Source organism: Sprattus sprattus (genome assembly GCF_963457725.1).
Source record: "Sprattus sprattus genome assembly, chromosome: 1".
In the NCBI taxonomy this organism is placed as follows: domain Eukaryota; kingdom Metazoa; phylum Chordata; class Actinopteri; order Clupeiformes; family Clupeidae; genus Sprattus; species Sprattus sprattus.
Genome location: NC_137920.1, coordinates 49314304 through 49458482, shown reverse-complemented (window position 1 = coordinate 49458482; position 144179 = coordinate 49314304). Strand labels below are relative to the sequence as shown.

The 144179-nt window shown below is 40.3% G+C and overlaps 2 protein-coding genes across 2 annotated transcripts; both read right to left on the bottom strand.

Moving 5' to 3' along the window:
• Window positions 1–19451: 19451 nt before the first annotated feature.
• vma21 (vacuolar ATPase assembly factor VMA21) lies at window positions 19452–24289 on the bottom strand. The gene is made up of 3 exons (XM_080853507.1): window positions 24154–24289; window positions 23473–23582; window positions 19452–20687 (listed from the first exon to the last, which is right to left on the bottom strand). The coding sequence occupies exons 1-3, from the start codon at window positions 24177–24179 to the stop codon at window positions 20545–20547; spliced, it is 279 nt and encodes a 92-aa protein (XP_080709633.1). The 5' UTR covers window positions 24180–24289; the 3' UTR covers window positions 19452–20544.
• A 1833-nt stretch (window positions 24290–26122) lies between these two features.
• Window positions 26123–104142, bottom strand: mtnr1c (melatonin receptor 1C; the record flags this gene model as incomplete). Its single annotated transcript, XM_080834707.1, has 2 exons — window positions 26123–26985; window positions 103947–104142. The coding sequence occupies 2 exons, from the start codon at window positions 104140–104142 to the stop codon at window positions 26123–26125; spliced, it is 1059 nt and encodes a 352-aa protein (XP_080690833.1).
• Window positions 104143–144179: the final 40037 nt, after the last annotated feature.

Here is a 144179-nt window from a genome sequence, read left to right as displayed (position 1 = left end):
TTTCCACAGTGAATGATGGTTTGGGGTGCCATGTAATTTGCTGGTGTTAGTCCATTGTGTTTTCTCAGGTCCAAGGTCAGCACAGCCATTTAGAGCACTTCATGCTTCCCTCTGCTGACCATCCTATGGAGATGCGGATTTCATTTTCCATCAGGACTTGGCGCCTGCACCCACTTCCAAAGGTCCCAGCACCTGGTTTAAGGACCATGGTATCCCTGTGCTTGATTGGCCAGCAAACTCGCCTGACCTAAAACCCATAGATTCTATAGGGTATTGTGAAAAGGAAGATGCGAGACAATAGACCCAACAACGCAGAAGAGCTGAAGGCCACTATCAGAGCAACCTGGTCTTCCATAACACCTCAGTAGTGCCACAGACTGATTGCCTTCATGCGACGCCGCATTGCTGCAGTAATTCATGCAAAGGGAGCCCAGACCAAGTATTGAGTGCTGTACATGTTCATACTTTTCACTAGTCCAACATTTCTGTGTTAAAAATCCTTTTATCTATTGGTCTTCAGTAATATTCTAATTTTCTGAGATACTGAATTTGGGGTTTTCCTTAGCTGTCGGTTATAATCATCAAATTTAAAAGAAATAATCACTTAAAATATATCAGTCTGTGTGTTATGAACCTATATAAAAAAATGAGTTTCACTTTTTGAATAGAATTACTGAAATAAATCAACTTTTTGATGATATTCTAATTTATTGAGATGCACCCTGTATATGTGAGAAAACAAAGTGTTTGCTGCTATTCCAATTGGCATGTGATGTCACCTTTTCACACATACAGCTCCAAATAAACCTCATAGTCTAGTAGCCAGCCCATAGAGCCCCATTGTGAACCCGGAAATGTTGAGTAAGCCAAAGTTTTATTGCAGAAATGTGAAGTATGGGTCCCCAGCATACAGGAACTGCCGGATGCTAACTTTCATATGATGAGCAACTTGCATAATTAGCATAATCGTCCAGATTAGCAACAGATTTTTTTTACTGTGTGACCAATTTTTACAATATAAGAGTGTTTTTAGAGGTTTTAGAGGATGCTGAATTCAATTCTAGCACTTTCAGACATCACAAATGTAATTGTATAACAATTTTGGAAACTTTTAGACACGTTTTTGATTAAATCTGGATGTAATTTAAGGTTATTTTCATGGTAAACTAAATAAACTCACATTTCAGAACTACAAGAGCTCCTACTCTTTGTTGTTAATGTTGATAACCTAAATTTGTATACATTTTTGAGGTACGGTCATGTTTTTTTTGCAAATAAGCGGTTGCAGCTAGCTGTTGTAATTAGCATGTTGTAAAGCAAGTGAGCATAGTCTAGTTTTAAAGTACTTGAAACATTTAAAAATGTATGGAAAATAAATCATAAAGGCAGTATTTTCACAAACCTCCCTTAAAGCGGAAAAACCCAGTTGAAAACTTCTAAATCTCACAAAGATACAACACTGAACACAGCACAAAGAGAGAGAGAGACAGAGAGAGAGAGAGAGAGAGCACTGTGAATTTTAATAACCTAAATTTGTTAACATTTTTGAGGTACGGTCATGTTTTCATGCAAACACGCTGTTGCAGCTAGCTGTTGTAATTAGCATGTTGTAAAGCAAGGGCGCATAGTCTAGTTTTAAAGTACTTGAAACATTTAAAAATGTATGGAAAATAAATCAAAAAGGCAGTAGTTTCACAAGCCTCCCTTAAAGCAGAAAGCTAGCGTTATTGGACCCTTAGCCGTATCAAAGAAGCTAATAAGGAAGCTAAACTTAGCCTATTTTAGATTAGAATTTTTGGTACAGCATAACTTAACTTGTGCGCCCGGCTACGGAAGCCGAGGAAGGCCATGGTCATATCTTTTTCTCAAGACCCCATAATGATATTAGCTAGACAGACAGAGACAGACAGACAGAAAGACAGTTTTTACCAGAGTGAAATTTAAGGCAAAAATTGTTTTGACATTGTTATGTTGAGATTAAAATGTGAGTTTCTACTCAGATTAATATTGTGGGAGAATCTGCTGTTCTCAAATTATTTGCAATCATTTAAAATGTTCAGATTCTTCTTCAGACTACTTTGAAAAGGAAAGGATTAAACACATTTGATATCCAATCTGTTATTGCTGCTTTCTCAAGTTGTTGTGGAGGATTATTTAACCATTCGACTCTAGGATTCAGTAGTCATTGTTCAAAACAAAGCGAGGTGGTCAGATCAGGTCAAAATATCAGGAAAGAAGTGTCTGTTTGCACCATGCAGTGGCAAAGATGGTGACTTTAAAATATCTGGGTCCAAAGGAATCGCTTCTCTGCTACTTAAGAGCGAGGAGACACAGTCATACATGAGACTATTTCAAACCTAATTGCTACTGATGGTGCTTCATCGGCTTCTGTGCTATGTCACAAATCTTGCTACAGCTCATACACTTCTCGCTCTAGAAATATGACCAAACGCAAGTCAGACTCGTGTCAGACTCAGCCCGGAAAGCGAATAATTCGCTCTTAACTCTCTGCCTTTGAGTATTTAAAACAGTGCCTGTTCTGTGGTCTTTTTTGTGAAAAAAAGGACCCTAAAAATCCTAAAAGGTGGAATCCAGTAAAAAAATGTCAGACTTTAGATAGGCCAGGCCATCCATCCTTTAAAGATGTAATTTTGTCTAAATGTGATGAACGGCAGCATGATTGGGCAGAAGTTGTGAAGCTACGGGTGAATGGCATCATGGACCTACCTGCAGCTGATGCTCTGTATCACTTCAAGTGTTACAATGCTTTCAGGATGGTACCTATTGACTCAAGTGCAACTGCTAGTAAACCAGTTGACAGCTGCTTAGCTTCGGTCATAGATCACTTGAGTGCAAACAAGTCTGTAACTTGGACTGTCTCCGAATTACATGATGTTTTTGTAGCTAATTCTGTGAGTTTATGCCAAAGGCAAATGCTAGCCAACCTGTGTGATTATTATGGTGATGAAATTATCGTACTGAGAGTTGAAGGATGCCAGATGATCATTGGCTTTAGGCAGTACGTTGGTAAATTACTTAAATTAGTAGGACAAGCTGGCCTCTCCAATGACGATGATGATGTCAGCAAGGTAGTCAGAAAAGTGCGGGCAGAGGTCCAGAATATCCCCTTGCCTCGTGAATACGACCTTGGCAGCTTTAGACATGAAAGGGTCATTCAAGGTACAAGTCCAACTCTCCTGAGACTTGTCTCCGGTCTGGTGTCCAGGGAAGAAACAGTGACCAAACCAGCACTCACACTTGCTCAATGCATCCAGCAGCACATCAGTAAAAGCTGGAATCAGACAACATTGGGGCTAGCTGTAAAACTTCATCATAAGCATGGTAATTCAGAACTTGTTCGGAACCTAAATGAGCATGGTCTTGTTGCAACATATGATGAGGTCCTCCGGTTCCGGAAGTCAGCTGCTAAATATGCCTCAGATGATGCAGAAAATTACCTGCGGGTGTTAGGACTGGAGAGGTCTATTGGCCCTATTCACAGTTGGGGTGATAATTTTGATCTTGTAGTTTTCACACCCAACGGTTGCCACTCAACACATGCCATGGCCACTCAGTTTGTGCAGAATCCTGCAGGGATCCTGTTCCCTGGAGTGGCTACTCCAGGCGGTGGGATTACATCGCTAAAAGTACCCCGTCTAACAAAGCTCCAAGCTGAGAAATTCTGTCCGGTGGCTAACAGTAGTCTTGCCATTGAACACTATATAGGCCCTAAGAAGCTGTCTCCACCTGCTCTGAAAGAAGTGCCGAAAACAGCTACTGTCCAAGAGAGCATCCAAGAGAGGCTTTCTAGGGCACAGAGGGAAGATGCTGCTTGGCTCTGTCAGCTCCATTCTTCTCCTCTTCCCCTGGACTGGTCAGCTTACAATGTTGTGCAAGATCGTCAAAATGATGAGGGTGTGTATAAGATGAGAACTATAAGTGTCTTTGGGCCATTGCTTGACTCACCTCCTGCTCATCCTCATACAGTGCTCAGTACCATTAAATACCTGGACACATCACTCAAGCAGCTTGGCATGAGCTACAGTCATATAACTTTTGACATGCAGCTGTACATGATAGCTTGCCAGATCAAAGAGTGACCCACAGCAATGGGCATCAGTGGTGCTCAAACCTGGAATGATGCACAACCTGATGTCATTCATTGGCTCAATTGGGGAGTTGATGAATTCAACAGGCCTTGAGGAGCTGGTAGGTGCATCATTTGGCGGCCTGACATCTATCTTCAATGGAAAGGCCTGGCCTAAGGCAATGCGGGCCTTCCGTATGGTTATGTATGCCCTTCTTCATGAATTCTTATTGGAGGGAGAAAAGAGTCATCAGCAGATATTGGACTTCCTGGAAAAGGCTAGGCTGCGACCAACAGGCCGATTATGGGTGGATTGCTTTAGAACTCCAACCTTAATTGCCCATAGATTCTGGCGAGCAGAGAGGGAGGGTGACTGGTTGCTGCAACAACACTGCCTTGAAGAGATGCTACCCTATTTTTTTGCGGCTGGTTATCACCACTATGCTAGATGGATATCTTGGCATATACGGGAAATGCAGCACCTTCCTTCCATTGCAAAAGATGACCTTCTTTCCGGAAGTCATGTGTGCCGCCATTCAGATGGTGCACCTGCAGTGAGTGCAGATATGTTTGGGGAGCAGACATGCATCAGGCAAGGGAAGGGAGCAGGGGGCATGAAGGGTATTTCAACCAACCCCGAACAGGTTGCAGTTTGGATCCAATCATTTGGCATATGTTCACATCTTTCTCAGTCATTGGATGACATGTTCATAAATGATGAAGTAGCATCAGAGAAGACTCTGTTCAACAGACACAAAGAGGAAGGTGAAGCACGGCGAAAGTTGGATGCTGAGGACCGCTCTAAAATTGTGAGGATGCTGTGGGAAAACACAAATCCACTGATGACAGAGAGCCCTTTGCTCTACCACATCATAAATGGACAGGTGGCTGATGAAAAGGTGAATGTGCAGGATGCACTGATGATTGGCCAGGCTATGTTTAAAAAGTTTTCTTCATCACTTCCAGAGGCCTTTAATGCCCCCACCTCTCGCAAGGTAGTGACTATGAAGTTCCAGAAAAAGGGAATGAAGGTCGGTGGGAAGGTTGTTTGTGACCTTGAGTCATTATTTGCTCGATTGTTGGTGGTGGGAGGCCAGAGAAAAATGGAGCTTTCTTCTCTGTTCAAATATGAGCTTAGCCCAGTCCCCTTGTCAATCATTGATGACAATGGATGCCTCCGAAAGGGCAATAAGTCAGTGCTTGTCCAGCAGCTGGGAATTCCAGTTTGCAATCCCCGGCCACCAGATGTTGTCATTGTGGATGCATCTCAGCTAATTTATCACGTGGTTTGGCCATCGTCTGGGACAGTGGCAGATCTTGCAGCCAGCATGGGACATCGGCTTAGTTGTGACAACACCCAAACATTTGTCATCTTTGACAAATATTTGCAGGTTTCTGCCAAGGACCATGAGCGACAAAGAAGAGCAGGGGAGAGCTCCACAGAGTACAAGCTCTCATTGACCACACCTCTACCTAGTCGAGACAAAGTTTTGAAAAGCAAGCATAACAAGCGAAGGCTGAGCGAACTTCTATGTACTTTTAGTCTAGGAAGTAAGATCATGATGGTCAGTAAAGCTGACAGCATTGACACGCATGATGAGGCAGATATATCAGTTATATCTTACATGTTAGATGCTGTCAGACATGGGGCTTCAACTGTTCGGATTCTTAGTGATGACACAGATGTCTTTGTGCTTATGGTTTATTGGTGTTGGAAAGCTGGTATCACAACCTACAGATGGAAAAATGGAATGGCACTGTTCTCAGCATAAATGTAACTGCAAAGAACCTGGGTGACCATTGTTGTTCCATTTTGGCCATCCATGCTCTTTCAGGATGTGATACCACCTCATATCCTGTTGGGAAGGGGAAGGTATCTGCACTCAAGGCCATGAGAGTTCTACCTGGCAAGCTTCTCCACTGTATTGGAGAGGCAGAAGCCACAGATTTACATTTCATCGAAGCAACAAGGACTTTCTTTCTGGCTCTGTACAATCAGAGGAACTCTGTGACCTTGGATGCAGCTCGGTATGACATTTACCGAAAGCGCAAAAGACCCCCAACACTGAAATCACTACCTCCAACAGAGCCTAATATGCACCTTCATGGAAGACGTGCCCACCTACAGGTGCTCTTATGGAAAGCAGCAGACCAGGCTGATCCACCGGCTGTGGATATCACTTTGTTTGGATGGGACAAGAAGATGGGCCTAAAGGAAGGAGAGGAACTGATTATGCCAACCCAGGATTCAAGTCCAGTTGCTCCTCTGGCTTTGTTAGATGTCATCAGCTGTGGTTGCAAAGCCGGGTTGAAACCTTGTACCTCAGGAAAGTGTAGCTGTGCAGCTGCAGGTCTGTCCTGTACTAGTTATTGTTCCTGCAAAGGCAATGATGGGATATGCTGCAACCTACTCACTCAACAGCAAGAACAAAAAGAGAGTGATGAAGGATCTGGAGAATATGATGACAGAACAGACGAGGATAGTGAAGATGAGGAGGCTGCCTTTTGTTAATTGATTATGAGGCATAGCCGATTGCCTGAAGGTGTTAGTGTGTGCTTTTTGTGGTGCAGAGGTGAGAGCATCTTGGTTAGTCTTGCGTCTGGTGGCCTGACCCGGTTTGCCCAGACTCAGTTTTAACTTTTGCGTCTGGCAGTGTTTTAACTGGGTCCTATTTGGATCTTGCGACTTGCGGACCAATCTGGGCAGCCTTTCTGCCTTTCGGGCATGGCCCTAGCGACTTGCAGGGCCTGTCTTGTATGGCATGTATATAGTGTATATTTGTACATAGTTCGTTGATCGCACATGCGGGACATTAAACAGCGTTACGTTAAGTTACATCACGTATCGTCATGTGGTTGGTGGTTACGATGCACACCGGTGCCCAACAGCTTTTGAGGTAGTTTAACCGCGTTTAGTGGGTGAGCCAGAGGTGAGACCCAATCACTATCAAAGTGTTTACATTTTGACTCTGGTGACATCTGTTCACCCTAGCCATCTCACAAGCAGGCTGGCCTTCTTAGCTTCAGCGCTCACATGAGGCAACGGGGTGTTTACCACCAAGGAGTTTATTGCAATCGCAATGCTTTTTCCTCCAGAAATGCAATTTTGAATCAGGAGCCATGTATCAGGAGGGGATACAGCTTCACTACACCCTGAAAAAAGTGCTTTAACATTCACAAGAGCACTCATGATTCATGACTCAAGATTATTGTGTTTACCATGAAAAAAAACTTAGATTTCGTCCAAAATGATTAACAAATGTGTCTAAATATATGCAAATATGTTATTCAATTACCATTCTGAAGTATGAAAGTGTCTTAATTGAATTCAGCATCCTCTAAAACCTCTAAAAAGACTCCAATATTGTAGGAATTGGCCATACAGTGCCAAATATGTGGTCAAATTGGCCAATTAAGCTAAGTATGCTAATTGTGCTAATTATGCAAATTACTCAACATATGCAAATTAGCATCCGGCAGTTTCTGTATACTGGGGGCCCATACTTCACATTTCTGCAAAAAAACTTTGGTGTACTCAACATTTCCGGGTTCACCTAGTTGGCTACTAGACTATCACTCTAGACCTGTTCGAAATCCACTAAGTTCCTGTAGAAATCTGTCTGTGTTCCTCTTTGAGCAGTGGGAAAGATAAAATCTTTAGCAGACCTCCCGCTTTTCAGGGTTTTAACACAGCTGTAATCTGTCTTTTGCCCCAGGTTTATCCAGGTTAACAGGTCATTTAGATGTAGGATCTGTGTACATGCCTTGCATTGAAGTATTGGAAGTTCTGTCTTTCTCACCTCAAGCCCAAGTTTATCGTTTTTTGGATATGGTTTGACATTACAAGTTAATGAGAACATGAGAGAGAGAGAGAGAAATAGACTAGGTAGAGGGAGGGAGGGGGGAGGCAGAGGGAGAGAGATCTCCATGGCAATCACCCCTGGTTACTATTGCACAATCAAAATACAGGATATGAGTTCAACCTGTGTCCATGGAGACTGTGCGGATGTGTCCTATTTCGGAAGAAGACAGCGACAGAGAATGATTTTGGATAACAGTACAGCCCAACAAAACCGTGACCTGCCAGCTTTGCAGGATTTTCACCATTGTTGTGAGTGACACTGTCTGGCCCATATTACTCGTTTGGTGTTTCCATGTGACGAACTTGCTGCATATGTGACACCAACATAGTCAGTCATGTTTTATGCTTTAACTTGTAGCTCATGTTCTCATTACATTCACCACAGACAGTCCCATGTAGTCATTACAGTCACGGTGGGGGATTTAGGAACATGTTAATGTCAGGCAGAATATTTGCACCATAAAGAAGAAAAATGTCTTGACATTGGAACTAGAAAGAGTACAATGAGACCTCAACTCAGACTGGAGGACAAGGCTACAAAACAGAAGACATTTTCAAATCAGCAACCGCTCCAGACACATGGAATGAGGGCTGTGAGATTTTACACTTCATTGCAAAATATTTATAGCTTCTATGGGGCCAAGGTGGTTGGCCCTCTCTCCCTCTGAAATTCTCATTCCCCTCATCCTTAGTTTGAACTAGACATTGTCATTGTGCATGGACGTGCTTACGTGAGCAAAGAATTTCCGTGTTTGTTCGACACACCTGATAGTGATGAATAAAGTGGGGAAGGGTCAAAGCGTTTTGCCATATAGTAACACATTCTAACGGCAAGTTGGCCTCTAGGAGGCACATAACCCTGGCTCGTTAAGATTAATTCATGGAGTGGCGCCATCTAGTGAATAATGCTCAAAGCAAACATCTAGCACTTCACTACAATCTTGTTGTAATGTAAAGGTTCAAACTTCACAAAATTTGACAGCCTGCATCTCCACATTCCCTGGACACATTGCACATTTTCGGACGCTACAACATATTACCTCTAACAGGGTTAGGTCTATCTTCAAACTTTATTTAGTCTTAAAATCCTTATGTAACATTTACAATATTGAAATGGTTCTCTCACCTGTTTGACGTAGTCAAATCATTCAACCTGAGGCTTCTGAGGCAGTTCACAAATCTGCTTGGACCCCGATGATCGCTGTTTGCAGTTTCAACTTCAAAATAGCGTGAACCTCTGTCCTGTTATAAATCTCAATATTTGTACGCCTCTATGTAACATTTACTATGCATTTAGTATTGTATTCAAACATGTTCTTGCCTTCCACTAATAATTTTACATTCATGCATTTTTTTCCAAACTTTGTGAATAAATGGCAAGTACAATTATATAATGAAGCTCCTATTGTTGTTTATGTAAATTTAGCACAAAAATATATATTCGTTATGGAATCACACTCACATTCACTAAATCAGTGTCAAAACCATAGAACGGTACTGCTTCACACCCTATCAGTGTATAACCACATGACCATTTTTAATCTCTTATTTGCATTTTACAGTGTATTTTGCCTCCTCTGTAATTTCTCACTGTTGCAAGCACACAGAAAGCTAAAACATGACATACTGGGCACATAAGAAGAAAGTGGTATCAGTCAGGCATCAAGTAGGGCTACTTGTCAGATCAGATACCGGATCGCTCTTGACGATAGTAAATCAGTGCCAGGGTGTCTAGGTTGTTATCAGTTTGTGATTTGATCAATATCTGAAAAAGAGGTCAATTTGAAACCGGAGCCTTCTCGATCCCCACTGGCAGATGGTATCTGTGTTGTGGTATGTGTCCTTACCCTTCATTATTCAGTATGTTCTGATATGCTCCGATTTTTGTTGCATCACTTGAAAGTAAAAGCACATAAGGCATGGTGATGTACAAATATGAGAATCTACATACAATCTCGTAACAATACTACTACATCTACAATTACTACTTCTATTACACCTGTAGAGGTACTGTATGTGTGCTAGAAAAAAAATGTTTCTTACTATTTCATTAGGTTTCCTCCGCTGCAACAATTTGACACTTTTTAAGGTATGGTTTTATAGGCAACTGGTTTTGCTACCATCCTCAAATTCACTTTGATAGCATATGGTTATGTGATGGACAGATTAACACCTCTGTCTTCCCCATGTAAGTGAATGAGACACCATAGACTCCATTACCCACAATTCCCTTATCACATTTCAATCCTTATCAACAGTCAGTGACCTCGCAATTGGTCACATCAAAGTCATAAAAAGGGTGACGCATTTTGCCGTTTAAAACAGTGATTACCCCCCAAATCTTTCTCTCTGGCGGTGGTTTCACACACGTGAACATCATTCAATTAAGAGATACCCTCTCTCTGCAGAACAAAGGACAACGCACGACAGTCGTATTGAACTTTTGGCCGAAGTTAAGAAAATACTTTGACGTGTCTAGTTGCAACCAAGTTATACCGGTAGTATATTACTGCAGCCCAGCAGTGTTCTTCTGAGTAGGATAAGGCGACCGGCTTCCCTTATTCGTTTCTCCAAGTCGACAGAACTTTACATCCTTCTAAATCATCGGACCTCCAGCAAGGCCTCCGCGAATTCGCCTGACGAGGCGCAGAAAGGACAGACGGACATCCAGTGAACCTACGTGACGCGTTGAAGGATTCCGCGAGAACCCCCGTTGAATGCTTAGCAAGAGCGTTCTTCACGTAAGGCTGACATCTGGGCAGAGATTAGTCTTATATGTGTGTTAATATATGTGTGAAAGTATTGTTGTTTTATTTAATTTATGATTTAAATGCTTACTTTGTAATTCACAGTGCATGGTTTGTAACCGTGCTATATCTTGCGTTTGTTTTTACTTTTGCTAAATAGCTAGAAACGTGCATGCACCTTTTCTATCTCTCCCTAACTCCCTCAATCACCATCTGAACATATACACCTCCACATCGCGAGTTCAGTGCTGCTGAAATATATTGTATTGAGTTGAAGGCCGATTCTGTCCTTGAGATAAGAATCCTTTGTCTGTTGTAACCTACTCATTTAAAGTTGTGCCCATCCTCCAATTTATATTGGCATACCTGCGCACGCACGCATGCACGCGCACACACACCAGGGTGTCTACAGGTATAAACAAATTCAATTTAAGACTTTTTAAGACTTTTTAATACCACTTCTAAATGAAATTTAAGACCAAAACTTACGATGGAAAAACAAATCAAAAGTGGAAATATACAGTAATCTTTCCAAGTAAACACACTGATGTCTGATAATAACCGGTTGAGTTTAAAAAACACCAGCTAAATGTGTGTAATGCGAAAAGATAACAAAAATGTCATCAGTCCTCAATTTTCAGAGCATTTAGGTCCCATAAACAAATGCTTATAAAATCAAGTAAATAAATTAAAAAACGCCCAAATCTGGCTGGAGCCCTGGCTACGATGATAAACCAATAAACAGGAGCCCTGGCTACGGCGCAATCCGAGGGGTGGGGTTATCCCCTCAAGTCTAGGCTACGAGATTCAGCCCTAACAAGTTCCGATCATTTGAACGACAGCAAGAAAATAACATTTGCGAATAAAGTGTACAATGGAAACATAGGCCATTGTTCGTGTTTTACTACTCAAAGCATTCCAGGGATTGAGTTACAGTGGCAAGTTAGCGATCAAAGCAACAGGTAGACCACCTCCCAAAATCAGAGCAACTGCAGATTATAGCACAGCTGGCTAATAAGTGGTAACGTTAGCTACCAATGGAGTTGAATGAATGGTGTGCTAACGGTCACATATTAGATTTTTTTTTTTTTTGCTGTCTCACACTGTGATAAATATGTTTAAGTGACCTCCGTTTAATTTCCATAAACTGTTCGTTGTAAGGTAAAATGAATACATTGCTAGCGGGCGTGGTGTAGCGTGTGGAAATAGCACTGACAGGACTAGAACTCCGAGGCCCAACTTTTCGTATTTGTAAGAGGTCAGGGCCCAACAGACACCCCGCTTATTTTAGCGAATCTATATTCCATTAGGCTAATTGAATCTATAATCCATTCATTGTAATTAATAAGCGATTGTTATGTGTGAGAAAAAGCAACATCAGCACCTGCCACAGGTGGAAGCCTATAAATAAATAAAAGAAAAATCTAACTCTAGATATAGCATCAAAATTGTATTGTGCACCAGAAAACAACATAAATACACACAGATAACTTAATTGCAGTAGGCCTATCCTATTTGTGCACAGCAAACAGAACCAGAAAAGACCCAAAAGATAGCATGTACTCAAAACAAGTGATGGAACATGCAAACAAGACCACTCAGCTAGGCCTAATTAAAATAGGTGATGCTTCAGACATGCAAACAAATAGGTTCAAATAGGTCAATATAATGATTAAAATAATTTAAATAATGAATTAAATCTGTGGCTGCAATCTATAATCAACATAAATAGCACCAATCATTCCTGGGCAGTCGTTTGAGTTGGTAGCTGTCCACAGAAAAGCATAACCACTCCAATGATAACGCACAAAAACAGCACTAATGCGTCGGTCGAATCCTATACATTTACGAGTAATCACCTCAGACAGCGTGTATTTTAGACACTGTTGTTTAATGGTATTTTTTTCGTGCTCTCTCGCCGTCAAGCAAGTAATATGCGAAACACAATGCTGCCACTCGACGGTAAATCGTAACAATTATCCACTGAAGCAATTAGGAACACCTCAGTCAGCCCACCGTCTTCACCTATGTTGAAGAACAGACAGTCACCACCAACCCAAACTGATACAGCGTTGATAACTTAAACTTGGTCTAGTTATTTTCCTAGAAACGTCGTGGAGTGTGGGTTGGCAATCATCTAACCTGGGGTTGCTTTCCGTCAGGTGCTTTGCATTAAGGTGATAACTTAAAGACGAGTTGCTTCTGTGACAGCTAACTTCAGCTTGACAAATGCTACATACAACTTTAGATTTGTCGATTGTCCCGTCATTTAGCCTCTTTAACAGAAACCAAACAATCCCTCAGCTCTCTCCACCTTTCACTACTGCTTCGGTCGCTCTTGCCTACCTGACTGCAGGCACGCGCCGCTAGTGTCACACCGGAAGTAAACAAAGTTGCGTCAACTGCATTAAAATATTTGTATCACATACATAGACAACGCAGCGCACCGGCTACCGGAAAAAAATATTTGACCTGGCAGAGCAGATTGCCTGCATTTTCGCACTGACATGGCACACAAATATTTAAGACCAATGCAATCTGATTTTAAGACAATTTAATACTTTTTAAGGCCTTATTTTGATGAAAATTGATTTACGACTTTTTAAGACTTTTTAATGACCCGCGGCCACCCTGCACACACACACGGACGAGCAGGCTCTCATGCCCCCCCTCCTCTGAAATCCCAACTGCACTTTGTGCCTTGTTTCAGTGTTATACTCAGTTGTTTATGTGAATAGTATTAGCCATTAATTACTGTCTGTTACCTTTAATAAATTGTTTATTTGGACTTAAACAATTGTCTTGGGTCCGTGTATCTTCTGGCCAACCGATTTTCGTTTTAAAACCAGGAAATGGAAAACGGACAACGAGCCGTCTCCCGTCTACCGTCTCGGAGTCGGAAAATGGGAAACGAGGAACGAACCTATTTCCCATTTCCCATTTATTTTCCAAACGGGGAACGGGTCGTTTTCTGTGGTTCGTGTGCGTGGTTATGAATGGAAATTCGGGTAAATAAAAACAGGGGCAATTTTCCATCACTGATTTTGCATTAATATGACCCGGAACTTGATGTCTTTTGTCAGTGTCTGTTAATCATGGCTACCGTTGATGAAGTTGTAAGCAACAAGTGTCCGAGAATAGTAGGCTACACCATCAGCGGACTGGCCCCGAGCTGCAAGACCCCTGTCTCCATCCTCCACAGGCACCAGGATGTGAAGATAATGTGTCCGAGGACAGTGCACCATCAGCTGACTGGCCCCGAGCTTCTAGGCCCTTGTTTTCATCCTCCACAGGCACCGGGATGTCAAAAATATGTGTCCGAGGACAGAGCACCATCCACGGACTCTCTACGAGCTTCCAGGCCCTTGTTTTCAACCTCCACAGGCACCGGGATGTTAGAAATATGTGTCCGCCAAAGATGCACCATCAACTGACTCTCTACGAGCGTCTAGGCCCTTGTCACAGAACCAGTCCCGGGTCATATTAATGCAAAATCAGTGATGGAAAATTGCCCCTGTTTTTATTTACCCGAATTTCCATTCATAACCACGCACACGAACCACAGAAAACGTTCTAAACGTTTTGAAATCGGAAATCGGAAATGGGAAATAGGTTCGTTCCTCGTTTCCCATTTTTCGACTCCGAGACGGGGGACGGAAGACGGCTCATTATCCGTTTTCCATTTCCTGGTTTTAAAACGAAAATCGGTTGGCCAGAAGATACACGGACCGTCTTGTCTGTTGTTGTTCCAATATTCCACTGAAAGCCATTTTCCGCAAATCAAGAATTGCAATTGCCTTCACTTCTATGGTTGTTCCATGAAGTGTTATAGACTTTGTAGTGATATTGTAGTACGATAGTATTGTGGTACCATACTTAGACTGTAGCATAGTGGTACAACTAGAGCTTTCCATTATTTTAGTAATTTAATTATAAAATATTAAATACTAAATTTAATGATTATTACATTTTATGAGACTGATTTAATTAAACTAATGTAACAATCACGGTTTCACCTACACCCACTATCCACCCAAGATATGCCTTATGTAGTTCTGTGTAACGGGCTGGAACCCCCTGCAAAAATGGAAGAAAAGCTTTCACACGCATGAAATTCGCAGCTATACAGCCAAAAGACGCCAGTTAGTGTGTTGGCAAGCTTCTATCAGTGTCAACTGGGCTGTTGGTGGTGTTTGCAAGGTTTTTGCATGTCTTTTAGGTAGTTAGCCTACTAGTTTTGGATCAGAACTCTGTATTGCTGCTTTACATTTCAAATGCAATAATGTGCTAGAAGGCTGTGCAATTGACCGATCGCCAGGGCTCCGCCCCCTAGTTATTGTTGCTACGTCCGACACATTTCACGGAACTGTCCACCTAAAAGCCATGGCGAGCGCGGGTACAAGGGCTATAAATGTCAGTTTGAGTGATGATTTTTGGAGTAATACCTCCGCGGTATCCTCCAGATCAAGCCAAAAGGGACTGCAATATGCAGTGGAAGGATATATCCAAAATATTAAGATCAACAACGAAGTGGACACAACAATAATTGAAGCAATGGCATAGGCTACAGGTCTCAATAAAAAAAATTAAAAATAGAAACCCTACGACCTCTTCATTGAAATGCAACCAGCACAACCTTGTAGACTAGTCATGTTATTTCACCACTGGGTAAGATCTGTATATAATATTTCAAGCTAGCTAATAACCTCCATAAGATTATTTATTCTTATTATTTATTCCGTATCTGGCGAGAGGCTGGAGTTATGTAGCCTGCTAGGATGGTGACTATCTTAGCTGGTGATGTTGATGTTACCGTCAGTAAAACCTTTTGTAAAATTCCACGCTGAGCTATAAAGCTGGCGATTGGGAATGCCAGCAGCATACATACAAAGTGTTCGTTAAAAATTCTGTTCAATGTTGTATCAAGCATAAATACAAAGTGTTCGTTAAAATTCCTCTTCAATGCTGGCGTTTGCTAGCTACGACTGCTCTGCGTACGTGCAATTATACAGACAGTAACAATGACATATAGACGGTCACATACATGAACATTTAAATTTTTAACATGAACACTTTAGTTGGAGAGACTAGTTAAGTTCTTTTAGTGGTAATAATACAACTATTCATGAACCATTACTGTTTGGGGATTTGCTCTCAACTAGATAGTTAGCCATCATACCTAGCGATAGCTAGCTGGCAGCAAGCAGCTTATCCCTCTATACCCCAATAGAATTCTAGAACACTGCAGCAAAATTACAAGTTTGTTTTGTTTGAAAGGGCATAAATTGTTTGTTAATATGATATCAAATATGTATTAGCGGCTTCTACAAATATTAAAATACAAAGTTTTACATACACCCTAAAGTTCAAATTCATAAGTTTTGAACCGTACAGCAGACGTAGTTATTATATTTAATATATTCTTAATGTATTTAATTAGTAGTTGTTATATATTTTGTAAATAAATGAATAAATATAAAAATAAATATTAAAATATTAACACTACTACCATACAGATTACCAAAATGTTTGCTAATTTGGTGGAAAACACCAAACTCTATGCCTTGGTTCAATACCATGTACTCTTTCTCAAAACACTTAACACATCCAGCAGTAGACTTACTAAATGGGATACTTTTCCATTGCTTAGATACAAAATGCAGTCAATGACCACTTCCAAAAACCTGTCTCAGTCAATGTTCACCACCAGCAAAATGCTGTGAAACTACAGCATTTTTTTCCAGATATTTAGATGCTCTGCTCAAAACAGTTAACTTTCAGTTCAAAACCTAATTTACAGTAATTTAAATGACTGTAGATGTAAAGATGCTGTATTTGGACAGACAAATTAAGTTATATGCTTGAATTAGACAAAGTATTCAGAAAGTTTATTTAGATTATTTAGTTTTTTTTGGCTTGCAGACTTCTTACTATCTCGGCAAGCATAGATGTAGCTGTCCCTGAAGAGTTGTTTCCACTATTACAGTACTGTTCTAATTGTTAATCATGGGCAACCAGTGAAAGACAGTGATTGAAGAATGCAATTACATATTTTGTGAGAAGCAAACTAACATATGAACTCTGTCTTCATATACTTGGCTTGGATTGATGTATTTCCAAGATGCAATGCAACATGTTATACTGTATGCAATTGGCAATGCTTCAAGTTATTTATGTTTTTTAGGTCATTGTTATCTGAGAGAGAACATTTGCTAAAGATACGGCAGCATGTCTCACTTTTGGGTGGTGTATGAAGTGTTTTGGCATTTTGCACCAAAAGTTAACTGATATGCTGAGGTGTGCGTCTGTTAAGACCACTGTGTGAAGAGTTTGGAAAAAGTGAACATGGTATTGACACAAGTTTAAAAGTTATCGAAAAAAACTGCAATGTGTGTCCTCCAGGAGAACGTCCTTAAACTTCTTTGACCATGTAAAAATCTTTCAGTGGGTGAGGCCATGATTAAATTTGAAGGCATGTTACTTTGGAAACAGTACATGCCTAAGAAACCTGTCAGATGGGGTATTAAGATTTGGTGTCTCTGTGACTCCCTGAAAGGATACTGTTTACATTCAATGTATAAACAGGCATAGAGAGGTGTGTGGCAGATGATCTTGGTTTGGGATAGAGGGTAGTAATGGATCTAATGTCAGACTACTATAGACTACAGGCTCTAATGTCAGACTACCTACACAAACACCACCACTTGTAAGCTGACAACCTTTCATCTTCAATTCCGTCAGTGAGAAACCTACTCTGTCCTACTGAAGCTTCCTTACGCTCATCAGGCCTCTCGCTGTTCCTCTCCCCCCATATCCTCACTTCTCTTTGCTGCCACAGCACCCTCACTCACTTCTCTACCCTCAGATGAGCTGGAACAACCGACATCCTGACACATAAAAGAAAAAAACGATCCTATTATTGTAAGCCATCACAGTGGAAGTCATTAGTGTTTCATCCATTTTTATGTCATTGTTAAAATTTAACATCACAACATATTACTAGCTGGCTGTCGAATAACCTGCTGAATACCATTTCAATATGAGGTTTTCAATATTCAATGACGACCTTGCTATTGATTGTATTTAGCTACTGTTGTTACCATAAGCTTCCAGCTCAAAACAAAGGAGGGATTTGAAATACTAGTAGAGACGAACGAAGAATAAGAAGTGAGAATAAACAAAGTGACACATTTTCAGATTTTTACTATACATGTTATTTATCTAAATCTGATCAGTTTAGTAAGTGTTGAGGCTGAGTCAATAGCTGCTATCAACCAACTCCAGACGAACTCCTCAGAGTACTAACGTTACCTCAGTCAATGTAGATAGTTAGCAAGTTAGCTGGCAAACTGGTCATGGAAATTGAGATGACGATACATATAGTGTGTTTAATTCGTCTTGATCCAGGGAATCCAATGGTGCCTCATTTTTGAAAATCGGTCATACGGTTCAAAAGTTGCGTGTGTTAACACAAGTCCAACTTTGACCCGTTGGTGGCGCTAGAGTGGTCTAATGAGAGACATGAAACTTGGTGTGAATAAAGAAGGGACTGTCCTTAATGAGTGTGCCAAATTTCACAGCCTTCTAGCACAGTATTGTATTTGAAATGTAATATCCCATTGGTAAGTCTGCAGCATGAATCTAATGAGAGACATGAAACTTGGTGTGAATAAAGAAGGGACTGTCCTTAATGAGTGTGCCAAATTTCACAGCCTTCTAGCACAGAATTGCATTTGAAATGTTATATCCCATTGGTAAGTCTGCAGCATGAATTTTTCTATACAGTGACAAATTGTCACAAAAATAAATTTTTCCCTGGTTCGCAATGTTTGGAGGAGGAAACCGCCATCACTGCTTGCAGCTATATTTTACATTGTTTTCTCACTGTTTGCCGTTAATATTCAATTATACTGCCTCTAAAACAGGTAAATTGCTTAATTCAGCTGGGAGAACATTTAAAAAAGAGAAAATCAATAACGACAGAGGGAGAACAAGCTTTAGGGGCTGATTTGGAGTAACAATGATGCTCTCCGTGCACTCTAAATCTATCATAATGTTTTTATCTCAGGGCAACTCCAGGTTTCCTCATTTAGAGCCCTGTGTCTCAGTTCCTTAAGCAGGCAGAGATTACGTAGGGCTGAAGGACCAGCCGACAGATGAGGGAGGCCCATGACAACTGAAGTAGAATCATGTTGTCCTGGGAACATTGAAATTCCAGAACCCCCACCCCCAGAGTTCTTCCTCTTGCAGACTCAGACATGTTCTCAGTCTTTCCATCCCTTGCTCTTTAAACTTTTCCTCTCACTTTGGACAACATTTTCTTTTTTTTATCCCCCAATTTTCGCATATTCTGACTCATATCCTGAGTATTGAAAGCAATGCACATTACCTCACAATGAAAGATTGTTCAAAAACGTAATCAGGCATCAGCATCCATGTTTAAAGGGATATAACCAACCATTGAACGCCAGCCTTTATTCCGAACAGTCCCAGGCTTCACTCTCCACTTAAACTCCAGGAAGCCTCTGCCTACCATCATGTGGGGCACTCTTTTAGTTACTTTGGATAAAAGCATCTGCTAGATGAATAAATGGAGGCCTACAGAATGGTTAACTCCACAAAGCTCTGCATCCCAACAGGAATTTCTTCTAAGAAACAAGAACTCAGGCAACCTAGGCGTCATAACATAGAGTTCAGACGACGGAGGGTAGGTCAGGGAGAAAGTGGTATTAGAATAAGGGGCAGAGAGGCACGCTGTGAAATCACTCATTTTATTTGGGCCAAATTACAAAACAGTCTCACATGAATCGTCAACAGCTGGGTCTCCATCGCACTGATTTCATTACATTTACGAACATTTGGCTAAAGGAGATCTATGTGTGTTTATATCTGCTATTTTAGGACACTTTCCTCATCATTTGGCTTAAGGAGATGTGTGTCTATGTGTGTTTATATCTGCGGTTTCCTCATCGTGCAGCAGAAATCATGGCTGACACAAAGTTCTTATAACTTCTTTATGTGAAGTACAACTTGAATTAGCCACAAAGTCAAATTAAACAAATGATTTATTTCTAAGGATCTTTCCAGATAGTTGAGTCTATGATCAAAATCCTAATATCAAAAGTAATAAGCAATTCCAAATAGACACTTCGATATGTACAAGATTACATACCATATCACACCACAACAACAACAGAAATATCACAGACACATCACAATGCATCTCATTCTTACAGTGTTGTTTCTTTTATTCAGAGTTAGTATATGAAGAATATATGTTGCCAACTTGAAGTGTTTGGGCCTTTTTAACTGACTTTAACTGTATAGCTTTGATCATTTTGGTGGTGGATTGCTTTGGTTAAAGAACCAAAGAGCTATAGGCCTACAAGAGAAAATGCGCTTTAGGCACCAGCTTTCCAAAAATATTATTTTCAGGAACCCTTAATATCCACCTAGAATTCCAAATATTTTTTATTTATTTATTTATTTTATTTTTTATTTTTTTTAAAAGAAAGCTCTGATTAAAAGCTCTTTGCCTTAAGAAACCTTTAAGGGTGCTATGAGGACATACTGCTAATATTTTCTTTTAAAAGTGTAGCCTTGGCTGTTAACGGACTGAACTACTGAGCATTTGTGCACCCAGCTAACTACTTTTGTCCCATTTTTTTTTTTGTCACCAGTGGGCAGACACAGCCCACCTTTAAACCGTCCTCACAAGCAAACAGGCCAGCTGAATCATCTCCCAAAACACTGGGTGTAAGTTAGAGACCAAATGTGTGTGTGTGTGTGTGTGTGTGTGTGTGTGTGCGTCAGGAGAGGGGGTGTCCTTCATGAGTGTCTTCTCCTCCTCAGTCTTGCTTCCCCACCCTAGTCTGCTGCGCTCCCTCGTTCCAAGCGGCGTAGACAAAGAGCGCAAGGATCATGTGCACCGCCACAACAGCGACGATGGCAGCATAGAAGCAACTGTCATTACTAGAGTAGCCCAAAGAACCTTTTGAAAGAGTAGTACAGTTTAAGCTTGCTAGTTTTCAGTAAACTAGATTTTGTACATAAAAAAAATACTCTGATCTTTTGACATAGCTGTTGGGCAATTATTTGTAGGGACAGCTCCCTTGCAAAACCAACAATGACATTACTTAACTGTGAATCAACCTGAAACAGTCTATCAATTTGGTTACATGTGACTATGAAATCTGGTGTTCTTCATTATTGCAAACTTGTGACTTTGCTCTCTTAGCTTATCAATGAATTCCTCTACTTGCAGTCGCTTACAGGTGGAGTCCACGATTCTAATCCAATACACTTTCTATCAATTTCAGCAAATTGCTCCTCACGTTCCTCTAGCTCAGGGTTTCTCAAAGTGGCTGCTGTGATGCCAGTCCAGGAGTGCCGCAGAATACTTTGCCATTATTCAAAATGTACCAATGGCATTATTAAATTATTTTATAACAGTCAAGTACAAGATTATTTGCAATCAGTTCTAACCAAATTGATATTCTCTCAAGATTCCCTTGCAACATATGACGGACAAACATCTACTAGGCAGATTAGGCACTAACACATTTCATTTAAGGGGTAAGGAAGGTTAAAATTAGCGGAAACCGCATTCTTCCTAACGTTACCCGGTCAGCAGATGTTAAAGGCTTGCAGGATGAGAGAGAAATATAAGGTGTGGCTGTAGACTACGGAGGTCCACCATAAGTGTGTAGTTTTCATTTTGTTTACCCCTAAAGCCCTGAATTTCTTATGGAAGTTAATGTAACAGCTCTAGCACCTTAAACATCTGATATCTTTTATACACCAGATTGTGGCCATCAAATCCTTAGGTAGTCGATGTGTTTACTTAAACTAACTTCATGGTTGTGAGAACACTTGTAATCCCTGATTCGTAAAGCTTCAAGCTAATTGCATTGTAGTCTGTTATTTTTCACTTGTAGCATAAGGATAGCAACAGACATATTTTAGAGGTATATTGAGTCTACGGTCTATACAGAGACAACATGCACGTGCAAGCACATTCAGGTTTCACAGACACATTACATTGTATATAGTCGCATCTTAAGTCAGCTAATGTTAGCTAAATGCAATCTAATGTCTACATAGTGGCTAAAGTCTACATAAAGAGGAGGTATCCAAATATCAGATCACCAATGTCAGCAAGGTTTGCTTTCCTCCTTATTTCTGTGGTAACGTTAAAGAGCTTTGGAAAAGGACAGATAGAGTGGTTGCTTGCATATTTTTAAGATGACATGATTTATTGCTAGCTAGAAGAGAAAAAGACTAATGCTCTTTTGTTTATATTATCTCTGTCCAAGTCTACCTGTTGCCCCAAAGTAACTTTTGGTGTTATTTATCAGGACATCTAGCATCCCTACAGGAAAGGTTACCTTATGGCCGGTTCACACTACACGATTTCAGCCCGATTTTGCCCCGGTTTCTTCGTCGCCGACAAATTTGCAGGATCGGGCCCGATTTTGAAAAGTCTGCAACGAGGCGAGGTCTTGTAGTGTGACATTCTTGCGACCTGCGATGTTTTCGTCTGCGACGTTCGAAAACCCCACAACGAAAAGTCTGGCATCTCAGAATTTTTTGGGGAATCGCAATGACGTATCCACTGTTGACATAGCGTAAACCTAGCATAAACCTCACTTTGGCCCGTATAACGAATGTCCAGCCTGTCAAACTGTTATTATTGTAAATGTAGGTTACAACGTGTTGGTTTTAAAGTAGTCTATTTCCAATCTTACCCGGAAATTAACGTTTGATAGCCTACCTCAAAAGTGTACGTAGCCTTTCAAAAGTAGTTAGCTGCTACCTAGGCAACTGGATACAAAGATTCATGATCTTGTAGTGTGGCCAGTCTTCCGACCAAGACGAAGCCCGAAGTCGTGGCTCTGTGATCGCATAGTGTGACAGTTAAATCGTGAAGGAATGTTCTACAATCGTGTAGTGTGAACCGGCCATTAGTCAAACTTGTCATCTTGGCCTAGTGTAAATGTAAGTTTTATATTCAAGCATGTTGTGAATGAAGGACTGACATCTAAGTTCCCAAATCCACGGGATGCGTATGCAAATAATGTGCGTCTTGGAATAACTTGGTCTCATTTTTTCCTTGCTGATAAAACGTAACGTTGTGAATATATTACTCCATGGCATACTGTAGTCCTTCCTGTCGTCTTCTTGAAGCTATTTTTTGCCTTACGCCCAGAAACTATCCATTAAACACTGGGGCACCAGACTAAACGGAACAGTTGCCATATTTCTGAAAAGGTTGTGGACAAAGCTTGACCGACCTGGCAAAAGATGAGTGGAAGGTGAGTCAAGACTGACATTTCTTTTTGAAAACGGAACTTGCACAAATGCAAATGCACCGCATACAAAAAGACAACGGTCACACCCACACTCTATTAAATAATGAGACTTATAATGTAGAATAGCTTAGTAATGAAGAATTGTAATGAAGAAAACTTGTTTACGTGTATGACTCGTAAGGATAATAACAGTGGCTTTTTAAAGGGATGGTGTACACTTAAATGTGTGTTATTTTAAAGCTTTAAACTAAATGTTATGACTGTACTGTGAGTGATGTGTATCGAGCTGAAGGGATTTAATTTTTCGGTAAAGACCAACGACCTATCTTTTATCCTGTGCTATCCTCGAATGATCGAACATAACGACGCCACTGGTGACTGCACAGTTTTACGGCTGTTTTTTTATGTAATATTTTTCTGCATAAGGTTATCCAGCCCCAAATAAAGGAAGATTATCACACGTACCTTGGAAAACATAGGCTTTGGTGGCAAAGTATAATCCTATTGGTAAAGTAATCATCATGATTGTGAAGAATAACAGGGTCTTCAAAACCGATAGTAGTGACCCATCATTTCTAACAGGGAAAAATAAATAAAGCTCAGTCACGTTCACATTCAAAGTAAATCACACACCATGACCCACCGGCATCTCCTAACATCCAAGGATGTAGCATCAGACACATTGAACCGCAGCACATGTATTCACCCTGCTAGCAACACGGTCATCCCTCTGTGCAATTAAATGGCCCTTCGTTGCAAAATCAGTTCCATTTTAGAACTGTTTACAAACAAAAAGTATAACATTGAAGTTGTACAAAGCAAGAGTAGTACGATGTGTTACTAACGATAGTTGTTCTAACTCTAGCCAACAACGCGCGATACTTAATTTAAGCTTGCGGAAATTATAACCCTTTACATGTCATGCAGTGAACTACAGTCTATAATGAATGTTATATGAATGAATATGCGGGTCTCTAGAAAGAAAGGCCTTCTATTCTCAACACCACAAGGTAAGGGAAAATATGGCAAAGCATACACATTGTAGCGTTCTAGCTACTTATGCTAGCTTGCTAACATAACGTCAACTTTGCAACCCCCTAAATAGCTTGATAGTATGAAAGTACAGTTTCGATTCCACAGTCTTACCCTCTTAAATCTGTCGTAGTCTGCATTGTACTGAGCAAATTCTTGATGTTCTTTTCGGTACAGGACGTGTTGATAATTGCAATAGTTTACACTTTAACAAACCAGACACCGCTTTCATGTCGTTGTCGGTTCTTCCATGTCTATGGTTTTTCCGGGGTTCTGTCACGTGACAATGTCATTGGTTTTTTTTTTTTTTTTTTAAGCAGTATTGTGTTTTTTGAAGAAGGATAACGCTACGTGAAAAATCTAACGTTTTGAAGAAGGGTAGCGTTATGTGGAAAATCTAACGTTTGAAAATTGTACCAAAGCACTTAGATATTTACGCCAACAAAATCTAGACAACAACGTAACAGGTAGCCTAAACATTCACAGTAAATTCACTAGAGGGAGACAACACTGCATGTATGGTTTTGAATAGACTGAAAGTATGATTTTTTTTTACTGCATCTGATCTACTGATTCCGACCAATCTTCATCAGAAGGAGTCTCGACAGTCTGAGTCCAGTTTACGTTTGATCATATTGATCATGGTGCTTAACTGTCCAATTATATTACATTATATCTTGAAAACCTGTGATATGTATATTGTGTGCAATAAGACACATGGAGTAGGCTACTAAAAGAAAGAGATGTTCTTTTAGTGGGCAAGTCTTGAATAGTTAATTTTACCCTCACTTCTCACACTGATTTCATGCAGCTCTTGATAGGTCTTGGCAACTAGATATTGAGAAAATGTGACCCTACATAATGGCCCTAACAGAGTAACACTGTCCTTCCACCAAATTCAAATTGCTCATCTGTAAGAGATAGTGACCAAAGTAAGTCTGCATGTAATTCCAGTTATGCAGATTTACTGAACATGTCTACAGTAATTAGTGGGCTCTTGTGAAATGTCAACTGAACCAGTGACCTCAGCCTTGGTAAAACAACACTCAGCATTGTGGCATAGGCTATGCTCGCTTGGCTCTGAAGTAAGCCTATGCCAGTTGTTCTGTGGGACACACAAACACACCCACAAACACACACACCACAATCTGGGGTTAACAAACATATTGTACCCCACTGTTTTTCGCTGAGGTTGCAGAAAGAGGGAATTAAACAGCCAGCGTCTAAGAGGGATCACTTACCTGAGAGATGAAATCAATCTGCCTGTGAAACACAAAGACAGAAACCCTTAGAGGGCAACCGGTATGTCATCACATCTGTCCTTCCTGGGACGGCTCTGGCCAACACAGCTGTGTCTCCGTGAATGAGTGATGATCGCCCTCATCACAGGTTCAGGAAGATTACACTCAGTAAATGAAACCAGCGTGTGAATGAATGCCCTGTTTGAAGTTACCTTGCAGTTTGCGAGAGGTATTAGGTGCATAAAATATTATTACCTTATTGATTATAATGATGAAAAGCAGGAATAAGAATAGAAACAAATTGAATATTTGATCTTGATGATGATTACAACCTTATTATTGTTTGTACACTTGCTTGAAAGTGTATGGGAACAGTTGACAAAAGTAACATGCATTAGGCATAGTGCAAACAGTGATATTTTATCTCAGAATCATGCACTGAAACACACAAGTCAAGCAGTATAAGCATCAGAATAGGCCTCCAAAATATCTATTTTAAACAGAATTAAGGCAATGTTCACATGAAATGAAGATACATTTACTGTATATCAAAATAGTTAGTATATTTTGGAAACCAATATAAAGAAGGTTAAAGGTGGCATGAAATACAAATTCTATATAGCAGATAGACACCTATGCTACATTATTTAACAAAGTGTGAGTGTGTATGTGTGATAATTTGGTTGATTTGTCAGTTCAAGGACACACACACACACACACACACACACACACACACTCACACACACAAGCATACTATTCAACAATGGTACACGAAAAACCAGTGACAACACTATAAAAACAGGATAAAAGTCCTTCAGTGGTGACCCCTGACCCCTAACCAATCACAGCTGGGCCTCCTCCATATGGTTGTTGGTTACCGCAGGTGATTGCCTGCTCTTGAAGTCAGTGGGGCACTTTGAGCTGTCCATGAACAACGTGCGCGGGGCGCACAGCGCCAGCAGCATCTGCTTATACTCCCGTCGGAAGTTCTGGTTCAGCAGCCCGTACACCACTGCGTTCAGGCAGCTGTTGAAGTATGCCATGAAATAGCTGGTGACGAACAGCCACTCTGGAACTTTGGGGGCAACCCGGACGGGGTCGATGGCCACAGCCAGGCCGATGAGGTTCAGGGGCGCCCAGCAGACGGCGAACAGCACGAAGACCACAAACATGGTGAGGAAGTTGCGCAGGTCGCTGGGGCGGCTCCGCCGTGAGTCTTGCGGCTGCACGCGGCTCTTCACCCTGATGACCAGCATCCAGATTCGCAGGTAGCAGTAGGACACCACGGCCAGTGGCACCAGGAAGTGCACCACCACCACGCAGACGGTGTAGGACGAGCTTGCCGTCTGCGTAAAGGTGCAGGAGTAGATGCGCGGGTCGTACCTCAGCGAGCCCACCAGGAAGTTGGGCACGGTAGCCAGGCAGGTGAGCACCCAGGTGAGCAGCAGGTACAGGCAGGTTTTGCGGCTGGTGTAGAGGCGGTCGTAGTGCAGGCCATGGCAGATGTAGCAGTAGCGGTTTAGCGCGATGGCCATGATGTTGAAGACCGAGCCTATGACGCTCAGGCCCATGACAAAGCCGCTCAGCTGGCAGTGCAGCGAGCCCATGGTCCAGCCTTTGTGGAAGATAGCCAGCAGTGCCAGAGGGTAGGGATACAGCGCCACCACCAGGTCTGCCACTGACAGGCTCACCACAAAGATGTTTCCTACAAGTGGACACACATCCACCAGAATCAAATGAATCTGTACTACAGACATCTCAGACATATCACTACTTCGAATTATCAACACAGTTTGAGATTATAAATTCTAATTTGAAGACTACCAGCCAATAAATCAGAATGTCAATAAATGATTCTACCTCAGCTATAGATCTGAATGGAAATCTACAAAAATGACTAATGATTAAAGCTATGTAATACAAAAGTGAAACTCCGGAATCTTGGAAGTGTGTTCCAGGTTATTTTATCTGATGAAATCCTTTTATGGTTCCTGTCTTTGCAGAGAGTTTTAAGGCAGCTTAAGGCTTTCTCTTAAAAAACTGAAATCTCCCTTCAAAGACCTTTGGCATTTGAAGCACAACAGGACGTGAATAATAAAATAAATCATAGTTTTTTTCCTGCAATGTTTTGTGTTTCATTGGGCAGGTTATTTCTGCTATTTCCCTTTTAGTGTTATGGTGACATGGTATCATTAAGTGAAGCAGCATTCGAAATGATCTGACTGCTGTAAGTCCAGTGTCGCTGTAGTTTAGAAGCACAGTCACATCCTGTGCCAAGTTGAAACCCCCATAATAGATAATAAAAGGTTTTGCTAATAACCATGGCTTTGAAGGGGAAATCTGTGTTTTTTATTACTACAACAACATTCCCAATCACAATCAAAGGGATACATCCTGTGCCATCTTTGCTGTATGATTTGATTGTTGGCATAATGTAGAATATCTGGTTCTGAAATTCATTTTAGAACTGTTTCTCAACTGAACCGTTACCATCTCCAAAGAGGGGATTGGATAGCAAATATAATAATAATTATAATTCTCCGTAGTCATATACAATCTAATAATATACTGTCTTGCATATACTATCTTGCTTGTCCTAGAGGTTATTTCTCGCTAAAACAGAGAAACATTGATTGAATGTGACTACATTGAAGCTCTCATTCAAAATACATATACATTTACTTATATAAACATAATCAACACAACAAATAGTTAGTATAAAAAAAAACTTGGTTAGGAAAGTTAGTTATAGAGCAATATGCTCTGTGCCTGTATTCATGTTAGACTAAACCCCTTTGCCGTCTCCCTTCCAATCCATGTGAGAGGATACCTTGTCCTTCAAGGCTGTCTGATAGTACAATAATTGATCTTAAAAGCAGTCATTCATGGAAACGAGTGACATTATCTGGCCCAATCAGTACGATGACTAACATGTCCCAGTGATATTTCATAGGTCCATTGACGTTAAAGCAATCATTAGGCTATAAGCCTCACGAGTCCTTTGCAAGACACAGAGACCTAGGGTCTGAGTTTAAAAGCAGCCTGACAAATGCACCATTGGTTCGACATCCTCGCATCGGCTACTTCGGAAACAGTTGTGAGTGTTTACTTTTACCAAAGATACTTTCAGCAATACCAGCACACGGTGACGAAAGGTGTTCTAAACTCCAGAACCTTGACATAATTACACAGCGTGTATGTGTGTGTGTGTGTGTGTGTGTGTGTGTGTGTGTAGATACTGATTCATCATGACAGACTGACTTAATTTATTAATTACTAATAAAAAATAAATTGTCTGGTTTAAACAACAGACAGCATTCATTAAGACTCAATATACCATAGGTCACATGAAATGAAAGTCATTTAGTGAAGTAAATAAGGTCCTTCTGGCTGCCTCTTCCATACAAGAATAAACCAAATTCCATTTATTTATAAAAACTCAAAAAAACTCATATTAAAATGAAAGTAGCATGAAATCTAATTCAACACTGAGCCACTGTAAAACTGACCGGCTTCCCTACTAAGATGGCAGCTTTATCTGCAATCATATGACCAGTGGAAGAAATTATGGATGGAGTACACTTTTATTGCCTAATCAGAACAACAATCAAGTGATTGTGAGTGAGACAGATTCCCTTACACGCAATTATAGTTGGCAAGCTGATAATAAAAAATGACGGTTATGGGAACATTCATCTTTTCTTAGGACAACGTTGGTTTCTTATTTTAAATTGATGATAACTGTTGGGACACTGGAACAATATGTCTTCTGTTCAGGTCAAATAAAAATGCAGAGACCAAGCTTAATGTCCATCTCAGTCTCTGGAGACAGTAGTGTGACCTGGGAGAAACAGACAGACCCTGGTGGACACGTCAGTACCTCATCACTGTCCCCTGCTCTTAACAAAACTCCTTTCTTAAATTTGTTTGTGACTCATGGTGACCTTAAAGACTTTAGAAAAGAGTTAAAAGCGCCTTCCAGAACCATTCATAAAGTTAGGGAACATGAGATCTTCAGTCATATCCAATGAGAATCAGCACAACACAATATCATGTACACGTAAGAGGCGATGCTAAAATCATAAACATTAACAACAATAAACAACACATAAGATGGACAGAATGACCTAAGAGATAAAAATACTGTGGTGCTGATGGCTATTGTCTTTAATACCTCTCCTTGTTTTAGTCCTAAACCATCCATCTTGTGCTGATGTTCAGGCTGTACATCCCTCAATTACCCATCAGCTGACTGTCCAACTCTTTGAACTCTGTGGTTTTGTGTTCCCATTCCTGCCAGTATTGGTCTTTAAGTCCACCACAACTGTCAAAAAGGTCAAAAATACAGAGTGCTACCAAATGGGAAATGGGTTTGCAACGATAGGAGAAGAGCTAAGGTTCAAGCCAGCCACCTGTTGACGCTCATTATCATCATCTTAAGGTCTTGAAAAGTCAAAACACTGAGGCATCCAAACTAAATGTCTGGAAATCCAGCCCTGAACCTGCTGAAAGTACTGGCCTAGTTTGGTAGAACTACGCCACAGGGCTTAGGGGAACGGCACTCCGAAATTTAGTCTGGAACAGAAAGATTATGTTTCTTAAGTCAAAGTAATGAGAAAGGCTTTGTGGTGTGTAAAGAATTTTTATGCCATTGTTTGTCTTTTTAGACAGTCCTGCTGGGATTGAAAGAATGCCTGCTTCACAGAAGAACTGGCGAGTACATAGACACTTAAAAACAAACTGGATTTTAGAGATCAAACTAATTTAAATGATGCATAAATAATCAGTGTCGATATGACCATATTAGGAGATTCTCCAGGATTCCCTTGCCGTTGTACTTTGCCTGGCTGAGGTTTGTAAAAGACCATAAGGATTGAAAAAAGCGGACTGAGGTTCTTCTAAGTTCGTCTTCTCTGATGAGTCCAATTTCACAGTAGGTGCAAGACTCTGTGGCTTGTAGGCCTCTCCAGGTCTCCGTCTAACCATCAGACGACCATGTTGGGCAAAGCTGAAAATTGGACTCATCAGAGAAGACGAACTAGAAGACCCTCCAGTCCGCTTTGGTTCAATCCTTATGGTCTTTTACAAACCTCAGCCAGGCAAAGTACAACGTTGTCCCGGAAGAAAAACTTGCTTCCTTTTGCTCTGACAATGTTCCCCAACTCTGAGAAGTGTTTTTTCCAGCAGGGCAATGCTCCATGCCACACAGCCAGGCCAGTAAAGGTGTGGATGGAGTACCACCAGATCAGGACCCTGTCATGGCCAGCCCAATTTCGAGACCTGAATCCCATAAAAAACCTCTGAAATGTGATCAAGAGGAAGATGGATGGTCACAAGCCATGAAAAGAAGCCGAGCTGCTTGAATTCTTGCGCCAGGAGTAGCATAAAGTCACCCAACGGCAATGTGAAAGACTGGTGGAGAGCATGCCAAGACACATGAAAGTTGTGATTTTAAATCAAGGTTATTCCACCAAATATTGATTTCTGAACTCTTCCTAAGTTAAAGCATTAGTATTGTGTAGTTTAAAAATGAATATGAGCTTGTTTTCTTTGCATTATTCGAGATCTGAAGACACTGCATCTTTTTTGCTATTTTGACCAATTGTCATTTTTCTGCAAATAAATGATCTAAATGACAATATTTTTATTTGAAATATGGTAGGAATGTTGCCAGTAGGTTATAGAATAAAACAAAAATGTACATTTTACTTTAACACATACAACTAAATAGTAAAACCAGAGAAACTGATAATTTTGAAGTGGTCTCTTAATTTTTTCCGCGGCTGTATGTGTGTTACCTTGTGGTGCCGCAGATCAAAAGTTATGGACTGATCAAATATGGGACATGCTGACCTGACCTGGGAAGCCTCGAAGTTCTGCAGGCTGTACCCAGGCTAAGACACACAAATCTAAACTAATGGGAAATACAGTCAAAAGGCACAGTTGTTCTCATTCAGCCTTGGACATACAGGAAAATAACCCTGAGCACACAGCCAAGACAACGCAGATGTGGCTTAGGGACAGCCGGGTGAATGAGTGGCCCAGCCAGAGCCCTAACTTGAACCCAATTGAATAGCTCAAGAGAGACCTGAAAATGGCTGTCCACTGACAGTCACCATCCAACCTGACAGAGTTTGAGGGGATCTGCAAAGAAGAATGGCAGAAAATCCTCAAATCCAAGTGTGCAAAGTTTGTCGAGTAAATACCCAAGAATACTCAAGACTCATTTGCAGCCAAAGGTGCTTCAACTAAATGTAAAATTTCAGTTTTTCCTTTTCAATAAATTCTCAAAAAAAAAATCCCAAATTCTGTTTTGGCTTTATTATTATGGGGTATTAGGTGCAGACTGATGATGAAAATTAGTTTTAAAAAATGGACAAAACAACAAACACAATATTAAAATATAGCTGCAAGCAGCGATGTGGTGGCCAAGCTGGTCAGATGACCCAGTAGAAGCCTTCGATTCACTCAGAAGAGGCTTTTGATTTACTCAGCAGAGGCTGGATTCGAACCGATGACGATGCCAACGACAGGACACCAATCACCAACTCACTTACCTAGTGAGCTATTGTCGGTGTTGGAAATCACAGAGTTCAGTTACTGTGTCAAAATAGAAGCGTTTTTTTACTGTGGCAATGGTTGTCAAATTTGGACCAAGTTTAAACAGTTTAAACAGCTGTAATTCAGTCCTATTTTGACAAGTCGAGGTGATTGTGGTCTGAAGATAATCTTTGCCAAATTTGATGAATATTTGATATTCACCAAAAATGTTATATTCATTAATTCAAAATGGCAGCCACATAAATTCGGCCACAACAATTTGACAGACTGTAACTAACAAACGGTCGCGAAAATCAAAACGCCAGGGGATAACTTTTGTGAGGCTTGGTCTGAAGATGATGTGTGGCAATTTTGAAGAAGATTCGACAAGAATTGTAGGAGGACTCGCGAAAAAATGGTTTTCCTTAACATTTAAACTAGCAGAAAATCTATATAACTGGGCATTATGTCATAGAGTGCGTTGACTTCGTCTCTAGCCAGAGAATCCAAGGATATCTCATTTTGGAAAATGGGGCATACCCTGTAAGCAAAATGACGTCCCCTCGACGTCCTGTAATGGTCTCTCTGAACGTTCTAAGTAGTCCTTATATGACGGGTTATGTCAAAAGTGATCGATTATGGGACTAAAAGGTCTGATATTTGTGTCATTTCTGATGTATGTGTGCTTTGTAGTGTGGTGGGTATCTGGTAGGTTGTCATGGTCTGATATATGTCGGCTGTTGTGTGACAGGTCATAAATATAACCCAAGACTTTTACCCCTCTTCAGAGTCAGTGATGTTGTGAGAATGAGTTAGAATTAGTGTGCTATTTGGTTGTTAATTGTTTTTTATGTCAAGTCCTGATACATGGGCATCCTGTGCTGACGGTTAATGAATTAAAGACATCTCTCTACCCTCTCCCCAATGGGGCAGTTGAGCTTCCCAGAGACAGGGGTTTGTGGGATAACCGTTGGGGGTCTAGGGTGGTCGTGCCTGGCCTGGCCTGGTTGATAACAGACCTCTGCTGGAGCATGAAGTCGTAAAGGGCAGTTAAACACACACAGGCACATACAGAGATGCACACTGTATACTAATAGTTATGTTATAAACAATAAAACAGGGATATTGCGTGATATGTGACTGTATATTTTAGTTTAATCCAAAAACAGAGTGATGTTTTGAAGACACACACACACACACACACACACACACACACAGTGAGAGATGAGAAAGGTGTTAAATCCACATCGGCCACTGGACACTTCGATAGAACAACAAATTAAACAAAAAAAGTCATCCCAGTACTTGATGGTAGAAAATGGACATAACATTTTGAAAAAAGGTAAAGAAAATTCTGAACAAAAAGCCTTAAATTCTCAGTTGAGAAAACGACTTGGGAAGTTGAGAAAATTGATTGAATACAAAATTGAAATACCTCAAGAACAAAAAAATCATGTGGCGTAGATGGCGGGCACGATCAAATGCTGAAACCTAGCACAGCTAAATTAAGAGAAGCAATCTTGAAATGATTCAATTTATTGCTTTCTTCAGGCCCCTTTCCAGAAGAATGGAAAGGTGAGCCACGTCACACCAATTCATAAAAAAAGGTGACAAAGTAAAACCTGGCAACTATAGTGGCATCACACAAGGCCGCAATTTAGGGAAATATTTTTGTGGCATCCTGAACAACACAATTTGTCCAGAACAATAAGATCATAAATTCATCCCAGATAAGCTTTTTTTTTTTTTTGCAAAATAACAGACCAACTGATGATATAAACACAGCACATACACTCATAGAGGAACATGTACAAAACGTTAAAAAGGTAAAATATTTGGTTGTTTCATAGACTTTAGCAAAGCTTTCCACTCAGAATGGCGTGATGGACATATGTTGAAATGAATTCATAGTGGAACTGGAGACTAAATGTATGACATCATAAAGACTGGTATAAAAAACTATAAATTCTGTGTAGAAATTAACAACAGAATAACTGTCATTTTGACCAGACAAAAGGAGTTCAACAAGGCTGTTGAGTAAGTCCAACCTTACTCAACATATAGATCAATGATTTGGCTACAGAGATTGAAAGATCTGCTGCTCCAGGTCTTAAACTTCTAAATGAAGAAATTGAAGGCCTGCTTTTTGCTGACAATCTCCTCCTACCCTCCCCTAGTGTAGAGGCGCTTCAGGAAAGTCTGAATATTCTTAACTAATACAGTCTAACAAGGGCCCCTTCCAATTTGTCCAAGTCCAAAACCATGATATTCCAGAAAAGACACACCATACTTAATAGTGTTTATAGGATCACAACTGGCGAACAAAAACTTGAACAGGTGAAAAGATATTGTTATTTAGGATTAATGATTTCATCCACAGGGCATTTTGACGGTGTAATAAGATATTTTTCTGAAAAGGCAGGAACAACATACTATATGCTAAGGAACTCATCTCTAAAATATAACCATCCTATAAAACACTGCTTACAAATTTTAGATTCGGTACTGAAACCAATACTATGTTATGGGAGTGAAGTTTGAGCAGAGGGGGTTGACACCCCCGAGAGAGAGCCCTTAAACTGTCTATTCTAAAAACAGGGGCTCAACTAAAAACCGGTTTTAACTATTGCTTCAAAACTGAAACAGCTAAAAGAAAAGAATAAAGAAAATTACATCAACTATGGATTTTGCCTTTTCCCCACTGTCCATTACTTGTGTCTGCTATGTGTATATTTTATGGAATTTAACTTTACTTAATAATATTTACTTTATTATTATTATTTTATTTGTCCCCCAGCATTACTATCATAATTGTTGTTATTGCTTTAGTGCTTTGGTAATGTTGTATTGTACAGTCATACCAATAAAGATCATCAGGCTTTAGACTAAAAAGTAACAACTCAGACTTATTTGATGAGTTCAAGGGGAGTGGGGATGGGGGAGAGGGAGACTTACCAACTGGCTGCCCTCCAGGCTATGGGGGTGCGAGAAAACTCCCTGGAGTGACACAGGGAAGGACCTAGGGGTGGAATCCTTATCTGGTTTAAAGTTAAATATACACATTTTATAGAATTTGTTAGAGAAGGTGAAAATATGTATGGCTTAAGTCAAAAAAGATCTGATCTCCAATACACAAAACATATTCCAATGGACAATCTACAACCCACCAATTGAATCCCCCTTCTTTAAGGATCAAACCTTTACTGATCTAGAGGGAGTCATCACCCACTTCCAAACCCAGGGAAACATCGTAATTGTAGGTGATCTGAATACACACACAGCTGTAGAAGCACATACTACTACCACAAACGGAGACAAATACACGAATAACAAACCTAACCGTCTTACTCTTCCATTAAGGAATAACTATGATAAAATAACAAATACAAATGGGGAAGAACTACTGCAGATCTGTTGGTCCCACTGTCTGTACATAGACAATGGTCGACTAAGAGGGGACTCCGTTGGCCGCTACACCTACAACTCCTCTCACGGCACTAGCACAGCAGATTTTGCAATAGCATATTTGGACCCAATCTCTCTCGGAGCATTCACAGTAAAGCAACAAACCCCCTTTTTCAGACCATAACCAGATCAGAATATACCTAAAAAGACTCCACTCAAACCAACCATGTCCCCAACACCCAGTAATTTCTATAACATAGCAACTCAATAAAGATGGGGGTAAAGCAGAATACCTGAATATCAGTAAGCAATGAGCAGCCATGAAATTCAAGAACATTTAAATGTATTCATGCCCCCCATTCATATCTCAGCAGTAAAAAAGGACTAAACATAGTCACAATGCACATCTTGTGGTGCAAGAATCAAACTCACCTTTCAAAAAAAAAAAAAATGCCAGAAAAATATTCTGAGTCCGTTTTTCCTGATGTTTTTTACATTTTAAGACCAGCATCCAACCAAAAACAAAAAACATCTTAGATTACAGTCATTAAGGACTACCAAAAACCCCTTAGATTACGAAATTACAGAAAAGAATTAGGCCAAAAACTGAAAAGCTAAAAATGTAGAAAAGCCTGTGCCCCTGACGGCATCCTAAATGAGATGCTTAAACATGCAGGCTATAAATTCAAAGCAGACATTCTAAAACTTGTAGTGCTTAGAAACAGCTTCTTACCTGAAGTATGGAAAGAAGGACTGATAACCCCCACATTTAAAAATGGAGACAAGACAGATCCGCACAATTACAGGGGGATCGGTATAAATTCATGTGTAGGAAAAGTCTTATGTAGCACCCTAAAGTCACGAAGCACAGAACAACAACACAAAATGTTGAACATCACATCATAGCTTCACATTAAACACACTAATTGACAATTAAGTACACATAAATGATGCAAAGATTTAGGCCTGATTTGTGGATTGTCAAAAAGCCTTTGAATCAGGCTAGCACAAGGCGTTTACCTAAAATTACTTGAAAGTGGTGTCGGAGGGAAAACATACGATCTGATAAATTCAATGTATGCTAACGGGGAATGGTCAATTAAAGTTGGAACAAAGAAAACAGAATCTTCCTTTCAGAGACGTGTAGCAAGACAAGGCTGTAAACTTGCACCTGGTCTCTCACTAAATGACTCAGAAATTACATTTCTTCTCTTTGCAGACCACTTGGTTTTGCTGTCCCCATTAGCAGAGGGACTACATCAGAACCTGAATCTCATGGCAGACTTGGGCCTTGACCATTAACCCCCCAAAAATAAAAATAAAAATACTAACTTTTCAGAAAATCCAGAGGTCAGGGCAAGAAATACACCATTTGCACACACAAACACACACACACACACACACACACACACACACACACAGACCCAACTGAACACAACAAAACTATTAAAATGGAAGGGGCAGAGTCTGCAGATGCCTCGGCAGGTGTTGGAATGATTATTGTAAGTGTGGAAGTGGTCCATGATCTTGATAACATTGCAAATGTACTCGGCATTTGTTTTGCCTCATGTACTCACTGGTCTTGAGCAATCCCTTAATAAGTAGTCTTAATAAATGGCTGATGGGGCTGTTTGTGCACATCTCTTGACTACCAAGGGTTTTAAAACAATAAGAGTTGGGGTCACTTGTATATGTTTCCAGATTTTGATGGATCATTTTTAATTTTATTTGATCATGGGTATTGGTGTTATTCAGCCCTGCATGGATTGTTATGGGAACTCCATTGTACTTTGAGTAATACCTTAAAATGACTCCTGTATACCGAGGTTTCGACTAGTTGTTGTCCCCATTTTCGAATCCTTTTGTACATCAGAGGACCTTCAAGTTTGATGCCATATATTGTGATTGGTTCTATGTCTGATTGGGATATTTTGGGCCTTACAATTACTGAACACTGTACAAACCATACAGATTCTTCTTTTAGATGACCCCATCTACCTGAAAAGGGTGAACAAATGTGAAGCTAAAATACTAGAAAATAATTGTTTCCTCCCTGCCACTTCAGCATTAAAGGGGGAACAAAAATCAGTGCATAGAGTTTTCTAAAATGAATACACAAAGGAAAAAGTAGTCTAAGAATTGTATTTATGGTTCTGTGACCAAAATGTCTCTCATCCTCCTTGCTACAAGTCTCAATATTCAGCTCTCCATCTCACTCTGTCAACCGTCTATTCTGCCACTGACATACATTAAAACTTTCGAGTTTTCGGGTTTATGTTATTCTCTCTTCCTATTGTTAACATTTTAAACTATGTTAGACATTTAGTACATCTGATCTAGTCTTCGCTAACAGTTCAACTTGTAGATACAAAAATCATTTTTTTGCCAGATGATTTGGGCTGGAATCGGTCCTCAGAGTTCCCTGTGTGCTGCACAGGAGCACAACAGTTGTCTAAAATGTTCCTTCATATGGTTTGTTCTTTAGCACTTGGGCCTTTGTTGCGAGTGTGTTGCCATCTAGTTCCATCATAAGTTTTAGAAAAATCTCAAATGTCTACTTCAGGTTTGTGGGATTGCTCAAGACCAGTGAGTACATGAGGCAAAACAAATGCCGAGTACATTTGCAATGTTATCAAGATCATGGACCACTTCCACACTTACAATAATCATTCCAACACCTGCCGAGGCATCTGCAGACTCTGCCCCTTCCATTTTAATAGTTTTGTTGTGTTCAGTTGGGTCTGTGTGTGTGTGTGTGTGTGTGTGTGTGTGTGTGTGTGTTTGTGTGTGCAAATGGTGTATTTCTTGCCCTGACCTCTGGATTTTCTGAAAAGTTAGTATTTTTATTTTTATTTTTGGGGGGTTAATTGTCAAGGCCCAAGTCTGCCATGAGATTCAGGTTCTGATGTAGTCCCTCTGCTAATGGGGACAGCAAAACCAAGTGGTCTGCAAAGAGAAGAAATGTAATTTCTGAGTCATTTAGTGAGAGACCAGGTGCAAGTTTACAGCCTTGTCTTGCTACACGTCTCTGAAAGGAAGATTCTGTTTTCTTTGTTCCAACTTTAATTGACCATTCCCCGTTAGCATACATTGAATTTATCAGATCGTATGTTTTCCCTCCGACACCACTTTCAAGTAATTTTAGGTAAACGCCTTGTGCTAGCCTGATTCAAAGGCTTTTTGACAATCCACAAATCAGGCCTAAATCTTTGCATCATTTATGTGTACTTAATTGTCAATTAGTGTGTTTAATGTGAAGCTATGATGTGATGTTCAACATTTTGTGTTGTTGTTCTGTGCTTCGTGACTTTAGGGTGCTACATAAGACTTTTCCTACACATGAATTTATACCGATCCCCCTGTAATTGTGCGGATCTGTCTTGTCTCCATTTTTAAATGTGGGGGTTATCAGTCCTTCTTTCCATACTTCAGGTAAGAAGCTGTTTCTAAGCACTACAAGTTTTAGAATGTCTGCTTTGAATTTATAGCCTGCATGTTTAAGCATCTCATTTAGGATGCCGTCAGGGGCACAGGCTTTTCTACATTTTTAGCTTTTCAGTTTTTGGCCTAATTCTTTTCTGTAATTTCGTAATCTAAGGGGTTTTTGGTAGTCCTTAATGACTGTAATCTAAGATGTTTTTTGTTTTTGGTTGGATGCTGGTCTTAAAATGTAAAAAACATCAGGAAAAACGGACTCAGAATATTTTTCTGGCATTTTTTTTTTTTTTGAAAGGTGAGTTTGATTCTTGCACCACAAGATGTGCATTGTGACTATGTTTAGTCCTTTTTTACTGCTGAGATATGAATGGGGGGCATGAATACATTTAAATGTTCTTGAATTTCATGGCTGCTCATTGCTTACTGATATTCAGGTATTCTGCTTTACCCCCATCTTTATTGAGTTGCTATGTTATAGAAATTACTGGGTGTTGGGGACATGGTTGGTTTGAGTGGAGTCTTTTTAGGTATATTCTGATCTGGTTATGGTCTGAAAAAGGGGGTTTGTTGCTTTACTGTGAATGCTCCGAGAGAGATTGGGTCCAAATATGCTATTGCAAAATCTGCTGTGCTAGTGCCGTGAGAGGAGTTGTAGGTGTAGCGGCCAACGGAGTCCCCTCTTAGTCGACCATTGTCTATGTACAGACAGTGGGACCAACAGATCTGCAGTAGTTCTTCCCCATTTGTATTTGTTATTTTATCATAGTTATTCCTTAATGGAAGAGTAAGACGGTTAGGTTTGTTATTCGTGTATTTGTCTCCGTTTGTGGTAGTAGTATGTGCTTCTACAGCTGTGTGTGTATTCAGATCACCTACAATTACGATGTTTCCCTGGGTTTGGAAGTGGGTGATGACTCCCTCTAGATCAGTAAAGGTTTGATCCTTAAAGAAGGGGGATTCAATTGGTGGGTTGTAGATTGTCCATTGGAATATGTTTTGTGTATTGGAGATCAGATCTTTTTTGACTTAAGCCATACATATTTTCACCTTCTCTAACAAATTCTATAAAATGTGTATATTTAACTTTAAACCAGATAAGGATTCCACCCCTAGGTCCTTCCCTGTGTCACTCCAGGGAGTTTTCTCGCACCCCCATAGCCTGGAGGGCAGCCAGTTGGTAAGTCTCCCTCTCCCCCATCCCCACTCCCCTTGAACTCATCAAATAAGTCTGAGTTGTTACTTTTTAGTCTAAAGCCTGATGATCTTTATTGGTATGACTGTACAATACAACATTACCAAAGCACTAAAGCAATAACAACAATTATGATAGTAATGCTGGGGGACAAATAAAATAATAATAATAAAGTAAATATTATTAAGTAAAGTTAAATTCCATAAAATATACACATAGCAGACACAAGTAATGGACAGTGGGGAAAAGGCAAAATCCATAGTTGATGTAATTTTCTTTATTCTTTTCTTTTAGCTGTTTCAGTTTTGAAGCAATAGTTAAAACCGGTTTTTAGTTGAGCCCCTGTTTTTAGAATAGACAGTTTAAGGGCTCTCTCTCGGGGGTGTCAACCCCCTCTGCTCAAACTTCACTCCCATAACATAGTATTGGTTTCAGTACCGAATCTAAAATTTGTAAGCAGTGTTTTATAGGATGGTTATATTTTAGAGATGAGTTCCTTAGCATATAGTATGTTGTTCCTGCCTTTTCAGAAAAATATCTTATTACACCGTCAAAATGCCCTGTGGATGAAATCATTAATCCTAAATAACAATATCTTTTCACCTGTTCAAGTTTTTGTTCGCCAGTTGTGATCCTATAAACACTATTAAGTATGGTGTGTCTTTTCTGGAATATCATGGTTTTGGACTTGGACAAATTGGAAGGGGCCCTTGTTAGACTGTATTAGTTAAGAATATTCAGACTTTCCTGAAGCGCCTCTACACTAGGGGAGGGTAGGAGGAGATTGTCAGCAAAAAGCAGGCCTTCAATTTCTTCATTTAGAAGTTTAAGACCTGGAGCAGCAGATCTTTCAATCTCTCATTGATCTATATGTTGAGTAAGGTTGGACTTACTCAACAGCCTTGTTGAACTCCTTTTGTCTGGTCAAAATGACAGTTATTCTGTTGTTAATTTCTACACAGAATTTATAGTTTTTTATACCAGTCTTTATGATGTCATACATTTAGTCTCCAGTTCCACTATGAATTCATTTCAACATATGTCCATCACGCCATTCTGAGTGGAAAGCTTTGCTAAAGTCTATGAAACAACCAAATATTTTACCTTTTTAACGTTTTGTACATGTTCCTCTATGAGTGTATGTGCTGTGTTTATATCATCAGTTGGTCTGTTATTTTGCAAAAAAAAAAAAAAGCTTATCTGGGATGAATTTATGATCTTATTGTTCTGGACAAATTGTGTTGTTCAGGATGCCACAAAAATATTTCCCTAAATTGCGGCCTTGTGTGATGCCACTATAGTTGCCAGGTTTTACTTTGTCACCTTTTTTTATGAATTGGTGTGACGTGGCTCACCTTTCCATTCTTCTGGAAAGGGGCCTGAAGAAAGCAATAAATTGAATCATTTCAAGATTGCTTCTCTTAATTTAGCTGTGCTAGGTTTCAGCATTTGATCGTGCCCGCCATCTACGCCACATGATTTTTTTGTTCTTGAGGTATTTCAATTTTGTATTCAATCAATTTTCTCAACTTCCCAAGTCGTTTTCTCAACTGAGAATTTAAGGCTTTTTGTTCAGAATTTTCTTTACCTTTTTTCAAAATGTTATGTCCATTTTCTACCATCAAGTACTGGGATGACTTTTTTTGTTTAATTTGTTGTTCTATCGAAGTGTCCAGTGGCCGATGTGGATTTAACACCTTTCTCATCTCTCACTGTGTGTGTGTGTGTGTGTGTGTGTGTGTGTGTCTTCAAAACATCACTCTGTTTTTGGATTAAACTAAAATATACAGTCACATATCACGCAATATCCCTGTTTTATTGTTTATAACATAACTATTAGTATACAGTGTGCATCTCTGTATGTGCCTGTGTGTGTTTAACTGCCCTTTACGACTTCATGCTCCAGCAGAGGTCTGTTATCAACCAGGCCAGGCCAGGCACGACCACCCTAGACCCCCAACGGTTATCCCACAAACCCCTGTCTCTGGGAAGCTCAACTGCCCCATTGGGGAGAGGGTAGAGAGATGTCTTTAATTCATTAACCGTCAGCACAGGATGCCCATGTATCAGGACTTGACATAAAAAACAATTAACAACCAAATAGCACACTAATTCTAACTCATTCTCACAACATCACTGACTCTGAAGAGGGGTAAAAGTCTTGGGTTATATTTATGACCTGTCACACAACAGCCGACATATATCAGACCATGACAACCTACCAGATACCCACCACACAACAAAGCACACATACATCAGAAATGACACAAATATCAGACCTTTTAGTCCCATAATCGATCACTTTTGACATAACCCGTCATATAAGGACTACTGTTCTAAAAACGTAAATGTGTATGGTTCCCTTGACAACTCTAGGACGTTTTGCACGACGTTCCAAGACCGTCCCGAGGACGTTGCGGTGACAATTGGGAAACGGTTTCTATAGGTCCTGGGGACGTTCTGCAGGACATTGCAAGAACGTCCCCAGGACATTGCGGTGACGTCTGGAAAACGTGTTTCTATAGGTCCTGGGGACTTTCTGCAGAAAGTTGCAAGAACGTCCTGAGGGCATTGTGGTGACTTCTGGGAAACGTGTTTTAGATGTCCTGGGGACGTCATTCAAGGATGCACCGCGGACGTAGCAGGCACTGTGGGCTGAGCTAAATGAAAAAAATAAAATAATAATTGATCACGGAGCCGTCATTTTGCTTACAGGGCGCACACACACACAAGTTCAAGTTTATTTATATAGCACATTTCATATGACATACATAGACACACACACAGACTCACGCGCGCTTACAAACTTGATTGCGAGGCATGGGAATTGAACCGTTAACCTTCCTATTACTAAACAACTTCTCTACCTACTGTACTACCACTGTCTGATTATTATTTTGTCACTTTAACACGTTTATCACAGTGTGAGACAGCCAACAAACGTAGTCATTTTTTCCGAGGGTTTTGTAGCGATCTCAGTCACTACGCATTGAGGGTTTTCCATAATGATTCCTTTTTTAATTAACATCCATGGCACGTCACGGACGTGCGGGCAGGGAGGCAGAATAACTAGCCAAACTATAATGATGAAATAAAATATATATGAATGCTTCTCTTCTCTTCATTTAATGTCTGCATGATTCCAATACAATGCATACATAGGAAGGTCTATCAAGTCTCTAGCTTTAACATTGAGCTTTACACAGGCCTTCAAAGATGCTGCAACAGAACGTAGAGCTCACCGGTCAAATTGTCTGACTGGAATTTCTAAAAAATCCCGTCTCGCAAACACAATCTGGATTTGACAACAATCCTAATATTTAGGCCTATAAAGCAAACGTGCACTGCCCTTATTATGTTTTAAAGGAACAGGCTAGAGAATCTGCCGTTAGAAAGTTATTTAACAACACGCAAATGCTGCATTTTAAATAAAGGGCAAACCCTCGGTTTCAAACGAGGAGCGAACTGAGTGAGAAGGATCCAACATGGCCAAGCAGACTAGCCTTAAAAGCTTTTTTTCAGAGGCCAAGCACAACTGATTAGGGTAAACCGTCTGACGAGGATGAACCTGTAATACCTGCAGTGTTGCGTCTGAACGCGTTTCATTTCATTATACTGTCTATGCCCGTGCGTGAGCGCGCCGAAGTTGCGTAGGAGCCGAGAGCAGTATTGCAGGCAGAGATTTGAAAAATTATAGCCCGCACTCGCAGCGTATTGAAAATTGGAGCTGTGAACTTAGTTAAAAATTTTGAATTATGGACAATGAACTGAACTAGTTCATGTAGAAAGTGAACTTTCCAAACACTGAATACCTGAAGCCCTAGATGTTCGAACAGCTTCACCAGAGAAAAAGCCGAAATGTCGGCGTTTATGTCGTTATGGAGTGACAAGTTCTCTTGGCTAAGGTGCGAGGTAATTGATAGTCACAGTAAAATGTTCTGTTAGCACCGCGAAAAGGCGACGCAAAGGATTCACAAGAGGGTCGAATAATTTTAGAATCTCTGCTCTCATTGAACAGAGAAATGACCATGTTGCGGCGCTCATTTAAACGCCACAGCTGGTTGCGATTAAAGGCCACTTATTGACGCGCATCAGACATTATTGTTTTTGTTTCCCATTGTAAACTTAGGAAAATAAACATGTTGCATTCTAAACTACCTGATTATGTTATTATATAAGCTACGCAGGCCGTCAGTTTTCTTCAATAGGCTAATTTAGAAGCAGAAATAGATATTTGGCCGGCTTATCAATAAAATGTTGGGCAAATGAAAACTCTAGTTCTCTGGTTCAGAGAGGACCATCAAGGGGACATTTTGGAAGGACCGAATGCGAACGTCCTGCAGAGGACCACAGGTAAAGGTTACGGGGACGTTTTTGAAGGACGTCCTGGGGACGTGTGCCTAGAGACCAAATCAGAATGTTCCCTAAAAGTCAGATTTAAGGCTCATGCGAACGTCACGCAGGGGACCACAGGTGAAGGTAACGGGGACGTTTTTGAAGGACGTCCTGGGGACGTGTGCTGAGAGACCAAATCAGAACGTTCCCTAAAAGTCCGATTTAAGGCTCATGCGAACGTCACGCAGAGGACCTGCAGGTAAAGGTAACGGGGACGTTTTTAAAGGACGTCCTGGGGACGTGTGCTGAGTGACCATATTATAACGCTCCCTAAAAGTCCGATTTAAGGCTCATGCGAACGTCACGCAGAGGACCTGCAGGTAAAGGTTACAGGGACGTTTTTAAAGGACGTCCTGGGGACGTGTGCTGAGTGACCAAATTGTAACGTTCCCTAAAAGTCCGATTTAAGACTCATGCCAACGTCACAGAAAGACCAAACGTAGACTTGCTTCTGGTAACGTCCTCTAGCGAACGTTGTGGCGGCGACCAATTGGGGACGATTGGAATCATTGCGAATGTCCTGTTGTAAGTCTTCAACTTTGACCAATTGGTGGCGCTAGAGGGTTCAAAAGGGAGACATGAAACTTGGTGAAATTGATGAGAGGATTGGTCCCAAAGAGTGTGCCAAATTTGGTGACGATGTGATATTCACCAAAAACGTAATATTCATTCATTCAAAATGGCAGCCAAATCAACTCGGCCACATCAATTTGATTGACTGTAACTACCAAACGGTTGTGAAAGTCAAATCGCCAGGGGATACCTTTTGTGAGACTTGGTCTGATGTGTGGCAATTTTGAAGAAGATTCGACAAGAATTGTAGGAGGAGTAGCTAAAAAACGCATTTCCTTAACATGCTTAATAGCAGAGAATCTATATAACTGGGTATGATGTGAGATAGTGTGTTGAACTCGTCTTGATCCAGGGAATCCAATGATACCTCATTTTGGGAAATGCAGCAAATGGCTCAAAAGTAACGTGTGTAAACACATCTTCAACTTTGACCCATTGGTGGCGCTAGAGGGTTCAAATGGGAGACATGAAACTTGGTGAAAATGATGAGGGGACTGGTACCAAATAGTGTGCCAAATTTGGTGACTATTTGATATTCACCAAAAACGTAATATTCATTCATCAAAATGGCAGCCAAATCAATTCGGCCACATCAATTTGAATGACTGTAACTAACAAACGGTTGCGAAAATCAAAAGGCCAGGGGTTAACTTTTGTGAGGCTTGGTATGAAGATGATGTGTGGCAATTTTGAAGAAAATTCGACAAGAATTGTAGGAGGAGTTGCAGAGAAACACTTTTCCTAAACATTCACAATAGCTTGAGAATCTATATAATTGTTAACGATGTCATAGAGTGCGTTTAAACCTGTCTTGATCCAGGGAATCCAAAGATACCTCATTTTGGAAAATGCGGCATATCGCTCAAAAGTAACATGTATAAACACATCTTCAACTTTGACCCATTGGTGGCGCTAGAAGGTTTGAGTGGGAGACATGAAACTTGGTGAAATTGATGAGAGGACTGGTCCCAATAAGTGTGCCAAATTTCACAACTTTTGACCATGCGGTTCTAGGGGCTGCCATAGACTCCCATGTGTGTAATAATAATAATAAATATAGCTGCAAGCAGCGATGGCGGTTTCCTCCTCCAAACATTGCAAACCAGGGAAAAATGTAGTTTTGTGACAATTTGTCACCGTAAAGAAAAATTCATGCTGCAGCCTTACCAATGGGATATTAAATTTCAAATGCAATACTGTGCTAGAAAGCTGTGAAATTTGGCACACTCATTAAGGACAGTCCCTTCTTTAGCAAATAGTGTGCCAAATTTGGTGAATATTTGATATTCACCAAAAACGTTATATTCATTCATTCAAAATGGCAGCCACATCAATTCGACCACATCAATTTGATTGACTGTAACTAACAAACAGTTGCGAAAATCAAAACGCCAGGGGAAAACTTTTGTGAGGCTTGGTCTGAAGATCATGTGTGGCAATTTTGAAGAATATTCAACAAGAATTGTAGGAGGAGTAGCAAAAAAACGCTTATAGCGGAGAATCTATATAACTGGGTATGATGTCATATAGTGCGTTAAACTCGTCTTGATCCAGGGAATCCAAAGATACCTCATTTTGGAAAATGCGGCATATTGTTGAAAAGTAACATGTATAAACACATCTTCAACTTTGACCCATTGGTGGCGCTACAGGGTTTGAGTGGGAGACATGAAACTTGGTGAAATTGATGAGAGGACAAGTCCCAACAAGTGTGCCAAATTTCACAACTTTTGACCATGCGGTTCTAGGGGCTGCCATAGACTCCAATGTGTGTAATAATAAATTAAAAAAACAATAGGTGGCTTCGCTGCTTGGCCACCAATTATACATAGAAAAACATAAGGTGGCTTCGCTGCTTGGCCACCAAAAAGTGAAGGGGTCACTGGGGTGAAGGGGAGAATACTTTCTGAATGCACTGTGTAAACACACAAATGAATACACACACACACATATATATAACACACACACTGTCTCTCTTTCTCTCTCCCTTTCTCTTTATATCTCTCACAGACTCTCTCTCTCTCTTTCTTTCACTAGGCACGGATACATGTGTCAATTTAACCCACTTATATCGCGTTTAAGCCATTTATAGCTCGTAAGCAGTGGTGGAAGAAGTACTGAAGTTTAGTACTTAAGTAAAAGTACAAGTACCAAGAAAAATTAAAGTAAAAGTAAAAGTACTACATCAACAATCTTACTTAAGTAAAAAGTAGAAAGTACTCACTTTAAAATGTACTTTAAAAGTAAAAGTAAAAAGTACTCATGCAATGGGTTGTCTCTTAATGTCTAGGCTGTGCCATTTTGATAAAGAAATAGCAACTGGTAATAAATGCCTCTACAGATGTCACTACTAGTAATAATTATAAGCAACAACATTTGTTAATTGGAAAGGTTGGTGTACTTATTGGGCCTGTTGTCTGTAATACTGTTCACACTCTATCTTACAATTCTGCAGATGACAAGTTATCTACCAGGGATTATTTGCAAAGTTAATACCATTAAGCCAAACCAATAAAGACACAATTTTATATATTTTAATATTTTATTTAATTCTAAACGTGTAAAAAATTTAAATATGAAACATGAAAAACAAATGGAGTTGTTAAACTGGTCAATTCAGAGTTTTATGCTCTATTGATTGCAGACAAGGGGGGAAAAAACATATTGAGTAACCCAAGACTAGGCATTAAGTTTGCATGCCATGCAATAACCAGTCACTAAAAAAGGCAAATCTTCACGTTAGCTTGACATTGCTAAACTACCAGCTTTATCTTACCACTACGTAAAATAGGTACTAAAATCAAGGTACTATCGTGTTATTTTGATGCTTTTGCTGTATGTCAACATGTATTTTACTAGAAAACAGTATAAAATCATGTCAGTAACCGTATACGATATGCAAAAGTCATAGACATTAACTTAGCATAGCAAGAACTCCGCATAACTCGACCTGTTTCTCCAAATTTGAAGGCAAATTTTTAATGGATATGCAAATCCTTTTTTGAGGTAGACAGGAAACGCACTGAAACCTCCACGAGTTATTCTTGGGGCCTCTGAACTTGAACATGTCCTCAGATGAGGCTGACTCTGAATCCATGCTGAAAAGTTGTTTGTTAGTCAGGCTGTTTGTCGAATGTTTAAGCAAAACAGGCAAGGCTACCGTAGTGCTGCTGCCAGATACACACTCTGCCGTCATTGGAGCTGGTAGAGCCACCTGATTGGCTGAAACGTCCTAAAGCAACGCAATCCATATTTTTGTGTAGGCAGCATTTTGGCGAAACTGTGTTCATAAAATGTAACGAATAACGACACATATTGTAGAAATGTAGCGGGGTAAAAGTATAGATAATAGCTGCAAAATGTAACAAAGTAAAAGTAAAAAGTATGCACTATTATTTTTACTTAAGTAAAGTACAGATACGTAAAAATGTAACGAAGTACAGTAACGAAGTAAAAATACTTTGTTACATTCCACCACTGCTCGTAAGCCGGCGATGTCTGAGCCTTTCGAGAGAGGTGGTCTACGCCGATCGGTGAGTCACTCAAACAAGGCCTATGTAACATGGGGCTTGTGGTGACAGGGAAGCCATTCATAGGGAGTGTTATGCACATTTGTGCCTCTGTGGCAGTAGACCACCAGGCTACAGACCGTAAATGTAAATATCAGCAGTAATTAATCAACTGTACTGATATTAAATGAACTACTAACATGCCATTCTCAAATTAAAGCCAGTGACATGAGTATTTTGGTGGAGTTAGCGATGAATACTGACAGTTAGCATACCTAGCTAGGTAGCATTACCATTGGATCTGAATGGCAGTTATGCTAAGCTAGCTGGCTACACCCAGGCGGGCCTTTTGCCAGCCCGACGAAGGAGCACTTTTTACCAGAGACTTTTCAGTTGACGAGCGGGGGCAATCAGTATCAGGCAATCCATCAGTAGGCTACGGGTCGTGTTTTCTTGTTGCAGAACGCCCTTTTTTAAAGATAAGTTAGCCGAAGGCATATGGAATGGCTGTATTGAATGTATTCTCGTTTATTAAGAGGTTGATCTAGCTTTCAATTTGGCTGCAAAAACGTAGCCCAGTTCATTGTCAAAATTAAACTCTAGAAAGAAAACGCTATACTTGTATAATCAATGCTATGATGTCACCATGTCATTTTCATTAATATCTTGCTGGAGGCTAATACCAATATGAATGCCATTTGTTAAGTGTTTGTGACAACCCTAATACTGACAAGTGCTCATCATATCAGCCATAAAACAACAGCAGATATCTTGCTTTTTAAAGCTGCCATCCTTCAGTGACAACAAGACCACTGAAAAGAGCTAATCATATTTTGTGTACAGAGATTTGTACGGAGTGTCAGTTCGGGATGCAAGTTTTTGATAACATTATGTTTGTTTATGTCTTGGTTAACATGAGAGGTGAACTCTGAACTTGTGTCGTCGGTAGGCTCGTCAACTAACAGTAAACGAGCTGCAGATTGCAAAACGTATCGGCACATCTGAGTGTTCGGAATATAAATGATTTCGACGCAGTGAACGGCTTAGGAAGCTGCCTGTTAGTAGGGATGGGTATCGTTTGGGTTTTTTCCGATACCGGTACATAACCGATACTTTTAAAACGATACCGGTGCCTAAACGGTGCCAGAACCGATACTTTTTTTTTTAAATTAAAGACATTAAAGGCTTATTTATTGCCATGGCAAATAGTTTTCTTCAAATTTAACAATATATTAACTGTTTAAGGTATACTATAAATAAAAATAAATACAAAACACTTGGCTTCAAACCTTTTAACTTCAAATTATGAACAATAAATTAACTTATAACAACTGTTTACAGTTCACTTAAATAAATATAAATAAATACATAACACACTCTGTACACACACTTCACACTTCAGTAATTATTTTTGCAGAAATATGAGCATGTTTGCCTTCAGAGTAAAACAAAATATGATTTAGTTTGCATTTATTTAAACCCACTGGTTTCGTGAATGTTTACTGCCCCTTTAAGAGTTTAGGTTTGTTGTTGCATATGCTGCACGTCGCGTTGTTTGAATCTTTTTGTGCGAAATACAGCCACACTTTTGATCGTTTACCTTTCGACATTTTCTCTGTTATATTGATGGCTAGCTCTGTTTGTGCTTGCTCTGTGCAAGTCTGCCTGCTCTTCCCTGTCATTAGACTGTTGCAATGTTATTGTAGCGTCCGATTTAGTGCTCTCTTAAGAACTCACATTGAGAAGGAATATCTTTGGATGAGACGGTTGCTCTCCGTTTAATAAAGCGTATCCAACTTCTGCTTAGAACAACCACACTTATCTTGAAACCGAAACCGCACACAAGTCAACCCATTACCATGGCAACTCCTCAACACAAATCCCGTTTCCACTAGTCCCATAATATGCTACATTATCACCAATGAGCGTGAGCGACACAGGCGAGAGTCTACATCGGGAGATGGAGCAGTTTTATATGTGTCCCACGAAATCTGTTAGCAACACAAAAAAGTATACAGATCGTACTCAGAAAGATCTACGCCACTAACGTTACTTCTCGTTAGCTATCGCTAGTTTTGTTAAATTATTAATTTTTTAATAAAAAAAAAAAAAATAATAATAATAATAATTCTGCTCAGGCACCGAAAGGAAGCACCGAAATCTGCGTTGCATTTCGGTCCGGGTAGGTATCGGTTGTATGGAACCGGTGCCGTATTGGTACCGGTTCTCGGTACCCAACCCTACCTGTTAGTGCCATTTTCATATTGTTGTTCAGATATAGACATTATATTATTTAGATTCATATTTAGTGATTGTTAATTATAGTGATAGCATATTTGTATGTATAGTTCACATTTAAGTTTAAAATACGTTTGAGTGCTCATGCATTGCATTGCTTGAAAGCTTGCGCATTAATGTATCAACTGTCACATTTGTTGCACTGGTCAGAATTCAGTAAAAGACGGAGCAAACACAGTTTTTCTACCGTTGTTGAAACACATACACGCGTAGACTCGTTTTCTTTCCGTCTGAGAGTGGTTATTAAAAGAAAATGTTAAGAACTATCTACTGATAGAAAGACGGGAACTTTTAGTCACTACACTGCCTGTGCACGATGCAGATCCACGTTGATGTTGTTAGTAAACAGACAAGCTGGGAGCACCTCTCCGTGGTCTTTGCGCATGCCAAAGGCAAGGTAAGAGGCTTAAAATTAGGTCCATGTATACGCTTACCAACAAGAGCCGTTTCCCTTAACATTTTTGATGTCAGTGTGGCTTACGAAAAAGACACATGTACACGCAGCTACTGTCTCTCTCTCTCTCTCAAACTCCCCCCCCCCCACACACACACACATATACAGTCAATTTCAAACACCTAGGCCACACGATAACTGATAGGGATTGAATGTGAATGGTGAATGTTTCAGCCTAATCAAAGCTTGATTCTGGGAGTTCCTTTATTCCACCCCTCGTGAAACAAACACAAGCTGAGGCACACAGATACTGAAAGACGTACGGGGCTGCTCCAATATCGAAATAGTCAGCAACCATTCGGGGTTGCATTCTTCAGATTTTGGTTGCCTTGAATTAGCCATTTCTATATGTATAAAGGTGTTTGTATTTATATATACTGTATATATATATATATATATATATGCCTGGTATGCATGCATTGTGTATGCTAAGTTCAAACATACCTGCCTCATTCAGCAGTTTTTTTTCAGCAGCTTTCTCCTCTGCTTCCGACTCAGGATGCCTTTCCACCACTTTCCACTTTCGTGAACTGTTGCCTATAGCTTTCTTACCGTCACTGTGAGGGCTTGCCCAGCGCAATCAACAATCCACAGGGATGAAGGGGGGGAAACCACAATCCTTCATGTTATTAATTCGGCCTAATATATTGTTTAAATGGCATAGTAGTCTGAAAGGTACATACTAGTACATTATTATTATCCATTTTACGCCCTTGCCCACTGTACAGCAAGTGTATCCTCCCACCCTTGTTATTCTTGAATAGCTGAAATGTGCATGCATCATGTGAGCCAGCCATAACTAAACTTAGCTCATCAAAACTGAACATAAGCCAAATTTCCATACACCTTGCCAGGCAGCCTCTCCCTTACCCTCTATATCATTTTATGCTTATAGTGATACTGAAAAAGTGGTCATGTAACCTTCTGTTAATTGTTTACCCTTAGTTAATCAGTTTATTAAATGTATGTTTACTAGGGGTGTGCAAAAAAATCGATTCACATTCGTATCGTGATTCAAGTGCTTCCTATTCAGAATCGATTCATAGAATTACAAAAATCAATTCATATAAAAAAAACGTTCTTTTTAGCTTCGCAAACTGTGTAGTAGGCTAACGTTACGGTTTGAGTGATGGTGAGCGTGATACGGCGAAATGGTTGATAAAAAGCTTCTGAATAGAAAGTTTACCTTTAAAAGTTGTGATGTGAAAAAGAAGGGAGCTTCACTGTTGTCTGAAAATGTCAACAGGCAGCTGGCTGAAAGCACAGAAGTAGTAGGCTTACTTTTTATTGGTAACCTAACTGTTACGGTTCATTGTTTTTTAAATAAGAGGCCTGTCTTGTGCACTTTATAATTTTATTTTGTACCGCCCTGTTTGGCAATGTTGTTTTTCAATAAAATAAAACATTGCATAAAGCAAGCCAATACACTTTTCCATGATAAGAGCATTAAAATAAAATTTGCGATTAATTAATTTGCGATACATCGCGATTCATTTTGAGTTAACTATGACAAAAATGCAATTAATCAAGATCGTTTGACAGCACTAACATTTACATACTGTGAATCAATTTTTTTCAGTCGAGAATCGTTTTTGAATCGAAAATTGATTTTGAATCGAATCGTATGCCTAAAAATCGGAATCGAATCGTGACATTTTCTGAATCGTGCACCCCTAATGTTTACTAACCAAATTCTCTTTCTCTTATAGCGTATTTATACAGCATATACAGTATATGCCGATGGCTGTGGAAACATTGCTCTTCATCACCAATTCCATTGAGTACATATATGCATATTCGGCAGCCAAAATCTACACACAGTTATGCACTTATTCTAACCCATACTCTGTGCTAGCCTTTAGATGCAATGTAAATAATTGCCACCATCGACTAATAGTAACCTTACGAGCACAATGTATAGCCACTTAGCTGCTCTACAATACTTAAATGCTCTCTCCCCACCTTATCCACTATCAGTTTTGTATGCATCATGTACAGACTATTTTTGTTTGTATGCACTGTGCACATTTACCACATGTATGCTAGCTGCTTATCCTGATAAGTGTATGAAGTTATCTGCCATGTTTCTCCCCTCCCCTCTTTTATTATCGCTACCTCTCTACCAGACTGAGAAAGACGCGAATCAGGACCTGGAAGCTGGAAATTGTGACATTCTGGTGCAGTATTTTGCATGGAATGCTGACATGGCAGAAGCCTCTGGCATCAAACACAACCTGACTGTTACCTTTCCAATTAACATGTACACGACTCACAGACAATGATCAACAACTTGTTTGTTCGAGTGGCAAAAGTCAAAAAGCAGAAAAAGACGAATAGAGGGAATTTATTTTACTTCAGGGATCTTTTCCGATAGTCCGTTGGACAGGCTCATGTTGCATTTTGGTAGCCCGATGGGAAAACTTGATTGTCCCAGGACATTGGATATTCTGTTATGTTAAATGTAGGCTTCATTAAACATCATAGAATAAGACTGCACCCACACTGCATTTCTCACACACTGAAATTCTCTAAGCCTCTTTAACCCTCTCTCTTTCTCTCTCTCCCTCTGTTTTTGCTTCTTTCTTTGTCTCTCATATTGTTGTGTTTTGTTTTGAAGGGCCACTGCCACCCCTGCCACAGCAATGTGACGCGTAACAGTGAGTGAAATATGCGCCCAGAGCCAAACGCGAGCCAGGACCACCACTGCTCTCACTTCCATAACTCATGCCTTGTGTCAACCCATAGGAAGCACATATGCATCCCTGTCAGAGGGCAGATGAAAAAGTGTGAAAAGGTCGACAGGTTTCAGAGTGAACCCGTCTTGCCATCTCTGTGAAACAAACTGGCCAACTACAGTACTCTCAGCTCCTGCTCTGCAAGAACTGCTTTCCAAATACTGCTTGGATTGTGTTTGAGTCCAAAATATGTCTGTAATTCTAATTCAGTTTTAGTTCTATGTTAACAGCTCAATGAGTAATAGATAGCCTGTAACTCAACTGAAAAACCTTGATGTAAATACAACCTTTTAAGTCAAAACAACAACGAGAGTAAGTGCTTAGATTTGATTATTTTGTTTGTCTGCCCTGCCTACAAATTGGTGTAATGGAACTTTAAGTGGTTTCAAAATGAAGTCAGTGGGCTAGCTAGTACATAAATATTGTTGGTATGAGGAGACCAAACTGCTGTTTGCTTAACATCCAGAGCTTGGGAGAGGCCATCTTTTCCTGTATTGGAGGTTCTGTTTTCAATTAATTTGGTTTGGGTCATCTGCTCACTTGATACACACCCTCTAATTAGGTTTCCTCCGGTAGGAGGTAACCTATTGTTATTGTAGGCTTTCCTATTATTATTATTACGTTGCTGCAATGGAAGTCAATGGCAGCCCCTAGAACCATATGGTAACTTTTTGTGAAATTTGGCACACTCATTAAGGACAGTCCCTTCTTCATTCACACCAAGTTTCATGGCTCTCATTACACCACTCTAGCGCCACCAACAGGTCAAAGTTGGACTTTTGTAACACACACAACTTTTGAACCGTATGACCGATTTTCAAAAATGAGGTACCCTTGGATTCCCTGGATCAAGACGAATTTAACCCACCCCATGACGTCCATTTCCGGTTATATAGATTTTCCGCTATTTCCAGTTTTATCAAAAACCTTTGAAAGCCTACTCCTCCTACAATTTTTGGCAAATCTTTTTCAAAATCACCAGAGATGATCTTCAGACCTAGCCTCACAAAAGTTACTTCTTAGAATTTTGATTCTCACAACCGTTTGTCCGGTACAGCCACTCAAATTCAGCAGAAAAGCGGCCAAACAGGAAGTGAGGTCATATGTCAGCAAATATTTGAGTGAAATTTACGCCACATGGTGTGTTTAATTCGTCTTGATCCAGGGAATCCAATGGTACCTCATTTTTGAAAATCGGTGATGCGGTTCAAAAGTTGCGTCTGTTAACACAAGTCCAACTTTGACACGTTGGTGGCGCTAGAGTGGTATAATGAGAGACATGAAACTTTGTATGAATAAAGAAGGGACTGTCCTTAATAATTGTGCCGAATTTCACAAAAAGTTACCATATGGTTTGTCCGGTACAGCCACTCAAATTCAGCAGAAAAGCAGCCAAACAGGAAGTGTCTCAAATCTCAGCTAATCTTTGAGATACCAACACCAAACTGGTATGTCACTTGGAAGACACTACAACATGTTCCCATGTGCAAAGGCAACTTCATATCTTGAAAAATGATTGATATAAAGCAAATTGGATACATTGTTAATGCTAAAATAATGCTTTACACATCTGCAGGTCAAAAAGTTAAACTCTGATTCAATCACAAGTTCATATGAAGACACTTGAGAGTGTTTAGTACACAAATCTGAAAAAAGTTGACTGTATGATGAAAAGTAGATTTTTGGTGAATATTTGAAACATGCATGCTTGACTACTTGCTAGGGTGGTTCTCTATAGAATGTCTCTCTGTCTCCTCATCCGCGCGGCTCCTAAATCTCACACACTCAGTCTCCCCTTAACACACGCGCAGGCTTTGTTTTACGCACACACATTCTCACAGACACACAGCTTGGTGTCACACACATACATTCTCACAGACACACAGGGTGAGCGCACACACACAACCTCCACTCAGTCTAAACTTCAGGACAAAAGCATTGTAAATGTTGGATTTGAAATGTAATATCCCATTGGCAAGTCTGCAGCATGGATTTTTCTATACAGTGACAAATTGTCACAAAATTACATTTTTCCCTGGTTCGCAATGTTTGGAGGAGGAAACCGCCATCGCTGCTTGCAGCTATATTTTCTAACTGTATTTTCTGCCATCCATCTTCATACCTCTCAATAGGCATACAAACACACACAACTCGACAGAGGAAGAGTAAATGAACATGATAAATTCTGTCACATTCTTTTTTTTCTTCTTGCAGAAGCTTTTATTCTTTCACCAGGAGATATTTCACACTGAGGGAAAAACAGGCATCAGCCTTCCGGCACAAAAACACTCAGCCTTAAACATCTGCTTTGTCAGTGAACGGTGTGTTGGTGGTGGGCTGCGCACACAGGAATAATTGCCAAGGCGTTTTATTTGTTATTCAGTCACGACGCTCACGGGCACGGCCTCCTCTCCTCTTCAATGAGGCGTTTTAACTGGCTCTTGGGCCTGTGTCCCTATCAGGTCAACACAAACAGGACAGCTGGAAGTCTTGCTTTAATGCGCAGGGCTTTGAGAGGCACACAGGACCACCCTTAGGATATGCCTTCATTCCCTCAGCATATCCACACCATCTCATGTTATCAAAGCATTCCAGGAACGCACATGCACACACTCACTCACTCACTTACACTCACAAAGAAAGCAAGTGTCAAAAATGGCCATATAAGGTGCGAGATCTATTCTCGCATTGTCTAAAGCAATGCAAACAAGCACACACTGCCAGCTCTGTTTTGGCCCTTTCTTTTTCAGGAAGAGGTCTTGTTTGCAGACTCGAGGGATGAGTTTTGACAGACCACTCAAGTCCAGGCTGGAAAGAAAACAGTGCTCTTGGAAAACACAGACACGCATGTCCCATTGATGCAACATGACAAGATGGAAATGCAAGGTCCCTCTCAAATTAGATTCATCTTGACAGTGTGTCACGATGATCTATGGCAGACTGCTGTTTTCTCATTTGACTGAGCCGTAAATCAAATCTATCGGACAAAAGCACTTACTTGCGTTGCACTGCACCACTGTGGACTAACCGATCCTCCACACGACCTCTAAAACACACACACACCACCTAACCGATCCTTCACACAACCTCTGAAACAAACACACCACCTAACCGATCCTTCACACAACCTCTAAAACACACTCACCACCTAACCCACCCCAATGTAAATGTTCACGTCAATCTCGAAAAGACCACTTTTAATGCACTTCAAAAAGGTCAAGGTTTAAGACATGATTAGAAAAGATGATAATCATTTTAAAAACATTGAAGATCTTTTTTCAGTTAAAAGGTAGATGGTTTTTTGAACAGTTACTTTCAATGCACATAGATACTCTAACGGTGCAAACCCATGACAGTGACGGAAATATTTTCATCGCTTTGAGCGGGCGTGGTGTAGCGTGTGTAAATAGCATAACAGACTGGACTAGTGAGCTAGTGAGCAGGCTAGTCAGTTAGAATCTATCTAGTCGCTTGTCTTTATATCAAAACTGTCATTGTGTTCAAATAAGAGCAGGATTAAATATATAACATACCAGGAGCAACAACAAGCCCTTACAATGCCATCCAAGCCTTTCTTTTTAGCCAAATTAATCGACCAAACGATGCCACAGTCCTACAATTTACAAACCGTTAGAGACGACACCAAACAATCTAATTGGCCGCTGCTTGGAAAAATCGCTCCTCATTTGCATAGGATTCAACATGTTCGAACTTTTGTCGGTCGCGTCACCCAAAACGGTGGTCTACGTCACAATGGATTTGCTCCCGTTGAAATGCATGGGGTTTAGAAATCGCGTCGCTTATAACGGTGTCATGGGTTTGCACCGTAAGGTGGGGGTCCCCATACTACGGCCAGCCCCCACATTCTGAGTTTTTTTGTATTGTATATGGCCCATGCAGGAGTCAAAAATAGCTAGGCTAAAAGGCACAGTGTGTAGTTTTTAGTGGCATGTAGTGGTGAGTTGCACATAATTATGAATACTATATTCCATTTTTTACTAATAAATGGCGCTGTGCAGGGAGGTGACACACACCGCTTCACAGTACCGCTGTATTTTCTACCAGCGGGCTGCAAACATGCAAAAAACATCATATGGTGGATTATACGAGATCTGGTCAGAACAGTCTGTGCACATGAACACGATTTATTGTTTTGATGTTGTCAGTAATATTAATGTTAGCTTGCAGGTTGGATTGCTAACTTCATTCATTCAAGGGTAACATTAAAGCCTCATTACGCGAGAATTGGGATTTTCTTGCTAATGAGCTCCGCCTAAAGTTTCAGAGTGTAGCTTACTTTTACTAGCCTGACGATGTCATCTATCTATAAATCCAGGATTCTCTGTGTGTCAGGGTGTCAGTCTGTCTAGGGCGTATCTCCCTGACGGTAGATACGTTAGTTATGATATTACGCAAGTAGCTTACGCATGTCATGAACCTGTGCATCCTTGATTTTGAAGATTTTTGAATTTATAGTTTTCGAGATATTTGTATTTTACCGTTTCCCGTAGGAAACAATGGGTTATCGTCTCCCGTCCCGTCGGCACTATGGGTAGTGACGTCACAATCAAACGCGTAGCGTTATTAAACTATCCTGCCTTCACTCAAAGTTCAGAATACCGTTGGATAGAGGAGGTGAGGTCCGCATTCAAATTCTTCTTGGTGAACAGATGCAGACTTTTGCTCAGGTAATCTTAAAACAGTGATTGATTTTATCTATTCGTTTATTTTTAAGCTTCTTTATAATCTAAAGACAGTGATTGATTTTGTTTCGTTTATTTTTAAGCTTCTTTATATTACGTTTCAAAGTTGATGCGTATGGGCCTCGCATGTAACCAACTCTCATTACTATGTTAAGTAGTATATTGTAGTTTGATGTATTTGTATAACAGTTAGCTTTCTATTCAATGTTGATGGTAAGCCTAGACCAGTGACCATGCGTTCATGCATCTACTGACGCAATGAGAGGTTTTCAGATGTGTCCTGATGTATCTGTTGTAATTCGTGTGTAGACTTTGTTTTCTCATTATTGCAATATTATAAACCTCAGTCTGCATTTACCCTGGCTGGGAGAGGCTGTCATTCGGAAGATACTGTGTGTGATCGCCTTTGCTCTGTGTTCATTAAACCTGTCAGAGTGTATGAATAAACGGCTGGGTGCCAATCAAAATCACAACGCAAGAGTGGCCGCTACAAATGGTAGCTTATATTGATAAGCCTCGGAGGCTTTCAGATTGTACATTGCTTTCCCATCTGTTGCTATGGAGTCCACGAAATACGCGCAATTCTCGCTGTAAGTTATGTCGGGCCACGTCGTCATGTTATCCTCCCAGTTCTGCACTGAACAACAGCTAGCCTACACCTACGTCTGCTAACACTACAGAATGCATAATTCCTACGGGCACTGCACTAGTACTCATAATTCTAGTCAGAATATGAGTCTGAGTCTGCTCCATTGAGCTGTGATTCTGGGGCGTGTTTCAACAAACCAGGAAAGAAAATGCCTCTTCGCTAAATTGGATACCTAGAACTAATCAGAGCAAGGTAGTATGACCGTCTGATACATTAAACTTTTACCGGATCCCGTAGGAAGGACGGCAAAAACATATTTTCGATCGTCAAATGCCTTAATCGCGTTTCTCTGTTCCTCTTTCAAAATGAATGCGCCGTCAATATCTGTGAGATATGCTTGATCACGTTATACTATACGTTTAGCAGCGAGGCTAGCTAGCTACTATGTGTTTCAATGGATTTTTGGTAAAAATAATGGTCTAGAGAGCTTTAGATAAGACCAACAATATTCTGCAACATTCGTGTTGCACATACACAACTAACCGAGTCAATTTAGACATTAAAAAAGTCGTGTAGATAGCTTAATTCACATAAAATATTTCCCACTAACAGGCTCACGAGACGCCGCCATCTTTGTTGGATTTCGAATCTACCGCTTGATCATCCGTCCATCATCGTATAAAGCCCGTCCTGGCACTTTGATTGGCTGTACTGTTTTCGACCAGTAAAAATTTCTCCCCAACGGTCGCAGAGCCAGACTGAACTTCCCGACCAAATTTGTTTGTGGGCGGGGTTCAGGCTGGTATCCAGGCTATACTTTTACACCGTCGTAATCACAAATCGAGCCTGGAGACCCCCTTATGGATGGAAACACGTATATTTGTTGACAAGCTGGAGGATATGAAACCGGCTAAAGACAACGGCAGAAGCGAAAGAATTTGCAGACTGACAAGGCAGAGTAATGTCACAAGATTTAACACAAATATGACTCTGCACAGTTGTATTTATTGTGACATCGGAGATGAACACTAACATAATCAAAGAATAACAAAAAAGAATGACACATTTTTATTTAGCTGCAATACTGCTTGTGTCTTTAGCCGATATACATCCGTTTGAATGTGGAGTATGTGTAATCTAATTAAATGTTGTTGGCGACAGTATAATTTATTACAAGCTGAGTTAGAATTTCAATGTTGCAAACTTCCAAGGCTTATTGCAGGGCTTATTGCAGTCTTAAGAAGTCTGATCAAACTTTCTGACTTTTTAGATGAAAATATTTGGATGTCAGCCAGGACAGGTCAATGACTTTGGGCATCTGGAAAAACTATAGATATCTGTGAGACAGGGATGAGACCAATAGGGTTACAAAGTATGGTTACTTTGTTAAGTAGTACAAGCTGTTAGAGACGACACCAAACAATCTAATTGGCCGCTGCTTGGAAAAATCGCTCCTCATTTGCATAGGATTCAACATGTTCGAACTTTTATCGGTCGCGTCACCCAAAACGGTGGTCTACGTCACAATGGATTTGCTCCCGTTGAAATGCATGGGGTTTAGAAATCGCGTCGCTTATAACGGTGTCATGGGTTTGCACCGTAAGGTGGGGGTCCCCATACTACGGCCAGCCCCCACATTCTGAGTTTTTTTGTATTGTATATGGCCCATGCAGGAGTCAAAAATAGCTAGGCTAAAAGGCACAGTGTGTAGTTTTTAGTGGCATGTAGTGGTGAGTTGCACATAATTATGAATACTATATTCCATTTTTTACTAATAAACATGGGACAGGCAAGGCCAGGTTTTCTGTGAATTTATTTTAGCTGATCTTAGATTGACCTACCATTATTCCTAATACATTAGATTTTTTTAACAGTTAATGTTAGCTAGTTAGCTAGCTAGCTAGCTAGCTAGGCTACTTAATTTAAAAACTTTGTAATTCTCTAATCTCTATTTAGCCACAGCTATGTGTATGGAACCATTTTCTAAACTAATATAAAACAATAGCGATAGATTGATAAGCTTATGCTGAACTATTATTAACTCCTGAATATTTACCTAGACCAGCAATCCAGTGATTATAATTGTTGGATTGCTTAAAGGCACCCAGTGCAACTTTCGAGGCAAAAAATAAACATTCAATTTCTAGTCTTTTATACACGTAGTAAGTTTCAATAAGTCCATACCATTACATATGGACATTCAAGGAGCAAAGATGAGACGTCGTTGTGTGGTGAGAACTGATAGAAAATCGTAAACAACAACAATCGCAGCCATTTTTTTTCCAAATCTTTATTTATTGGTGCCACCAATAAATAAAGCAGGATTCCCGTCGGCAATTCTCTGAGTTTTCTGAACGCGTGACTTCACTATTTGCGAGCGCATGGTTCTATTTCATGATGGCGGATCTAAGTTGTGGGACGAAGACGAAGAGAAAGCGTGGTCGACCTCGTGTTTTCACGACACCACAGAAAAAACAGAAGTTTCATAAGAAGCATATGGGTGTCCTGTGCTCTTGGGCGCCACATTTGACGAATGGAGGAGGCTAAGCGAGAAGCTCAGGCTGCAGAGGGACAGCGAACTTGCGCGTGTGTTGTTGGACAGGTAATAATAATAACTAGAATGCGTTTCGTGAACGAACTGCGAGAGTGTGCTTGCTCTGTGACAGAGAGAACAAGTGCCTATGAATTAACATGTATTTACATCTACTCAATCAGTGTAGTGGGGCCTTCTTCCAATATATTTTAGCAAGCCACCAAGCTCAACCATTATATTTTGGCTCCACTGACGTTTAGACATATGAGGGTATCTCAGAGTTTCGTTATACTGACTTACTGAGCTAAGTGAATTGTTGAAATTGCTATCTTGGTAAAAGGAAACATCTCTGTAACAATATTGGAATGAATGCGGTTACATAGCCAGCTTTACTTAAAGTTTATTGTAAGATAGGCCTATATGTTAGACTTAATGCAGTTAGAGTTAGACTGTAGGTCTAGTATCAAACGTAAGCAACACTTTTACTGTATAGCTAGAGAGCACGTGTATCACATTGGTTTATAGTCTGTCAAATTAGTTCTAGTTATTGGTGTTCGTTGGCATAAAAAGTTAGTCTTCTCTTATAAGCCTATAGTACATCTGATTAGAGCTAGCAACCATGAAAAACCTCTTCTGAAACTAAGAAGGATAACTATGACTAAATGTGACTAAAACTAATATGCATTTTTGTCTTAAGACTGAATCTAAAATAGCTGCCAAAATTAATACATCTCAGTGTTCATTTTGGCAGCTATTTTAGATTCAGCAGCTATTTTAGATTCAGTGCATATTAGTTTTAGTCACATTTAGTCATAGTTATCCTTCTTAGTTTCAGTCTAGTTTTCGAAAACTGAGCACACTACAACAGCTACATCCTCAAACGTTTTTCAGTTAACCTAATGATTCAAGGTCTCTCATGAATCATTACTCCCAGGACACGGGTTAATGTTAACTCACGCTATCGGCCACAACAAGTTAACCATTCTTTCAGTATAAGCAACCTTTGCATAGCCCCGCACAGCTAGGATAGCTCACGTTACCGTAGTAGGAATACAAGCCTTAGCTCACTTGACCACACAACTAAATTCATGAATTACTTCACAGGTTTACTTAACAACTTGAATTAAGGAAAATGATCCCCCGTTACGGCTAGCTGAAACTGCCAGTGAGTGGATACTCCCGTTACGTAGTGTTAGTTAGCCTTTAGCCCCGTACTCAGATGTTACAGCTGCTTAACACAGCTAGGATAGATCTGCTTAACACAGCTAACGTTACCGTAGTGGGAATACAAGCCTTAGGTCACTATATCCACACAACTAAATTCATGAATTACTTCAAAGGTTTACTTCACAACTTGAATTACGGAAAATGTCGTCTCCAACGTTAACGTAACGTTAATTTATATGTTAGCTGCTACGGCTAACTATCAGTTTCCATTAAAATTTCAGTCAGTACACTGAAAATGCTGCCATTCAACTCACCTTAACGAAGTGGAAATACGGTAGCTAGGTTAGAAACTGTAGTTACTCTTATTCTTTCTCAAAGTTGAATTGAGAGGGACAGAGAAATACGGTTCCTCTTATTCTTTTTCAAAGTTGAATTGAGAGGGACAGAGAAAATGCGGTTCCTTGGATTTGGCGAGCGGAGGTGTCAGTGAGAAGCACAGCTGCAAGCCAGTTTAATGACCCTATTATGACGTCATAATGGCAGAGACCTCTGCCATGCAAGTGTATGGAGAAAAAAGGGGATGAAAAAGAGGGATAAAAAAGGAGTGGCATGGGGTACCGCCACGAAAAGTCATAGCAGCTTGCACCGGATCGGGCCGGACGTTTTGGTGTTTGAATGGCGTCTCTAGCTCAATCGGGCGAGGAGTAGTTAGCTGCAAGAAAAACGTACGGAATAAATAAATAAACTAGAATGCGTTTCGTGAACGAACTGCGAGAGTGTGCTTGCTCTGTGACAGAGAGAACAAGTGCCTATGAATTAACATGTATTTACATCTACTCAATCAGTGTAGTGGGGCCTTCTTCCAATATATTTTAGCAAGCAACCAAGCTCAACCATTATATTTTGGCTCCACTGACGTTTAGACATATGAGGGTATCTCAGAGTTTCGTTATACTGACTTACTGAGCTAAGTGAATTGTTGAAATTGCTATCTTGGTAAAAGGAAACATCTCTGCAACAATATTAGAATGAATGCGGTTACATAGCCAGCTTTACTTAAAGTTTATTGTAAGATAGGCCTATATGTTAGACTTAATGCAGTTAGAGTTAGTCTGTAGGTGTAGTATCAAACGTAAGCAACACTTTTACTGTATAGATAGAGAGCACGTGTATCACATTGGTTTATAGTCTGTCAAATTAGTTCTAGTTATTGGTGTTCGTTGCCATACAAAGTTAGTCTTCTCTTATAAGCCGCCTAGGTAGTACATCTGATTAGAGCTAGCAACCATGAATTGCAGATTAAGGGGTCCCCTATCTCAGTGTTCATTTTGGCAGCTATTTTTAGATTCAGTCTTAAGACAAAAATGCATATTAGTTTTAGTCACATTTAGTCATAGTTATCCTTCTTAGTTTCAGTCTAGTTTTCGAAAACTCATTACAATTTAGTCTAGTTTTAGGCACATTTAAAATTCCATATTATAGCCACATTAAACTCATTCCCTTCCCTTCTCAGGCCCAGGGACCTCCTGTGTTGTGTCAACTGCATAGTAGTCTAGCTTGCAGTACTTACATTGTGGATGCAATTAGTCTCCAAGACACAGATCTCATGCCTACAGCTGAATTCGAATTTGTTTGTAATAAATAATCGAATGTGATGATGAAGTACGGTACGCAGCGTCTTAACTGAAGCTCAACTCAACTATTAGCTTGCCGCTAACGCTAACTGAAAACACATCGGAACACAGTGGCTAGCTAGGTAGCTAGCTGCTAATAAGTAACATATATAAGTAACACATCAGCAGTAATGAATCAAGTGTACTGATATTAAATGTACTACTAAATGTACTACTAACATGCCATTCTTAAATTAAAGCCAGTGACATGATGGTTAACGATTAACGAGTTAACGATGGATACCGACAATTAGCATACCTAGCTAGGTAGCATTACCATTGGATTTCAATGGCAGTTATGCTAGCTCTGGCTATCCAGTCAAAGGAGCCTTGTTTCTGGACACGTATCACTTGACGAGCGAGGGCAATACAGTCATCTGGAAAGTTTAAAATGATACTAAACGAAGGGAAATCTACTGTATGGAGAATTTTCTGCTCAGTAGACAATGCAGATTCTAATTAGGCTGGTGGATATGTCCAATGTAAGAAGTGTGAAGTTTTAATGAAATATGATTGATGCAACTGTCGTTCTCCATAACAACTTGGATTAACCTGGATGGCTGGATGAAGTTTCAGACCGAACGTCAAAGATCTTCAATGGTAAGACTTGTCGGTTGTGCCTCTGTTGGTGTCTCGTAAAACGTGAATTTTATTAAAGCATAGCGTGTGTATTGTGTAGCTATTTCATTCCGAGATTGCAGGGGAGTGAAATGCTCCGCTCTGCTGCTGGTATACAGACAGCCGGAAAGGTTAACAAACGGAATGAAATAGCTACACATTACACACGCTATGCCTTAATAAAACCCACGTTACTCACATACTGGTTAACACTGTTAGAGCGGGTGTATAAACTGTACCTGAAACTGTTGCCACTACATTCGTTTTAATATTTTGCACTCTCTATCTAACCACTTCTGGCATTTAAGAGAGCTTCTCCTATGTCAACTGATCTAATGTCAGTTGGCTAGAGTGCGTGACGTCACAATGGCTCAACCTTCCCCATGTTAGTCAATGAGAGAAAAAGGGGATGAAAAAGAGGGATAAAAAAGGAGTGGCAAAGAGTATCGCCACGAAAAGTCATAGCAACCTGCACCGGATCGGGCCGGACGTTTTGGTGTTTGAATGGCGTCTCTAGCTCAAACGGGCGAGGAGGAGTTAGCTGCAAGAAAAACGGGGAGAATAAACTAGAATGCGTTTCGTGAACGAACTGCGAGAGTGTGCTTGCTCTGTGACAGAGAGAACAAGTGCCTATGAATTAACATGTATTTACATCTACTCAATCAGTGTAGTGGGGCCTTCTTCCAATATATTTTAGCAAGCCACCAAGCTCAACCATTATATTTTGGCTCCACTGACGTTTAGACATATGAGGGTATCTCAGAGTTTCGTTATACTGACTTACTGAGCTAAGTGAATTGTTGAAATTGCTATCTTGGTAAAAGGAAACATCTCTGTAACAATATTGGAATGAATGCGGTTACATAGCCAGCTTTACTTAAAGTTTATTGTAAGATAGGCCTATATGTTAGACTTAATGCAGTTAGAGTTAGACTGTAGGTCTAGTATCAAACGTAAGCAACACTTTTACTGTATAGCTAGAGAGCACGTGTATCACATTGGTTTATAGTCTGTCAAATTAGTTCTAGTTATTGGTGTTTGTTGGCATAAAAAGTTAGTCTTCTCTTATAACCCTATAGTACATCTGATTAGAGCTAGCAACCATGAAAAACCTCTTCTGAAACTAAGAAGGATAACTATGACTAAATGTGACTAAAACTAATATGCATTTTTGTCTTAAGACTGAATCTAAAATAGCTGCCAAAATTAATACATCTCAGTGTTCATTTTGGCAGCTATTTTAGATTCAGCAGCTATTTTAGATTCAGTGCATATTAGTTTTAGTCACATTTAGTCATAGTTATCCTTCTTAGTTTCAGTCTAGTTTTCGAAAACTGAGCACACTACAACAGCTACATCCTCAAACGTTTTTCAGTTAACCTAATGATTCAAGGTCTCTCATGAATCATTACTCCCAGGACACGGGTTAATGTTAACTCACGCTATCGGCCACAACAAGTTAACCATTCTTTCAGTATAAGCAACCTTTGCATAGCCCCGCACAGCTAGGATAGCTCACGTTACCGTAGTAGGAATACAAGCCTTAGCTCACTTGACCACACAACTAAATTCATGAATTACTTCACAGGTTTACTTAACAACTTGAATTAAGGAAAATTATCCCCCGTTACGGCTAGCTGAAACTGCCAGTGGATACTCCCGTTACGTAGTGTTAGTTAGCCTTTAGCCCCGTACTCAGATGTTACAGCTGCTTAACACAGCTAGGATAGCTCTGCTTAACACAGCTAACGTTACCGTAGTGGGAATACAAGCCTTAGGTCACTATATCCACACAACTAAATTCATGAATTACTTCAAAGGTTTACTTCACAACTTCAATTACGGAAAATGTCGTCTCCAACGTTAACGTAACGTTAATTTATATGTTAGCTGCTACGGCTAACTATCAGTTTCCATTAAAATTTCAGTCAGTAGCTACACTGAAAATGCTGCCATTCAACTCACCTTAACGAAGTGGAAATACGGTAGCTAGGTTAGAAACTGTAGTTACTCTTATTCTTTCTCAAAGTTGAATTGAGAGGGACAGAGAAATACGGTTCCTCTTATTCTTTTTCAAAGTTGAATTGAGAGGGACAGAGAAAATGCGGTTCCTTGGATTTGGCGAGCGGAGGTGTCAGTGAGAAGCACAGCTGCAAGCCAGTTTAATGACCCTATTATGACGTCATAATGGCAGAGACCTCTGCCATGCAAGTCTATGGAGAAAAAAGGGGATGAAAAAGAGGGATAAAAAAGGAGTGGCATGGGGTACCGCCACGAAAAGTCATAGCAGCTTGCACCGGATCGGGCCGGACGTTTTGGTGTTTGAATGGCGTCTCTAGCTCAATCGGGCGAGGAGTAGTTAGCTGCAAGAAAAACGTACGGAATAAATAAATAAATAAAGAAAACTTGACGATAACAATACTGTGCTTCCCTTCGGGCAAGCACACTAATAAATAAACTAGAATGCGTTTCGTGAACGAACTGCGAGAGTGTGCTTGCTCTGTGACAGAGAGAACAAGTGCCTATGAATTAACATGTATTTACATCTACTCAATCAGTGTAGTGGGGCCTTCTTCCAATATATTTTAGCAAGCAACCAAGCTCAACCATTATATTTTGGCTCCACTGACGTTTAGACATATGAGGGTATCTCAGAGTTTCGTTATACTGACTTACTGAGCTAAGTGAATTGTTGAAATTGCTATCTTGGTAAAAGGAAACATCTCTGCAACAATATTAGAATGAATGCGGTTACATAGCCAGCTTTACTTAAAGTTTATTGTAAGATAGGCCTATATGTTAGACTTAATGCAGTTAGAGTTAGTCTGTAGGTGTAGTATCAAACGTAAGCAACACTTTTACTGTATAGATAGAGAGCACGTGTATCACATTGGTTTATAGTCTGTCAAATTAGTTCTAGTTATTGGTGTTCGTTGCCATACAAAGTTAGTCTTCTCTTATAAGCCTAGGTAGTACATCTGATTAGAGCTAGCAACCATGAATTGCAGATTAAGGGGTCCCCTATCTCAGTGTTCATTTTGGCAGCTATTTTTAGATTCAGTCTTAAGACAAAAATGCATATTAGTTTTAGTCACATTTAGTCATAGTTATCCTTCTTAGTTTCAGTCTAGTTTTCGAAAACTCATTACAATTTAGTCTAGTTTTAGGCACATTTAAAATTCCATATTATAGCCACATTAAACTCATTCCCTTCCCTTCTCAGGCCCAGGGACCTCCTGTGTTGTGTCAACTGCATAGTAGTCTAGCTTGCAGTACTTACATTGTGGATGCAATTAGTCTCCAAGATACAGGTCTCATGCCTACAGCTGAATTCGAATTTGTTTGTAATAAATAATCGAATGTGATGATGTAGTACGGTACGCAGCGTCTTAACTGAAGCTCAACTCAACTTTTACAGCAGCTAGCTTGCCGCTAACGCGAACTGAAAACACATCGGAACACAGTGGCTAGCTAGGTAGCTAGCTGCTAATAAGTAACATATATAAGTAACACATCAGCAGTAATGAATCAAGTGTACTGATATTAAATGTACTACTAAATGTACTACTAACATGCCATTCTTAAATTAAAGCCAGTGACATGATGGTTAACGATTAGCGAGTTAACGATGGATACCGACAATTAGCATACCTAGCTAGGTAGCATTACCATTGGATTTCAATGGCAGTTATGCTAGCTCTGGCTATCCAGTCAAAGGAGCCTTGTTTCTGGACACGTATCACTTGACGAGCGAGGGCAATACAGTCATCTGGAAAGATTAAAATGATACTAAACGAAGGGAAATCTACTGTATGGAGAATTTTCTGCTCAGTAGACAATGCAGATTCTAATTAGGCTGGTGGATATGTCCAATGTAAGAAGTGTGAAGTTTTAATGAAATATGATTGATGCAACTGTCGTTCTCCATAACAACTTGGATTAACCTGGATGGCTGGATGAAGTTTCAGACCGAACGTCAAAGATCTTCAATGGTAAGACTTGTCGGTTGTGCCTCTGTTGGTGTCTCGTAAAACGTGAATTTTATTAAAGCATAGCGTGTGCATTGTGTAGCTATTTCATTCCGAGATTGCAGGGGAGTGAAATGCTCCGCTCTGCTGCTGGTATACAGACAGCCGGAAAGGTTAACAAACGGAATGAAATAGCTACACATTACACACGCTATGCCTTAATAAAACCCACGTTACTCACATACTGGTTAACACTGTTAGAGCGGGTGTATAAACTGTACCTGAAACTGTTGCCACTACATTCGTTTTAATATTTTGCACTCTCTATCTAACCACTTCTGGCATTTAAGAGAGCTTCTCCTATGTCAACTGATCTAATGTCAGTTGGCTAGAGTGCGTGACGTCACAATGGCTCAACCTTCCCCATGTTAGTCATTGAGAGAAAAAGGGGATGAAAAAGAGGGATAAAAAAGGAGTGGCAAAGAGTATCGCCACGAAAAGTCATAGCAACCTGCACCGGATCGGGCCAGACGTTTTGGTGTTTGAATGGCGTCTCTAGCTCAAACGGGCGAGGAGGAGTTAGCTGCAAGAAAAACGGGGAGAATAAATAAATAAACTAGAATGCGTTTCGTGAACGAACTGCGAGAGTGTGCTTGCTCTGTTGCGGCCATGACCGAGAGAACAAGTGCCTTGGAATTGGGGCAGGTGTCAGCTCTCCAGCTCTCCCTGCTGGATGAGCATGCACAAATGAGTATGCACAAATGAGTATGCATGAGTGAGTATGCATGAGTGAGTATGCATGAGTGAGTAAACATGAGTGAGTATGCACGAGTGAGTATGCATGAGTGAGTATGCATGAGTGAGTATGCATGAGTGAGTATGCATGAGTGAGTAAACATGAGTGAGTATGCACGAGTGAGTAAACATGAGTGAGTATGCATGAGTGAGTATGCATGAGTGAGTAAACATGAGTGAGTACGCATGAGTGAGTACGCATGAGTGAGTAAACATGAGTGAGTAAACATGAGTGAGTATGCATGAGTAAGTATGCATGAGTGAGTATGCACGAGTGAGTATGCATGAGTGAGTATGCATGAGTGAGTATGCACGAGTGAGTAAACATGAGTGAGTATGCATGAGTGAGTAGAGCCCTGGTATGGAAGGTGTCTCTTAATATTCCTAGTTATACAGTTGAATGGAGAGGGACAGAGAGAGAAGAGGAACCGTGCGCTGGTGTCAGTGAGAGTTGTCAGTGAATCACAGGTGCAAGCCAGTTTAATGAGCCTATTATGATGTCATAATGCCTCAAAGTTCTGCCATGCAAGTCTATGGAGAAAAAAGGTGATGGAAAAAGAGGAATAAAAAAGGAGTGGCAAGGAGTACCGCCACGAAAAGTCATAGCAACCTGCACCGGATCGGGCCGGACGTTTTGGTGTTTGAATGGCGTCTCTAGCTCAATCGGGCGAGGAGTAGTTAGCTGCAAGAAAAACTACTAGAATAAAAAAAATAGTAAAAAACGAAGAACAATAGTGTGCTTCCCTTCGGGCAAGCACACTAACTAGAATGCGTTTCGTGAACGAACTGCGAGAGTGTGCTTGCTCTGTTGCGGCCATGACCGAGAGAACAAGTGCCTTGGAATTGGGGCAGGTGTCAGCTCTCCAGCTCTCCCTGCTGGGTGAGCATGCACAAATGAGTATGCACAAATGAGTATGCATGAGTGAGTATGCATGAGTGAGTATGCATGAGTGAGTATGCACGAGTGAGTATGCATGAGTGAGTATGCATGAGTGAGAATGCATGAGTGAGTAAACATGAGTGAGTATGCACGAGTGAGTAAACATGAGTGAGTATGCATGAGTGAGTATGCATGAGTGAGTAAACATGAGTGAGTACGCATGAGTGAGTACGCATGAGTGAGTAAACATGAGTGAGTAAACATGAGTGAGTATGCATGAGTAAGTATGCATGAGTGAGTATGCACGAGTGAGTATGCATGAGTGAGTATGCACGAGTGAGTATGCATGAGTGAGTATGCACAAGTGAGTAAACATGAGTGAGTATGCATGAGTGAGTAGAGCCCTGGTATGGAAGGTGTCTCTTAATATTCCTAGTTATACAGTTGAATGGAGAGGGACAGAGAGAGAAGAGGAACCGTGCGCAGGTGTCAGTGAGAGTTGTCAGTGAATCACAGGTGCAAGCCAGTTTAATGAGCCTATTATGATGTCATAATGCCTCAAAGTTCTGCCATGCAAGTCTATGGAGAAAAAAGGTGATGGAAAAAGAGGAATAAAAAAGGAGTGGCAAGGAGTACCGCCACGAAAAGTCATAGCAACCTGCACCGGATCGGGCCGGACGTTTTGGTGTTTGAACGGCGTCTCTATCTCAATCGGGCGAGGAGTAGTTAGCTGCAAGAAAAACTACTAGAATAAAAAAAATAGTAAAAAACGAAGAACAATAGTGTGCTTCCCTTCGGGCAAGCACACTAACTAGAAAATGCATTTCCTGAAGGAAATACCAGTGCATGAAATGCAAAGGTTAAGAAAGGAAGAAGAAAAGAAAGAAGAGTGAAAGAAGGAAAGAAGAAAGGAAAGAAGAGTGTAAGAAGGAAAGAAGAGTGAAGAAAGGAAAGAAAAGTGGAAGAAGGAAAGAAGAGTGGATGAAGGAAAAAAGAAAGGCAAGAAGAGTGGAAGAAGGAAAGACAAAAGGAAAGAAGAGTGAAGAAAGGAGAGAAGAGTGGAAGAGGGAAAGAAGAAAGGAAAGAAGAGTGAAAGAAGGAAAGAAGAAAATAAAGAAGAGTGAAGAAAGGAAAGAAGAGTGGAAGTAGGAAAGAAGAAAAGAAAGAAGGGTGAAATAATGAAAGAAGAAAGGAAAGAAGAGTGAAGGAAGGAAAGAAGAGTGGAAGAAGGAAATAAGGAAAGAAAGAAGAGTGAAAGAAGGAAAGAAGAAAGGAAAGAAGAGTGTAAGAAGGAAAGAAGAGTGAAGAAAGGAAAGAAAAGTGGAAGAAGGAAAGAAGAGTGGATGAAGGAAAAAAGAAAGGCAAGAAGAGTGGAAGAAGGAAAGAAAAATGGAAGAAGAAAATAAGAAAGGAAAGAAGAGTGGAAGAAGGAAAGAAGAGTGAACAAGAGTGGCTCTGGATGAAGAGATAAAGAGAGAGTGAAAATATTGAAAAAAGGAGATAAAAATGGAGTGAAGAAGAGAGATTGAGTGTGAGAGAAAGTTGACAGAGAGAAAGATGGAGAGATGGAGAGAAAAAAAAATAGAGAATGGATGGTGTCTTAATGTTCCTAGTTACAGTTAAATTGAGAGGGACAGAGAGAGAAGAGGTTCTTTGGATTTGGCACAGGTGTCAGTGAAGCATACTAAGGCAGAAGGCAGTAACTTCTATGTTAAAGCTCAGTGGTATGATAACAATGGAATAATGACCCTATTAATTAATCAGTAGTAATACTATTTCATTTATCACAATTACCAATACAATGATTATCACACACACACACACACACACACACACACCATTGAATTATCACATTAAGCACATAAAACAATGAACTTGAATTGTCACATGAAACACATAAAACATCTATGTCAGTCCATTGGGGTGTGTGTGTGTGTGTGTGTGTGTGTGTGTGTGTGTGTGTGTGTGTGAGAGAGAGAGAGAGAGAGAGAGAGAGAGAACGATAGAGAATGAGGCCCATTTTCCCCCTCCACATGCCCCCGCTCGCCAAGCGAAGTTACCTGATTTAGATGCACCTTTTTCGGACTAGCCACAGGCACTGGGTGGGGGAATAGCCCGATAGCTTAGCATATCTGCCATGCAATTCTAATGGTAATGCTACCTAGCTTGGTATGCTAACTGTCGGTAGCCTATACATCGTGAAATCAACCAAAATACTGATGTCACTGGCTTTAATTTGATAATGGCATGTTAGTAGTACATTTAATATCAGTACATTTGTTTAATTACTGCTGATATTTTACAAATACGTCAAAAACTCATTTTTGACCAAACTTGAAGTTACGGTCTTTTGCCTTAGAAACTTGAAGTTACGGTCTTTCGCAGAGTAAAGCACAGGTGCAAGCCAGTTTAAAGACCCTATTATGATGTCATAATGGCCCAATGTAAGTCAATGGGAGAAATTTATATTCGTTTTTCTTTAATATCTTAAAAAGTATAAAGTTTAGAAAAGTGAAAAATACATAGCATAAGTGTCGTTTACAAGACCTACGCGACAAAGTTTGAATGAAGTTTCTACGTTAAGTGGTTCGGGCTGAATTAATCGCAGAAAAAGGTAACAAGAATAAGAAGAAGAAGAAGCCTAGGAATAACAATACAGGGCATTTCATGCACTGTAATAAAGAAAACTTGACGATAACAATACTGTGCTTCCCTTCGGGCAAGCACACTAATAATAATTAATTTTGTAAGTACTAACAACTGTATTCAATTACAGGCATGAAAGTACTAACAACTGTATTCAAATGCATGGGCCACATTTGCGGAATATCATTGTGTAACATTCAGCAAATACCTTAGAACAGACAGCACCCCCTTGCGTGATAGAATCTCCGGAAGCGTTCGGGACTCATCGGTCTTGTTCGTGTGCCGTCGGAAGATTCGAAAAAATTGCCTCTCCCCACCGGCGATTGTTGTTGTTTATGGTTTTCTATCAGTTCTCACCACACAACGACGTCTCATCTTTGCTCCTTGAATGTCCATATGTAATGGTATGGACTTATTGAAACTTACTATGTGTAAAAAAGACTAGAAATTGAATGTTTATTTTTGCCTCGAAAGTTGCACTGGGTGCCTTTAAGGATTACTGCTACTAATAACAGCAATAATAATTATGAATGATTACTAGGGCTTCTTAAATTAAACAGTTTTTTCTCTGTTAAAATGTTGCATTACTACTCCAACTAAAATGGGGAGTAGTAATGCAACATTCAATTCTGTTTTATGTACAACTTTGACAAGGTGCCATGGCAATGTAAAATAAAAAAATCTTACAATGATATATAAACAGATTGAAATACGTATATAACTAGATGTAATTAGTTTAAATTCAACTAAGGTAGACCTGTTGTTGTCCACAGTACTATTTGCTGTTACTGACATACAGAAAAAGAGCCTGGCAGAGAGATCTGGCCTTCCTAAGACACAGTTTGAGGAACCCTTGCCTGGTTTGAACTGCAACAACAATTTGACACAGGAGTAAAAGATTTAAAATACTAATTAAAACCCCAAAGTGAAAAGGTCAACTTTGAGCTACTTTAAAATAAAATGTTTTAAAGTAATGAGAGCTCCTGGCTAGTTTCTATTATTCTGAGTGTGACCTTACCTGCATGATAACAAGAGGCTGCTAATGGAACCTCTCCCTTCATCCCTTAATGAGTATTACACAATACAATACCAACTATCCAGGTGTTATAAGAGAGAACATACAGGAAGAATTAATTCATCCCTAGGATCACGTGTCACGTGTAAAATAATAGCTGAAATATTCAAGCAAAGACTATAAATATTCAAACACTATTAGTTTTGGTTGTGTCAGCTGTCTTGTGAGCCTTTGTGTGGATACCAGTGTACCACCTGGATTGATGGCCTAGATGGCCATGGCTACTGTCCATTTCTTGTTGCTCTCTAGCCTTCATGTCTGCCCATACTGTCCTCACTGCTGCTCATGGGATCTCACATCTAGTCCATCGTGTCCATCCTTATAGTTTCTCATTCAAAGCATTTCTTCTTCTAATTGACCACAGTCAGTGTTAATAATCTGGACAGTTAACTTCTCACCCAGCAAATCCACATTCTTCACATATAACATGTGAGCTTGGCCTCTGAGAACAACGAGAATTTATTCTGGGTCTGTCTGCTCCTAAATTAGGGAGGAAGACAGTTGCTTTACTGAACCTTTAAACATTTATTGGGTAGGAGACTTCACGTGTGCCTTAAAATAGCTGGGGACAAAACTGTCCAAACTGCCTTTTTCCCTTTCTTCCGTGACTGCAGCTTTATTTCATGAAGGTCTTCTTTATTTCACGAGTTTGTCCTTATCAGCCTCTCCAGTCTTGCCTCTAGCCCTGCGGCTGTAGCGAGAACTAAAGCCTCAGTATTATCCTCCGGATGCATGGCTGAGTAGCTGTGGCCCAGCGCTGCCAGCCTGTGACTGCTAAAACGGCTCTCTTTTTTTCTGCCACTGTTGCAGTCGTTTTGCACAGCTGCTAGAGGTGCCTGTCACTCTGGTCAGTCTTTGGAAGTTTCCCAAAGTAGTAGTTGGAGACATATTGGTGTCACCTACGTGCAGAGCCAGCTGGACACTAACGTTTGAAATATCCTGAGGCCCAGGAGAGTTGGACACTTCAGTCAGACTGAACGGCCCCAGTGACTTGGCTTACCATTCAGTCCGACTGACACTCTGGCAGCTGGCAGCTAGCACTGGGACAATCATATACCTTAGTTTGTGTTCCCTTAGAGGTGAATGGTTTCGCCTCAGAGGTCTGAGCAATGATCCATAACATAACAGACGTGTATCTGTGTTGCCTTGGAGTTTGGAGTTTGAATATTAAGTTCACTGGGTTATCAGACTTAAAACATCCAAGGGGCTTCAAAAACAGAACATTAGGAGCTAGGGGTGCAACGGATCAAAAAACTCACGGTTTCGGATCGTTCCTCGGATCAGAGTCACGGATCGGATAATTTTTCGGATCAGCAAAAAAATTTTTTTTTTTAAAATAGACAAGACAAATAAACATGTGGAGGAAGGGGCTGCTTAAATGCCGCGGTGATGAGCGGTTGTTGAGCCGCTTTCGGTTTCACTCCTGTCAGTGAAACACCGGGGTGATGTCGCTGTAAATGCGTGGCCATGCTCGATGTGTTTCCACTGTTGTATGGCTTTCTTGTGCCACAGTGCCTACACACAGTCACGGTTTTATCCACCAACCTCTTTCCTTCTGCATTCAATTTGACAGGGGAGCCAAAATGCTCCCAAACAGGGGATTTAAATGTGGGGCGTTCAAGTTCTTCTGTTCCTCCGCTCGCCATGACCACGCTTGTGTTGCAGGTTTTTCTTTATGTTAGCAATCGCTATGTCAGCTACGTGTTACGTCTGTGTGGTAACCTAGGCGACAGGTTTGTGTGGCAGCGCGAGTATATGGAAACAGACGTAGCACTAGAGGCAGCAGTTATCGTACATGTTGTACGCTGAGGACAATAAATCACAACGAGCCATAGGACTGTTTGCTTATTAAAAAAGGGAACTGTTGCAGACTTTTACCCAGAGCGTGTTAAGTAGCTCTGTCTCTGGAACTAGCAGGAATGGTTACGGCTGTGTGTGGACTGAACATGCGCACAATTTTTTTTTTTTTCATAAATCAATCCGCGGATCATGCGTGTGCCGAACCGAAATAGATGATCCGAACGGATCACGGATCAATGATGATCCGTTGCACCCCTATTAGGAGCTATGGGCAACAGTGTATTCTTATGGTACACTATGTTATCTATGTAAACAATCGAACAAGTGTTAAACTTTTGATAGCTGTCAATGAAGCCATAAATCTCAAACAGCTATCAAATGCAAAAACTGTCATTAAACCCAAACTATAATATACCATATGATTGGTTGTGATGGTCCATTAAAATAGAGTTGGACCCAGTGATGACAGTAATAGAGATGTGTATCTGTGCTCTGTCTACTTCTCATTCAGCTCCGTATGACCTCACTGCCAGGTAAGAGTCAAAGAGCCATACACTCAGTTCTCCAACGCAAGTGGCAGCTTTTTCATGTAGCTCTGGTGTTTTGTATTCATGTATGCATTGTTTGTGAGTTGTATGTATTTATGTGTGCGTATTTTATTTATTTATTTTTTTACTGTTCCCTCACTGTACTCCTCTAGGAGCATAGTTTGGGTGTTGTCTTTTCTCTCCTCCCCTCCCCAATGTTATGCTGTAATTGTATGTATTTATGTGCTGAGGTGTGTTTTTTGTGATTGTCATGTCCTGGTAGCCTACATGTCATGAGACTCCTGGCTATCCTTAGCGCCAACACAAGTGGCAGCTTTTTCATGTAGCTCTGGTGTTTTGTAATCATGTATGTATTGTTTGTGAGTTGTATGTATTTATGTGCTGAGGTGTGTTTTTTGTGTTTGTCATGTCCTGGTAGCCTACATGTCATGAGACTCCTGGCTATCCCTAGCGCCAACGCAAGTGGCAGCTTTTTCATGTAGCTCTGGTGTTTTGTATTCATGTATGTGTTGTTTGTGAGTAGTATGTGCTTATGTGTGCGTATTTTTTTTTTTTTTTTTTTTACTGTTCCCACACTGTACTCCTCTAGGAGCATAGTTTGGGTGTTGTCTTTTCTCTCCTCCCCTCCCCAATGTTATGCTGTAATTCTTCCCTATCTTTAGCCAGTTTCACTCTGGCAGGGGGCCTGCCAATGAAAACTAGCCTTTTGGCTACAATTGGGTGCATTTACATTTTAATATTTATTTATGCACACTGTTCCTCTTCATCAAATAAACAAATCAAATCTAAAAGTATTACAGCAACACAATGCCTCAGCCTACTTCTTTTGCCTAACTGGTCAATTTATGGAACCGTTTAGGATACAGGCATGTTTCATATCAAATGAAAATAACTTAAATGCTGCTAAACGGTCTAAAAGAGCCTAACTTCCAGAGGAACCAAATAAAAACATGACCGTTTGAATTCCTTTAATCCCTTTGTATGTCAACTGATTGTATTTCAGGCACGGAGACTGAGAAAGACGATTGACAGGTGGATTCACTTCCTGTATCGATATGTTTAAAGGCTATGAGAGATTGGCTCTTGACACTTACCCACTCAACATCAGTGGGAACCTGAAAAAATGAAAAAGCTAAGGTCTTCTTAACTGTATTAACAATGGGCCAGCATAATAAGAGAATTGAATGTCAAACCATGGTGTATGAACCAGAGGTCTTTCAGGACATCAACTCACTGTATTCTAAATCGGATGAACAGACTGGCAGAGACACTTCTACGGCACCCATTTCAAATAGGACGTAATCGTCACTTTCCATATTTGCAGAGATCTGGGTTTCAAAGGTGCCTTTATTAAGAATCTCTATCTGGGACAAACTGGTGCTGAAACTGAACTCATTAGGCCTGATTCTAATAATATTAGAATCCCATCTCACCTCATATGAGGCAACTATATATTATATATATTATATAGTTGCCTCATATGAGGTGAGATGGGATGAGAATACTATTAACTATACAGATTTTCAGAGCCCCAAAATGCCTGGGAAGTGCCTTTGGAGATTGACATGACGATGACAGGACCATTTCACAAACATCATTCAAACCAGTAACAAATAAGTTTGAAATTGATTTCTAACATAACACTGGCAGGAAAGAGCAAAGAGTCACTCTATCCAGCACAAAATGCTAAGACTAAAATAAAGCCACATTCTTGCCATAGTATTGTAACTGGCAAACAATGACCTTAAAATGTTCCTGGAGTATTTCCAAAGACCTAAATCTAATGATGTTTGCCGCAGAGTGAATCACAGTTGGTTCAGTTGCTGGCCCGGAGAAGATACAAGTGTGCCTCCATTAGCTGGTAGACAAAACAGGAAAGTCAAATGTTTGTTACTCTTTAACTCTGAGGCATAATGAGATACCCAGTAAAATATCATATTGTCAACAGGTGCATTTTGATTGTTTGGCTACAATGGGAGGAAAGAAGAGAAGAGAATAGAAGTAAACTATAATGCCACAGTAATGCATTTCTGGGGAGTCACGTGATCAGCTGGACAAGATGGCAGCCTAAGTCCTTAGCTCCTAGCCCAGCCTTGCCGAATTGTTGATTTTATTATAGTAACTAGTATCAGAATTGCACTCATTCGTGCTTACCAAAGTTAATTTATCCACTATGGCTTCGAAGAACAAAGTTTCTAAACAGGACATTGATTCCATCGTCGAATCTTTAATGGAGAAGCAAAAAAGCTACTTCGAGCCTCGCCTTGCCCAGATCCAACAGGTGGGAATGGAGAATGTCCAGAAGCTAAGTGCTATCCATACTGAACTAGCATCGCTAACTGCTAGCATAAGCAACGTGAAATCAGATGTGGATAAACTCAAATGTAAGGTGGAGAACAACTGCAGCGCTCTTGATGGCCATGACCAAGCTTTTGGGGAACTAGAGCTGAAGATGGCAGATATGGAGGATAGAAGTCGAAGATGCAACATTCGGGTCATTGGGCTGAAAGAGAGACTGGAGGGATCTAATGCTATCCACTACCTCACACACTCCCTCCATAAATGGTTCCCTGCTCTTGCAGACGTGCCTGTTGAAGTAATGAGTGCTCATCGAATCTACGGTGATGCTAAACGGGGTGACAGTCGTACTCTGATTTTCAATGTTCTCCGCTATACTACAAGACAGGCCATTTTGCGTGCTGCTAAAAAAGACCCGCTTATGGTTGATGGCCGGAAAGTCCGTTTCTCTCCGGACTACAGCAACTTCACTGTCAAGCGCCGTCAAGCATTCCATCAAGCTATGGATACAGCTCGGAACAAGTGTCTGGACTTTTTCCTACTTTATCCAGCAACGCTGAAAATCAAGGAGGGTGCACAGTACAGATCATTCACCTCACCAAGGGAGGCTGAAGACTACGTGAATTCTGCTGCTTCCATCAATGCTGCGACCACAGCCAGACCCCGCCAACACGACGGATAACCCCTACAGTGGCCATTAAGTGGATCAAAGTCGGAGACCGTTGGGAGCATGATGACATCGCTTCCCCGCAATAACTACCTGTGGAGCTTGGATCCTCTGCAAATGTGACCCAATGGTTTACTCTGCAATGAACTTCCACACTGTGTTTTTCTTCTTCTGTATTTACCTGCTTTCTATCGGAATCATTTTCTTCTTGCTTGGACCTGCTAAACTAGACGGCTAATCCGTTTGATCAAAATAAGGCGGTAAGCTTGTTTCAACATTTACGGTGCTGTTCAGCTATTGAATGTTCATGGTATGTTTGTTTGTGATTTGCTTAATATTTAGGACTATGTGTTATAGTCATTGTGTTCTGCTCTCAATACTTTTGTTATCTGATCCGTTGTGAATCGAAACTAGTTACTGTGTTTGCTAGTTGTGCTATTTTGGGCTGGTGCCTTTAGCCCTTTAGCTGCCCCATATCCAACCTTGATCACAGACCTATGCTAAGATTAATGTTATTTCCCCTCGCGCCCCCCCTCATTTATTTTAATATGTGTTACTGTTTGTCTACGTCGTATATGTTTTGTGTAACTAGGGACTTAACTTTGGATGCAATGTTATTGTTTTTTAAGGAAATTGAAGGCGATCGTGATATGTGTTCAGTAACGTATCAACACTCTGAGCTATCCATTTTTGATAATGGGTGAACTAACGTTTTTGGTTTGGAACTGTGGCGGATTGAATGCTCCACATAAACGTGCAAGCACTTTGAGGGTACTGAAGAATAAGAAAGTTGACATAGCCTTGCTACAGGAAACACACCTACTACGCGCAGATGCCGGGCGTCTGGCAAATAGATTTTATCATACCATAGCATTTTCTGCTGCCACCTCTAAAACGAAGGGTGTGGCCATAGTAGCTAAACGGAATCTCCCCCTTAAGGTGCTATCATCTTGGGCAGACGATGCAGGCAGGATTGTAATCACTAAAGTAGAATTTCATGCTAGAAAAATTGCACTTGTCTCCGCGTATGCTCCAAATATTTTTGACAGTGCTTTCTACGATACCCTCACAACTGAAATGTTAGAATTGACTGATTATCCTTTCGTTGTTGGCGCAGATTTCAATGCCGTGTGGGACCCAGTTGTTGATAGATCTAACGCAACAGCCTCAAGGGAGCAGGGCCACGCCACTAACGCTCTTAAATCATGGGCTGATAGTTTGGGCCTTAAAGACATCTGGCGGACAGTTAATCCATCCTCTAAAGACTATACCTTTTTCTCAGGAAGACACAAATCATTTTCCAGAATTGACTTTCTTTTTGCATCCCCTCAACTTTTTCATAGTATCGAGAAGGCAGTGTTACTTCCAATTGCTTTATCTGACCACAAAGGCATCTTTTGCTCCACCACACTGGGCAGTTTATCCAAGCGTGCAGCTAGATGGCGCTTTAATACATCTTTATTAAAAAATGAATCCTTTACAGCTCAGTTCATTTCAGAATTAAAGTTTTTTACAGACCTAAATGCTGGCTCAGTAGATGACCCCAGAGTTTTATGGGACGCGATAAAGGGTTTCATTAGGAGTAATACAGTATTTTTCTCCTCTAATATGCGGAAAGCCAGGTCTCTACAGCTAGAGAAGCTGGAAGCTGAATTCACCAGGCTCGATTCTATTCTGCAGCTCAAATTCTCAGATCAAGTGGCTTTAGAGCAGGGGTGGGCAATTATTTTCCCCAGGGGGCCAAATGAGCAACTGAAAATATTTAGGAGGGCCGGGCCAAAATGCCGAACTCAATTATGCATAATAAGAGTAAGAGTGTATGTTATTATTTGGCATTTCAAATGTGATGTTAGCTTTCAAAAATATAATTTATTAGGGTTCATGCAGCGAAGCTGCAGGAAACCTATTGTGTTTCTATGTTTTTAGGTTTCCTCCGGTAGGAGGTAACCTATTGTTATTGTAGGCTTTCCTATTATTAGGTTTCCTCCGTAGGGAGGTAACCTATTGTTATTGTAGGCAAAAATTCTTGTACCATGGGAGTCAATGGCAGCCCATAGAACCATATGGTAACTTTTTGTGAAATTTGGCACACTCATTGAGGACAGTCCCTTCTTCATTGACACCAAGTTTCATGGCTCTCATTAGACCACTCTAGCGCCACCAACAGGCCAAAGTTGGACTTGTTTTAACACACGCAGCTTTTGAACCGTATGACCGATTTTCAAAAATGAGGTACCATTGGATTCCCTGGATCAAGACGAATAAACGGACCCCGCTCCGCGAAAGCGTCCGGTGTATAGATCTTCCGCTATTTCCGGTTTTATCAAAAACCTTTGAAAGCCTTCTCCTCCTACAATTTTTGGCAAATATTCTTCAAAATCACCAGACATGATCTTCAGACCTAGCCTCACAAAAGTTATGGAAATAATTTTGATCCTCACAACCGTTTGTCCGGTACAGCCACTCAAATTCAGCTGAAAAGTCGCCAAACAGGAAGTGAAGTCATATCTTGGCAAATCTTTGACAAATCAACACCAAACTTGATATGTCACTAGAAGACACTACAACATGTTGCCATGTGCAAAGGCAACTTCATATCTTCAAAAATGATTGATTTAAAGCAAATTGGATAAATTGTTAACGCTAAAACAATGCTTTACACATCAACAGGTCAAAAAGTGATACTCTGATTGAATCACAAGTTCATGTGAAGACACTTGAGAATGTTTAGAACACAAATCAAAAAAAAAATTGACTGTAAGATGAAAAGTAGATTTTTGGTGAATATTTGAAATACGCATGGTTGAGTAAGAGCTAGGGTGATTCTCAAAGGAATGTGTGCCTTTGCGCCGCGTGGTTTAGACACAGTGACGACACATGGTACCCATAACAACGCTGGAAGGTGAACAGACAACCATTTTGTCACTGAGCAATGTACACGATTTTTTTGGAGTCTAGAAGATTGTCATTTACATTTGACCGTAAGTAATGGAAGCATGTCTACTACTGTTTAATTTGTATGTTAACCTCAATACAATTGAATTGTGTTTGTATTCTCGGTTGCTGTGTAAAGTTGAGGTGCTGAATTAATGTGTGTTCGTAAGCAATGGGCTATGTCTTTTAGCATAGCAAGGTATAAAACATTTTGACTTGTGGGACGGCGAGTGAAGTTAATGTAATGTATGTGCATGTACAGTTAGGTTATTTGTTCGTCATGTAACTAATTGTGTTGTTCAAATTTCTGGCGGACTTGGGCTGGGCTTGGTTATTACTCTGTTGAACGCTGATTGGGCTTGGACAGAAAAGTTCGGCCCCGTTCATGCTGTGATGTTCATGTGTTTGCAGAGGTAATTGTGTAAGCTTTAAATATTGGCATAGTTGCAGGGCTCGACTAGAAGGCAATTAACAGAGGCAATAGCTAGATGTGTTCAGAAAGTGATTTAACCAAAGGATAGAACTTTGACACAGTTCGTTTGCGTTGATGAATGAAAAGTAAAGCTTTATTGACATCTTCCAGCATCGCTTTTTGGTTTCGTATTGTATTGTGGATGTTAGATGTGGTTTCGTATTGTGTTGTGGATGTTAGCCTATAATTAATATCTTGCAAAGCAGAGATAATCTTCCAGGTTCTCTATCCATGGGGGGGCAACTATCTCAGCGTATATGGCAGTGACGTAGTTAGGCCTAGTTCAAATTGTATGTGGAATGTTGACAAGCGGCTATGGCTTGATAATACAGTAAATGACGTGTGAAATGAAACTAAAACACATCACAGTTAAAGTTGTATAAATATTGATTGATTCACAGCTATTTGAATGGATGACATGACTAACAAGTGGTCGAAGAGTAATTTGAAAGTATTTGTTCAGTGAATTAACGCGTTCGGTCAAACAATCGGTCACCTTTTTTGTAATGTTTACATAGCCAGGCTACCACACAACTTTCATCTGAAATAGCATGCTATGTCGCAACATTTTTTGAATTTGACAGAATATTCAGTATGGAATGGCAATATCAGACCAGTATGGTTTTTAGCGGTTGACATTATTACGGTTTGACTGCTTCTTTTGGACATATGTTTTTTTTAGGCCAAGTGGAAAAGAAATGGTCTTTGCCCACTTAGATAAGGTAAAACTCAAACAAAATAAAATGCCATTTTGGTTTTATGGGCAGCTTGAAGGTTGTAACGACAGCCCATCAATTGTGAGCTAGCCATTTTGTTGATAACTAACGTCAGTTAGTTGTATTTAATATTTCACTGGGTATTGCAGTTGTTTAATTAACTGAAATAATTATGAAATGTTATGTTCTATTTGCCATTCACTTAAGCAAGTTACAGTATTGGCAAGCATTGATAGCATGAATCTATTGAGAGACATGACACTTTGTGTGAATAAAGAAGGGACAATTTTTCTATACAGTGACAAATTGTCACAAAAGTACATTTCCCCCTGGTTCGCAATGTTTTTAGGAGGAAACCGCCATCGCTGCTTGCAGCTATATTTATTATTACGTTGCTGCAATGGAAGTCAATGGCAGCCCCTAGAACCATATGGTAACTTTTTGTGAAATTTGGCACACTCATTAAGGACAGTCCCTTCTTCATTCTCACCAAGTTTCATGGCTCTAATTACACCACTCTAGCGCCACCAACAGGTCAAAGTTGGACTTTTGTAACACACACAACTTTTGAACCGTATGACCGATTTTCAAAAATAAGGTACCATTGGATTCCCTGGATCAAGACGAATTAAACCCACCCAATGGCGTCAATTTCCGGTTATATAGATTTTCCGCTATTTCCGGTTTTATCAAAAACCTTTGAAAGCCTTCTCCTCCTACAATTTTTGGCAAATCTTCTTCAAAATATCCTGAGATGATCTTCAGACCTAGCCTCACAAAAGTTATCAACAGAATTTTTATCCTCACAACCGTTTGTCCGGTACAGCAACTCAAATTCAGCAGAAAAGTCGCCAAACAGGAAGTGAAGTCATATCTTGGCAAATCTTTGACAAATCAACACCAAACTTGATATGTCACTGGCAGACACTACAACATGTTGCCATGTTCAAAGGCAACTTCATATCTTCAAAAATGATTGATATAAAGCAAATTGGATAAATTGTTAACGCTTAAACAATGCTTTACACATCAACAGGTCAAAAAGTGATACTCTGATTGAATCACAAGTTCATGTGAAGACACTTGAGAATGTTTAGAACACAAATCTGAAAAAAAATTGACTGTAAGATGAAAAGTAGATTTTTGGTGAATATTTGAAATAGGCATGCTTGGCTAAGTCCTAGGGTGATTTTCAGTAGAAGGACTCTCTCTCTCTGCTCCTTTGCGCGTGTGTGCTCCAGATTCTCTCTCTCACACACACACACACACACACACACACACACACACACACACACACACACACACACACACTGACAGGCTCCTTTGAAGCACACACACACAACATTAAAGGAAATGTAGGGATGACCACACCCCTTCTCACTCTTAGCTTGAAGCCATGGCCCTTGAGGATCTTCAAAGTAATGCATTTGAAATGTAATATCCCATTGGCAAGTCTGCAGCATGGATCTTTCTATACAATGACAAATTGTCACAAAAATACATTTTTCCCTGGTTCGCAATGTCTGGAGGAGGAAACCGCCATCGCTGCTTGCAGCTATATTCTTATTATTATTATTCTGTGCTGGGATCCTATGGCAGCCCATAGAACCGTCTGGTAAAAAGTTGTGAAATTTGGCACACTGATTGGGGACAATCCCATGATTCATTTCACCAAGTTTCATGTAAGCAGATGTAGCGCTCTAGCGCCACCAACAGGTCAAAGTTGGACGTACGTTCACACACGTAACTTTTGACCCATTGGCCCGATTTTCAAAAATGAGGCATCTTTGGAATCCTTGAACCAGCACGAGTTCAACGCACCCTATGACGTCATTTTGCGCCATGATGGATTTTCCGCCATTTTGGATTTTATCAAAAACCTTCAAAAATCTTCACGGGTCACAATGTTTGTCCGATCAACACCAAACTTGACACACATCATCTTCAGACCAAGCCTCACAAAAGTTTTTGGATTACATCTTCGCAACTAAAACCGTTTGCCCGTGACAGCCAATCAAAGTTTGCGACGAAGTCGCCAGACAGGACGTGGGCTCATATCTCAGCAAAGATTTCATGTATCATGACCAAACTTATTACATGGACCGCTTACCTAATCAGGAAGACGCTTAAGAAATTTGGTGACCTTTGACCTCTAGGTGGCGCTGTAATTAGCAAAAATGCATTTTGGCCTGTAGCTGTTGACGTGTTTGGAATTTCAACTTACAAGTGGGATCTATACATGCTCTTGGAGGTCTTTAGTTTGACATATGCAAATATGTGACATTATCATAATTGATCAGGGCGCCATATTGAATTTAGTAAAAAACACTAAAAAGCAAACACAGGTCACAAATTTGATCTGATCTTCACCAAAATTGGCGCAGACCATCATTAGACCATGCCTTATAACTGCATAAGTTTATGGAACAATTGACGAAAGCGTTCACCAGTAGCAGCCAATCGAATTAGGCGGCGAAGCCGCCAAACAGGAAGTGAGCTCATATCTCGGCAACCCTGTAATGTATCAAAACCAAACTTGGTACATGGACTGCTGACCCCATCTGGGGGACAATCAATACATTTGGTGACCTTTGACCTTAATTTAATCCAAAACACTAAAAAGTTTGCACAGGTCGCAAATTTGATCCGATCTTCACCAAAATTGGCACGGACTTTCTAAAGACCATGCTTTATCAGTAGATTGCATTCTGAAAGCATTCGCCTTCAACAGCCAATCGAATTTGGCCGATTCGCTGCATGAACCCTCCATTGCTGCTTGCAGCTATATTTAGGGTTCATGCAGCGAAGCTGCAGAAACCTATTGTGTTTCTATGTTTTTAGGTTTCCTCCGGTAGGAGGTAACCTATTGTTATTGTAGGCTTTCTTATTATGTTGCTGCAATGGAAGTCAATGGCAGCCCCTAGAACCATATGGTAACTTTTTGTGAAATTTGGCACACTGATTGGGGACAGTCCCATGATTCATTTCACCAAGTTTCATGTAGGCAGATGTAGCGCTCTAGCGCCACCAACAGGTCAAAGTTGGCCGTACGTTCACACACGTAACTTTTGACCCGTTGGCCCGATTTTCAAAAATGAGGCATCCTTGGAATCCTTGGACCTGCACGAGTTCAACGCACCCTATGACGTCATTTTCCGCCATGATGGATTTTCCGCCATTTTGGATTTTATCAAAAACCTTCAAAAAGTTTCACGGGTCACAATTTTTGTCCGATCAACACCAAACTTGACACAAATCATCTTCAGACCAAGCCTCACAAAAGTTATTGGATTACATCTTCGCAACTAAAACCGTTCGCCCGTGACAGCCAATCAAAGTTTGCGACGAAGTCGCCAGACAGGACGTGGGCTCATATCTCAGCAACGATTTGATGTATCAAGACCAAACTTACTACATGGACCGCTTACCTCATCAGGAAGATGCTTAAGAAATTTGGTGACCTTTGACCTCTAGGTGGCGCTGTAATTACAAAAAATGCATTTTGGCCTGTAGCTGTTGACGTGTTTGGAATTTCAACTTACTAGTGGGATCTACTCGTGCTCTTGGAGGTCTTTAGGTTGACACATGCAAATATGTGACATTATCATAATTGATCAGGGCGCCATATTGAATTTAGTCAAAAACACTAAAAAGCAAACACAGGTCACAAATTTGATCTGATCTTCACCAAAATTGGCGCAGACCATCAGTAGACAATGCCTTATAACTGCATTAGTTTATGGAACAATTGATGAAAGCGTTCGCCAGTAGCAGCCAATCGAATTAGGCGGCGAAGCCGCCAAACAGGAAGTGAGCTCATGTCTCGGCAACCTTGTAATGTATCAAAACCAAACTTGGTACATGGACTGCTGACCCCATCTGGGGGACAATCAATACATTTGGTGACCTTTGACCTTAATTTAATCCAAAACACTAAAAAGTTTGCACAGGTCGCAAATTTGATCCGATCTTCACCAAAATTGGCACAGACTTTCTAAAGACCATGCTTTATCACTGCCTGGTTCGCAATGTTTGAAGGAGGAAACCGCCATCGCTGCTTGCAGCTATATTTAGGTTTCCTCCGGTAGGAGGTAACCTATTGTTATTAGGTTTCCTCCGGTAGGAGGTAACCTATTGTTATTGTAGGCTTTCCTATTATTATTATGTTGCTGCAATGGGAGTCAATGGCAGCCCCTAGAACCATATGGTAACTTTTTGTGAAATTTGGCACACTCATTAAGGACACTCCCTTCTTTATTCACACCAAGTTTCATGGCTCTCATTACACCACTCTAGCGCCACCAACAGGGCAAAGTTGGACTTTTGTAACACACGCAACTTTTGAACCGTATGACCGATTTTCAAAAATGAGGTACCATTTGATTCCCTGAATCAAGACGAATTAAACCCACCCCTTGGCGTCGATTTCCGGTTATATAGATTTTCCGCTATTTCCGGTTTTATCAAAAAAACTTTGAAAGCCTTCTCCTCCTACAATTTTTGGCAAATCTTCTTCAAAATCACCAGAGATGATTTTCAGACCTAGCCTCACAAAAGTTATGGAAATAATTGTGATCCTCACAACCGTTTGTCCGGTACAGCCACTCAAATTCAGCTGAAAAGCGGCCAAACAGGAAGTGAAGTCATATGTCAGCAAATATTTGAGTGAAATTTACGCCATGGGGTGTTTTAGTTCGTCTTGATCCAGGGAATCCAATGTTACCTCATTTTTGAAAATCGGTCATACGGTTCAAAAGTTGTGTGTGTTAACACAAGTCCAACTTTGACCCGTTGGTGGCGCTAGAGTGGTATAATGAGAGACATGAAACTTTGTATGAATAAAGAAGAGACTGTCTTTAATGATTGTGCCAAATTTCACAAAAAGTTACCATATGGTTTGTCCGGTACAGCCACTCAAATTCAGCAGAAAAGCGGTCAAACAGGAAGTGAAGTCATATCTCAGCTAATCTTTGAGATATCAACACCAAACTGGTATATCACTTGGATGACACTACACTTTGTTCCCATGTGCAAAGGCAACTTCATATCTTGAAAAATGATTGACATAAAGCAAATTGGATACATTGTTAACGCTAAAATAATGCTTTACACATCTGCAGGTCAAAAAGTGAAACTGTGATTCAATCACAAGTTCATATGAAGACACTTGAGAATGTTTAGTACACAAATCTGAAAAAAAGTTGACTGTAAGATGAAAAGTAGATTTTTGGTGAATATTTGAAACATGCATGCTTGACTACTTGCTAGGGTGGTTCTCTATGTCTCTCGTCTCCTCATCCGCGCGGCTCCTAAATCTCACACACACAGTCTCCCCTTAACACACGCGCAGGCTTTGTTTTACGCACACACATTCTCACAGACACACAGCTTGCTGTCACACACATACATTCTCACAGACAGACAGGGTACGCGCACACACACAACCTCCACTCAGTCTTAACTTCAAGGCAAAAGCATTGTAAATGTTGGATTTGAAATGTAATATCCCATTGGCAAGTCTGCAGCATGGATTTTTCTATACAGTGACAAATTGTCACAAAATTTCATTTTTCCCTGGTTCGCAATGTTTGAAGGAGGAAACCGCCATCGCTGCTTGCAGCTATATTCTTATTATTATTATTCTGTGCTGGGATCCTATGGCAGCCCATAGAACCGTCTGGTAAAAAGTTGTGAAATTTGGCACACTGATTGGGGACAGTCCCATGATTCATTTCACCAAGTTTCATGTAGGCAGATGTAGCGCTCTAGCGCCACCAACAGGTCAAAGTTGGACGTACGTTCACACACGTAACTTTTGACCGGTTGGCCCGATTTTCAAAAATGAGGCATCCTTGGAATCCTTGGACCAGCACGAGTTCAACGCACCCTATGACGTCATTATGCGCCATGATGGATTTTCCGCCATTTTGGATTTTATCAAAAACCTTCAAAAATCTTCACGGGTCACAATGTTTGTCCGATCAACACCAAACTTGACACACATCATCTTCAGACCAAGCCTCACAAAAGTTATTGGATTACATCTTCGCAACTAAAACCGTTCGCCCGTGACAGCCAATCCAAGTTTGCGACGAAGACGCCAGACAGGACGTGGGCTCATATCTCAGCAAAGATTTCATGTATCAAGACCAAACTTACTACATGGACTGCTTACCTCATCAGGAAGACGCTTAAGAAATTTGGTGACCTTTGACCTCTAGGTGGCGCTGTAATTAGCAAAAATGCCTTTTGGCCTGTAGCTGTTGACGTGTTTGGAATTTCAACTTATTAGTGGGATCTATACATGCTCTTGGAGGTCTTTAGATTGACACATGCAAATATGTGACATTATCATAATTGATCAGGGCGCCATATTGAATTTAGTCAAAAACACTAAAAAGCAAACACAGGTCACAAATTTGATCTGATCTTCACCAAAATTGGCGCAGACCATCATTAGACCATGCCTTATAACTGCATAAGTTTATGGAACAATTGACGAAAGCGTTCGCCAGTAGCAGCCAATCGAATTAGGCGGCGAAGCCGCCAAACAGGAAGTGAGCTCATATCTCGGCAACCCTGTAATGTATCAAAACCAAACTTGGTACATGGACTGCTGACCCCATCTGGGGGCCAATCAATACATTTGGTGACCTTTGACCTTAATTTAATCCAAAACACTAAAAAGTTTGCACAGGTCGCGAATTTGATCCGAATCTTCACCAAAATTGGCACGGACTTTCTAAAGACCATGCTTTATCACTGCATTGCGCTCTGAAAGCATTCGCCTTCAACAGCCAATCGCATTTGGCCGATTCGCTGCATGAACCCTCCATCGCTGCTTGCAGCTATATTTCAAATTGAATTTCCAAAATGATAAACAAAATGTGTAACATTTGACTCATTTTTAGTCACATTAATAACAAAGGGCATTTTGAGTTTCATATACTATTGAAACAAGGATTTTCTTAGCTTTCTAAAGACATCACATCATCTTTGTAGCCAAAATAAACAAGACAACAAGTCACTGAACTGTGTAACTGTGTTAAGAAAATTGTCCCAGTTTTGTTGCCTTTTTGACTTTATATGCCTACATCAGTGGTCCCCAAACTTTTTAGGCCTAAGATCACCAACCTTTGCCTTGGTGAAGGCAAGATCTACCTATTGAGGCGTTGAGTAAAAAAGACTGTCCAGACTCCAAACTGTACTTACAGCTTATCTTTGTATTAGGCCTTGTTGTAATTGAATTAAATCAAACACTTTGGTCCAGCTTTCAAATTGATGTGTCCAAGAACACATTTAACCAGGGGTTCTCAATTATATCAATTATCAATCCATCTCAAACTATAATTTTTCTAAATTATTTCCACAGCCCATATAGAACCACAGACAGCAATTATGTTATTAGTTTAAAGCTGAAACTATATGTCAGATTTCATCTTCATATCCAATTTGAAATCTCTGTCTGTCTGCAATACCGCTTGCGGCCACTACGCAACTTCGGCGCTCTTGCCATGCATACACAGTAATAGAAAGCACACGCAGCATCTATCGTTGGGCAAACCAACAGGTGTTTTTCGCCTGGAAGTCTCTAGATATCTGGCACCTTATTCAATTTCAAGTTCAATTTCAACACTTCAGCTGTGTTTACAGCTGGTATTCCGAAGTCCTTAAGAAAACAGTTTGAAAATGAAAATGATTTTTTTGTAAAAAAAAAAAAAAAAATGGAATTATCATGTAATCTTTCGCGGGCCGGTCAGAATCACCCGGAGGGCCGTATTTGGCCCGCGGGCCGTACAATGCCCAGGTATGCTTTAGAGCGTTCATTGGCCCGAAAAGAAATTAATAATATTTTAAAGCAAAAATCTGAATTTCAAATCCACAGGACAAGACAGCGATATTATTTCCATGGCGCTAGACCTAGTCATCTGCTTGCCATGAAAATTAGAACAAGTGAGTTTTTCTCAGATATACCTGCCATTAACACTCTAAGGTCCAAGGCCTTTTAGACTTTTCTAAGTTGTCTGACATGCCTTGATGTTTTTGTACATTTTGCTTAACTCAAAACATTGATGCACAAATGGAATATTTGATTCTATTCTAGAAGACCTCAGCAATAATATCATTTAAGTAAAAGGAATGTAGTGAAAAAAAGTTTAATTTAAATCAAATGTAAACATACCCTTGGAAAAACCTTGTTTCAGAGGTGCTCAGACTTTGTACAAAAACACATTGTAAAGATTTATTCACAAGACTTTTTATTTCTGAGCCTTGTAAACATAGGTGTTGGCTAAACACATGTTAGTTTAGCATTCAGAAAGGATGTCTTGTTTCACTACCACATATTTATAATTTCAGAGTGTCCTGTGCCATTCCTAAATCTGTGCCCCTACAAATGCATATTGATGAGTTGGTGTGAACAAACCTGTGACACCTCTTGCAAAGACAAAGGCAATATCCTAATGGCCCTAGAATGTCTTTGTGACCCAAAACCCCCGGAGTGAATCTTGCCACACCATGAACCAATGGAGATCACTGAATCACCATCCCCTTATCATATGAATAGCTGTCATTTGCTAATGGGTGGGTCCTTAGCAGCAGAAACCCCACTCAGATACTAGAAAGTGCAACACATCAGTTCTATTCCCCTGACAAAGTGCTTATTTATTTAAAAATTTTGAACTGTATATATTATAAAAGAAAAGGGTTCAATGTTTCCGTGGTTGTTCTTTTTTATGTCTCTAAGACGAAAATTCGCGGAGCTTAAAACAGTTTTTGACAAAAAAATAAAAATATCCCGGACGAGGGATATAGACCTTAGACAGTTAAAACTGAGGACGGTGATATCACTACTGAGCCTATTGAAATAAACAAAACATTTCAAACCTTTTATTCTGACCTGTATCAATCTGAAGTCACTCAAGGCAAAAATGTATCTGATGCATGGTTGAACCAACTAGACCTGCCCCAGCTTTCTGAATGGGACTCAACTAGCCTTGATAAATCAATCTCCGTAGAGGAGTTGAGAGGGGCGGTGCAAAGCATGAACAGAAACCGTTCTCCAGGCTTGGACGGGGTCCCGCCGGAGTTTTATGTGTTTTTTTGGGAACAATTGAGTCCTTTCTTTCTTCATATGATACATTTTTCTATTGAAAAGGGTGGATTCTCAAGGGATGTTAACACTGCCTTGATTTCTTTACTTATGAAAAAAGACAAGAACCCCACTGAATGTTCTAGCTACCGTCCTCTTAGTCTTTTAAACTCTGACGTAAAGATTTTTGCAAAGCTCCTTGCTCTTCGTCTTGAGCCCCACATGCCGGAATTAGTCAGTTCTGATCAAACAGGCTTTATAAAATCAAGGATGGCATCAGATAATATCAGGCGTCTCTTGCATATCATTGATGCTGCACCAGGCTGTGAGACACCAATGTCACTTCTATCACTTGACGCAATGAAAGCTTTTGACAGATTAGAATGGTCATTTTTATGGTCTGTCCTCGAGGCAATGGGCTTTGGCTCCACTTTCATTGGAATGGTGAAAGTTCTATTCTCAAACCCCTCAGCACAAGTGTTAACAGGTCAAACTTTCTCCTCTTTGTTTCCAGTCAGTAGGTCCTCCCGCCAGGGATGTCCATTGAGCCCTGCACTGTTTGTCCTCTCTCTTGAGCCTCTGGCCCAGGCTGTTCGTCTGTCCAACATGGTCTCACCTATATGTATTCGTGATACACAGCACAAGCTTTCATTATTTGCAGATGATGTGATGGTGTTTCTTGAACATCCCACCCAGTCTCTACCCCACCTTTTATCCATCTGTGAGGAGTTTGGGAAGTTATCAGGGTTCAAAATTAACTGGTCAAAATCTGCGCTTATGCACTTAAACGATAGTGCCAGGAAATCAGTCACCCCTGTTAATATACCACTAGTAGGGCAGTTAAAATATTTAGGAATTGAGGTCTTTCCATCCTTAAACCAGATTGTCAAGCACAATTATTCATTGGCATTTACTAATGTTCTGAAGGATATGGACAGATGGATTAGTCTTTCCATGTCTATTCCAGGCAGTATTTCTATCATAAAAATGAATGTTTTGCCTAGGATACATTTTGTCAGTTCCATGGTCCCTCTTCCCCCTCCATCTGATTATTGGAGTAAGCTTCAATCTGCCGTCTCTAAATTTATATGGAAAAGAAAGCGGCCACGCTTGAAGATGTCCATTCTGCAGAGGAGGAGGGAGGACGGTGGTCTCTCTGTTCCCGATTTCAAATTGTATTTCTGGTCATTCGTCCTAAGGCCTCTGCTCACCTGGTTTAACCCATCCATCTCAGTTTCCTGGCGCTCTTTAGAGAGCAGCATGATAGAGCCATGGAATCTCCATGATGTGCTTTTTGTCAATATTTCTAATAAACAATGCCAACTGCGCTTTGGCCCCGTAATTTCTCATCTAATTGGAACCTGGAGAAACACTGTCATATTTCAAACATTTGGCATACCCTTTCTCCAATATTCAAAAATAAAGCACTTCTTATTGGTGGGAGACCTATGTCTTCTCCACAGTGGGAACAAGGGGGTGTTCGCTATCTAAAAGATATTTTTAATAATTATGGACTACTCTCTTTCTCTGATATAAAAAATGCATTCAATCTGCCAGGTTCTTCTTTTTTCTTTTACCTACAGTTAAGATCAGCGCTCAAAGCGTACGGTGTCCCTTGGCAGGACCGTTTACCCACTCACCCTGTTCGGCAACTTTTTACATTACAGACTAAAACCAAAGGTATGGTCTCCAAACTCTATCAGTTTTTGGTGATACCTGACCGCTTTACACTTCCTGTGGAACGGGTCTGGGAAAGAGACTGCCCAGAATTAGATGAAGAATTTGATTGGCATGATGTGTGGTCTGACATCTCTCAAGTGTCACGCAATCCAGATCACCAGCAAATTCATTACAACTTTATACATAGGACGTATCTCACCCCTGTCAGATTGCACCACATGAAGTTTGTCAATGACCCCCTGTGTACCTTATGTCCACTGAAGGTGCAGGGCACATATCTTCATATGATATGGGAATGCCCTCCGGCCAGGTTATTTTGGAACCAAGTTGCATCCAAATTATCTACCTTGACTAATGTTACTGTGCCTCCTACTGTGAAGATGTTGATTTTGAATGACTTTTCTAGCTTAAAACTGTCTAAAACCCAAAAGCGTGTAATTTTTATTTTAGTTAAGTCCCATCCATTTGTCTATGTCCCTATGTCTGTATGTCATGTATGTCTGTCTCTTGTCTCTTTTCTGTCCTCCATATATTGGTGTATGTGTATTTTTATTATGTTGTTTTTATTTTCTTGTCTCCTTGATTTTCTGGCCACTTATATGGACTTATTTACATTTAATATGTATGTTTTGCTTTTTTGCTCTTCCTGTATGAATTCATTGTTATAAAAAATAAAAAACATTTGATCACAAAAAAGTAATGCATTTCTGAACGTGTGGACTCTCTCGCCATTACAAGACCAGAGGGTGAGTCGTAGAGTGGAGTCTCCTGATCCATGATATAAACGAAATAGATGAAGGTTTTAAGTTAAAACTTTAAACACAACTGTACCACACACAACAAACTATACAGCTGCCACAACGCTGATTCAGGTCACTGACGTTTATTTACTGATTTATTTATTTGCAGGCATCACGCTTGTGCATTATGTTAAAAATATACACTACTGTTCAAAAGTTTGGGGTCACCCAGACAATTTCATGTTTTCCATGAAAACTCACTCTTGTATTTAGCAAATGAGTTGCAAAATGAATAGAGAATATAGTCAAGACATTGACAAGGTTGGAAATAATTAATTTTATTTCAGGGGCAGCCGTGGCCTACTGGTTAGGGTTTCAGGCCGGAAACCGTAGGGTGGCCGGTTCGATCCCCGACCAGTAGGAAAAATGTGGGCGGGGGGAGTGGTAGACTACTGCTCTCCCATGCCCACATCCACGGCTGAAGTCCCCTTGAGCAAGGCACCTAACCCCGATCACTGCTCCCCGGGCGCCGCCAATGGCAGCCCACTGCTCCGGGTTAGTGTTACTTCACTTCACTGTGTGTGTCACTTCCCTGGATGGGTTAAATGCAGAGGTTAATTTCAGAGTGTGTGTGTCTACACCACCTCTGCCATAGAGAGGACTTTCACTTTTATTTGAAATATTAATTTTGTTCTTAAAACTTTGCTTTCGTCAAAAAAAGGCTTAATTTGCAGCAATTACAGCATTCGAGACCTTTGGAATTCTAGCTGTTAATTTGTTGAGGTAATCTGTAGAAATTTCACCCCACGCTTCCTGAAGCACCTCCCACAAATTGGATTGGCTTGTTGCGTACCTTACGGCCAAGCTGCTCCCACAACAGCTCAATGGGGTTGAGATCCGGTGACTGCGCTGGCCACTCCATTACAGACAGCATACAAGCTGCCTGCTTCTTCCCTATATAGTTCTTGCATAATTTGGAGGTGCGCTTTGGGTCATTGTCCTGTAAGAGGAAATTGGCTCCAATCAAACGCTGTCCACAGGGTATGGCATGGCGTTGCAGAATGGAGTGATAGCCTTCCCTATTTAAAATCCCTTTAATCTTGTAAAAATCTCCCACTTTACCAGCACCAAAGCAGCCCCAGACCATCACATTACCTCCACCATGCTTGACAGATGGCATCAGGCACTCTTCCAGCATCTTTTCACCTGTTCTGTGTCTAACAAAGGTTCTTCTGTATGATCCAAACACCTCAAACTTTAAATTCGTCCAGAACACTTTTTTCCAATCTTCCTCTGTCCAATGTCTGCCCTGTAAGCAAAATGACGTCCCCTCGACGTCCTGTAATGGGCTCTCTGAACGTTCTAAAAACGTAAATGTGTATGGTTCCCTTGACAACTCAAAGACGTTTTGCACCACGTTCCAAGACCGTCCCGACGACGTTTCGGTGACAACTGGGAAACGTTTTCTATAGGTCCTAGGGACGTTCTGCAGGACGTTGCAAGCACGTCCCGAGGATGTTGCGGTGACAATTGGGAAACGTTTTCTATAGGTCCTGGGGACGTTATGCAGGACGTTGCAAGCATGTCCCGAGGGCATTGTGGTTACGTCTGGGGAACGTGTTTCTATAGGTCCTGGGGACGTTCTGGAGGACGTTGCAAGAACGTCCCTAGGACATTGCGGTGACGTCTGGAAAACGTGTTTCTATAGGTCCTGGGGACGTTCTGCAGGAAGTTGCAAGAACGTCCTGAGGGCATTGTGGTGACTTCTGGGAAACGTGTTTTAGACGTCCTGGGGACGTTATTCAAGGACGCACCGCGGACGTAGCAGGCACGACCGTTTTTGCTGAGCTAAATGAAGAAAAGAAAATAATAATAGATTGCGCGCTCTCAATTTGCTTACAGGGCGCACACACACACAAGTTCAAGTTCATTTATATTACACATTTATATTACACACACACACACACAGACACACACACGCTTACAAACTTGATTGCGAGGCATGGGAATTGAACCGTTAACCTTCCTATTACTAAACCACTTCGCTACCTACTGTACTACCACTGTCTGATTGCTATTTTGTCACTTTAACACGTTTATTACAGTGTGAGAAAGCCAACAAACTTAGTCCTTTTTTCCGAGGTTTTGAGGAAAAGCATATTGTAGCGATCTCAGTCACTACGCATTGAGGGTTTTCCGTAATGATGTCACGCAGAGGACCTGCAGGTAAAGGTTACGGGGACGTTTTTAAAGGACGTCCTGGGGACGTGTGCCGAGTGACCAAATTAAAACGTTCCCTAATAGTCCGTTTTAAGGCTCATGCGAACGTCACGCAGAGGACCTGCTGCAGGTAAAGGTTACGGGGACGTTTTTAAAGGACGTCCTGGGGACATGTGCTGAGAGACCAAATTATAATGTTCCCTAAAAGTCCGTTTTAAGGCTCATGCGAACGTAACGCATGAGGACCACAGGTAAAGGTTACGGGGACGTTTTTGAAGGACGTCCTGGGGACATGTGCTGAGAGACCAAATTATAATGTTCCCTAAAAGTCTGATTTAAGATTCATGCGAACGTCACAGAAGGACCAAACCTAGACTTACTACGAACGTCAAAAACTTTCTGGTAACGTCCTCTAGCGAACGTTGTGGCGGGGACCAATTGGGGACGATTGGGGACCTTGCGAATGTCCTGTTAACGTCCTGGGGACGTTCCCTGTTTGCGGGGTGTGTTCTTTTGCCCATATCAATCTTTTCTTTTTATTGGCCAGTCTTAGATATAGCTTTTTCTTTGCCACTCTGCCTATAAGGCCAGCATCCCAGTCGCCTCTCCACTGTAGAAGGTGACACTGGCGTATTGCGGGTACCATTTAAAAAGCTGCCAGTTGAGGACCTGTGAGGCGTCTTTATCTTAATCTAGACACTCTAATATACTTGTCTTCTTTCTGAGTTATGCACCGGGGCCTCCCACTTCTCTTTCTACTCTGGTTAGAGCCCGTTTCTGCTGTTCTATGAAGAGAGTAGTACACACCGTTGTAGGAAAAGTTCAGTTTCTTTGCAATTTCTCACATGGAATAGCCTTCATTTCTAAGAACAAGAATGGACTGGCGAGTTTCACATGAAAGTTATCTTTTTCGAGCCATTTTGAGAGTATAACCGAACACACAAATGTGATGCTCCAGATACTCAACTAGCTCAAATGAAGGCCAGTTTTATAGCTTCTCTCACCCGCAAAACAGTTTTCAGCTGTGCTAACATAATTGCACAAGGGTTTTCAAGGGTTTTCAAGTCATCCATGAGTCTTCTAAGGCCATTAGCAAACACAATGTACCATTAGAACACCGGAGTGATAGTTGCTGGCAATGGGCCTATATACACCTATGTAGATATTTCATTAAAAACCAGATATTTCCACCTAGAATAGTCATTTGCCACATTAACAATGTATAGAGTGTATTTCTGACTAATTTAATGTCATCTTCTTTGAAAAAAACAGTGCTTTTCTTTGAAAAATAAAGACATTTCTAAGTGACCCCAAACTTTTGAACGGTAGTGTGTATATATAGACAGTGTATTATTATTTGTACATTAAACCACAAGCATGAGCAAGTCTTTTTTATTTGGTTATTCTTTTTGGGAAAGGTAGCTGGGTGGAATTTGAGTGGATTTTGTTGGGGGGCACACAATGGTCGTTGGGGAGGCATTGCCTTGGCGACAGGCCTGGGCCATAGTGACAACGCCTAATAAAACGGTAAGACAGTGGACAGAGGGGAGACGGAGAGAAACACAGAGAGAGAGAGAGATGGAGGGAGACAGAGAGATACAGAGGGAGAGAGAGATGGAGGGGAGACAGAGAGAGAGAGATGGAGGGAGACAGAGAGAAACAGAGAGAGAGATGGAGGGGAGACAGAGAGAGAGATGGAGGGGAGGGGAGACAGAGTGAAACAGAGAGAGAGAGATGGAGGGAGACAGAGAGAAACAGAGAGAGAGAGATGGAGGGGAGACAGAGAGAAACAGAGTGAGAGAGAGATGGAGGGGAGACAGAGAGAAAGAGAGAGAGAGATGGAGGGAGACAGAGAGAAACACAGAGAGAGAGATGGAGGGGAGACAGAGAGAGAGATGGAGGGGAGACAGAGATAAAGAGAGAGAGAGAGAGAGATGGAGGGAGACAGAGAGAAACAGAGAGAGAGATGGAGGGGACACAGAGAGAAACACAGAGAGAGAGAGAGATGGAGGGAGAGAGAGAGAGAAACACAGAGAGAGAAAGAGGCAGACACAGGCAGACCTGGCTGCCCAGAGAGGAGAGACTGTGCTCACAATTCAGTCTGGGGGCCATAGAGACAGAGGTACACTTCCTCACGGAATGCCCCAAATATGAAACCATTAGAAAAGGTTCTTTTGATAGTTTGAAGGCCTGGGATGACCAGATTGAACCTATCACAGGCGAGGCAAATTTGCCATACATACTTGGGGAAGACAGGGATTTGGCCAATCTAGCTGCTGGATATGTGGCAGCCTGCCATAACCTGAGGGACAGCCAGTAAGGCCACAGAATGCCAAACTAACTGTATGTTTGTTGTTATTTTTGGAATATTCTTTTGTTGATTTGTTGATTATTTGTATTCAACTCTGTTCATTTAATATTTGTGTTTCTGTATGTGTATAATATGTATGTGTTGAATCAGCTTTGGCAATAGTGTTAAAAACATTCATGCTAATAAAGCTTCTTTGAATTTAATTGAATTGATTTGGAGGGGAGACGGAGAGAGAGAGAGAGATGGAGGGGAGTCAGAGAGAAACACAGAGAGAGAGAGAGATGGAGGGGAGACAGAGAGAAACACAGAGAGAGAGAGATGGAGGGGAGACAGAGAGAAACACAGAGAGAGAGAGAGAGAGAGAGATGGAGGGGAGACAGAGAGAAACAGAGAGAGAGAGATGAAGGGGAGACAGAGAGAAACACAGAGATAGAGAAATGGCTCGAATGGAATCCCAGCAGAGCTCACATTTCCACAAGGGACTCACTCCTCTTTCTAGTCTCCAGAGTGAGCACACTCGGTCATTAGGAGGGCATCTACTGACCAGGGCTAGGACAGCACCTCCATTCAGCTTGGTCTTGATGTTCAGCAGGGGCCTGCCTGAGTGGAGCACATTGAAGCCCATTTGTTGCATTTTTCGAGTGTCGAATAATGGTCCCTCTTACATCAGGTAATCTTCCTGGTGAACATTTTATTATTTTCCCCTGGTCTACAGGCGTCTAAGCAGCTGCTGTAGTGCAGCACCGCTCCAGAAAAGGTAAGATGTGAACTGTGATTCACCAGGCTATTATCTAAACAGGGCCAAAAATGTCCATCTTTCCCGCGGTAAACCATAAAAAAAGTAGACAAATAAAATATCAATAAATACATTTCAAGCTAAAACGTAGAAAACAACACAAAATAAGCAAGGTGGGTGTCTTGATTTGACAATGTGCAATAGTGTGACTTGAATGCAGTGGACCTGAGTATAACAGACTCCTGGCAGCTGTTTGGTCCTTACAGACCTCCAATAGGATTGTGCAAAAAGGCCATTTATTTGCAAATGAGGACTAGAAGCACTCAGTGTTCCATTAAAGACATTTAAAGGGATGAAAAGCGTGGGTGTGGTTGTAAATCTGTTCATAACCAACTGCTACCCTGATGGAGGAATTGCAATTAATTATCATGACTTTCCAAAATGACATGATGTATTATTCCATCTTGCAAGCATCTGCTAATATCCAGTGATTCTGGTACTAGTGTTATTTTCTTCTTGAAAAGAACAGTCATATTTTCACCACTGTCTATCAGTGTACCTCAACACACTCATGACCCCATGTCTTGACATGTGTTCTGGCAACAGTAAGCAAAGGGTTATTATTAAAGTGCCACACCATTTGCCCTGGACGGTGTTATCCTTGACCCACACTTGTGCAGGTACCTGCTGTGCTGTGGCGTGTCCATCGGCACCTAGTAAAGCGGTCTGCTTGTGCGCTTTCAAAGACCTATTTTAGGAGTGCGCTGCTGTGGACTTTCAACACGGTGATCTCTCCTGGGTTCAAGATTAGGAAACATCACACAAAATGACACAAAAATTAGGTTTTCCTGCCACTTTTTGGCCTATGTATCACACACGAGCACGTCAGAAACACGGCACTGCTCTTCTGTACCTCAGTGCTTGACAGGCAGCCTACAAGCAGCCAGGTCATAACAAATGAGTAACATTTAGAAACGTATTTTTGTAATGTTCCAAGCCCTCTGCATCATTTCCAAGACAAGGCATCTTATTGCAGTCCTCTATCTTATTAACAAACCAAATCAGCCAGGCACCCCCACCTATGAACACCTTGTAGTTTCACATATCTGTGAAAACAACTGTGCGCTTTTCTAATTTATGCTACCGTTTGCATCTCATCTGCACAGACCTTTTTCCAACCCCAGATTAACAAATCGTTTGCACCCAGTGAAAAAGTAAATAAATAAAAGGCAACCCTGACATAATCCTTTACAGCAAGCAAGTCACATGTCTTGGCCACCATTTCTCATGATGCTATGATGGCTGCAGGCATACAGGCAACCCCTTCCACATACATAATGCATGCTTGCCATATCAAGAAGGTGCCTGTGATTGAATGGTGGCCCCTTGCACCTCAAGAGGGAAATCATGGGGGAGGGGGGGCATGCCCCTCTCTCCTCTCCTCTCCTCTTCTCAGATATGCATGCATAAGCGCAGTGCTATCATATGTAAGATTCATGATCAAGCAGCTGCTGTGACCACCAGAAGTTGGCCAGCGGAATACCCAAAATGGTTATCTTCATGGTCACAAAGGAAAAGGCCCCACACTGGATTTCCTCAGACACCTGGGGTCAGGAAGCAAACTGAGGTGTGAGTGACTGCAATTAATCATAGTATGGGAATGGGGGAAGCCATTGAGAACCATCTCAGACAGAGAAACCAGATTATCATATACAACACAAAAGGTTGCCAGACCTGTTTGCATTACAAGCCTAGCTCATTTAGATTGGAGGCCTAGGAGTGGTCTTAAAACAGTATATATGCCTAGAATTGTGGATGCTTGTTATTCAGTCCTACACCGCTGAATCCAGAGTAAGGCTGCTTAGTCACTGCACATTATTGGAATAAAGATTGCTGCATCAGAAACAAAGAAACCTCTATCATTTCTTACACATATCCACCTTCTACATCGACCAATCAAGACATGTGATTGCCAGTGTTGCCCAATACCCCTTTCGTCCCAATACCCCTTTCGTTAAAACAACAATTTAAGGGGCACAGTGTGGATGAGTTAGTGATTGCGTATGTTTGTGTGGATGAGTGAGTGATTGTGTGTGAGTGTGTGTGTGTGTGTGTGAGAGAGAGAGAGTTGAAAAAAAATTCCAAAGGTTGAATTATAATAGAATGGCTAACCACATAATGTTCACTGCTCTTAGGGGAAATACTGGATCATCGAGAGGATCTGTCTATCAAAACCCCTTATAAAAATTACAGTCAACACAAGTGAAGAAAGGGGTGACTGTTTTGAAGCACAATAATTCTCTTCATCAGCGTGCTCTTGTGGGTCTATTTGAGGATGTTCACACCAATTCTTGTATGAGGGAATAAAGACCACAGTCATTAGGGTAAACTGAGGTTATGCATCAGAGTTAGTGCCTCAACTGAACACCACTGTGTAGAAAATATTTCAGGTGACACCTGAAAAAAAGAATCACTATAAATAGGCTCACATGATGTGATGGTGCGTAATCAGAAAGGTATTTTCATTCATTGTTATCTTTTAACACTGGTAAACAAGCACACATTATGGGAAAAACGTGAGTTTACCCCGACTTTGATACTCTGGCACTCTCCTAATGTTCATATGGGCATTAGCTAAATATAATCAGTTGCCATTCAAATATGCTGCCAACCAAGCTGCGCACCTATGGGTATTCGTAGATTGGCATACAATTGTTTTTTACGGGCTGCTTTTATTTTTAATATCAGTTAACCTACACGCAAATAGGCAACTTTTCAGCTTCAGACATAGGCTATGCTGAATCCCTAAAAGCCAAACATTTGAAATAAACTGTTTTTGTTTTTTTTAAGGGTTTTCTCGAACCAGACGGGTTTTTTGAGGAACAACGACAATTTAACGCTGGATAAACTAACCAAAAAAATATTATATTACTGTTTAGGCTTTTGAACTTTTAAGACACATTGGTACATAATACATTGGTTTAATTTAATATCGGAACTGGGTCAGAAAAAATGCCTGCGCAAACAAATGTAAACTTTATGAGCTATGGTATGTTGGCTACACTGAAATAGCCTACTTGACGATTGGTACAATTTCAGATTGTTCTTCTTTCACTATCTGTGGCATAGCCAACAAACTTAATTACTTATAAATAGGACAACGCAAGACACAAGTAAATGTGTTTTTCCTTAAGAAGGCAATTGCAGCCTGTTATGAGATTTTTGGAGCTCAATATCGACCACCGAACTCCATCTCCAGTTCCATACCTGCGTTCCGGAGCTTCTTGTTTCGATACACGGACAGGATGGCGAGAACGTTCCCAACGATGTCAACCACGATGGTAAAGATGAGCACACTGGCAAGAGTTGTCGCTACACCGGCAGATGTGGTATGAGAAGACACACTATGATTTGCACCCTGGGACAAGCAATCGATGCAGCTCAAGTTCACCTTCAACGCCATTCCTATGGATCACTCGGCTGCCGTGAAACATCAAAGTTTATGCCCTCTCCAAATGAGAAAAGCGGGATTTTTAAACGTTCAATTTTTGCTGTTGGTGCACAAGAAACCAATGGGTTCGCCCATTATTCCTAAATGTCCCCATCCTTGTTTTCGGGACAGTTTGCTTTGCGAACGTCCAGCGCTTAACCAACATCTTGTGTTGCCACGACCAGTCCTCGTCGCGTCGTCCGTCAAGTGAACTGCATTACACGAGACGTAGCCGATTTGAATACTTCCTGTCTTATTTCTTAATTACCATGACGTTGCCAAGTCTCTGTCGAAGACTAAATTCCCTTGACTTGTGAGATGGCGATAGCACTTAAAGTCCTTGAATTATACTTCCATGTGATGGTCCTCCAGGCAACAAAGTTGTCCGCATCAGCCCCGACGATAGACCCAGCTTAGTTACTTATAGGTGTCTGGGGTACGCTAATTATGCCATGCATGAAAGCAGACTACAGTTGCATTACTCTCATGCCTCCCATGTGGGGCGAACTTCCAAAATCAATGACGAGTTAAATTTGACTGGGATCAGTTTGATTTGTCTAGGATTTTGATTCACCCTCCTTTGTATCTTATTTACACATGACCTTACCCATACATAACCTGCATTTTGATTAACACTAGTTTAAAACAGCCCAATTAGGTGACAGAACATGTGTGGTCTGGTCTGCATTTGAACAGATATGAGAAGACTAGAATCTAGAACATCATACATGAACAGCAAATTAAGAGCCAACGATTGGTTACATTGGCTCACCAATCGTTGGTTACATTGGCTAACAAATCATCTTAAAGTATTAGCCTATTTGTGGTATACATTGCAAACATGAAGTATTCGCACAATCAACTTGTGCTTCTTTAAAGGCACCCAGTGCAACTTTATGTAAACATTCAATGAAAAATAAACATTCAATTTCTAGTCTTTTTTGCACGTAGTAACTTTCAATAACTCCATACCATTACATATCGACATTCAATGAGCAAAGATGAGACGTCGTTGTGTGGTGAGAACTGATAGAAAATCGTAAACAACAACAATCGCCGGTGGGGAGAAGCCATTTTTCCATTGACTGGAACCTGCTTTATTTATTGTAGGTTACCCAAAAATAAAGAAAATGGCGGCGATTGTTGTTGTTAGTGATTTTCTATCAGTTCTCACCACGCAATGACGTCTCATCTTTGCTGGTTGAATGTCGGTATGTAATGGTATGGAGTTATTGAAACTTACTACGTGTAAAAAAGACTAGAAATTGAATGTTTATTTTTAAGCCTCGAAAGTTGCACTGGGTGCCTTTAAAAGTTGATTCTTTAGATTCTTGGTCTGAACATGTCCCTAGACTTTTATAGATAACCTACTCCAATGTGACAATGACATAAGAGATAGGCCTACTGATCATCGCCAGTCCAAAATAAACGGTAGGGCCTACACGGAACAATAATTCTAAACTGTTGATATACTTTATATGCTTTTCAGTGGAATATGGTTAGTTCAGTTTAAAATTCAATGATTTCTCATATTACCACCTGTTTTGTGAAGCCTATGTGTTTGTTTGTTTGTGCTATAGGGCCAGATTACTGTTTGCTTGCTTCAGATCTTAGAATGTGGCTCTAAAAAATGAATCAGTGTTGAAAACTGATTTAAATAGCTCTCAATAAAGATTGGTACATCTTATATCTGTAGTTCAGACTCACAACCATGAAACCTTTATAATAGCCTACAACCTCCCAACCTTTATCATAGCCTACAGTTGTCCCAATAATAAAATTATTAGTAATCTTGAAGCCGCCGTCAAACTAGCCTATTATTTAGCCTACTAGGTGAATGCTGGGCTTTTTCACACCGGACACTCCCCGCTCCAATTCCATCACAGAGTGAACTTTATCACACAATTGGCTGCCAGGGTAGTGTGTGATAGTCACAAATATACGTTTTGGGGACACCGAGAAGTATAGGATTTCTTTCTCCTTTACTCCCTTCCTTAGGCTTTGTGTTTGTTGAGCCTTGTTTGTTATTTGTGTGTGTCATTTACATTTACTTTCCAATACTCTATGCGTATGCAGACCCACACATATTGTAGCCTATTATGTATGTCTACGCCTTGCTGCTAATATCAGAATCAATATTCACTTGTAAATTACCAAATATGGACATGCGGTCAGAAAAACAACTGACAGAGTTTAGGTGCTGCACCGTCACGAAAAAACTGTTGCACATGTTCTATGCACACTTGCTCTCACACGCTGAAGGCCTTCCTCTACATCGTGTGAATCTATAGTCTGTAGTTTTCTATTGCCGCTCATAACCAATTTAATCCTCTATCTAAATAGCAATCGCTACCTTGAAAATTGCGGCGAATCTTATCAGCAATACTTAAAATGCAGGGGTTTTTTCCAACCTAAACATTGGGTTGAGTCTGTTTTCTGTAACCCAACCGCTGGTTGAAGACAGCACTCTTTGGTGAGAAAAATGTCACAAAACTATTTGTCAATGCACGGACCATGACCCACAAATATGCAATCATTTACAAATGTGTTTTTCAATCCACACATACAGAAATCCTCACTTTATGAGTTATAAGCTCTCATTTGAATAAACGTAGGCCTTCTACGATTTGTACAAAGTAATGTCTATTTGTAAATACTTTTGTGAAATGTCTTTTGTAGCCTACATCTGTAATTCTGCATGTAAAGTGATAAATCTGCATTTGCGGATCATCCAACACAAACATTTATCTAAGTTTCAACTGACATAATTTTGAGACATTCAGCATCCAGCATTTGTGTGGATCAAGACTTGATTTGTGTGTCCCCTCCAAACAAAGCAATCAAAAGCGACCACTAGGTGGGAGTCTTGTTTTATTCAGGCCGTGGTGTCTGTAGTAGCCTTAAAGTTTAAAAACTAAGGGCCTGATTTACTAACATTGCGACCGCAGCTTAATCTGCGGTCGCACATTAACGCACAGTGTTTTTGCGCATTTTCCGTGGTATGCCCTCTGTGCTTACTCCGCCTTTAAAGGGCCTGATTTACTAACATTGCGACCGCAGCTTAATCTGCGCCTTTGCCAGGCGCACATTAACGCACGGTGTTTCCCCGCATTTTCCGTGGTATTTATCAAACCAGATCCGCGCTGGGCAATCATTATTTAGCGCACCGTTAAAAGACGGGAGAAATCGCCTGCCTGCCACCATGGAGATTCGAGGAAGAAAAAACTAAGGCTCAGCGAAGAGGAGATAGATATATTGGTTCACGTCGCTCAATCACTGAACCTGATTCAATGTGCACGCGTTATGTTGTTGTTCTGCCCGCCATCACCTACAGCGAGATGTTTAAAAGAACACGATTATAAAGAATATGCTATTGGTGGCATTAATGCATAAACTGTCTATTATAACAATATAGATGTGTACATGGCGAGATTAATACATTCTACAAGTGACATGGGTTCACTACAATATATCCGGATGATAAAACTGTCATGGACAGATCCAGGGTATTTGTCTACCACGTTAGTAATGGTCATGTTGGCATCACATATGACCTGGACATTCATTGAATATGTGTGCTTTCTGTTTCGGTAAATGTGTTTGTGGATTGAAGGTGGGACTGTTTGCATGTGGGTGCAATCAATAGCTCCAATTACGTTCGGAAAGTTTAATTTCAGCTATCGTAGTGGGGAAATGTATATTGACCAGTGCACCGTAGCAATGCGTCGAGTACCTGGGTGAATATTTGGCTGAGTGAAGGCTGAGACAACAACTGCAGATGCTATAACTGTTTGAAATTATCCGGAGGCCAATATTTGCAAATGTTGCCAGGAGTTTAACAACTGATGGAATGGAATGTGATCGCCGGGTGGAGGGTTCGATGTCGTCTCTGATCTGGTCCAGTAATTGAAGTATTGCGTGGCTGGTTAACCTGTACCGTCTAATGATTTGTGATTCGCTTAACTGAAAAAGTGTTATACGAGTTGAAAAAATTATTTCTGTGCGCTGTCTCTGTCTTCTTTCTTCGCCTTGCTCTTATAACTGCTGCCATATCAACGTTTTCAGGCTCAATGGAAATGCGCTTCCTGGTTAAGACGTGCTTTTATGAGGCGGAGAATTAGCCCGCAAATCAGAGACGTGCGCTCGCCAGGCAGTTTTAGTAAATACCACGCAATACATCATTAGGCGCACTTACCTTCTCTCCTCCCATTAAATTACGACCGCTATTTTACGCCTGAAATGGGCGCAATCCTGTTAGTAAATCAGGCCCTAGGTCTGTTGTAAAATAAAAGTCTATTATCTTTCTGCCTAACTTTATTTGACTGTGTAGGCTGCCTGTTGTTTTAATATAAGCCTAGATAATTGATATTAGGCTACATTAGCATCTACAGGCTGAATTCACCCTATTTACCTGTTAGGAGAAGGTGTGATTTTAGTGAACATTTTTAGTTTGTACAGATGAAGTATTGTGTTTTAATATGAACAAGCATATGGTTTGAAGTTGCTGGGTAAAATAGAATATCTGACTGGGTTAAAATAGCAGTGTTAACCCCACTGGATGGTCTAGGACTAGGTTGAACAGCTATTGGGTTGATCGTTATTACCCGGTGGCTGGGTTAAAATAATAACCCAGCGTTGTGTTGGTCCAATATTAACTCAGCGGTTGGGTTAAATGTTTTAAACCCAGCATATTTTAGTGTATGATTCACTGAAGCATTAAATAAATGAAACTCGTGTTTTCAGTGGGTCACCCATAGTTTTACTCCAAGGGAGCAAACATACTAATGAAAATGTATCTGTACTGCAAAGGGGGGGGGGGGGGGGGGGGTGATGTAACTAATTAATACAATATGAATAGCTGATTCCTCTTTAATTCACTAGCAAACTGTTAACTTTGTGGGTAGTTAGCCCGCTGACATATGTTAACATGTTAATGATAAATAGTTGGCTCGCAGACGCCTCACACTCATCTCAGATTTTTGGTTACAATAACAGATTTCAGATTGTACAGTGTCTATTTCACGCTATGCTAATGTCATTGAATAAAATCAGCCACGAACAAATCAGCAACAACTCTGATCCGCTTGCCTTTCATTTGAGGGTGTGTTTATAAACCAACACTCCGCTATGAATGCTTATGCCTCATTTATGGTTGTCCGTATCGGCAGACACGTAGAGCCCTCTGGGTCGTTGCAAACGCCCTCCGAGCACCTCTCCGTGGCCTGACGTGCACCTCCCAAATGTTTTAACTATCAGTTATAATAATGGGGTTTTTACATTGTCTATTTCTCGGGGACTTTTAAAAAATCCAAGCAAAAAAAAATTTTGGTCTTTGGAAAATAACGTTGCGCCCTCTACTGTTCTGGCAGTGAATTGCTTTGCGACACCCACCAACAGATGGAGAAGCATAACTCTGCCTTTAACAGAACGCTGTCTTCTTTCTGGGTAGTTAGCTAATGTAAGCTAACGTAAGATAGGCTGGCAGAAACCTCGCAACCGGTAGTGTAGGTTTCATGTAGATACTCCGCAGAAGCATTCATTGCATTTGACGCTGGCCTGACCCTCTACGATAGGGTTCTCAAACTCCTGGCCCACCGGCTCCTCTGAATGTTGCAAAAAGTTCCATTGCTTCCAAAGTTTACCGCTGCCATTGGCAACATGTTTTACGCTTCTAATAAACATAAAATGTGGCGAAAATAAGGCGTGAGTGAAACGTCAGTCAGAAAGCTAGGAAAATGGTTGGCTGAGTTAAAATGTAGTCTGTCGGTCTTTTATGAAGAACTTGACCAACTGGAAGGCGTTCTACCCAGACATGTAAACGTATATGTCTATGGTTTATGGGCTTACATTTGTCTCAAAAATAACTGCAAATGCACGGAGGGTGATCTACAAATATGCCTTGAGTTGCACACGTGTTTTGCAATCCACAAAGACAAATTTCCTATTTGTAACTTGTGTGTTGGTTTTTACAAATATATGTGTATTTGTAAATTTATCAAAATAAGGCGTGAGTGAAACGTCAGTCAGAAAGCTAGGAAAATGGTTGGCTGAGTTAAAATGTAGTCTGTCTGTCTTTTATGAAGAACTTGACCAACTGGAAGGCGTTCTACCCAGACATGTAAACGTATATGTCTATGGTTTATGGGCTTACATTTGTCTCAAAAATAACTGCAAATGCACGGAGGGTGATCTACAAATATGCCTTGAGTTGCACACGTGTTTTGCAATCAACAAAGACAAATTTCCTATTTGTAACTTGTGTGTTGGTTTTTACAAATATATGTGTATTTGTAAATATATCATTTTACATTTGTGAAACTGAACATTCTGTTTGTGAAAAAAAAGCCATTTGTGAAACTGAAAATTCTGTTTGTGAATCGAGACTCAGCATTTGTGGATTACCAATCACACGTTCGTATTTTTGAAACATTTATTTCCGCAAATCCACACAGATCCACAAACAGATAGCTTGTGATTCCATCCTCAAGAGGTGGGTGGACAAACAAAAAAAAACAATTTCTGACAAACTCCAAGCATTGATTATGCAAGAATGGGATGCCATCAGTCAGGATGTGGCCCAGAAGTTAATTGACAGCAAGCCAGTCTGCATCGGGAAAAGCTGTCAGTGTGTCTGGGATGAAGCAGTTTGTCCGGGCTGACATCGGCACAGATGATGTGTTTCTCCTCAAGGAGCACATTCAGGACACACAGTTCGGCATTGACAACCACCACTCTGAACTGTTGTCATTGGTTGTGTCTGCGTTCCACAAAATCAGGCTGCACCACATAGCCAAACTCAAAACACTGAAAGTTGCAACAGCAGGAAAAGGCTGAGCAAAACCATACTTTTTAAAGGGTTTAAACTTATATGTACAAATATATATATATATTTATATTAAATTATTATATTATATTTGATATTACTATATGTGTATTAGAATGAAACTTCTGTATCAGAAGTGTTTGTTTGTGAAATTACCTTTTATTGTCAAATAATGTTACAAATATAAATATATGAGTCATTATATTATACTATGGTATTTATATATATTTGTATTAAATTATTATTTTACATTTTATATTACTATATGTGTATTAGAATGACACTATTGAAATATTATGGTATTCATACTTTGAGGTATAGGCAATATTGTACTGCTATACAAATACAGAAAGCAGCAAGTGTTTGTTTACCTTAGTCTTGTTTACCTTAGTCTACAAAAGTCTGAATATATATACAAAACTCTGAATATATATACAAAAGTCTGAATATACAGCCGCGGAAAAAATTAAGAGACCACTTCAAAATTATCAGTTTCTCTGGTTTTACTATTTATTGGTATGTGTTAAAGTAAAATGTACATTTTTGTTTTATTCTATAACCTACTGGCAACATTCCTACCAAATTTCAAATAAAAATATTGTCATTTAGATCATTTATTTGCAGAAAAATGACAATTGGTCAAAATAGCAAAAAAGATGCAGTGTCTTCAGATCTCGAATAATGCAAAGAAAACAAGCTCATATTCATTTTTAAACTACACAATACTAATGCTTTAACTTAGGAAGAGTTCAGAAATCAATATTTGGTGGAATAACCTTGATTTAAAATCACAACTTTCATGTGTCTTGGCATGCTCTCCACCAGTCTTTCACATTGCAGTTGGGTGACTTTATGCTACTCCTGGCGCAAGAATTCAAGCAGCTCGGCTTCTTTTCATGGCTTGTGACCATCCATCTTCCTCTTGATCACATTTCAGAGGTTTTTTTATGGGATTCAGGTCTCGAAATTGGGCTGGCCATGAAAGGGTCCTGATCTGGTGATACTCCATCCACACCTTCACTGGCCTGGCTGTGTGGCATGGAGCATTGCCCTGCTGGAAAAAACACTTCTCAGAGTTGGGGAACATTGTCAGAGCAAAAGGAAGCAAGCTTTTCTTCCGGGACAACGTTGTACTTTGCCTGGCTGAGGTTTGTAAAAGACCATAAGGATTGAACCAAAGCGGACTGGAGGGTCTCCTAGTTCGTCTTCTCTGATGAGTCCAATTTTCAGCTTTGCCCAACACATGGTCGTCTGCAGGGGCGGCCCTAGCACATTAGGCGCTCTAGGCGAGCTTCACTCCTGGCGCGCCCCCCCCCCCCCCCATTGCAACTTTCAAACGCTATTTTGCCTTGTAAGACTGCAATTATTTCACATAAACACAACGATCGCAGCAAATTACCGTCACACACCTGTATAAACTCAGTCCCAACACAGAACAACGACATGCAATAAGAACAGTAAGGAACAGGTACATCGTTAGTGCATTATCACACATAGAAAAGTATATGCGCCCGCCGCACGGCATTATGGGGCGACTATGCCGGCATGTTACAGTCAGTATTATCATTATTTGTTAAATTTAGCTTTGTGGCGAAATGTATTTCCTCGCTTCAATGTCGTTAAAAGAATACGTTACTTTGCGCATAGGCCTATGTGATATTGTTGGAAGAAGTTTGATTTGTAATTAGTTGCAACAGACGAGGACCTGTCGAGCGGCTGTTCCCATAAATCCATGTACATGTTCTCATTCACAATAATGTTTGATAACCCCCTGAAGAAGTTGTATTAATGTTTTCCCACGTGTTGTTTATCTGCTCATTATACACTGTTTCTCCAAAATCAGTTTGATCTCTGAAATACTGTGTTCATCATTAGTGTTTTCATGATAACATATTGTACCAACCCTTAATGTGTATTATACATCATAAGTGGACTTCCCTGCACCTTGCAGATTTGTAATATTTTTACTTTCACATGTCCTTCCGACGGTATAGAGATCTATCGATAAGTCCTGTGATCCGGACCGTCTAGTCATGCACGCCGTTGGGGTTAAGCCTCTTCAGACGATACACACACATTCGCACCAAATGTCTCGCTATGCTAGCATGATCTAACAATACCAATGAAGAACATAGCCCTCCGTTTTCGAGTTTTGGCTTATTTTACCCTAAAGTTAGATTTATTTTTTTATGTCAAAATATTGGTTGGAGATATAGAAGGAGCGCCAATTTATGCGTCCGGGGAAAAAAAAAAAAAATTGTGTTTTTTTTTTCTTTTTCGGGCGCATTATTTGGCGCTCCCCCTCTAGATGGCGCTCTAGGCGGCCGCCTAACCCGCCTGTAGGAAAGGCCGCCCCTGGTCGTCTGATGGTTAGACGGAGACGAAGACCCTCCAGTCCGCTTTGGTTCAATCCTTATGGTCTTTTACAAACCTCAGCCAGGCAAAGTACAACGTTGTCCCGGAAGAAAAACTTGCTTCCTTTTGCTCTGACAATGTTCCCCAACTCTGAGAAGTGTTTTTTCCAGCAGGGCAATGCTCCATGCCACACAGCCAGGCCAGTAAAGGTGTGGATGGAGTACCACCAGATCAGGACCCTGTCATGGCCAGCCCAATTTCGAGACCTGAATCCCATAAAAAAAACTCTGAAATGTGATCAAGAGGAAGATGGATGGTCACAAGCCATGAAAAGAAGCCGAGCTGCTTGAATTCTTGCGCCAGGAGTAGCATAAAGTCACCCAACGGCAATGTGAAAGACTGGTGGAGAGCATGCCAAGACACCTGAAAGTTGTGATTTTAAATCAAGGTTATTCCACCAAATATTGATTTCTGAACTCTTCCTAAGTTAAAGCATTAGTATTGTGTAGTTTAAAAATGAATATGAGCTTGTTTTCTTTGCATTATTCGAGATCTGAAGACACTGCATCTTTTTTGCTATTTTGACCAATTGTCATTTTTCTGCAAATAAATTATCTAAATGACAATATTTTTATTTGAAATTTGGTAGGAATGTTGCCAGTAGGTTATAGAATAAAACAAAAATGTACATTTTACTTTAACACATACCAATAAATAGTAAAACCAGAGAAACTGATAATTTTGAAGTGGTCTCTTAATTTTTTCCGCGGCTGTATATTCAGACTTTTGTATATATATTCAGACTTTTGTATATATATATTCAGACTTTTGTATATATATTCAGACTTTTGTATATTCAGACTTTTGTATATATATATATTCAGACTTTTGTATATATATTCAGACTTTTGTATATATATTCAGACTTTTGTATATATATATTCAAATGTTAAATTTCCTGAACGGCATGCCATAATATATATATATAACCTATGGTATTTATATTAGAGATAAACTAAATATATTGAGATAGCCTATGTATATTTTTCTGCTATAGCAATATAGAGCAGCAGGTGTTTTGATGCTTGTTTACCATTGTCTTTTTGTAGGCTATGTAACTACCCGTTGGTTGTAACTTGAAACAGTACTCCACGTCTCATACTGATGTCCAAACAAGTATTTATTTATTGGAAACACCGTGAAAACTAAGACAGACAGACAGAGAAACAAACAAACAAAATAAACATATAGTGTCAGTTTCACACATAAGAGCACATAATAAACACATCAATATTTTAAAAGATAGTCCATTACCGTGTGCGCCTGGTAACCAGCAGTAGAATACAACAACAGGAGCTTAAAATCCACACATCATTTCATCGTGGCAGGTTCCATTGTGACCAAACACTTCCGGTATATAAAGTCAAAGGTCAAGTGAATCCAGAGTTCCACCCAATTAAGAATAACGTCAGTAACACAGATGCAGATTCAAGTGCAGTATAAATCATGACACAGGTAATTTATCATAAAATATACAATTCATTAATTCAATCAACAATTTATTAGATAAAATGCTTCCAGTAAGTGCCTTGCATCAGCGTCTGCTACACTCCCACCAAATTACCTTGATTCTATGAAATTAATTTACACAATCCATGGTAATTTAAAACTGGTAAATCTTACAGTATTAAGTCTAGGCCACAACATTCAATAGACCCATGATCACCATACCTTTTCAGTAAATTGACATGACATCACTGCACAACTGTATCACAATAACAATGAACCACCCCTGGCAGGGCATGTATTAGAAGTGAATCAACATCTCACACTGCAAAAAATGAGCTTTCAAAAACAAGAAAAAATTGTAATAAAATGGTGCAAATATTGCTTAAAATAAGCTAAATTATCTGCCAACAGAACAGGAAGATTTGGCTTACTTAGAGTTTCAAAAAACAAGTTAAAATAGCTAGCCTCAAAGAACCCAATTATATCTTAAAACTAGTGTGGCCAGACTAAGAATTATTTTCTCAAAATGTAGGAAATTGTGCTGAAATTTGGCAAATGTAAGCACCATACTCTTGAAATGAGGCTATATAAGCCAATTTATCTTGAAATCAGTACAACTACACCTAAAACAAGTATATATATTCCTAAATTTAAAAAAAATAAGAATTATTTCCTCGAAATGTAGAAAAATGTGCTTGTATTCAGCAAATGACAGCAACATCATCTTGAATTGAGGCTATATGCTAGGCAATTTAACTTGAAATAAGTTCAGCTTCTCTAAAAACAAGTGCATTTGCCTAAAAATAAAACAAATGTAAGAATTCTTTTCTCGAAATGTAGAAGAATTTGTCTCTATTCAGCAAATGATAGCAACATCATCTTGAAATAAGTTCAGCTTCTCTAAAATCAAGTGCATTTGCCTAAAAACAAAAAAATGTAAGAATTATTTTCTCGAAATGTAGAAAAATGTGTCTGTATTCAGCAAATGATAGCAACATCATCTTGGAATAAGGCTGTATGTTAGACAATGTATCTTGAAATCAGTAAAGCTATACTTAAAACAAGTACATTTGCCTAGATACCAAAATAATTATTTTCTCAATATCTAGGACAATTTGCTTAAATTCAGCAATTTTGTTATTTCATTTATTAGCTTAATTTTTGGGCTTTTGTGCATGTAATCAGATAGGACAGTAGTGCGAGACAGGATGCTAGCTGGAGGGAGGGATTGAGAAATTACCACAAGTCGGACTCGAACCTGAACTCTTACCTGAACTCTTACCTGTATCACCATCAGACCCATTCATGGTGCAGGGTTGCTACTGTGTGTGCCACAGCTCCTTCCCTAAAACAGTCATCTGTTGAGGATATTGGCATTTTTTTTTGAGAGTTTTGAAGTCAATGCAAATGTTCAATTGATCATTGAAATAATATAGATTTTGCAGATAGCACAAAGAATGCTTCAAATAATCTTTAATTAGTAACTTCAACCTAGACACAGTTGCTATGGTAAAAACAGCTGCAAATGCTATCTGCACAATCTCTATTATCTCAATGATCAATTGCACATATGCTTTGACTTCAAAACTTTCCAATACAAATACCAATATCCCCAAGAGATGTCTGCTTTAAGGTTGGAGCTGTGGCGCAAGCGGCAGCAACCCTGCACCATGAATGGGTCTGATGGGGACACAGGTAAGAGTTCAGGTTCGAGACCGACTTGCAGTCGTTTCTCAATCTCTCCCCCCAGCTAGCTTCCTGTCTCTCTCTACTGTCCTATCCGATTAAAGGCAAAAAGCCCAAAAATCAAGCTTGAAAAATAATAATACAAAATATTTTTCGTAGATATTGAGAAAATATTTCTTACGGTATCTAGGCAAATGTACTTGTTTTTAGTGTAGCGTTACTGATTTCAAGATAAATTGCCTAGAATGCAGACTCATTTCAAAAGGATGTTGCTAGCATTTTCTGAATACAGGCACCTTTCCCTGCATATTGAGATAATTATTCTTAAATATTTTTGGCATCTAGGCCAATGTTCTTGTTTTTAGTGTAGCTTAACTGATTTAAAGATGAATTGCCTAGCATGCACACTCATTTCAAAAGCATGTTGCTAGCATTTGCTGAATTTAAGCACCTTCCCCTCTATATTGAGATAATAATTCTTAAATATTTTTGGCATCTAGGCCAATGTTCTTGTTATTTGTGTAGCTTAACTGATTTCAAGATGAATTGCCTAGCATGCACACTCATTTCAAAAGCATGTTGCTAGCATTTGCTGAATTTAAGCACCTTCCCCTCTATATTGAGATAATATTTCTTAAATATTTTTGGCATCTAGGCCAATGTTCTTGATTTTAGTGTAGCTTGACTGATTTCAAGATAAATTGCCTAGCATGCACACTAATTTCAAACGGATGTTGCTAGCATTTGCTGAATATAAGCACCTTTGCCTATATATTGAGAAAATAATTCTTAGATATCTTTGGTATCTAGGCAAATGTACTTGTTTTTAGTGTATTTTGACTGAGAAGGATAAAATGCTTGAAATAAGAAACTCTGACTTTGACAAAGCAGTTTTGTACTTGTAAGTGGGGATCAAACTGCCTTATAATAATGGCAATTCTAGTTTCAAGCATTAACATGCTCAAAACCAGTAATAAAATCTCAGTAACAAGTAATAAACCCTTATTAAGATAAGTAAGGACTGAAGCTTGAAGCAAGTGAAATGTTCTAACACAAAAAATGCCTGTAAGAAGTAATAACTCGTCAGACAAAAAACAAGCATACATTGTGCCTTGATTAAAGATATTTTATCTTACTAAGATTTCACTTTTTGCAGTGCAGTGCGTTAAGGGATTTTAGCTTTCAGCAACAAGGACCACCAACTTTTGAATAGGCCGTTCGATGATTGAGGGCTTAGTGAGGCGTTCACCCCCTTTCCCTAACATTCGTTCCCCAATTTGTATGGTAGCTTTCCGTACCAAGCCATCATCATCCTTGCTGACTCTGAGAACTCTAGCCAACTTCCATTCATTTCGAGGGACTTCATCCTTTAATATCACAATATCGCCAACCTGGATGTTCCGTTTTGCAGTATGCCATCGCTGCCAAAGAGAGATATTGGCCAGATATTCTTTCTTCCATCTGCTCCAGAACTGTTCACACAAATACTGCACTTGCCTCCACCGTTTCTTTGTATAGAGATCCTCCTTAACAAATACACCTGGTGGAGGTTGAGGCACTGAGGACTTCATAGTAAGTAGGTGATTCGGGGTTAGCGGCTCTAAGCTTGTGGGATCGCTGATGGAATCTACAGTGAGAGGACGATTATTGACTATGGAAGTAGCTTCGTAGAAAAATGTGCGCAAGGAAACATCATTTAGTCTGCCGCCAGCTTGTGCCAGGACTGAATTTAGCGCACTCTTCACTGTTCTTATTGTTCTGATTGTTTTTAAAGCTCTTAATGGACAGGCCCCTAGTTACATTTCTGACCTTATCACTCCACACCAAGCCCCCAGGTCTCTCAGATCATCTGGCAATGCTCTCCTCCATGTGCCTCGGTCAAGGCTCAAGCGAAAAGGTGACAGAGCCTTTGCAGTTGCAGCGCCACGGCTGTGGAACCAATTGCCCCTGGACATTAAAAATGTTCCGTCAATCTTTGTTTTTAAGTCTAGGCTCAAAACTCACCTTTTCACTCCATCCTTCCCAGCTTCCTAACCCTCCGTCTGTTGCCCCATCTGTAACTCTGTATATGTCTCTTGTTGTCATTGCCGTCTCTGTTCCTGTTGTCATTGTTTCTGTTGATCTGTCTGTCTACTGTTGCTCCTCTCATATTGTAATTATTTGTTTACTTATTTTTTACTTTATTTTATTTATATCACTATTTTTTATGTACAGCACTTTGGTCAGTGAAAGCTGTGTGAAATGTGCTTTATAAATACATTTTACTTACTTACTTACTTCTAATCTGTCGCTCCCATATGCCCCCAGCATGGCTTGCACCAGGTGTGTTGAACTGGAAATCACACTGCTTGTTCACCAAAAAGGCAGCCACCCTCTCCTCACTGACGTCCTTCAGAGCTCTCGCCAGTTCACTTTTTGCTCCCACAAAGTTGGACCCTTGATCTGACCTAATATGTCTGACTGCTCCCCGGATGGCTATAAAACACCGTAGTGCATTTATGAAGGCATCTGTCGTCATGTCCTCCAACATCTCAACGTGAACGGCTCTGGAACAAAGACATGTGAAAAGGAGACCGTACCGCTTATACACCTTGCGGCCTTGCTTGGTATGGAAAGGGCCAAAACAGTCCATGCCACAATAGGTGAATGGTGGAGATGGGTTAACACGATCAATTGGGAGATCCGCCATGCGTTGCTCTTCTAGTGGCGCACGAGCTCTCCTACAGGGAACACACTGTCGGATGTAGTAGGCCACTACTTTGCTGCCACTAACTATCCAGTAGCCACTAGCTCTTAACTCATTGAGGGTCTGCCCTCTGCCTTGATGTTGAATCTTTTCGTGATGGTGAGCAAGAATTAGTTGAGTGACAACACTGTCTCTTGGAAGGATTGCAGGGTGTCTCAATTCAAGGGGCTCAGATGCTCTCCTAAGTCGCCCCCCCCACCCTCATTACCCTATTTTGAAGGAAAGGGTCAAGCTGGTGCAGTTGATGATTTCGAGGCAGCTTTCCAGATTCACAGCTCAACATATCCAACTCTTCCTTGAAAGCATGATTTTGTGCAAGCTGAATAAGTGTGTGGGAAGCATTCCTTCTTTCCTCCACAGTGAGAGGTTCTAAAGTCTTAATTTTCCTTGCCAGTCGTTGAATTCGGCAATTACATTCACAGCCATGGGCCATTTTGAGAACCGTGACAGTTCTTTTTGAAAATCTTCTTGTGTTGTGACCTCGGTTATCAATGTGTGGACCACCTTGACCTCAGGGTCTCCCACCAGTAGCTCCAATGTCCCTTGGTTGGCTTCTATTTCTCTCTCCCAGAGGAATCGAGGCCCTGTGAGCCAGTTTGAACTGATAAGCTCCTCTACCTTAAGGCCCCTTGAAGCAGGGTTCTCCTCTGTGTTAACGTAGTACCACTGCCTTGGATCAGTAGATTCACGAATTCTCTGAACACGGTTAGCAACAAAAACGTGAAATCTTCTCGCTTCATTGTTGATGTAGCCGATGACTACTCGCGAATCTGTCCAAAAGTATTCTTTGTCAACATTCACCTCTAATTCTTCATGCAGCATATTGCTGACGTCGGCAGAGACTACAGCTGTAGTTAATTCTAGTCTAGGTATTGTTACAACCTTTGTGGGTGCAACCCTTGCTTTCCCCATTATCAAGGCACAGTGGACTGGCCATACCTGTGACTGCTAGCATCAGAAAAATGATGCAATTCAACTTGTAAGATCTCTCCAAAGTCTGAAGGCACTAAGCATCTTGGGATCTGTACGTGTTCCAGGTTTGGAAAGTCATTAAGCCAACTCTCCCACCTTGGCCTCAACTCACTGGGTAGTGGGGTCATCCCAACTGACTCCCTTTCGGCACATTTCTTGCAGCACTCTCTTCCCTAATAGGACAAAAGGGGCAAGAAATCCCAATGGATCATAAATAGAAGCCACAATTGAGAGAATGCCACGTCGTGTAGATGGTTTCTCAGTGAGTGAGACTCTGAAAGAGAAGAGATCACTCTCTGCATTCCACCTCACTCCCAAAACACTTTGCACTGGAAGGTTGTCATGGTTCAGATCAACATTTTTCACTTCAGCAGCACGGTCAGACACACAGATGGACTCTAGCACCTCTCTGCTGTTGGAGATGAATTTATGAAGACGTAGCTTTCCTTTAGCACACACAGCTTGAGCTTCTCTCACAAGGTCAATAGCCACATTCACAGATTCCACACTTGTCAGTCCATCGTCCACATAAAAGTGGTTTCTGATGAAGTTGGCCGCCAAGGGAAACTGTCCTTCATTCATACTGGCAAGATGCTTCATGGCATAGTTGGCACAGCCAGGCGATGAGGATGCACCAAAAAGGTGTACTTTCATACGATATTGTCTAGGTTCCGTGCCTGTGTCCCCATTTTCCCACCACATAAACCGCAGATAGTCTCGGTCTTTGCTGACTACATGAAATCTATGGAACATCTTTTCAGTGTCACATATAATGGCTATGTTTTTTTTTTCGAAATTTGCAGAGCACTCCCGTCAGTCCATTGGTAAGATCTGGTCCAGATGGTAATTTAATGCCGTACCTTCATATTTAGCAGAGCAATCAAAAACTACCCTGATCTTTCCTGGTTTCTTTGGGTGGTAGACCCCTTGGTGTGGAATATACCACAGACGACCTGTCTCTGATTGCACATCTGTTATTTCTGCATCACCATCTTTGAATACACCTTCCATAAACTTTACATAGTCCTGTTTGAACTTTGGATTTTTATCAAACTTCCTTTTAAGATGATTTAGTCGGACTAGCGCTAATTTCTTGTTGTTTGGGAGGTGGGGGCAAGATTTGAAGGGAAGGGGCATCTCCAGGTGGCCACCAACGTTCTGATGGATACCACCTTTCAAAATGTCAAGGAACTGAATGTCCTCCTGAGATATGCTCTTTTCCCCTGGTCGAGTATCTGCAAAGTCGAATTCCAGAACTTTAAGGACAGCAGATGGCGCAATAGGGGGAAGTTCTCTGACTGACACACGGTGGCACAGACCGGTAACGTCCCTGGAGTTTACACACCGTGAGGCGCTCCCCACAACACTCCAGCCTAAGTCAGTCCTAATTGCATAAGGCTCATAGTCACCGCCAGTAATCACTTGTCTAGGCACTAATGCTCTGGAGCAGTCATAGCCGATCAGAAGTCCAACGCCACAATCCATCACTCCGGGCATTTCATCAGCTATGGCTCTGAGGTGGGTCCATTTTCTTGCAGTTTCACAGGTTGGAATATGTGCGCGTTCAAGAGGGATGAAGTCTTTTGAGTAAGCAGGAGGCAATTGAATAAAAACACTTGAAGAAAAACCTCTGACTTTTAGTCCATCAACCCTTTGGCTCGTCACCTTGCTCATCATGGTAGACAGTTTTAATTTCACAGGTTCCATTACTGCATGCAACTTTTCACATATTTCTTGGTCCACAAATGTATGACTGCTCTGGGTATCTAATAGGGCAGTGGTTCTCAACCTTTTTTCAGTATTGTACCCCCTGTGAAATATTTTTTCAGCAAAGTACCCCCTAACCAGCGCAAAGCATTTTTGATTGAAAAATTGTTTATACACAGCGCTATGCTATCATTGTCTGATTTATTAAACTGTCAGCACTGAAGATTGAACATTGAATATTGTTGTATTGAACTGAGTGCGTTTGCAATTACATTTTAGTAAGAAACTTGTGCTTGTGCTTCGCTGAAAATCTTTGTCAGTCTTGGTGGCAAGGAGGCAACTGCTGTGATCAAGCTCTTCTCCAGGCACAGTCTGTTTCTCTGCTTTGTTTTGATCACAGTCATTGCAGAGGAGGAGGCCTCACATAAATATGTGGAGGCATAGGGTAGTAGCTGCTCCAAAGCTTTCTCTCCCAGGTCAGGGTGCTCCTGCTTCACACACATCCAAAACTGTGTGAGTGTGGATGTGGCAAACTTCATCTGGAGTCCACGGTCAGATGATACTTCCATGAGTGTTTCCTGATTAGTGACAGAGCTTCCACATGCTTCGGACAAGAGAAATGGGTTTTTCACCCAATCCAGCTGTGTAGATTTCTCCTCCATGTCAGGAAAGTAGGAAATTGAAAATTAAAAAATGTAATCAAATTGGTCTAATGTCCCACGATGACCAACTGGACTGGAGCTCTGTCCACATCCTCACTAGAGAGAAAATTATCCATCTGCACCAAAGCAGGTAAAATCCCCCTGTGCAGAGGCTCTTCTCCACAGCTCTGCTTTCTTCAGGAAGCCTCCCACCTTGTCATACAGGTTTAAAATGCTGATGTCCTTTCCCTGCAGACATAATCAGTTCGTCAGTTTGCTGAATATATCTGCCAGATAGCACATATTTGCAAGCCAGTCTGTGTGGCATTGGGGGATCTGTGCTCAATCAGAAAGGTCTGTACTTCAGATCGTAATTCCAACAGCCGTTTGAGTATTCTCCCTCGAGAGAGCCAACTGTGTGCAGCAGCAGTTGTGTGTGTTCAGCTCCCATGTTTTTGCGGAAAAAATCGCGCTTATTATACAGTTACTTGCCAAAACGATAGAAGACATTCCTCCAGAATACCTCTTTTGAATGAGTTTGTTGCCATTTCGTGATTTCCGCTAAGAAAAAAATAGTTCTGCACGCAAATGCTGAGCAATCCACCTTCTGACTTCAAGTTTCAATGACCTTCCGTTACGTTAACTACGTTACTTGCGGAATGATATGCAAGGTGAATTAGAAGCAAAAAACCCGTTGCCAATGACAGCGGTGATAAACTTTCCGCAGCAGTTAATATCTAATATCCGTATAATAAGTATTTTTAAATGATTTTTGAATGGAGGCTTATTTTAAATATTTTTTTTCAAAAATCTCAAGTACCCCCTGGACTACCTTCACGTACCCCCAGGGGTACGCGGACCCCCGGTTGAGAACCACTGTAATAGGGCATACACTAGGATTTCAGACTCTGCGTTAGATGACGAGAGCCAGACTGGAACGATCATGGATGTACTACCCCCTCCTACTCCATTCACAGAGAATGATGTTGTAGGTGTACCCTCTTCCATTTGCAAGACTTGCTGTGAAGTTAACTTGTCTGCTACTGGACGATCTTCATGCAGCAGAGTTGGATGACGCCTCTTGCATATTGCACATGTGGCTCTATTTCGACAATCCTTGGTATTATGTCCCCTCCTCAAGCAAGCAAAACATAATTTATTGTCAAAGATAAACTTTTTATTTTCATCTGCAGATCTTTCTATCAGCTTTTGACATTTATATATGGAATGGCTTTCTCCACAACACACACATTTGACTAATCCAGGATAAATTGTCTGTGAAGTCTTTGGTTCAAAGTCAGTAGCATCACAGGAGTCAGCAACGGCACATGCCGCATCTGCCTTAACGTTAGTGGCGAGTGTGTTTGCCCGTGATGGTTTGGTTTCTCTACACACCCTTTCATCAGGGGTCTTTAATGCATATAGTGATGATACTGGGTTGCACGCTATGCGTGCCTCCTTTGAGATAAATGATGTAAACTCACTAAAGCCTGGATAGTCCTTGGCTTGGTCTAGCTGTTCAGTCGCATAGCGGTTCCATCTACTTGTTACCCAATCGGGGAGTTTGGTTAACATCTTTTGGTTTTCCTCACAGTCGTTTAGTACCTGAGGACCCTTGACATGAGGCATGGCATCACTACATGACTGCAGAAAGTCACTGAATTCTCTCAACTTGCCGTACTCTTTCCCACCAATTTTCGGCCATCTGTTAAGTCTCTCCCTGAAGGCTCGATACACCACAAATGAGTGACCATATCTGGCATTCAGCTTCTCCCATGCTTGTTGATAGGCTTGATCATCTTTTCTATAAAAGCTGCCTTCCAGAACAGACTTTGCCTCGCCACTAATATACTTTTGTAGATAGAATAGTCGATCAGCTGGATCTGAGCATCGTCGCTCTATAAGAGCTCTGAAGCTTGTGCTCCATTCAATAACCTTAGCGGGTCCCCGGAGAACACACCAGGTTCCGGGACAGGAAGTCGTGTTAATGAAATTGACTCTTGGAGTGCTTGCAATAAAGAGGTTTCATTTTCAGTTGCTTGCGCCTGCGGACATGAGATAGCATGAGGACTGGGATCAACTGGGTCACTTCGTGCTTGACGACCTTCCTTTCTTTTAACCCCTGGATTTTGTAGACATGGCATATCACTGACAGTTGGACGGAGATTGATTTGATAACTGCATGCTTGACTTAATTGCACACTTTTTGCTTTTGCCTCTTCTTGAATGTATACATTTAACCATAGACTCAATGTCTCTACGACTTTCAAGCTGTTTCAGTTGTTGCCATTGTGTCTCAATTTTCTCCTCCATTTCCAGTTCTACTTTTTTGGCTGCCAATTGTGCGGCTGTCTCTGCCCTTTTCATAGAAATGCTTTCAGTCTCTGATAACGCGTTGGAGTGACGGCTACTAACTGAAACACTAGAAGATGTAGATCCAAATATTGATTTAGTATATTCGTTATCAAGCAACAGATGTAATTTTGCCTTCTCTACCTCAGGTTCAAAATCCATTTCGTCTTCGGACAAACGAACCTGCATCAATTTGATTAGGTCTGCAGTAGGGGTGTGCAAAAAAATCGATTCACATTCGTATCGCGATTCAAGTGCTTCCGATTCAGAATCGATTCATAGAATTCCAAAAATCGATTCATATTGAAAAAAAAATATTAATGACTCTAAAAAAATAAATGAACGTTCTTTTTTGGCTTCGCAAACTGTGTAGTAGGCTAACGTTACGGTTTGAGTGATGGTGAGCGCGATACGGCGAAATGGTTGATAAAAAGCTTCTGAATAGAAAGTTTACCTTTAAAAGTTGTGATGTGCAAAAGAAGCGAGCTTCACTGTTGTCTGAAAATGCCAACAGGCAGCTGACTGAAAGCACAGAAGTAGTAGGCTTACCTTTTATTGGTAACCTAACTGTTACGGTTCATTGTTTTTGAAATAAGAGGCCTGACTTCTATGTTCAAAGCAAACTTGAAAAAAAGAAAATATTAAGCCATGGTTTAACTGCACTATAGGCTGAGTCTGAAATGTGCACTTTATAATTTTATTTTGTACTGCCCTGTTGTTTTTCAATAAAATAAAACATTGCATAAAGCAAGCCAATCCACTTTTCCATGATAAGAGCATTAAAATAAAATTTGCGATTAATTAATTTGCGATATATCGCGATTCATTTTGAGTTAACTATGACAAAAATGCGATTAATCACGGTCGTTTGACAGCACTAACATTTACATACTGTGAATCAATTTTTTTCAGTCGAGAATCGTTTTTCAATTGAAAATCGATTTTGAATCGAATCGTGAGCCTAAAAATCGGTATCGAATCGTGACGTTTTCTGAATCGTGCACCCCTAGTCTGCAGTCACAGCCACACATGAGTCAATTTTCCGCTTAATGTCTTGGTTTGGTGGTGCTTGAGCTCGCAAATCATCATATAAATCTCTCAGTACAGATTCTTGCTTCTCAACTACATTCATCAGACCACACAGCTCATTTTCTGTTAATTGTAGCTTTAACTTTTAGCGAACGTCTCGAACCTCAGTTTTCCATCTCTCATATGCAGACATAAATTTGCTCTCCTTGTGGATCTGTTCTTCGCTTTCAAGTCCAGTATCTTTGGTGTCAATCATTTCTCAGAAACTGATTTTCTTAGTGATTCATTTGTTTTTGTTAAAACTGAATGAAGCTCTTCTTGTCTTGCTTCAGACCTTGCTGTGCATGAAGTACAGGATACATGACGATCCCTCTCAATGCCCTCTACAGTCTTATCCTCTGGTGCAGTTTCGCAATTAATTACTTTTTCCTCTTCTACTGGGAAAAATGTTTGCTCTGCCAATTCACCGACCTGAGAGGTTGATTCACCATTCACTGACATTTTTCAACCCTTTTTAAACTTCACTAAATGTTTACATACAAATTTCAAACACACAAAGACTGTAAACTGAACATGCATCAAGGCAGAGAGTAAGGCACTGATTAATATCTTTACACAGTTACACCGACACTCAGAATGTAACCTATTAAATTAGGCCTATCACATATATTTTACAGCAATCAAGTAACACAACAAGAGCATTGTAATTTGTACTCTTTTGATCTCAGTTCCTAGTCGAATTTACGAAGTTATAACTTTTCATCAAGGATGCATGTTAGTATGGTAGGCTACAGTCTCACCTGGGAACACGGCACCGCCAGCGATTAGGGAAGAAGATCAGGTTCGATGGATGCTGAAGATGTTGAGCTTGCGAGAGTCCCGAGGAGTAGACGATGAAACAATTGTAGCACGTAGCCGCAATACACACCAGAACATGCAATAATCCACAACAACGAAAAGGTGCGGGACGAAATCCACCAACGAAAGATGTAGCACAACTGCACAAGTGCGGTGATCCTTAGTTCACCACGAGATGCAGCCGAGCCGAGCACAACGATTCTGGGGCAGCTCAGCAGAATCGGGACAACGTTGAATGGTGGGCTGGTTCACCACGGTTAAAGCCCAAAAACTGCACGCGAAGGTCGAGCAGAGCAGCACGCTGAAGCCGACACCACAAGAGAGGCATAGAGCAGAGTCGATGATCTTGGTAGGATGGAGGCAGGCCACGTTTCCACCGACCTAGCTTTCCACGTTCCGGCACGTTTTCACTGTAACTACCCGCTGGTTGTAACTTGAAACAGTACTCCACGTCTCATACTGATGTCCAAACAAGTATTTATTTATTGGAAACACCGTGAAAACTAAGACAGACAGACAGACAGAGAAACAAACAAACAAAACAAACATATAGTGTCAGTTTCACACATAAGAGCACATAATAAACACATCAATATTTTAAAAGATAGTCTATAGTCCATTACCGTGTGCGCCTGGTAACCAGCAGTAGAATACAACAACAGGAGCTTAAAATCCACACATCATTTCATCGTGGCAGGTTCCATTGTGACCAAACACTGCCGGTATATAAAGTCAAAGGTCAAGTGAATCCCGCATTCCACCCAATTAAGAATAACGTCAGTAACACAGATGCAGAATCAAGTGCAGTATAAATCATGACACAGATAATTCATCATAAAATATACAATTCATTAATTCAATCAACAATTTATTAGATAAAATGCTTCCAGTAAGTGCCTTGCATCAGCGTCTTCTACAGGCTACTGTTTCTTTTTTAATTTACTGTTTATTGTTGAATAACTGTAAAAAAAAAAAAACTTACTGACTGCCAGTTTCTCACTGTTTGATTTGAAGGCTATTTCTCTCAATTATGGTCAAAACACAGTAGGCTACCTAAAGAAGCACTATTCCGGTAGTTCAGTTATCCACTCAGTATTTTCCAAATGCACGAGCTGTGGGTGTACAAGACTGTAGATTAAGTAGCGAGAAGTCAAAGTAACATGGAGACAAATCTTTTGGGGGATACTTCACGTAGATCATAAACCCTTGAATATAGAAATGACTCCGTGAAATCGGTTGCGAGGTGGAAAAGGTTATCGTGATTTTTGTTCAGAAAAAACCCCAGCTGCTCCCGGCAACTTGCGTTTGTGACAGGCGCAAATTACGTCACTGACCCCTCTCCCAAAATGGCTGCGACGATTTTCGCCGGGGAGGGAGGAGTCTACCTATAGACCAAATCAGAATGTTGGTAAAAAAAAGGTTGCCAAGGTACTTCCGGGTGGCAAACTCTCATCCTGTCAACAGCTGAAGTAGTTCATTAACGCGAATGTTATGGCGAAATCGTGTTGTGTTTGGGGTTGTAATGCCAAATTTACCCAGCCACGTAAAGGATGATTATTATAATTATTAAAGCACCATTTTAGCAAATTCTAGATTTCAATCGTTAATTATCCTTTTATTGAGAGTAACAACACAAGCGGGCAACTCATATCAATGCTTATTTTCCCATTCTGCGCACACTGAAAGCTGAGCTAACATAAAGTTATGTCAACTTTCTTCCCCTAGCAAATGTTAACAAGCTAGGATGTCTAAAGTTAGTCAATCAACGCCATCAACTCGCCACAATGTTACATGCAGAATATGTCTCAAAAGCAAGTGTAAGTTTATACAAATAGGATAATAGGAAATATCTTTGGGTAGCATATCGTGCTAGCTTGCTAGCGTGAAAGTGCTAGTCCCGTTGTTATAAATAAACAAACTACACACAGTGGCGTGATCTGGCTTGGGTATGATACGGTTGCTTAATCTTTTTTTCATAATGCAGGTCGGCCAAACCCTGATTCTGGCCACACTGATTTTGCCCCATCACAACACCTGAAACCTGAGATAGCTAACTCCAGCCCAACCACATCTGCTAAGAGATCATAAATCCTCAAAACTGATTATGTACAATAAAATTACAAAGTTTTCAATACTTTCAATAAGATCGATAGATAGGTACTTTATTTATATCTGTATGGACAAATTCTTGTAGCTGGAAAGCTACAAACAGTCCTGAAAATCGTTCATGTTAAGTTGGCTATTGTAGCGATCTCACTACGTCACTACGAGTTTGATACTTCAATGTTCTTCAATGACTTGGTCGTTGCAATATTTCCGTTATTCGCTAACAAATATCAACAGCAACGCAATCAGGAACGTCTAGTTTTTCAGTTGACAAGATCATCCTCATAAAACGTGTTGTAATCATATTCATAATTATGATTAAACGTGTTTGTACCTTGGTTAACCCTCTATACCCCAATATAATTCTAGAACACTCCAGCAAAATCCCACGAAAAACAGAGAATTCCTTCATTTTTTGTTATTCTGTAAACAAACAGTTACAGTTAGAAAACAAAAGAAAAATTACAATTACAAGTTTGTTTTGTTTGAAAGGGCATAAATTCTTTGTTAATATGATATCAAATATACAGCCGCGGAAAAAATTAAGAGACCACTTCAAAATTATCAGTTTCTCTGGTTTTACTATTTATTGGTATGTGTTGAAGTAAAATGTACATTTTTGTTTTATTGGCTGTGTGGCATGGAGCATTGCCCTGCTGGAAAAAACACTTCTCAGAGTTGGGGAACATTGTCAGAGCAAAAGGAAGCAAGTTTTACTTCCGGGACAACGTTGTACTTTGCCTGGCTGAGGTTTGTAAAAGACCATAAGGATTGAACCAAAGCGGACTGGAGGGTCTCCTAGTTCGTCTTCTCTGATGAGTCCAATTTTCAGCTTTGCCCAACACATGGTCGTCTGATGGTTAGACGGAGACCTGGAGAGGCCTACAAGCCACAGAGTCTTGCACCTACTGTGAAATTGGACTCATCAGAGAAGACGAACTAGGAGACCCTCCAGTCCGCTTTGGTTCAATCCTTATGGTCTTTTACAAACCTCAGCCAGGCAAAGTACAACGTTGTCCCGGAAGAAAAACTTGCTTCCTTTTGCTCTGACAATGTTCCCCAACTCTGAGAAGTGTTTTTTCCAGCAGGGCAATGCTCCATGCCACACAGCCAGGCCAGTAAAGGTGTGGATGGAGTATCACCAGATCAGGACCCTGTCATGGCCAGCCCAATTTCGAGACCTGAATCCCATAAAAAAAACTCTGAAATGAGATCAAGAGGAAGATGGATGGTCACAAGCCATGAAAAGAAGCCGAGCTGCTTGAATTCTTGCGCCAGGAGTAGCATAAAGTCACCCAATGGCAATGTGAAAGACTGGTGGAGAGCATGCCAAGACACATGAAAGTTGTGATTTTAAATCAAGGTTATTCCACCAAATATTGATTTCTGAACTCTTCCTAAGTTAAAGCATTAGTATTGTGTAGTTTAAAAATGAATATGAGCTTGTTTTCTTTGCATTATTCGAGATCTGAAGACACTGCATCTTTTTTGCTATTTTGACCAATTGTCATTTTTCTGCAAATAAATGATTTAAATGACAATATTTTTATTTGAAATTTGGTAGGAATGTTGCCAGTAGGTTATAGAATAAAACAAAAATGTACATTTTACTTTAACACATACCAAAAAATAGTTAAACCAGAGAAACTGATCATTTTGAAGTGGTCTCTTAATTTTTTCCGCGGCTGTATATTAGTGACTTCTACAAATATTAAAATACAAATCATTACATACACCCTAAAGTTCAAATTCATAAGTTTTGAACCGTACAGCAGATGTAGTTATTATATTTAATATATTCTTAATGTATTTAATTAGTATTTGTTATATATTTTGTAAATAAATGAATAAATATTAAAATATTAACACTACTTAACCATACAGATTACCAACATTTTTGCTAATTTGGTGGAAAACACCTAACTCTATGCCTCTTCAAAAGCATCCTGGTGCAATACATTTGTGGAGGAGGTGAAGGTGTTTGTTAGGATAAACATCCTCATGGGTATCCATCATATACCCTCTTTTCTTGACTACTGTTCATCTGATCCAGCCTTACAAGTGACCTATGTGGCAGACACCAATGCCATGAAATAAGTATGAGGAGTTATGCAGATACCTACCCTGTTCAAACCCAACGATAGCAGACTCTGGTGACAAGCTTCAGAAAGTGAGACTGTGGTGGAAAATCTGTAAATTGAATATTACTAATCTGTGTGTGTATTATTAACTAACAAAGCTACAGACACACACTCCTACTCACGGCCAGAGATGGACACACTCCCACTCACAGTCAGAGATTAACACACACTCATATTAAAGTCCTGAGCTGGACACACACTCCTACTAACACCTACAGATGGACACACTCAAACACACATTTACTCAATCATACAGTTACACGCTCACTCACATACATGCGCATACACATACACACACACACACACAGGCAGAAGTACAGAGGCAGACGCCCACGGACCCTGCTTGCGCACTCACCCACACACACACATCCCGAGGAGTACGATAACATGGCGGCCTATGTCGACTGCATGCGACTCGCACAGTTTTTGTTCAATATGTGAAAAATGATAATACTGCATGAATCAATAGAATGTTCATAATAAGTACCAAGATATGGGTGTAACATAGCATGAGATACTACAGTGATAAATGATTGCAAAAGTCTTTAAAATTAACATGTTAGACTTTGAAAACGCGAGTCGCCATAGGCCTCAGTACTCCTCCTCTAGAGGTCTCTGGGGAGTACTGATAAGACCCACTCCAGTGTCATACAGAGTTCAACACTTGCAGGTGCACATACTGTCTACTCAGCGTTGGTATAGCACTGACTGAATAAACTTCTTGATTCACACTCTGCCGGTCTGCTGAACTTTGTGAGTATTTTCACCACAAGTAACAAGAACTTAGAGTTTTAACCAGATCAGAAGACTGTATATTTTTCCTACTTTTAAACTATAAATCTGACACAACAAGACCATTACAGTTTTTTCCAATCATTTTCACACTTGGTTCAATACCATGTACTCTTTCTCAAAACACTTAACACATCCAGCAGTAGACCAACTAAATGGGATACTTTTCCATTGCTTAGATACAAAATGCAGTCAATGACCACTTCCAAAATTCATGGATACCTGTCTCAGTCAATGTTCACCACCAGCAAAATGCTGTGCAACTACGTCCTTAAACTTCTTTGACCATGTAAAAATCTTTCAGTGGGTGAGGCCATTTGACGGCATGTTACTTTGGAAACAGTATATGCCTAAGAAACCTGTCAGATGGGGTATTAAGATTTGGTGTCTCTGTGACTTCCTGAAAGGATACTGTTTAGCATTCAATGTATAAACAGGCATAGAGGGGTGTGTGGCAGTTGATCTTGGTTCGGGATAGAGGGTAGTAATGGATCTAATGTCAGACTACTATAGACTACAGACTGTAATGTCAGACAAATACTATACAAACACCACCACTTGTAAGCTGACAACTTTCCATCTTCAATTCCGTCAGTGAGAAACCTACTATGTCCTACTGAAGCTTCCTTAGGCTCATCAGGCCTCTCGCTGTTCCTCTCCCCCATGTCCTCACTTCTCTTTGCTACCACAGCACCCTCACTCACTTCTCTACCCTCAGATGAGGTGGAACAACTGACATCCTGTCACACATAAAAGAAAAAAAAACTATCCTATTATTGTAAGCCATCACAGTGGAAGTCATTATTGTTTCATCCATTTTTATGTCAATTGTTTATGCCACATCAGCTCAATATCCAAGTGTGTACTTCATACGGACAAGCTATATCACATCTACTATACATTTTTGTAGTAGTGATGTCCTATACCTTGGTCCTGATTTCATTGTGATTAGCTTTTCTACAGCATAAAAGCTGTACAAGCTTAAAATTTAACATTACAACATATTATTAGTTGGCTGTCGAATAATCTGCTGAATACCATTTCAATATGAGGTTTTCAATATGAGGTTTTGAATATTCAATGATGACCTTGCTATTGATTGTAGCTACTGATGTTACCATAAGCTTACAGCTCAAAACAAAGGAGGGATTTCAAATACTAGTAGAGACGAAGTTTTTTTTATTTTACATGTTATTTATCTAAATCTGATCAGTTAAGTAAGTGATGAGGCTGAGTCAATAGCTGGCTATCAACCAACTCCAGACGAACTCCTCAGACTAACGTTACCTCAGACAATGTAGATAGCTAGCAAGTTAGCTGGCAAACTGGTCATGGAAATTGAGATGACGATACAAATTGTAAGACATTTCTTCTGAAAACCAGAAAACACAACCATTTACCCACGTTGTTTATTTGTGCAAATAATAGCTCTCACCCAGAGGTGTCAAGTAACGAAGTACAAATACTTCGTTACTGTACTTAAGTAGAATTTTTGGGTATTTTTACTTTACTCGAGTATTTATTTTTCTGGCAACTTTTTACTTCTACTCCTTACATTTTAACACAATTATCTGTACTTTCTACTCCTTACATTTTTAAATGAGGCTCGTTACTCTTGGTTCTGGTTTTGTTTTTAAAAGTTTCAAATGTGCGCCATCCAATACAGTTCAATGGCGCCATCCAGATAGTGATTTCGAGCGTGATTGGATGAAGCATAGAAACCCATAACACTCATTGGTTAGGGCTATCCATCTTCTTTACGCATGACGCAAAACAAGACAACGGAGGCGAACAAATGATACAACGCGCGTCAATGGCAGTGTCAGAGAGAGATGGCAACTCTGGCGAGATGTCTGAAGGGTCTGAAGACGCTAGACAGTAGTGGCGATGGTGAACAGCAAAACCGTCCACATCCCTGGCCCTACCTCAAAGAATTGTTCAAAATCGTTGGGAGCAAAAAGGATCATGGAGAATGCGGTGCAAACTTTTCGAACCCAAGAATCACGTAGGAATTGCTAACAGCTAGTAGCATGCTAACATTAGATAGGTGGCTCAGACACCGTGCAAATCCTCAGACATATTTTTCAGTTACAATAATGGGGTTTTTACATTATACAGTGTAACTCGGTAACTTTCTAAAAATCAAAGCAAAACAAATGAAGGGAACAAGTACAACAAGGCCATTACAGCTGTTTACAGTGCACTAAAAATACCCACGTATGTACCTGCCCCTTTTCATTTTTAAAGCTGATCTATATCTATATTCTTTCACTTTTAATTGAAAAGCTTTAAAACACTATACAGTATATTTACTAACCCTCATTACAGATGATTAGCATTACATAATTGGTTTGTTATTGAATTGAAAGTGCTCCATGACATTTTGAGTTTTTTATTTGACTCCTGTCAAGCTTGAATTTCTGGCAGAATATGCGAAGACTATGAACCTAGTTGCAAAGACCCTTGATGAGAGGGGAATGTGCAAATGGGGTGGAGGTCTACTTGAATTCCAATAGTAAAAGTTTGAGAAAAACATGCTCTTCTAGTTTGTTGTCTTTGACAGCATTATTATATTTTTGTATGACATTTTTTTACCATGTCTTGGGCTCCATGTAGCACTCATCAGCTATTAAATTAAGCTTCTTTTTTCTTACAGTCGTGTCAATTATATTAAGTCCAACTAGTTTGTCTTGAAATGTTTTTTTTTTCTTTTTTACTTTTTACTTTTATACTTTAAGTACATTTTAGAGCCTGTACTTTTTTACTTTTACTTGAGTAAAGAGGTTACGTCAGTACTTCAACTTTTACCAGAGTATTTTTAAACTCCAGTATCAATACTTTTACTTAAGTAACGAATGTGTTTACTTTTGACACCACTGCTCTCACCCACAGACGCGGGTGCTTCCTTTGTAAATTGCGAAAGTCACGAATTGACCGCCATTTCCACAAGTGAGGTAACGTGAAAATGAGCTTTACTGAACGTCCCTCAAAGACCAATTATTAAATGTTACATATCTCAGCTAATAAAAGTGTCATGGGTTTACAATCTATTCAAACATCACTGATCTAGCTATGACTTTTGTCTATGTATACGATGAGACTGGTGCTATTTGTAAACCAACACTTCTCAGTTACTGCCATACGAAGACGTTACTGGCGAGTTAGCTAGTCAGAAATAAACAGGAGGATACTTATATTTCTATTTGAATACGGTTTTTTATTTTTGACTTCTCAAACAGGATCGTTACTGTCATACAAACCTGATTAGTCGTCGTCATTGGTGCACAAAAATACGGTATCATCCAGTGAGAACAGATGTAGACGTCTCTGATTTCTTGCCTTTACTCCTGTAATCCTCAGGCGATCTGTCAGTACTAGCGACTAGCGAGGTTAAATTAGCAAATACTTCCAAAAAGCCAATGACAGCATATCCAGTTTCCGGTTTCAAAATAAAAGTAAGATGTTAATCTATCCATTAGCGGGGTATTTTTTCATATATTTAGGGCCAATAGTTTTCCGCGAAAACGGAAAACGGACGGAATACGCGGAATGGACCATCTGAAACAGAATGGACCACTGAAAACGGAATAGCAACTTTTCAAACGGAAACATAATTTTGTGCATCAAAATCGCCCAAAACCCCCTGTATTTTATCCTGTAAGACTGAATTTCTTTCAAATAAACACAACAACGATCGCAACAATGACCAAACATTAATTAAAGAACAAAAGCAGTCAGAAAATGTCACGTCTGCGCTGAACTCTGCTCCGGCCACGCCCCCCTTTTCAACGGTAGTCACAGTCACGTTCATTTGCTCATCTTCCCAATCGCATTAAAAACAAAAAATGTTAAGTCTTCTGTTGTGTTGATGGCTGGCAAACAACAATCTAAGAAGGGCACGTATTATTCACTGAGTTACCAAAGCAGTCTCATTTATGGGGACTAATTAGTACTGCAAATTATCGATTAATTCATTAATCATTAGTTGATAATCTTATCGATCGACTTTCGATTAATTGATAAGCGGCGTTTTCACCTGAGTTTCAGTGCTTCAATAGGGCCTTTAAAAATATCAGCTAAATAGTTGAGTTATTATATTACATTACCTTATGATAATTATATTCTATTATATTATTTATTATACATTCCTCAAGTAATTATGCATTAGGAAAAGAAAGCAGAAAAGTTTTTTTTGTTGGTACAACAAAATACATTCTTTAATTTAAAAAAAAGAAATAAATTATGGACTGGCTCTGTTCTGCCTCCAGGCATATGTTTTCGAATTTGTAAAAAATTACGTTTTTTACCAAGACTTTTATTTTGACAATGTATTTTTCTAGTTGAAACGGGAAGCGGCTGGTAGGAAAATTGTCGGGAATTAGTTTGATAACGGCAAGTAGACGGTTACGGTTGATTCTCCAGCAGAGGCATCGTTTGTATGTATTTATTTCATCTAAGTTCATTTTATTGTGATTTAAAACTTAGTTATAGTGCCAACACATGCATGTAGATTACGTGGCTAATTGTAACATTTGTTTGTGTTTTTAATTTCACTTTCTTCACCCTTGAATGTATTGACGTGGATTCAGTAAGCTAAAGAATAAATCTTCAACGAGAGCCGAAGCATTCTTCATTTTAGGAGTATAAGAAAGTTTAGCTAGCTGTCTAGTGGATGTTATTAGGATACACATCACCACGAGGACAGCATAGGCTCAGTTCTTGCATTTGAAACAGACATAAAAAAAAATAAAATTTCAACCGGTCTCTCGCGCTAGCGCCCTCTAGCGATTAATCGTGATTAATACATTTTGATCGAGCAACCTCTTGATCGACAATTAATCTAAAGTCGATTAATCATTTGCATCCCTAATTGCTACACAATAACAATTACACAACTAATATTACTAGATACATATAATAGTGGACATTACACTAGGCAACATGGATCTCATTCATATCTCATCCAGTCGAAATCTTAACAGGATTGAACCCATCTTTATTACAGCGTATCAACATAAGAACAGAACATAGCTAAATCTCCGCTTAGCATCATGCTAATCACTACTAATAGCACGAGCAGGTAGCCCAAATTTGGTATTAATACACGATCTATCACAGTAGCAACTTCATGAAAACCCTTACTTTCATTAAGTATGCACATAATGCCTCACATACAGGTCGAACAATGATGATTTAAGCATTGGAAATGTATAAGGCACAGTATGGTCAACTACTTTGCGACAAACTGAACTCGACAGTATCTTAACTGAGGGTGCTGCACGCACGGAAACAGCGTTGCTAGGCAACATCACTATCAACAGAGTTTTTCATACAGTTAACGTGCGGAAAGGCATTATACGGCTGTTTTTATTTTTTTGACGCGGAATCACGGAATTACCAAAAACGTGACACGGAATTTGCTTTTTTTTGACGCGGAAAACTATTGGCCCTATATATTAATGTTGTAGTATTAACACTGTGTCTTTAAAAGTTACGGCCGTCGACGGCCGCTATGGCAGAATACAAGACGGCCGTCGACGGCCGCTATGGGCCGCTATGGGATCTAGAGGGTTAAATTACATGGAAAATGCTGTTGGTTTGTTAAGGTTTACTATGGGCAGGGGCGAAGTTTGCCACCCGGACGTAAGATATTTGTTATTGTGAGGTCATGCTGAATTGTCGTTACGCCCAAGGGGGTGCAACAGCAGACACTTGAACGTCCGCACAGGAGGCCATTTTAAGGACGGTATAGCTTCCGGGAGGGATCAGTGGTACGTTAGGTAACGTCAGTGATCTTCACAATCGTTTACACTCTTATCTCGCGGAAATTTTGACGGATTTACAAATTACTTGATTTACAATCGTCATTACCTTGGTAATAATTCTGGATGCTTGAACATGTTGAAATGTGCAGCTTAATTGTGTATCACGGCTATTGTGTATCAGTCATTTTACATCAATTGGCGAGGCATAATTGTTCTTTCTTTTCAATAACTTAAGTTGCACATAATAAAACTGAAGTTGCACATGAGTTCCAATCGGGTTGGTTTGTTAAACATCTTACATTATGATTTCGACAGGAAATTGCTGACTTTATTGCCAATGACAGTGACGTGCTCGCAGCTGGTAAGGCACAGAAACGGGAAGTGATTACGTCATTCAGATCTCTAGTTGTTTAAAAAAAATAGAAATGTATACTAGGGCTGTCACGGTTGAGGAATTTTCCCTGCGGTGAGACAGCGGGCCCAATATCGCGGTATGCGATATTATTGCACCATTTTCCCCCCATCTATCTATCAAATAGAGTGGCAAAGTGTGACGTATTTACCATGGCAACTGGTTCCACACGAAACGTTCAGGCTATCTAACTTAGGCTAACGTGCTAACGTTAGAAAGTTGGCAGTTTGGCAGATTCATTGCCAACTCGGAAATCACTTCAACCATTATTGCTGGTTACAGTAACTGTGTTATTGGATAGTACAGTGTCTATTTCTCGGTTACTTTTGAAAAATTGAAGCGAAGACTGGCGTAACTCAACGTTCTATGTCTAAAATGTAGGATGTTGCGCCTGTTGCACCACGCTGACTTAGGCTTCTCTCTCTATGTCTAGTCCTAAATGTTACGCCTTGTGGAGGAGACTTATGTTAAGACAGAGAACGTTTTCAGTGTTGGTTTCTATAGTAATTTTCACAAAACCGTTGAGTGCAGCTAAAACGAAAAATATAACCATCATGGCGCGTCTAATTTATAGACTGAACGTGCCTTAAGACGTGAGAGAGTAGTGCAAGACATAACTAATAAGCCACTGGATATACAATGATGGAGTTAATTCAAAGTGTTCGTTTCAGTAGGGTTGAGCTGTTTTCTCTAGTCGACTAACTGTCAGACGAGTTGCGATTTCAGTCAGCCCGAAATGCTGCCCTGACGCCAACGTTACAGCTTTTAATTGCACTGAGGTTTTATCCAAACGGCGCATTTCACCGTGGGGGACATGATCGGCGTGCATAAATCTACAGCTTTATAATTCAATATATTTATGTTGGTCAAACTTCTCAATTAATATTCTTATTTCCGTATCAGATAAATTATTCTTTCACGATCCTCCTTAGGAAAAGTTACGAACTGAATGAATGAACGTTAATGAATGGGTATCATGGCAACGCACGTTTCATTCTAGAATTCCACGGGCAGTTTGATGAACGAACGCGCATGTTACGGGCAGTCTTAGTTAAGACTGGTCTTAAATTCGGTTGGTACAACAGGCGTTAGATATGGGCCTAAGACCACTCTTAACAAAGACTGACTGACTTCGGACTTATGACAGTCGTAGCAAAGACTAGTTGGTGCAACCCGCTCCAAGTCACATGCGGTGATCGCGGTGGCCCATTATCTACCGCGGTGGGCTCTAAATACCGCGATATTTCATTTTTGCGATTATTGCGACAGCCCTAATGTATACATCATACATGTGTATATATTAGGGATGTGCATCTCATCACTGAGGAAGATGCGATACACATCTCGATGCACTGCCAACGATCCGATACATTAAAGATACATAAAAGCAGCTACTAATGCGATACGATACGATTCACCCCTATTGCGATGCAGTACGATTCGACACGATGCGATTTGACACGATGCAATTCAACAAGGTGCGATACAAAATAATGCAATTTTATATTATTCTTAATGATTCATTTATTTGTCATACAACAAATCATTAAAAAGGTATCTGACCAAATATAACATGTATACGTGTGTAAGTGTTCTCTAAATGTCTTATTTTCTTTTTTTTAACTGTAGGCCTACCAAGCAGTCACAACACAGTTTGCTTCATCCTAAACATGTGGATCAAATGCCTCACGCAATCAATTTAACTTATTTGCCCTATTTTAAGGTTTTTCTTTAGGTTTTGAGTTGATCCACATGATCAGGATGAAGAAAAAAGTATAATGGAGACTAGCTGCTAGATTTCCTTTTCCAATTTAAGGAAGGCACAGGTAAATTCAAGTAACAAATAGAGAGTTTAGCTACGGTATATGGAGTATATTCTTACCTCTTCCTCCATCATCACCTCTGCTATTATCTTTAAAAATACCATGTCCTTGGTGCCGTGGTCTTCCAAGAAAGCCAGGTCTTTGAAACGTGGTTCAAGCGCCAGTGTTGTGTCTGAACGCGTTCATTGAATGAAAGTTCATGAACTCGTTCATAATTTTGGTGAAAGTGAACTGAACGTAGGGTATTACTGTCTGATTAACGATACTGTGAGCGTGTTCATTCTGGTGTCTGAGAACTGCACGTTCACTCTTTTTAATTTCGTTCAATAAGGTGCTAGATTTCTAGAGACTTCCATGTGAAAAACACTGTTAGTAATAGTCGCTTATCCCACTGTCTATTCCTGTGAGAGCCCCGAAGTTGTGTAGAGGCCGAGAGCGGTATTGCAGACAGATAGTGATTTTAGAAAAGTTATAGACTTCACGAGAAGCGGCCATTAACAGCAGTGGAGATGAGAGCGCGTTTAAGAAACAGTAAGAGAGGTGGAATCTATCTAAATATAAAATGATTGGTCTTGTATTGAGATTATACCGATACAAAAATGTTAGAACCGATGCATCGCGATTCATCTCACATTGTATCCGGTCCACACTTTTTTGATCCGGGCCATCGTATCGTGAACTTTTATGCCGGTGCATCGTGGCGAACCGGTGAATCTTCCCATCCCTAGTATACAGCCGCGGAAAAAATTAAGAGACCACTTCAAAATTATCAGTTTCTCTGGTTTTACACATGAAAGTTGTGATTTTAAATCAAGGTTATTCCACCAAATATTGATTTCTGAACTCTTCCTAAGTTAAAGCATTAGTATTGTGTAGTTTAAAAATGAATATGAGCTTGTTTTCTTTGCATTATTCGAGATCTGAAGACACTGCATCTTTTTTGCTATTTTGACCAATTGTCATTTTTCTGCAAATAAATTATCTAAATGACAATATTTTTATTTGAAATTTGGTAGGAATGTTGCCAGTAGGTTATAGAATAAAACTAAAATGTACATTTTACTTTAACACGTACCAATAAATAGTAAAACCAGAGAAACTGATCATTTTGAAGTGGTCTCTTAATTTTTTCCGCGGCTGTATATGCTCATGGTTTTAAAATTGTCATCTCACCAGAACTGAAAAAACTTTGTTTTATTGTCTAAAACCATTCCTTTTAAACGATTATTATTATAAGAAGTTATGCGGCTCTTGTCAACTGACTTTTACGAGGCTATAGGCCTACAGCTAAACGTACAATCGGTGTGGTAATTGAACTTTTGTCACCGTGTCAAAAAAGATATTAATAGTAACAAGGTAGCGTATTTAGCCCTCCCACCAATGATATGGCTCATTTCAATTTGTCTAGGGAAAGTATAACCTTTTACACAACTCGGCAGTGATGGGCAGTAGCGTCACTACTTGTAGCGACGCTACTAGCTTAACTACATTTGTCAGTAGCTTGGCAGTAACGTTGCTATTTACAAAACCAAGTAACTTTTCAGTAGCTAAGCTCTTTTATTGATCAAGTACCGCAGTAGCGTCCTCGAAAGCTAATTTATCCTGGACCTTTCTGATGTTCATTCATAACAGGCTTCCCTGCAGCCATCAAACACAAAAAATAATAGATAGATAGATATCGTAATTTCAAGTACACCAGACGCTGCTTATACATTTAAAATTAATTCTCCCCTAATTTTCAATTGGTAGTTTGCATGCAGATTCTAGACAACCGGATAACTAGAATGCTGTTGATATTTAGATACAGCTGAAGATGATGAAAGTTAAAAAGTGAAAAGTCCGTGCTGTCTGCTCAGGGAGTCGAATTGCGAAAATGCTAGAAATAGACAAAAGATGAGGGTAGGCGAGGTCTTCTGCATTTGTTTTCATCTGCGTTTGAATACCTGACTCAACAGCCACTTTATAAGAGACGAGTGAAACTAAATATGTTTTCAGATGCCTTCTTTGTAATCCAAAGAAAAAGTTCCTGTCAACGTCAATGACAGCCAACACAAACATACGAACACACGAATTTCATCCATTCAACCGTTTTTATCTGACTGACAGTTGTGTTGATCCCTAAAATTGCATTGACTTGGAATGCAGTTTGTTTAACTGAAAATAGCTTCTAATGTATCAAACTACTTTTGACAGGTTTATGTAACTTAGCTTGCTACTTTTTTTTTTTGAGTGGTGGCTTCTGTGTAGTGAAGCTGAATTTATTGTAGAGAAGCTGATAGCTTAGCTCACTACAAAAATCAAGTAGCTTGCCCAACACTGCAACTCGGACACTTGAATTCGAAGTTGACACTTACATATTTATTTACACAACGTATTAACAAGCAAACAGTTAAACACCACAGACATAGCACACAATACCAAAATGTTCTACTGACCGGTATAATTTAAAGTTGGTGCACTCGCAAGCTCCTAATCCATTCAAGGCTCCCCTGCACCTAGCAGCCTTTAGCGAGGTTTGTGTTCCGCATGAATATGTCCCGTTGGAAAACATGAAACACTCCAATGCAATGTCAATACCTTCGGTCCCGTCGTTTGAACATTTTAGCTCCGCCATTGGTCTCCCATTATTAATCATTTCACGTTTGGACTGCAAGTCCAATTTTGAGAACTGCTTCAGTTTAGCAATACAACCTTCCATGTTCGCCTAGAGAAGCCTAGAAGAAGCCCAATTTTTTTTAAAACAACATACCCGACAATTGCACTCTCGCTCGCCTCCCTTCTTGAAGCAGTGGTACTGTTTGCCTCACTAACCATATTTTTCAATGCGTTTTGAGCTCATCTACGCTTGCGAACGCATGCGTAAAACCCAGTTTGGAGTGATTGCGCAATCTTTAGTGCGGCACTGGCTCAGCTGCCCATAGACTCCAATGCATCTGCCTCCCTTGACGGCACGTCCATCTTCATTGGCTGATCACTGTCACTGGGAACCGGAAATGCTCAAATTCAGCGATTTTGATAATAAAAATGCTCGAAATTATCGGAATCATGCAGAAATGACACTCGTAACACAGATAACTAGAGAAATATGAATATTTATTTTATAATACATAAATATATATGATTATTATAAAAAATATATATATATTTTTTTTTATATATTTTTTTTTTTACTTTTCAAAATGACAGGCTCTGCCTCCCCTGCCTCCTATGACTGCACGTCCCTGGCCAATGAAGATGCCATAATTTTGTGCAGCCTGCTCTATTGAACGCTCCCTTGAAACGAGACCTGTCTGTTTTGTTCAATGTTATTTTCATATGAAAACCCATGTTTATAATTCTTCATAAGTATGTGGTGCCATAAGAAATATCTTACGTTTATAAACAAACCAACCCGTTTGAAATCGGTTGAAAATTGAGCAAGTTCTGGTTATTTAAAAAGTACCACTACCAACACAATGTTAAGGGGGAGTGAAAAAATTGCCGAAATGTGCGGACATTCAACTCCATAGATATCTATAATAAAGGCTAGATAAGTTGTCCGCGTTGCTGGCCGACGGAGTCAAATGTCCGCACAATTCGGCCATTTTGAGACGGAATAGCTCGCTCAGATAGGTGCCATAAATACACATGCACAAGCTATTTATGTAAAATCAATAGGCTACTAAAACTCATACAGAATGGCAACAGGATGATACATGTATACTTTTATTATCACCATTTTAAAAGCAATATTACTGATATAATAAAATACCGGTGATCCCACGGGATCTCGTTTTAAGGGAATGTTCACTAGAACAGACTGCACAAAATTCTGGCATCTTCATTGGCAATAAAGTCAGCAATTTCCTGTGGAAATCATAATGTAGATGTTTAACAAACCAACCCGATTGGAAATCATGTGCAACTTCAGTTTTATTTTGTGCAACTCGCCAATTGATGTAAAATGATTGAAACACAATAGCCGTGATACACAATAAAGCTGCACATTTCAACATGTTCAAGCATCGAGAATTATTACCAAGGTAATGACGTTTGTAAATCAAGTAATTTGTAAATCCGTCAAGATTTCCGCGAGATATGAGTGTAAACGATTGTGAAGATCACTGACGTTACCTAACGTACCACTGATCCCTCCCGGAACTATTCCGTCCTTAAAATGGCCTCCTGTACGGACATTCACGAGTCCGCCGTTGCACCCCCTTGCAATAGGGTCCGACTGCGTCCTGCGTCCTCCTGCCAAGATACGCCCCGTGTACAAAGACGCTCCCCTCGTGTAAAATACACGCCTATACA

Coding starts and splice junctions, on each gene's coding strand:
- vma21 (XM_080853507.1), bottom strand. CDS start 24,179: ATGCAGACTACGACAGATTTAAGAGG. Junction 23,583..24,153: donor ACTACGACAGATTTAAGAGG/GTAAGACTGTGG, acceptor TTTCCCTGTTAG/AAATGATGGGTCACTACTAT. Junction 20,688..23,472: donor CAAAGCCTATGTTTTCCAAG/GTACGTGTGATA, acceptor CTCTTTCAAAAG/GTTCTTTGGGCTACTCTAGT.